The following is a 144,179-nucleotide window of genomic DNA, read 5'->3' as shown; positions in this document are numbered from 1 at the left end:
AGCTTAAGTATCAATGTGTCTAAGATTTTTTTTTCTTGTCGCGTCCAGAGATTTAATGGACGCTTACATCAATTGGAAGGATTTCGAAGCTGGGCTCTAGAGTTTGAAGAACTGAGGTAGTTAGTGTATTTCATCACTGAACTCTTGGCGCCATAAAAAAGATATTTTTCTTGGTAAACTCCTGCAGTAGCACTCGGAAAAAAAAATTCATTCAGAAAATATCAGCCACGGCCGTTAAACTCGAAGTATAACGGCCAAGATATTCAGAGAACTCGACTTGTTACGGTACTTTATCACTGCTCACGGCAATTGGTGTTTCTTGACAAGGATGTTTATTACTCCCCGTTAGTGCTGTGGTTTAATGGCCGATATGTGTTTGTCACTTTGACTTCTAAGTCCTTTTTTTGGTTGTTGTTGTTTTTTTAGTTTAGTAGATAGTCTCAGTTTATCACCCGTCACTCTGGTCAGGCAGGCTTCTTCGGTGCACTCAACGACAAACATTAGACATTTATTTTCTTAAACTTTTAGAAATATTGTATTAGAAATGTTTAGAACAAAATATTTCCAATCCGAACATAAGTAAAACTTATAGAATATTTACAGTAGGAACTTAAGTAAAATCTGTACAGTATTTACAACAGGAGTGTTACGTTTTACACTGAAATTCTACCTAAACCTTTAGGAAAACGTTATATCTTCAAGGGTGTGAAAAACGGTAGTTATCAATACATAAATTTGAAGTACTTTCGTAATAGCTCGAACTTGGTAATATACAGTACTGTAGAAAAGTATTCGTGTATGTGTGTGTTTTCTTATAGCAAAGCCACATCGGAATATCTGCTGAGCCCACAAAGGGGAATCGAACCCCTGATGTTAGCGGGGAGGGGGGCAGAAAAATATTAAAACAAAGTAAAAAAATTCAGGCTACTCTCAAAGAACAATTGAAAGTAACTTTATGTTTTACGTAAAGTGCTTGAGTTCAGCAAACAGTTTATATTTTGTGTCTTCATTTTACTTTAATAAATGCAGACAGTCTATCAGGCATTCTTGCAACAAACTTGGTGAAAGTGTCCTTTGGAATTTTACTTCAAATGTCTCTAATACATTCCCATAAATTTGCTTGGAAGTAGCTTTGGTTTTTCCAGTTTTTGATCTATCAAATCCCAGACCTACTCAATAGAGTTCAGATCGGGGCTCTGTGGGGGCCATTGCATCATTTGAATGACTCCAGCAACTTCCTTCTTACCTAAGTAATTTATTCTTACGTTGGATGAGTGTTTAGGGTTATTATCTTCTTAGCAATACAATCCTTTACCAATAATTCCCAAACCATTCGATATATCATGACAGATCAATACCTTATGGTACTTGCCCTGGCCCACTATTCAATCTGTTTTACAAATAACTCCGGTCGTCTCAGCACAAAAACACCTTAAACCAGCACACTTCCTCCCTCATGCTTAAATATGTAGGTGCTATGCATTTAGTTAAGTATCATTCCTCTTTCTTCTGCCGGACGTGCAATCTTCGCTTTGATTTTGTTTGTTTGTTTTTTGAATTTCGCGCAAAGCTACTCGAGGGCTATCTGCGCTAGCCGTCCCTAATTTAGCAGTGTAAGACTAGAGGAAAGGCAGCTAGTCATCACCACCCACTGCCAACTCTTGGGCTACTCTTTCACCGACGAATAGTGGGATTAACCATAACATTATAACGTCATCACTACCCACTGCCAACTCTTGGACTACTCTTTTACCAACGAATAGTGGGATTGACCGTCACATTATAACGTCTTCACGGCTGAAAGGGCGAGCATGTTTGGTGGGACGGGGATTCAAACTTGCGACCCTCAGATTACAAGTCGAACGCTTTAACCCACCTGGGCATCCCCAGGCCCCTTCACTTTGAACCAAATATTTGAAACTTGAATTTATCCATATATACCACCCTTTTCTAATAATCAACGATCCAGGTTTTGTGCTATTTTTTTAGTAAATTTGGAGGTCGAAGTAAAGTGCTTTTTTTCGCTTTTTTTTTAAACTGCCACGTGACCAAATATTCCATTTTTGTTGAGTTTTCTTAATAATGTAGATGTGGACAGTTTTCTGTCATTTGGTCGTTTATCTCACGCTTGACATCAGTGTCAGTCTTCCTTCTGTCCCGAAACACTTTTGCGCAGAACTCTATAATGTCATATAAAAATATTGTGTTTCTTTTCTTGATGATATCATGGTACATGTATAGATTAGTACTTACATTAGCAGCATACACAACGTGTATTATTGTAATGTATTTGTGGGTTAATTCTCATAAGAAGTAAAAGCATATACAGAATAAGTAATGTCTGATTATAATATGTGTATGAGTTAATTCTTTGAATAAACTCAACATCACGCGCAATAGGCATCTTGTCATTCGATGTGTCACGTAAACCAAACCTACAGAATTATAATATACCGTCGAAACAATTCTCTGATTGGGCTAAAACTCTTGAAAAAATAAACATGTAATGATTAGTAATGTTCAGTTTTCATGTTAGTCACAGAATAAGTACGATCACTTACAAATGTACATAAGGCAAGATCACGTGACTTTGCCTCTGTGTAATCCTATGCCAGTATTAATTCGTTATTATTACTTATCCATTCAGTATAAAAACAATTTATAATAATATAATAAATAATAATAATAAAATAAATAATATAAAATTATATATTCAAATATCTATGCACGCCCTCTACATTCCGACACTCAGTTACACAACCCCTTTCAAACATGTGGTCAGCTTCCGGTCTGTTACCTCTTTTTTTTCTTTGTGAACCTGACGATGACCGAAGAAGGTCGAAACATTGTTCGCTCCTCTACGTAAAAAAAAAATATTCTCAACCTAAACGAGCCGTTTCTATATATATAGTTTATAAAATGATTTTTCTTAAGTACGTTAAAGTGATTTTGAGATTACAGGTTTATGTTGTAATGCCAATGGTAGGAATAGATGAAAAGGGTCTCTTAAAATAGGCAAATAATAACATGATTTACGAGGAGGGACCTGTCGGTCACTGCATCATTTTTAACTAACATTCCTTTGACCGTAATCTACCAAATATCCTTTCATCGGAAAGTTGTTGTTCTAAACTGTCTTTCTATTCTCCCACCCGTTGTTTTCAAAGGTGTTGACCCCACCCTGTCCTTGTTGTACAAAGCTAATTTTCAACTTCTTAAAGTGTTACGTTTAAAAGGTATAAAAACTAAGCCTGCACAATACGACCGGCTTAAGGTAGTTTTAAAATGTTTCCAATCACGAACAGTATTAATGAAACTACAACGAATTACCACTTTAGTTTCAACGATGTTTCTCGAGCTAATGTGTGTAATGCAACTAACTGTATCACCAAAAATCAAATATTTAGTCGGGTTGTAGCAAACATATATCTTATCAAACATTAAAACAAAATAAAAATATTTAATAGTTTTATATTTAGTTGCTTATTTTTTAAGGGCAACTTCTACAACATACAAAATAAAACATACATTTATGATGTTAACTTAACCAGTTTTGTTACAAACTGATGTTTTTAAACAGCAAGATTATTTGTTTTTCAATTTCGTGAAAGTTACACAAGGGTTACACTAGAATTGTATTGCTGTTTTTTTTTAAATTACTACTAACTATTAGCCATACTTATAAAAGCAGAAACTCGATTTGGAACTACGTCGTCTCAGTGAAACTGGTTGACACTATTATTTTGGCTTTTGATTTGTTATCTAATTAAAAGGAAGAACAGACATTCCCAGAACTTGTGACTTAGTCATTACATAGATATTGTTATAAAAGGAAACCATCTTTAGTACTGTATATGTCTCACGACCTATTGAGGAAATATTTAAAATACCATTTCGATGAACAATCTGAACCATTCCTACAAAGGCAGTGTTACCACGTGTCTGATTACTTAAGTATAAGTCACTGAGATAAGGATATCGTTAATTAAAAAATACAAAAAATGAAATAAAAAGTGTTATTCAAATTATACATGCAAATAAAACCGAGAGGGAATATTACTAAAAACAAACAAAAAAAAGATCGTGTCTTCTTGTCTGATCGGTTTGGATGTTTTATGAAATGAATTGTATGTAGCCAATTCAAACATTAATTGAGTCACTAATATTTTTGCAATATTCAAATGAAGCGCATTTGATTTGGAATAAATTATATTTTACTATGTTTCACGTTTGCGGTAGTCTGTCTGTGTTTCACTTTCCATATCACTAGATTTAGCCCATAATAGAACTGCCCGTGTTAGTCTGTTTCGTGTTTTCGGTAGTCTGTTTATGTTTCCGTATCACTGGACTTAGGAGCTAATGATAGCTGCTCCTTTAGTCTGTTCTGAAGAGCAGATAATTTGTACTGTTCTTAAATTGTTATGTTTGTTATTTGTTTTAGTTATATATGTTTTTCTTGTGAGGATCATGTTTTCTATGTTTTTCTTGTGAGGATCATGTTTTCTATGTTTTTCTTGTGAGGATCATGTTTTCTTTTTCCAGTAGAAATTTCAAGTAGATATATTTTCTTCCATTCTACAAATCCAGTGTTTTTTTTGGGAATAACTGACACGTGATCTAAAGTAGTAACTGGATTTTACTAGTAATTAACTTGTTTTTGTTTTTTTTAATTTCGCGCAAAGCTACTCGAGGGCTATCTGCGCTAGCCGTCCCTAATTTTGCAGTGTAAGACTAGAGAGAAGGCAGCTAGTTATCACCACCCACCTCCAACTATCGGGTTACTCTTTTACCAACGAATAGTTGGATTGACTGTCAAATTAGAATGCCCCCACGGCTAAAAGGGCGAGCATGTTTGGTACGACAGGGATTCGAACCAGCGACTCTCAGATTACGAGTCAAACTCCTTAACCCACCTGGCCATGCCGGGCCTAATTAATTTGGTAGTAAAAGTTGCCTAAAGTAAGGATATATGAGGAGGGATTGTGGTATGTTATCTACACTCCTATAACAAGTTACTTAAGTGCATGTATACAATTTGAATATCTTTAATTACCTAATAAACTTTAAGATCTGTTAACACCATATATAAATCTTCCGTAAGTTCTTTTTTGGAATTCCATGGTATCACTTCTAATTTTTGCCGCTATTCTGCTTTGGCTGGTTTTATTTGTTTTTTCAGAGCAAGACTTTGGGTTTAGTTCTTTGTTCCTTTGTCAGGGAACATGTCTTATTTGTAGCATATTGTTTCGTCTATATAATTCAAACCAGTATGTATAGTCTAACAGATTATTCCATTCAACTACAGTTGTAAATTTCAGTTTAGGTTATTTACTTTAAATCAATTATAACCATTACAACTCAACTTTTTGTGCTAGTATCTAGTGTTTTTTAACTTTGCGGTTTGTTCGTGTTTTCTTATAGCAAAACCACATTGGGCTATCTGCTGTGTTCACCGAGGGGAATCGAACCCCTGATTACAGCCTTGTATATCCATACACTTTGTGTCTCACGTTGTTAAATATATAATAAATAAAATGGTGTGTTTTTTAATCTTACTTTAAACTATTCAATTCATTCTTGTAGTATCCGATGGCTCTGTGGTACGCTTACTGGCTCATAATGCTAGAATCAGCGGTTCGTTCCTCGCGACACATACAATGAAGAGAGTCTAATATGTAGTTTTTGCGCTAAAACGCAAGTAACCAATCCTCGTTGCAAATTAAATAGCCGATTGGTTTATTTTGAATTTTGCGCAAAGCTACACGAGGGCTATCTGCCCTAGCCGTTTCTAATTTAGCAGTGTAAAACTAGAGAGAAGGCAGCTAGTCATCACCACCCACCGCCAACTTTTGGGCTACTCTTGTACCAACGAATAGTGAAATTGGCTGTCACATTATAACGCCCCCACCGCTGAAAGGGCGAGCATGTTTTGAGCGACGGAGATTCGAACCCGCGACCCTCAGATTACGAGTGGAACGTCTTAACCCACTTGGCCATGCCGGGCCCTTAAATAGTCGAATCTCGATTATTTGTCGATAAGCGGTTGTCACTCGTTAGCTGTTTAATCTTAATCAAGATTGTCACAGCAGAAAAAAGAAAGAAAGAAGATATTTCTAAAATACACACAGAATATAGTTACTTCAACAAATATGTATGCTAGATATTATCTGAGCTCAGAACATAATGGGAAATATAAAATTATTTTAGGCTATTTACACAAAAGAGTTATTAAGAAAAATGATTAGACATATTTGATGGTTGTGTGAGCAATTATATAATAAAAAATCTTTGTCAGAGAAATTTTGACTCTAGAAAGTCACAATACATTCATATATACATGGATTTAAGACTAACCTAAATCTCCTAAACCGGTCGAATTTCGTGACGTATTATTGGGTTTACGGTCCAAAATATCGCTAATTGTGAGAGTATATTAACTTATAAAATAACGCACTCTAATATATAACAACGAATGTAAAATCAGTATATTAAATTATCTATATTTATTACCGATTTGATATTTAGTTTTAATGAAAATAGGTAGCTTGCTCTGTTCGGCAATTGATGTACATTATTAAAGATGTTTCAATAGTTAGAGTATTTCTAGTTTATAGAAATAACACTATGCTCTAAGATTTATCTAATTACACAAATGAAGAATAATTCCAGCGCAAACTCTTACGTCATACCACAGTGGTAAGTCTGCGCTAGAATCCGGGTTTCAGTACTAGTGGTTGTGGGAACAACACAGTTAGTCAATTCTTTAGCTTTCTGCTCGTCTGCAAACACATAAAAAGGCCGTTAACAATTACCAACAGAGTTTAGTGGTAGAGCTACAAAAAAAACTTGTCGTTCATCGAAATTATTTTGCACCATAACTGTTTTAAAATCCTATAAGATAGAATTTCAACATGCTGTTATTGTTTTCAAACCTCCCCTTCCCGGGATAAGTCTTCAGATTTACAACACTAAAAGCAGGGCCTCGATTCTCCTCGGTAGACACAGCAGATAACCCGATGTGGCTTTGCTATAAGAAAAACACAAGAAAAACACGCACAAAATTTGAAAAACATCGAGAAAAGTTGGATTTCAGTACAGTATTACATACATAAATTAGAAGGTTTGCTTCGTAAGTAGTATTTTATTTCTACACTCGCTGCATATCGGCTATAAATTGCATAGATTATTAAGTAGACTGGATAATTCATTCTCTGCTGTCAAAGTCATGGGTGTGAATCTTTGATTAGCAGACGTAACACGCAGCGAAAGAGTCCTCATACACCGGCTCTACGTTACTTAAGGCTTAGCGGGATGCTTTGAGTTAAGATGGAAAGATGCCAATTATTTTTAATGCACCTGCACACTTCTAATTCCCAGAATTCCGAACGTTGAGAAGAACAAATAGGAACGAGCGGCAGGCGTTCTTGGCGCCTCTTTCCTCGCAGCGTTCCCTAGGCGACAGGTCATTTGTTTTATTACCAATAGACAACTGACGTCTTAATTTACCGAGTGAGCTCAGCCTTCCCTTCTATTTCGGTGTACAAGATGCCCACTTCAGAGTGTTTTTATCTCCTGGAGCAACTTATATGACTATTTATAAATAAAAACTAGTTGCCATTATCATTAAAAGATAGTGTTTTAAAAGTACAGTATATAAGTCATAGACCCCAAGCTAAGAACTTTGTAAGAACGTCAAACTTGTATTCCGCTTGAAAGGGCGTAGTGTATATATATATATATATGAAACAAGATCAAGTCAAACTGTCTGTTGTTCTACTCTTCAATGCATAAGCAATCATTTAAATGTCGTCTATAAATAGAGGATTATTTGGTTAACAATTATAAAGGCATACTGATGGACATCAGTTTAACTGTTTGATTTTAATTTGATTTCATATACATGCCAATCAAATAAGATTTCATTATATGTTTCTCACTTCCATACAAAACATGCTTTAACAACTAGCAACAAGTTACTTGTTCAAGGTTGAGATTTAGGTACCCAGGGTTTAGTGTTATTAATACGTGTATGTATATATATCTATACATATAGTTCTTTGACATTCAGTCTGGATGAATGAAGCTTTTTTTTTTCATAAAATTTTAGCCACTCAGGAAAATATAAGAAGCAGCCCAGTGGTTTTATCACTTTACACAATAATTATTAAGAAAGGATTTGACTTACAAGAGTAAAAACTGTGACAAGACTTATGCAGATACGCATATTAAACCTGCAGAGCGATATAAAATAATTGCTTATTGAGCTGATGATAAGTTTATCGTGTTTACTGTTTGATTTCAGTTAATCTATTTTCGTAATGGCTGACAATGTTCCTCCCCCATTATGGCTTAGACTACAGATAGCCACTTGTGTAGTTTTGTGCTTAATAGCAAGCAAACAAAATTCCAAAAATATTTTTACTTTAAGAACTCTGTGTTAATACCAAACAATTATCGTAAACTAACGGCATGTGTACGTGTACGTGGTAATGAAAAATAGTCATGTGTTGCTAAGCCTATTACGTGAACCACGTGAGAAATCAAATGGGTGCAAAAGAAAAATGAAAAGAAGTCATTTGATGATAAACCCAATACGGCGAAAAGTAGCCATCTAGTGGCAGATAATGTAACGATGAAAAGAGAAAATAAGAGCTACATTCGCTACAAAGGTAACAATACGAAAAGTTCTTTCCCAAACATTGTGTTGTTTGTTTTAGCACTCAACGTTGAGCTATTTGCTGTGTCCACCGTGGAGAATCGAATCCCGGACTTTAGTATTGTAAGTTCGTAACTTACTGCCGTTCCACCAGAGGGGATCATATCATTAGAAAAACAAACGTTTTTGTCATTAATTGTACCGGCTCCACCAAGTCACAAGAGAAACATTTCACATTGAAACTCAATGTGGTCGTTGGTTTCAATAATTTTTGTATTCACTAAAAAAGTTACTAAAATAATAAAATGACGGATATAATGTGTGATGTTTTACGTAAGTTACCATTTTCAATTTATTGTTACTACACGTAAATTTTGCATCGAAATACAAGCTTTATTTCACGTCTTCAAAATATAGTCTTGCTCATATTTGTTATAAATTCATTAACATGTACCTAAATGGAAAAACATTCGATAATTGCACAGGTTTTTGTGTTTCATGAATAGTCTACTTCGAGAATTACCTGATAAGATAACTTACAAATTGACAATGGTGATACTTATAACTTTTATCTCTACCCTATACTAAAAGCTCTATGTGGACTCTGCAGATAGCCCGATGTGGCTCTTTGCTATAAGAACACACACACACACACACACACACACACACACACACACACACACACACACACACACACACACACACTATACAAAAAGACGTAAAGCCCAACAAATAACTTGTTTGTTTCGAATTTCACACAAACCTACACGAGGGCTACCCATACTAGCATTTCCTAATTTATCAGGGACTGGAGAGAAGGCAACTAGTCATCACCACCCCCGCCAATTATTAAGTTACTCTTTTACCAACGAATAGTGGGATTAACCGAACGCCATAACGTTCTTATTTTAAAAGGTTGAACTTGTCGAGCGTCCTAACCACCTGGCCGGCCAGGCGTCTACAACCATATGATTGTAAGCCGAATCCTTGGCGCCAGCGTAGAGCAAGCTTGAGGGTTTAGTAAATAACCGCTGCGAACATAAATGAACGGTTCAAACATGATTATTACAATTATCCATTTCGATTTCCTTGTGATTAATATAATCATCTGTAATGATAATTTTAGACAGTTCGAAACTCCGATAGAAGGAGGAATTACTTGGTATGTTAAATATTATCGTGTATAATACACGTTTTTGAGTGTTTGAAGCACAGAATAGGGCAGTGTTTCTCAAACTTTAGTCATTCGCGTATCACCTGTTGTATTATTCACATTTCACTCAATATTGTTTCTCAAAATCGACTCAATCTTTATTGTTTAAAAATACCACCTGTCTATGCTGGGCCCTAAAAATAATATAATTTAATTCGTGAAACTAATTTTGTTTAGTGCACGATTTAGTATCTCCAAAGACATTCCTCATAAATAATCTTCAAGCCTTAAAAGTTGAACTAATGTAAAACGTAATGTTTACCTTCATCACATGTTTTTTATATGAAAAGAGAACAGAATTTCATTTCTGTCTTAAACATTCAGACAGTTTTTTACAGAGGCAAATATTTTCGTCATTGTGTTTTTGACAGACAGTTGAACATTATAGCTCATTATATAATAAAGATTATAAAACGATTCAAATCTTTTACGCCCAAACCACTCAGAATAATTTTTATCGTATGAAATATTTATACAAAAGTTGTATCAGAGAAGTAACATTATAGCGGGCGGATATTGTCTTTGTTTTTCAAACATTAAATGTGTCATTTTCGAGTGATTTTTGTAACACATTCACTGTTTCATAATACATAAAAATTACTTTCAAATATGTTACTTTTTAATTCACGAAGAATTGTCTGTTAATTTTCCAGAATAACTTTGTACAGACAGGGGGTGGGTATAGTCTCGTTAATTATCGCGGGAGTGTAGGTGAGAAAAGACCATATACCTCCCCACCCCCACACACACACACATATTTGATTTTAAATAATAAATACTCTTTTGAATAAAATTCGATATTTCTTTAGAATATTTTTGTTTACTAGTCGTCAAATGACCACAATCATCCAGAGTAAACCCTAAAAGAAAATTAGTAAAGAAGTCCAATCAGTTGCTTCACAGTGAAATTTTTGAATGGTAGATGTCGCTGGTGTTGCATTTGCTGTGGACTGCACCTGCTCGAAGTTTATTACGTTGAGGCCTTCATGTAAGAAAAAAAGAATGGCTTTCTTTTTGATGGTTTGAACCGACCTTCCCTCCCCCTTTCACCACCATCATACCTAGAGCCTTGCAATAAAAGTATTCACCATTACTTTTTCAGTTTTTGCATAATTATTCCCTTTTCATGTGTGACGCCCTACTTCCACGGTTTTCTAATAGTCTCTGAGGGATATTTATTGTTAAGAGCAGTGACTACAAAGTAATTACACCGTCTTGGAAAATTTAGGCTTAGCGTTTTTTGTACAGGAAGGAATAATTATTAAAGTGAAACATATCAAGAAAGCTTTGTATGCAAACAATGGAAAACAAGCAACAAGAATGATTAGATTAGAATAATAAACTAGAAAGTGAGTCAAATGAGACATATGATTAAAATTTGAAATAAAATTATAAATTTAATCACATAGAGAGTTTGTTTGTTTGTTTTTGAATTTCGCACAAAGCTACTCGAGGTCTATCTGTGCTAGCCGTCCCTAATTTAGTAGTGTAAGACTAGAGGGAAGGTAGCTAGTCATCACCACCCACCGCCAACTCGTGGGCTACTCTTTTACCAACGAATAGTGGGATTGACCGTAACATTATAACGCCCCCACGGCTGAAAGGGCGAGCATGTTTGGCGCGACGGGGATGCGAACCCGCGACCCTCAGATTACGAGTCTCACGCCTTAGCACGCTTGGCCATGCCGGGCCCATACACATAGAGAGAAGTTTAGTTTATTTCGAATTTCGCGCAAAGCTACACGAGGGCTATCTGCGTTAGCCGTCCCGAATTATCAGTGTAAGACTAGAGGTAAGGTAGCTATTTTCTGGATTCCTAAGTATTTTATAATATTCATGTTTATATATATTCAGACTTGTCACTGATTTTGATCCGTTTCGGTCTCTTTTTTTTTTTTAACTTTAGTCTAATCCAGTTCTGTTTCATTGAAGAGAGCCTGATGTTTGGACTTTCGAATGCAGTTGAAGTGTTATAATTGGGTCCAGTCCTGTCTGGCTATTGAAATTTTGTTTGTCATTGCAATGAAATGTAAGTATAATGAAGCATACATTGTGTATTTGCAAGTTTTTTTAAAAAAAAACAACTTAAAATAAAGTTTGAATATTATATTTTGTAAACTTAGCGGTTTTGACCAGCCATACATTTGAAATCTATTCAAATTTTTCTTTCAGACTAAGTGCAATGTTGGCCAACCTTATCCTGCAGTCCTTTGATTATTGTAGTTATACGTTACCTCAGTGTTACACTGTACTTAAGAAAAACCTACTAACGCAGGCTTTAACAAGAAAACAATGAGGAACACTGTTGGCTAAACGTTTCTATTAATAGTAGGTGTATTTATGTATTTTATAAGGCATTTCTTCGTATTGTTACATTGTAAGATAGTTACCTTCATTTGTATAGATATCTTACGTCTTGAAATACTGAGGTTTTTTTAACCACAAAAACTAATCTCACAATACACAACCAAATTGTTTCGTAACCAGGAAAACTAACCTCTGATACACAACCAAATTGTTTCGTAACCAGAAAACTAACCTCTGATACACAACCAAATTGTTTCGTAACCATGAAAACTAACCTCTGATACACAACCAAATTGTTTCGTAACCAGGAAAACTAACCTCTGATACACAACCAAATTGTTTCGTAACCAGGAAAACTAACCTCTGATACACAACCAAATTGTTTCGTAACCAGGAAAAGTAAACTCATAATACACAACTGGATTGTTTCTTAACCAAAAAAATATAAATATTATAATGCACAACCACATTATCAAAGGAAGCGTCACTTATTTAAACCGTTATTTTTGGAAAGGTTTAAGTGTTTGGTAGTTGTTAAGCTGGAATCTACACAATTGGCTATTTGTGCTTTGCCCACTGTGTTTATCGAAAAACCTATTTTTAGCGTTATAAATAGTCATAGTTACTGCTGGTGTTGGAGAGACTGAGGTTTTTTTTATTGAGGAAGTGAAAATTCACACTTTTTCACAAATATTGTTGCGGTAAAATATTATTGAAGAAAAAAAATTTTGGGTTTCCAAAATAATACAGTAACGCTACCATATGATTCAGAATAATTTTCAGAGTTTCGAATGTTTAAAATGTCATGTAATCTTTTCAAAAAACTCTAATGACAGCAGAGAATAAAGCTTATATATGATTAACACTAGCCATATTTAACCGATTTGTTAAGTTGTGCTCGTTCCAACTGCATCCAATCGTTTTCACGTACGATGTTGAAATATGTACTCTTAATTCAAAACGATATCCCCAAGATGTGTTTATGTTGCAATGGTCTCGTAACTAGTGACGTAAATTTCACGTGGTTTGTCACATCGTCAAATGTAAGGTGTTCACTATCTGTCAAACCATCGTTAAACATTTTTATTGGATATTCCCAGAGATTTTGAAGTTTGTAGTGCATGTCCAAATACAGACTAGTTTTGTTATTTAGAGATTTTTCCACCTTTTGATTTTCAGATTTCGTATATAATTTAGAATCCAAGCTTCGTAAAAAAAATCCTATTTCGATATGCGTGTTTTAACAGCTATCTTCTCATACAAAAAAAAGATAAAATAAATGCTGACAGGCTATGATTCATGTTAACCCTTTTGTATAAGAAATGTCACGTAAGAGAATCCTTTCGTCAAAGTTGATTAACAAGTTAACGTTCTGTAGTATGACCTAACCTGTTTCTTAAGTTCATTATTCATGACTTAATAGCGTGCAAGTCATCTTTATCAAGCATCAGACCCTCTACCCCCGTTCCCCAACTCTCAAGTGATGGCTATATTTGTGACGCCAAAAGCACGTCCCAAACTCGAAGTTTCCTGGAGTTATAAGGTGTGGCAAGACGTTTCTTTATTTGTGACGCCAAAAGCACGTCCCGAACTCGAAGTTTCCTGGAGTTATAAGGTGTGGCAAGACGTTTCTTCTGGGGTAACAACTAATGACACCATCTACTCTCCTTTACAGGAGCTTTCAGTAGGAGTTTTAGTTGTTGGTTTTTTTTCAGCCATCGTTTGTTCTGATTACAATCTTTCCAAGAAATCAACCGAACTCATTCCTCACACGCGAAAGTAAGGAATTCGAAGGTAGATTGTAATCCATCTGTTAAGAGTGTCATTCACTTGCACTGACTGTGAAAAAGACGAATTAAGAAAAGTAGTCGTTAAGATATGAAACAACGACATGGCTGTCTAAAACAGGAAATTTAAATAGACGTTTCTGCGTTACTGATATAATTTTCACATCAAATGATAACGCATAGGAAAATACAGCGAACATTATACGTATATTCAGTCACTTTTCTCACCTTATGTATATATTTTTTTAATTTCGCGCAAAGCTACACGAAGACTATTTACGCTAGCTATCCCTAATTTAGCAGTATAAGACTAGAGGAAAGGCAGCCAGTTATCACCGCCAACTGTTGGGCTACTCTTTTACCAACAAATAGTGGGATTGATCGTCACATTATAACGCTCCCATGGCTGAAATGGTGAGCATATTTAATTCGAAGGGGATTCGAATCCGCGACCCTCAAATTACGAGCCGAACGCCTTAACCCACTTGACCATGCTGGGCCTCACATTATATGCTCTTATGTACGTGAATATTTATGAATATCTTTCTTTCTTAACATTATAGCATTTTTAATATTCCGTTTTATTATCACATACATAATGTATAATATCTGTGGTTATCATCATCAGTCACAATGAGCGAAGTAGTAGTCCAGATAACACGAAAAATTAGTGGATGAATACTTCCTTTAATTATTTAATGTGACATTCTCAACACCCAATAAAAAACATACCAACACGATCCCTTTCAGTGCATTAAAAATTGAGTGTTTCATAGAGAACGGAAATATATATATATATTACTTCTTGAAAATTATTCAGATTTATTTTAGGTCATGTTGCTATTTTAGGTGAGTGAAAGCTAACCTTCCGTTCCCAAGTCCGAACATCCATTCTTACAAAAACTGAAATCTAAGAAACATCAAGGATTTCTCCTCTTTATTGAAAACACGTTTACGATAAAAAGTCTACTGTCCAGCTATGTTTGCAGTTCACATTCTTGCTGGTTGGACCTGTTAACAATCATGCTTACAGATAGATCTAGGTGGATAGATTTGTTAACAGTTATGTTTACAGATAGATCCTGGTGGATAGATTTGTTACCATCTCTGTTTACAAACAGATCATGGTGGATAGATTTGTTACCATCTCTGTTTACAAACAGATCATGGTGGATAGATTTGTTACCATCTCTGTTTACAAACAGATCATGGTGGATGGCCTGGTCAGCGAAAAGTCAATAATGTTAATTTCAACAACGGATGCGTTTAACATAATTGATATTTTTGTTCTGAACCTTACGTTGTGCCTCGAGATTTACGTTTATAGCGTATTTATTAAATCATGGCGTATCTATGACCATAACCTAGAAGCTATGAATATGCTAAGGGAGCCGGCAAAAGTTTCGTAGGAAACTTCCATAATTACCAATGCAGGTATAAAATTAAGACTTGGCGCTCAAGGAACTTGTGATCTGACTGTGACTCAGGAACTGAACTTTACGATACTGTTCTGACTAAGACGTCATCAGTGACAGATTATAAACCACATCGCATCCTTTACTCGCCCCTTTTGGGAAATTCCAACGGAAGCGAGGCGTCCTAAAAGTGAAAAAGGAGAAGTCACAGTGGCTCCCAGTTTGACGTCCTGAGTATAAAGTGAAACGTTCTTCTCTGTTCCGTAATTCAAAAAGAAGTTCAGACAATTCGGTCCGCTATTCCCTGAAGTAGCTAACAGGGCAGGCTGTTAGTAGAAATTTTTTCTTGTCTTGGTCGATGTTGAATAAATAAATGCAACATGTAAAATCAATAGCAGAGGGCATGACCTTTAGCAACATTGATCACGAAGCTTCTCACGACCTCTGCTGCATCCTTGTCCAGGGTAAATCAAAGACCGCATGATGTCCTGCACATTCATACATGTTAGGTTCAGCTCTCCTGCTGGTCGTATACAAACATGTGATCTCCGTGTGGGTATTACCAAACCCTTAACGTTTTATTAAGAATAATATTTTCTAAGGTTTCGCGAAAGTACAAAATAAAATTAGTTGAAGCAAAAAAATAGAATATTTCTTTAGAAAGACAACTGTGTCAAAACAAGCTACTTCGAAATATAAGCATTACGACCCCTGACCTTTCGAAGTTTCACTGACAAAAGAAATCATTCAGAAACCTAATTTCGGGTCTTGTGACAATGTGTGTGTTTTTTTTTTGCAGTTTAATTTGTATGATGATATCAGTTGAAAGCGTTATCGTTGGCAAATAAACTAGCAACTTAATTACAACGTTTTCAACTACCAGTTTGACAATATATTTTCGTAATGATCAAACATAATTGCACAAATACAGAGTATCGATGGAAGTAGCTTGAGAGGACATCACTTAACATCAAAAACGCTTATTCTGTACCAGTTATCTTTCAGTTAACGATTACGTGAACCAAACATGAAGCTTGTTAAAGGGAGGATCTACAGATGTCATATTTCCAAGATGTTTTCTTGCACACATTTTAAAATATATTAAACATATTATTAAAACCATAATCAAAGTAGTCGAGGCGCTCGACTCGTAGGTCGCGGATTCGATTCCTGGTCACACCAAACATGACCGCCCTTTCATCCCTAGGGACGTTATAATGTTACGATCAATCCCTCTATTCGTTGGTAAAAGAGTAGCCCGAGAGTTGGTGGTGGGTATTTATGACTAGTTGCCTTTCCTCCAGTCTTACACTGCGAAAATAGTGACAGTCATCGCAGATATTCATTATGTAGCTTTGCGCGAAATTTAAAACAAACAAACAAACAAAACACAGACTACTGCAGCTGTAATAGATAACATTGTCAATGTTGTTTAGTTACACATCTGTTGTAATCTAAGCCGTACGCCATTATTATGTTGTTAGTAATATTGCTAACAATAAGAATTCCAAAGAAATGATTCGATAGAAGAAGGCAATCACAAGAAGTGTTCGTTTCTCTATTCTATATTGTAGATGGCGCTATGGTCATACTCATTCTTTAGTGAACTCAAACGAATAAATAGCGTAATTATGGTAAATGAATAACATAAGTATAATTTATAATTGTAAAATATTGCTAAGGTTACACTACAAAGAAATGCACTGAAGCTGATGTTATTTTAATCTTGCTCAGTTTTGATAATACTCTTTGACTTCAATGCCCTCACAAGTTGATACTGCTGTTTTTTAAACCAAACAGGACCTTACACCAGTAGGTGTAAATAGTCAGGTCAGTGATCTTTAGAGTTCACGTGAAGTCAACCCTAGTTTGGAACTTCAAGCCAGAGAAAAAACAAACCGCAGCCAACAGCATTTGCTGCTATAAGAACTTTATCAGGCGAAATAAATTTGACTGTCACCCTTATAACGCACTCTCAGCCGACAGTACTGAAAGTATTCAAAGGCACTGCTGCGAGGGCCTTGGGCTTTAGCATACATAACCCAGCAAATTAACTATTAGATCCACTTCTAGCGGCACAGCGATATGCCTACGAACATAGAACGCTAAAAACTGGTTTTTGATATCCGTGGTGGGCAGAACCCCTTGTGTAGCTTAGTGTTTTTAACTTCAAACGAACTTCTAGACCACGTCCGATCTGTATTCAGAAGGTAATTGTAATACATTAAGAGAATGTTTTGGCATAAATCGCTTTCAGGTCAGCAAGTAATATCGAAGCGATTAATGGAAAATAGACTTAAAGTGTGTGTTTTCTTATAGCAAAGCCACATCGGGCTATCTGCTGAGCCCACCGAGGGGAATCAAACCGCTGATTTTAGCATTGTAAATCCGGAGACATACCGCTGTACTAGCGGGGGCTAGGCTAATAGGCTTAAAGAAAGGGCTTTGAACTTTCTTGCTGTAATATATTGAAATACAAAATGAGACGTCAGAAATGTTTATTTCCTTCATTATATATGTAAGTATTGTTTGAACTTTCAAAACTCAGTCGCATTAAACACTCACCACGATATCATTATACTTTTAAATTAAAATTGTTAAACGTACTTTTAAAGTCAGTACTTGTTCTCAAGGAGCTAAAGGTTAAACAGTTTCCCTATATACGTAACATTACGTTACTACTCATACTGAAGGTTCGGATTCCTAGGACGTTGTAGGATTTAGTGTAGTTTTATATTTTAAAACATGTAACCTTGTTTGATAATTTAGTTGATGTTGGTACAGAACTGGTCTATTTAATTTCTGTTTTCCTGCCTTCATTAGGGATAACAATCTGCTAACAGCGGATTGAAGAAGGCAAACTGTAGCTTAGGTGTGATAGGTTGTTAACTGACCGAGAAACCACGTGGGTTTCTAATTTTAACCTTAAATTAAGTACAGTAGCGACGCTTGCAAACAAGAATTATATTTTATGACTGGCATACTCCTACCACTGTACTATCCTACTTACATATCTCTTTCAGTCATCATTTAAACTATTTTACATATGAACGTGTAATGAAATATCACACCAAGCTATTACTATGTTCTGAAACAACACTATTTGTCATACGTTTTAGACTGAATAACTTATTATTATTTGATACATTTAGAATATAATTCTAATGGTCACTAGATAAACGGTAGTGCCTACTGTGAATCAATATATTCATGGTTCGAGGTCCGTTTCCTAAAAAAAAAGCTAACTGCACTTTGTAAGCGAGGGTGCGTTATAAGAGTGACAACTAAATCCCATTATTAGTTAATATAACAATAGTTAAAAAATTTGCGACAGGAGGTTTCTACTAGCTATCTTCCTACTATAATCTATCAGTTAAAAACATGAGACGTATATGCGGAGATAACTCTTTCTATCGCTTTCCACCAAATTTCTCAAACAAATAATAATGTTCAAGACAAAGTTTAGTATTTCCTAACTTAAATGTTACTACAAGCTAGTCTAATTTTGAGGAGAAATAATAGTACTCAGTATTATTTATCTCTTTAATACAAACTTCGGAACTCTTGTGTCATACAGTTCACTTTATTCTAATCTTTTTTATGACACTTACTACAAGATTTCTACTGCAAACCTCATACATTGCACTGAAACGTTACTACTTTAATTAATTAAATTACTCTTTATTACAAACCTTATAATCGTTTTATTACAAACTTTACTATCTGTTATATAAAAAATGTCCCTATAGAGCAAACTCCAAAACTTTCTTGTATTTAGACTTTAGAATTTGTGTTGTATACACTTCAGAACTTTCTATAACGTATAAACTTCAGAACTTGCTAGTGTTTAAACTTTAGAATTTGTGTTGTATACACTTCAGAACCTTCTATAAAGTATAAACTTCAGAACTTGCTAGTGTTTAAACTTTAGAATTTGTGTTGTATACACTTCAGAACTTTCTATAACGTATAAACTTCAGAACTTGCTAGTGTTTAAACTTTAGAATTTGTGTTGTATACACTTCAGAACTTTCTATAACGTATAAACTTCAGAACTTGCTAGTGTTTAAACTTTAGAATTTGTGTTGTATACACTTCAGAACCTTCTATAAAGTATAAACTTCAGAACTTGCTAGTGTTTAAACTTTAGAATTTGTGTTGTATACACTTCAGAACCTTCTATAAAGTATAAACTTCAGAACTTGCTCGTGTTTAAACTTTAGAATTTGTGTTGTATACACTTCAGAACCTTCTATAAAGTATAAACTTCAGAACTTGCTAGTGTTTAAACTTTAGAATTTGTGTTGTATACACTTCAGAACCTTCTATAAAGTATAAACTTCAGAACTTGCTAGTGTTTAAACTTTAGAATTTGTGTTGTATACACTTCAGAACTTTCTATAACGTATAAACTTCAGAACTTGCTAGTGTTTAAACTTTAGAATTTGTGTTGTATACACTTCAGAACTTTCTATAACGTATAAACTTCAGAACTTGCTAGCGTTTAAACTTTAGAATTTGTGTTGTATACACTTCAGAACTTTCTATAACGTATAAACTTCAGAACTTGCTAGTGTTTAAACTTTAGAATTTGTGTTGTATACACTTCAGAACTTTCTATAACGTATAAACTTCAGAACTTGCTAGTGTTTAAACTTTAGAATTTGTGTTGTATACACTTCAGAACTTGCTAGTGTTTAAACTTTAGAATTTGTGTTGTATACACTTCAGAACTTTCTATAACGTATAAACTTCAGAACTTGCTAGTGTTTAAACTTTAGAATTTGTGTTGTATACACTTCAGAACTTTCTATAACGTATAAACTTCAGAACTTGCTAGTGTTTAAACTTTAGAATTTTTATTGTATAAATTATAGCAATGTCTAATTTATAAACTTTAAACCTTTCTAGTGTACAAAATGTAAAATATTGTAATGTATAAACGTTAGAACTTTCTAGTATATAGACATTAGAACATTTTAATGTTTAAAACTTATTACGTTGTAGCGTATGAACTTCACAATCTATCAGTATATAAGTTTTAGAACTTTCTTGTGTATAAGGTGCAGAAAGTTCAAATGTATAAGATTTTGAACATTCTTATGTAAAGATAATTTTTAAAAGTGCGATCTTTATCTCTATTTCTTGACACCTTATTACTCTCAACAATAAATATTAATGCACTCTAATTTAAACTTTGACACCAGGTAATAAAACTTTAGTGTTTTTTTAACATTTTAGTGGATAAGTAATTATCCCCTAGTACAAATACTGGGTCTTAAACATTAGTACACTCAAATAAAATAATTGGAGCTAAGGAGAATTATTAAGAGATTTGTTTGTACGTTCTGAATCAATAATAAAGCTAAACCGTGTGCTGTTATTACAAATGTGGTTGTTGCCATTAAATATGTTCTAATGTAAGTCCATGTGAACAGGATAAGTCAAGTATTGGTTGAAACATTTCAGTTAAACTTCAGTGTTTATTAACGTGGATTGCTGTATTAAGATTGGTATACTTAAAACATCGAGACGACACAGAAATTGGATGAATTTTACTATAACACAGTATACATATAAAAACTTTATTATACACCGTAATCTAAACAGAATAATAGTATAGAAGGCTAGATACATGTCCTAGACTGGATAAAGTTTAAATTATTCCTTTAGTCGATAGATTATATACAATATATGAGATATGTAAAGATGTAACAGATTCAGTGTTACGCGATAAAGTGGATAATATATTGTTTTTAAAGTACCCTAGTGGTGTGTGCTGTGTACGCTGTGCACACTGTTGATCACGGTTGCAGTCTTATTTCCCTTGTGCAATCTTATGATTTCTGATAAAACAATCCAGTCATATATAATAAGGAATAACTCAGACCCTTATCAAGTGACGTTAAAAGAAATTCTATGTAATGACTGTTCCACGACGGTCAATTTTTGTCGATATAAATTTATGTCACAACAAAATACTAAAACATCTACCAAAATATTGTTTATTAAAGATTAAAACAAAGGGTATTGACAAGTCGTACAAAATGCACAATTGTATGTTTTAAAAACACAAAACGCTAGAACCATCATTTTTTTTTTTAATTTCGCGCAAAGCTACTCGAGGGCTATCTGCGCTAGCTGTCCCTAATTTTACAGTGTAAGACTAGAGGGAAGGCAGCTAGTCATCACCACCCACCGCCAACTCTTAGGGCTATTCTTTTACCAACAAATAGTAGGATTGACCGTCATTTTATAACGGCTGAAAGGGTGAGCATGTTTGGTGCTACGGGGATTCGAACCCGCGACCATCCGATTACGAGTTGAACGCCTTAACCCACCTGGCCATGCCGGGCCTCTATCATTTGTACCTCTAAAATATAAATCACTGAAGTATCATACGTCAGACCAAAGTGGACCAGTGTTTTCGAAATCAAAAGTCAAATTATTATGTTTATATTAATTATATTTTTTCTGTTGAATTATTTATATATATATATGTGTCTAGTAAAAATACTCAAAATAGTTTTCTAACTTGAACGATACTTTAACAAATAAACAATAGTTGTCGAAGTTTTAATTCTACATCAAAATATATGGATAAAACAATTTTTGGAAACAAGGAGATTTATTAACAGTATTTATTATTTTTAAGCCACAGAGGATGTAATTAAACACATACAAAATCAACACTAAAACAGTATACATAGTTTCTAATGTTATTTCCCTATTGCAACCTCAGGAATTATTATAAAACAACCCATAAAACCCTAGAACTTTCCAGTGTCTAGACATCAGATGTACACAGAATGCATTTTATCAATTATAAACGTACAATGCGGAATTTAAATTAGCATTTGGAAAAGATCAATACGACTTAAAAGTTGAATAAACTTTTTTCTTATCGATATAAACTTACGTTACAAGTCTGTGCAGCATAAAGATGCCACCTTTTATACAGAATTGTCTTACTTTCTTATTGTTATTTCTGTAAACCAGATTGTTATACAATATTAGTTGGTTTAATTCATATTAGTTTCTCTTGCCAGATTTTTACACAAAATTATTTGTGTTACTTTTCATTCCACTTAAGATTTGTACAGCTGGTTTACTTTTGATCTTAAATTATTAATAATTATTAATAATTATCTATCATATTTAATACACGTGTTTTACTAGGGTGAAGTTTAATATTGCTGAAGTATTTTGATTGGTTGGTCATTACAGATTATCTGTATTTCTTCTTATTGGTTTCTGTGGCCAGATTTTTCGCAGAATTATTTGTGCTACCTCGTATTGTTTTTTTCTATCCATGTTTTTATACAGAATTATTTGTGTTACCTCTTATTAGTTTCTCTATCCAGATTTTTATAAATTATATATGTTAGTTTTCACTTTACTTAAGATCTGTATGATTTATTTACTTTTTATCTGGAGCCGTTAATAATTATCTGTTATATTTAACACACATGTCTTACTGGGATAAAGTTTAACATTGATGTAATATTTTCGTCCTATTTTTATTTAAGTACGATTTGAAAAAAAACTTTTGTAGATCCACATGTGTTACCTTCATTTACTTAAGCCTTCCAATAGCGTTAGGCTTATCCATTTTCCCTACTACGTTTAAAACATGAACACATTTCTAGAACGTAAAAGTTGTAATTTAAAAATCCAGCTTAGCTTTTCACCAAATAATTATAGTTGATATTTTAACTTTAATGTGTATCACATCGATGTTTGTGTATTACATCTCAGTGACTAAGAACGAGAGATGTTTCTTTTATCAGATTATACTTTATTTATTCTTAAATCAAAGTTGGTTCCCTGAACTACCTCAAACACGAATTATGTGTAATAAGGACTAAGCTTAAAAAAATAAATTCATTTAACCTGCAATTATTCTTTTATCTCTGAAAGATAGGATTTGTAGTATGCCTCTCTTTACCTCAACCTGAAGGCCAAGTCCTGTTTGTATAACTGTCCGTATTTAAACAGGTTTTTTAACTCTTGTTGAGAGTTTGGGTGAGAACTTTGCAAAATTATTTCACCCATAAAAAAAGCGGTTCGTGTTTCAACTAGAATCGTTTTACTCTTAATCTGAAACGACTTTACTCAACATTCATCAACGTGGCCCAGCAGGGCCAGGTGGTTAAGGCACTCGAGTAGTAATCTGAGGGTCGGTGGTTCGAATCCCCCCTTCACACCAACCAGGCGCGTTATAATGTTACTGTCAATTCCACTATTCGTTGGTAGCCCAAGAGTTGGCTGTGAATGGTGATGACTAGGTGCCTTTTCTCTAGTCTTACATTGCTAAATTAGGGACGAGTAGCGCAGATAGCCCTCGTGTAGCTTTGGCGCCAAATTAAACAAAAATAAATTATCAACTTATTTCTTTATCAGTATCTAATTAGCGAAACGATATACAAGAAAGTTATGAATATAGATATTCATCAAATAGACTTTGTAATTTTCACAAACTAGTTGTTGTACCCGATTCTTATCTCTGTATTTGTTTGTTAGTTATAAATGCTATTGTTATCAGAAGGTATTGAGATTAAATAATTACATTATTTAGTTCATTAAGTAGCTTGATGAATAAGAGAGTAAATATATTAGTTCAACTCTCGCATACCTCAAGTAGAGAGAGAATAAAACACGTGTTCACTCTCTACCATAAGAAGAGCCCTCTAGTGGCACAGTGGTATATCTGCGGATTTACAAAGCTAAAATCTGCGTTCCAATATCCATGGTTATGTAGCTTTGTGCTTAATTACAAACAACCATTCGAAGACACGCCGAACACCACCTATAAACTTCTATGTGATCAAATTATTTAAATCCTGTTACATTATACGGATTATGGAAAGCCTGCAGGAAAAGGTGTTTTGTGAACACTACACTCTTACGTAGTGACGTGGAGAGGCTCCAAGATAATTTTAATATAATTTCTTCCACAGTTTTATTTACTTTGTTAGTTCAACACTATTGTTTAAGTTACCTACTAACCACATAGTTTTAATGTTTTATAAGAATAAAATAATTAATTGATACTTTTTTTCCATTAAACTTTAGTCACCGAGTAATATTAGTACCATTATTACGTCAAAGATTTATAGTATAGCTGGTACAGAAAGTTGTAGTTTATTACTGTTTTTTACACATTCCTGTTTGTTTGTTTGTTTTGGAATTTCGCACAAAGCTACACGAGGGCTATCTGTGCTAGCCGTCCCTAATTTAGCAGTGTAAGACTAGAGGGAAGGCAACTAGTCATCACCACCCACCGCCAACTCTTGGGCTACTCTTTTACCAACGAATAGTGGGATTAACCGTCACATTATACACCCCCACGGCTGGGAGGGCGAGCATGTTTAGCGCGACGCGGGCGCGAACCCGCGACCCTCGGATTACGAGTCGCACGCCTAACGCGCTTGGTCATGCCAGGCCTACACATTCCTAAATCTGAAAGCCGAGGTAATAGTTTTACAGAATGTCAACATATATGCCACCGTAAACAATACTAAACGCTAAGAATGGAAATATGTTTGGGGGACACTCAAGACAGAATATTAGAGAACCGTCAGTCACCGGTGCGATAAGGCAGATTACAGCTAAAATTGTGAAAACCAAATATAGTAATCCATCTCGAGTTTACTCGAGCGGGTCTTACTAAAAGCTACAGAATATTGTCAAGCCTGAAAGTGCGTACACAAGGTCACGTGACATTCAAGGTCGTGAATGCGCGTTGAAAGAGTAGGGTTGAATGATGCCCGTCTTTGTGCCCTTGATGTCTTGTATTTCTTGTTGTTTTGCATGACTATGAGAAAGCCTAGAATAGATTCCTGTAGTTAAAAGTTTGAAAACAAAAAAAACAAACAGCAATAGTAGAATAGGAATATCAGAAGACAACAATATTGTTTTTTAACTCTTTGTTTTTATCGGTGCTCGTGAATTAAATTGTTTCAAGTGCATTACCAAACAATGGCCTAACTTTTTTTGATAAAAATCATCTCAGTTTCAGAAACTGTTAGAGAAAGTGTTTTGTGCTAATTATTAAATAATCAAGTATCGCGCTATCTTTAAATTATCTTTCTTTATATTTAGTTAATTATACTTTATAGGATCGCAATCACGTGCTTTGCGTCATTTCGGATAGATCGTAATACATCGAGTTAAGTTATTAGCTTTTGTTTTCTAATTCATTAGAACTCAGGGGCTGTCACTAGATTCAACGTAGTGAAACATGAGTTTGTGGTTAGATCTGTGGCCCGGCACGGAGTGGTGGTTAAGGCAGTCGACTCGTGATCGCGAGTTCGAATCCCCGTTACACCAAACCTGCTCGTCCTTTCAACCGTGGGTGATGATGACTAGCTGCCTTCCCTCTAGTCTTACACTGCTAAATTAGGGACTGCTAGCGCAGATAGTACTCGTGTAGCTTTGCGCGAAATTCAAAAACAAAACAAACCTTCAACCTGAAGAACATATATGCTAAAGTAGAGATTGTGAAATTGTCGTAAAACGACACAATTAATATAAAAAAGTGATAAAATTTCTAATAACTCCTATATATACATATCACTCCTCTCATGTACGGACTCTTCTCTAACTCCATAGACTCACTGATATTTACTTTCCTTCAAACTGACGTAAATGATACAATATATTCTTCAATCGTGCTAGAGATAAACAATCACACCCTTCACATTAATGGGTAAGTGTTAAAAATATAAATTTCTGTTACCGAGTTTTTATCTTACTTCTAAAAAATTGATCTGTGTCTTTTGTAGTTTAATTTTTTTTAAAGTGATACACGAGCCTGAAACGTTTGAAAACCGCTGCTTTAGTGAAAAATGACCAATAATAACATAATTGTCATATTAGTGTTTCTGAAAAAAACACTCAAAAACTATTAACGAAAATGACGAATGTGGCTATATCATGCTTCAAAAGTTAAACTGTCAATTTGATTTTGCATTATCATTAGCAATTACTGTTGTACTTTAAAACTACCCAAAAAAAGATACTGGCTTACCAGAAACATGGTGACTGGTCAGCTTTACTGAAATAAAGGAGAAATAATATCCTAAACATTTCAAACTTTTAACCACATTTATGTTTATAGTATTCTTCGATGAGTAGATTCCGTATGTTTCCTTGCCATAATAATATAAACCTTGAAGAGTAATTTAGTTTACAGAACGAATTGAAAAATGTTAAGTGATGAAAACTGAGACAATGAAACACACATAACATAAAACACAAATGTTTACTTAACGTTTAACTTGGTACATTAAAGATGAAACTTATTGCATATAAAATCAACTAAATATATAATGAAATTTATTACATATAAAATCAACTACATATATATAATGAAACTTATTACACATAAAATCAACTACATATATAATGAAACTTATTACATATAAAATCAACTACACATATAATGTAAATTATTACACATAAAATAAACTACATATATAATGAAACTTATTACACATAAAATCAACTACATATATAATGAAACTTATTACATATAAAATCAACTTCATATATAATTGATTTAAAAAAAGTAAGGAAAACAGAGATAACTAATTTTGTAATTAAAATTTAAAAGCTTAAGTTCTTAAAATGTACACATTGTTCTCGTTGGATTTTGAAGATTAGGAAGGACAGAATAAGAAAAATGACTTTACTGGTATGAGGACTAGAAATAAACTATTAAAAATACACTACAGAATAGTAAATACAAGATCTACAGCAGTGAAGGACTGGAGAAAAGTCTGTTAAAAATACACCACAGAATAGTAAATACAAGATCTACACCAGTGAAGGACTGGAGAAAAGTCTGTTAAAAATACACTACAAAATAGTAAATACAAGATCTACACCAGTGAAGGACTGGAGAAAAGTCTGTTAAAAATACACTACAGAATAGTAAATACAAGATCTACAGCAGTGAAGGACTGGAGAAAAGTCTGTTAAAAATACACTACAGAATAGTAAATACAAGATCTACAGCAGTGAAGGACTGGAGAAAAGTCTGTTAAAATACACTAGAGAATAGTAAATACAAGATCTACACCAGTGAAGGACTGGAGAAAAGTCTGTTAAAATACACTACAGAATAGTAAATACAAGATCTACAGCAGTGAAGGACTGGAGAAAAGTCTGTTAAAATACACTACAGAATAGTAAATACAAGATCTACAGCAGTGAAGGACTGGAGAAAAGTCTGTTAAAAATACACCACAGAATAGTAAATACAAGATCTACACCAGTGAAGGACTGGAGAAAAGTCTGTTAAAAATACACCACAGAATAGTAAATACAAGATCTACACCAGTGAAGGACTGGAGAAAAGTCTGTTAAAAATATACTACAGAATAGTAAATACAAGATCTACACCAGTGAAGGACTGGAGAAAAGTCTGTTAAAAATACACCACAGAATAGTAAATACAAGATCTACACCAGTGAAGGACTGGAGAAAAGTCTGTTAAAAATACACCACAGAATAGTAAATACAAGATCTACACCAGTGAAGGACTGGAGAAAAGTCTGTTAAAAATACACTACAGAAGAACAGACGTAAGATCCGCACTAGTGAAGGGTTAGAAAAGACTGTGAAAAGCAAACCACAAAGCTGACTACGAAATATAAATCAAAGGTATAGGAACTGAACAACTCTTCAAGAGATAAACATCTACAATTTAAAGACAAAAAACAGTAATTATGAATCTAGGGGTTTATTAAGATGTATATATATGTGAAATATGCGTTCTCCGTATTTACATTAGTGTTGTTTTATATTTCTACTGTATTTATATTAGTGTTGTTTTATATTACTACTGTATTTATATTGTTGTTTTTATATTATTATCACGAACTATAAATATGTGAATTAATCTATATAAACAGTTCGCTTAAAGGTGTATGAGATGAATGACCAATTATTTGCATTTCATGTCCATTACGTATCAGCACGTGACTGTCGTACATACCAATCAACTTCGAGATGATTATTGTTATTTTACAGCTGTGGTTCTGCTTTATGACAGCTAAAACTTTAAAATTCAAATTATTCTTTAACTGTTTTTGCAGCGTTATTTTCAACGTGTAACAAGGCGTCACTTAAAAAAAAAAAAGACATCTTAAATTAGAGGCAATTAATATTTTTATTATATAGAAATGTGTGTGTATGTGCAACATCAAAATGGATTAATCTTAAAAGCCGTTCTTTTCTCTATGAGACCTATAGAGATTCTTGGGAATTGACACTTTCGCGCGCTGTTACTCAGAGCAATAAGTTTATAAATATTAAATTCAAGGATGCTAAAAATAAAAAAAAACGTGCGTCATATGTTATCATGTTATTATACTATTAGAAAAATTAAAGTGAGAAATTTTCACTGAATACAGTTAATGAATCAGTTTCAGAGGCAAAATATTGAGAGTCACTCTTCATTGAACAGGAGAATGAATACTCGAAATGAAGGAAACAGTAACCAAAAATACTCTGAGACCAGTTATATACCGCCTTTGTATCTATACGTGCGCTGTGTCCGGAATGAATACTGGTCAGTCAATGGATTGTGATCTACTCACGGACCTCCAGTGGCCCCAGTCAGTGCAAAACAGGGTTCTTTTTTTGAAGGGCGTGTAGGTTAAGAAACTTCACGAGTGTTCTGTTTTATATCGAGATTCCTCGATGGTCAGTTTATGACCACTATATTTTCTCATGCAGTGTCGTCATCTTACAGGCTCAACCATCCTAAGAGCATGCGGTATGGTGATTAAGTACAAAGCCTAGTTCGATTACGCTAGTAAAAGGTTGTAGAATTAGATCTAACAACACTTCAATAAGTCGTGAAATATATATAGAGCCAGTTTCTCTGTCGCTCGTAGCATGAAGTTTGATGTGTAAGCTATAGGTTGAAACAGGTCTGTTCAACACAGATAATCACTTTAGTTGCTCTTTAATGTCAGTATTGAGTCTACGAGAAATAAACTGACTATTCCTGATACAGATAGCAGTCAATACGTAACATGGTTGACCTTCGATGGACTTTAATGCTTCGATACACGTATTAAAATATGATACTTCAAATTCAGTCATTATTTTCAGGCCACAGTAAAAGCTTTCTTTTATTATATATATCTATATACAAATAAACATACACACACAAACAGAGAGCGTTTGTTTATTTATCTTTAAGTATTTAAGCTCTCAAGTTATCGACAGCCCCCTCCCCAGTGGCACAGAGATAAGTCGGAAAGTTTATAATGCTAAAAGTTGGGTTTCGATACCCGTGATGGATACATATAATTTGCTTAATATCAAAACAACCAACCAACAAATCTACCGCTTAGTCACTGGTTTGTTTGTTTTGGAATTTCGCACAAAGCTACTCGAGGGCTATCTGTGCTAGCCGTCCCTAATTTAACAGTGTAAGACTAGAGGGAAGGCAGCTAGTCATCACCACCCACCGCCAACTCTTGGGCTACTCTTTTACCAACGAAAAGTGGGATTGACCGTCACATTATAACGCCCCCACGGCTGGGAGGGCGAGCATGTTTTGGCGCGACTCGGGCGCGAACCCGCGACCCTCAGATTGCGAAGTGCACGCCTTAACGCGCTAGGCCATGCCAGGCCTCTTAGTCACTGGGAGAAGGTTATATGAAGAGAGGGCAGATGCTAACCCTCCACTACTGATTATGTTCTGACGTGATTCTGATTGTGTTTCATCTAATAGTCCTTCTGGACCAATAAGATAATAAAAAACAAACTTTTTGAGACGAGCTAGTTGTGACCTTAATGGAGTATTGAGTTTCTTCAAATTAAACACACAAGAAATTTAGAATGTAAGAAAACCCGATATGAAATGAAACAGTTCTCTAAGAGGCGGAGTTTAAAAAAGCACATATTGAGTTCCGGTGGGAATTTCACTTCGCTTGAATACCAATGATAAGCGAGAAGATAATGTTTTAAGTTCATGTGTCTCTTGCGTAATCGAACAAACAAATGACTTGAAGTTGTAAACATAAACTAGTGTAACTATCTTATTTAATACTGATCATTTCTAACACATATAAGATATTATCTCTGTATAATTGTAGATATAATGTAATTGTGTATTAAGTACTAATAACTTCTAACACATATACTATATACATAAATATAGATACACTAACTACGTGTATTAACACAAAAATTACTCCGCATAACAACTAGTAAATTAATTAAATATTTATCCTACTTTTTAGTACACCAAAACTCTCAAATGTCTTTTCATAATGAAAGGTCGTAACATCCATCACACCATCAGATCAGCGAACAAGTCCGAATCACACTCAAGTACTTAAAAAGAAGTTAAAATAATTTATGTATTTTAGAATACACTGTCGAAACTAAAACATTACTCTCGAAACCAAGCTTCATCAAACCTATTAATTTTTCTTTTTCTCTCATTCTTATTAGGCCCGGATCAGAAATTCTGGTAAACTCGGGATTAAACATTCATATCCGAACAAATCTTTAAATTATATCAGATTGGGAAATAAAGTGGAGCCGGCTGTTAAAATGATCTATTAATTTATTTTCCTAAGCATTAAGTTGTCACTAAGCAATAGTCCAAGCTGAGAAAATACAACATACGAATTTATGTAGAACCAGTCCAGTGTGTCTATATCTGAAATGTATCTCAACACAAGTGCATTTGTGTGTGTGTGTTTTTTATAGTAAAGCCACAGCAGGCTATCTGCTGAGCCCACCAAGGGGAATAGAACCCTTGATTTTAGCGTTGTAAATCCGGAGACTTACCGCTGCACCAGCGGGGGGCTTTTAAAATTATTTCAAACAGTGTGTTTTTTCTTATGGCAAAGCCACATCGGGCTATCTGCTGAGCCCACTGAGGGGGACATTTGTGTAATATCACAAATTTATTGCACGTGTCTAAGAGATGAAGCATATATAATGTTTGCATATTTGAAAAAAATATCAATTTTGTTTGAATTTGCGCAAAACTACTCGAGGGCTATCTGCGCTAGCTGCTCCTAATTTAGCAGTCTAAGACTAGAGAGAAGGCAGGTAATCGTCACCACCCACCGCCAACTCTTGGGCTACTCTTTTACCAACGAATAGTGGAATTGATTGTTACATTATAACGACCCCACGGCTGGAAGGGCGAGCATGTTTGGTGCGATGGGGATTCGAACCCGCGACCCTCGGATTACGAGTCGAATGTCTTAATCCACCTGGCCATGCCGGGCCTCATAACTGCAGTAAGTGGAACATAGCTAAACGTTTAAATCAGTGTTTTACAGTCAACTGGCTGTTTTCCTTTTACAACGAACGCATGGATATTTTTCATTGTTGAGCAAGTATTGTTGGAAAATGGCAGTTTGAAGAATCCGCACAGATGGCCACTGAAGCGCGTAGTAAAATAACACTTACACTCGCTTCAGTTGACTAAATAAGCTTAATTAGGCCACATGAATTCACTTGCGTGAACTTGTAGCCAAGGTTCAGTGAAATTCATCTTCCGAAATTCATGCTTGACGAACTTTTGGTTGTAATCTCCAGTTTTTACTGAAGTGGAAATCTCATTTCTCGTGCCTAGCCAACCGTATATTAGTAATACAAGCAAGCTTTAAGACACACTTCCTACACTTGTTCAAGGTGTTAAAGTACACCACACGAGAACACTAACTACGTGTAATTATTTATTCTTTTGACATTGAACTGAAGATTATACCAGGGGAACAACAAAGAAAATGTGTCATGTGTTACAACAAATAAAGTTTCCTTACGTCAATGTGCTAGTATAACAATTCAGAGCAGACTAAAGGTTGTAATTATGGTTTTGATTGAACAGTAATAAAAACAAGAACTCTAACCATAAGTGACTCGAATAAATATGTTTTAATCTATTTCAACACTAACAGACAACCCCTTGTTTCCAACAAACATGTACAAGCCATCCTTTCCAATATTCATAAGTAAGCCATCCCAACTAACACTTAGAGGGAACCCACCTTTTTCAACATACATGTATAAGCCGTCCTTTCTAATACTCATAAGTAACCCATCCCTACCAACACTTATAGAAAACACACCCTTTTCAGCTTACATGTATAAGCCGTCCTTTCCAATACTCATAAGTAATTCATCCCTGCCAACACCTATAGAGGACCCACCCTTTTCAACCTACATGTATAAGCCGTTCTTTCCAATACTCATAAGTAACTAATCCCTGCCAACACCTATAGAGGACCCACCCTTTTCAACCTACATGTATAAGCCATCCTTTCCAATACTCAAAAGTAACCCACCCTTTTCAACATATATGTATAAGCTATCCTTTCCAATACTCATAAGTAACCCATCCTTACCAACACTTATGGACAATCCTCCCCTTTCCACATACATATATAAGTCCTTCTTACCAATACTCATGGGCAGTCCATCCATTTCAAATGTTCTCAAAATCAAAATCACAGTTTTAAAAATGATAATTGGCCTACAGCTTTATAAAAGGAATAATTGAATTTTGTTGGTATCCGATCAGAATCATTTTGGCGATTATAAGATTCACTATAATTCACATTCTCTGACGTTCATTAATTCGCGTCACTTACACAAAGATGTCAGCTGTGATAGCAACATCACATCTTGTTGCTATATTCCGTACATTACTCAGTAAATTTCCAGTAAAGATATACGGTCTTTATAAGAGTATACAAACACCTACATTGGTAGAGTACGCATATTCATTCGCACATTCAAAACACATAATCTGTAAATGATAAATGACTGATCGCTCTTAGGAATAACATGTTTACAATGAAACAATAAAACATATTCTCACATCTGATTTGTATCTGTAAATCGAAGTCTGGCAAATATTAAAACCAACTTTAAGACATTGCTGTCCTACATATTATGGTTTTAATCCTATTAATTTGTTATGCACATCATCTTAGAAGTAGACATTTTATTTTAACATCTCGCGGATATTGTTTGTTTGTTTTGGAATTTCGCACAAAGCTACTCGAGGGCTATCTGTGCTAGCCGTCCCTAATTTAGCAGTGTAAGACTAGAGGGAAGGCAGCTAGTCATCACCACCCACCGCCAACTCTTGGGCTACTCTTTTACCAACGAATAGTAGGAATGACCGTCACATTATAACGCCCTCACGGCTGAAAGGGCGAGCATGTTTGGCGCGACTGGGATGCGAACCCGCGATCCTCAGATTACGAGACGCACGACTTAACGCGCTTGGCCATGCCGGGCCTCTCGCGGATATTACCAACTGTATATCTTCTACTAAGTTCATTTTGTTTCAAGTCGCTTTCATTTGAAAACGAAAACTGTTTAAATCTTATGATCAAGATTCATAACGTTTTTTTGTAAGTTAAATTTAATTTCTATTTGAACAAACTATCAAAATAGAGCATATCAGTTTACGAAGTAAACTTACTTTAAAACAACCTATATCAATATTTACCAAAATATCCCAAACCATAAATTGTTGTCGAGTTCACCTTCATTACAAATTCTATATTTGAGCAATTACTGTTCTGTTATTTAAGTAACACATAAACACGACTTTGTGATTGTACCACTAACAGTCCAACAAAACATTCTGTATACATTGCTTTTCGTGACAATTTAAGAAATAAATCATATTAAATTATAAAACCACATCTATATCACAGTTACGATGGGAACTATTTCTTCCACCCGCAGTAGATAGTCTTATGGGACTGACCCCTAGAATGTTCACATGAAATTATTTACAGTTGTGATTTAACTATGTAAACATCTCTATATGATAACTATCCACCACATTATATACAACTAATGTGAAGTATAACATGTATAGCTGTATTATAACTATCCACCACACTATATACAACTAATGTGAAGTATAACATGTATAGCTGTATTATAACTATCCACCACATTATATACAACTAATGTGAAGTATAACATGTACAGCTGTATTATAACTATCCACCACATTATATACAACTAATGTGAAGTATAACATGTATAGCTGTATTATAACTATCCACCACATTATATACAACTAGTGTGAAGTATAACATGTATAGCTGTATTATAACTATCCACCACATTATATACAACTAATGTGAAGTATAACATGTATAGCTGTATTATAACTATCCACCACATTATATACAACTAAGGTGAAGTATAACATGTACAGCTGTATTATAACTATCCACCACATTATATACAACTAATGTGAAGTATAACATGTTCATCTGTATTATAACTATCCACCACATTATATACAACTAATGTGAAGTATAACATGTTCAGCTGTATTATAACTATCCACCACATTATATACAACTAATGTGAAATATAACATGTTCAGCTGTATTATAACTATCCACCGCATTATATACAACTAATGTGAAGTATAACATGTACAGCTGTATTATAACTATCCACCACATAGTATACAACTAATGTGAAATATAACATGTACAGCTGTATTATAACTATCCACCACATTATATACAACTAATGTGAAATATAACATGTATAGCTGTATTATAACTATCCACCACATTATATAGAACTAATGTGAAGTATAACATGTTCAGCTGTATTATAACTATCCACCACATAGTATACAACTAATGTGAAATATAACATGTACAGCTGTATTATAACTATCCACCACATTATATACAACTAATGTGAAATATAACATGTATAGCTGTATTATAACTATCCACCACATTATATACAACTAATGTGAAGTATAACATGTACAGCTGTATTATAACTATCCACCACATAGTATACAACTAATGTGAAATATAACATGTACAGCTGTATTATAACTATCCACCACATTATATACAACTAATGTGAAGTATAACATGTATAGCTGTATTATAACTATCCACCACATTATATACAACTAATGTGAAATATAACATGTATAGCTGTATTATAACTATCCATCACATTATATACAACTAAGGTGAAGTATAACATGTACAGCTGTATTATAACTATCCACCACATTATATACAACTAATGTGAAGTATAACATGTATAGCTGTATTATAACTATCCACCACATTATATACAACTAATGTGAAGTATAACATGTTCAGCTGTATTATAACTATCCACCACATTATATACAACTAATGTGAAGTATAACATGTTCAGCTGTATTATAACTATCCACCACATTATATACAACTAATGTGAAGTATAACATGTATAGCTGTATTATAACTATCCACCACATTATATACAACTAATGTGAAGTATAACATGTTCAGCTGTATTATAACTATCCACCACATTATATACAACTAATGTGAAGTATAACATGTATAGCTGTATTATAACTATCCACCACATTATATACAACTAATGTGAAGTATAACATGTTCATCTGTATTATAACTATCCACCACATTATATACAACTAATGTGAAGTATAACATGTTCAGCTGTATTATAACTATCCACCACATTATATACAACTAGGTGTATTTTGTGGTATGTTCTTTTAATCGTAAACAACGTTCGAATCATTTCACTACTTAGTTTTTACTCGTGTTTAATGTACGCAGTAAACAACGTTCATATGATCTGAGTATATAACTTTAATATATGTTTAATGTTAATTATTTTCCTATAACTATGAAGTAACGTTGCTTTTAATTTAAAGCAATCTGATAATGGCAGAAGTATCTTTATTACATTCTCACGTAAATTAAGAGTATTTTCAAGGCTTCTAAAGTTACGCCTTATTCTTACAGATTCTTCTTTACGGAATTTTTTATACACACTTACTATACCAGTGTTATGTTCTTATGTATTGACTGTTAATTCAGTCCTAAAATCGTGAGTCATTCATACGCGAACTGCCAAGGAAATTTGTAAAAATAAAACCTGCTCAACCAATTTCTCAAATAAAATTTTACTGAGTTTTAGGGTTTGATCCTCCATCTTCGTAAAACGCTCAAATTTCACAAAATATTGTTTTGGTATTAATGAAAATTCTTTCCGAAGAAAGGTCATTTCACTTTCACTCTGATTTGTATTGTAATATTAGTTTTAAACATGCTTAGGACTTCTGAGATCATGGCCAGGTGGATAGGGCACTCGACTCGTAATCAGAGGGTCGCGGCTTCAAATCCCCTTCGCTCCAAACATGTTCGCCCTTTAAGCCGTGGGGGCGTTATAATGTTACGTTCAATCACACTATTCGTTGGTAAAAGAGTAGCCCAAGAGTTGGCGGTGGATGGTGATGACGAGCTGCCTTCCCTCTAGTTTTACACTGCAAAAATTAGGGACGGCTAACTCAGATAGCCATCGTGTAGCTTGCTTTGCGCGAAATTAAAAACAAACCAGACTTCTGAGACATTCAATATACGTTTTTCGTTAAATTATTTTGACGTTTATTTTTTATGTCTGATCAATCATATCTAAGTCTATCAATCATTGAACGATCTAAAACAGTGAAAAGAACTTAAGTATTCATTCTTCTTTGTATTTTCCTTGTCCTCAGTTAGGTGAATTCTAAAGTTTCTGGACTATCATTTTTTGCGGTCGCTTTAACTTTAACAGGAATCTCATCATAACACAATCCGAACATTACAACTTACAACTGACACAAAGGTGAACATGTTTTCGGACATTCGCCAAGCATATATTGACTAGTTTAGCACTGAAAACAGGTCATCATAGAGGGATAACTAAAAGGTTAGCTGATGAACACAGAGTCATATTGTTCGAAAACTCTTGTGCTACGTTATTGTTAAGAGGCGGTATTAGTGCTTTTTATTGTTTGCCAGAAATGTTGATGACCGAAACAACAATTATTTATGTACAATCGACTCCCGAGTCTGATTTAAAAGTTTGTAACTACAAAAACTGTGAACTTCAAACAGTCTCTCAGACCGTAGCTTCTGACATTTCAGGTTTTCCTTTTTTTATCTTGAAAAAATTATTAACATTATATTACGTATTATAAATTATTTCTGTTTGGTTTGGTTTTGAATTTCGCGCAAAGCTACACGACGGCTATTTGCGCTCGCCGTCCCTAATTTAAGCAGTGTAAGACTAGAGGAAAGGCAACTAGTCATCACCACACACCGCCAACTTTTAAGCTACTCTTTTACCAACGAATAGTGGGATTGACCGTCACATTATAACCTCCCCCCCGTGGCTGAAAGGGAAAGAATATTTAGTGTGACGGGGAAATTATGATTTATTATGTTATGTATGCTAATGTATTGCGATTTCAAATTACCGGAAATTTAAATTTAGAAGTTAATTAATGTTTAATATGTATCAAACGTATGTTAATTAGCAACGTGAATATTAAACACAGTTTTCCTTTTTAGCATAAATATATTTCAATATAAAACATATAAACAGTACAGTTTTTAATAACGTTTATTAGTAATAGTTATTACAAGTGATCGTTTATATACAATTGTTTTACAATATTTTATCGATGATCTAGGTCCACGATGTAAAAATTAATTCTGAGTTGATATTGTTACGTCTCGCTTAATCTAATGCTGTCTTTTTCTTGGCTGGCCTCACACTGAATACAAGCTGACTCCTTCCAGCAAAGATATTTAATGTCCTGGTAGAAATAATAACTTTCGAAATAGTTCACTGAAGTTGAACGGTTTGCAATGTTTGAAATCAAAAACATTCCTGGTCAATTCTTGATGATAAGAAACCCACTTGAAATAAAAATGTATCTCAAAACGGCTGGTATGGGTCTTAACACTTTTATAAATAAAGCAATAAAGAACAACGTTTCGATCTTCCTAGGTCATCTTCAGGTCGAAGCGTTGTTCTCTGCTTTATTAGTAAAAGTGTTAATATCCAAACCAGCTGTTCTGAGATACGTTCCTGGTCAAATTCTGTAGTTTTCCTATTAATAGACACAAATCAGAATTATAGCTTCCTAGGCCTATGGCACACTGATTGTAGCTCTATAATAAAATTATTTTTGTCTCTAGGTTACCCGCTTTTAATAGGAATCACGTGATTTTTTCGTCGCTTCAACAATATTCTAGCGCCTTTTCGTAAACAAATATTGTTGATTCTAACTTTCAAGAACGTTCTACAAATTTGGAAAACAGGCGGGACTTGCGCAATATACAGTTAAAAATGTACGCCACAGGCAAAAAAAAACTATACAGAAACAAGTGTAAGTGTTAAAATAAATGTATAACGACAACTCTGTTACAATTAAAATCTACCATTGTTTAATTCCCACTTTGAACCAGATATGAAAAACATAATCAGTTATTTCTAGTGCTTTAGATTTATTATGAACTAATGATGCCTAATAGTGTTTTGTTTTCTATTTACAAGTAGAAATTAATAGCATACAATATATATATATATATATATATAAGTATTCGAGTGGAGAGAGATTGCCACTCAAAAATCAGACATAATATTTTTTGCCATAGGATGTGTGTCACTGATTGGGATTGTCTCGAATCAAATATTAACGTACAGAACTAGTTTCTATTCATGTCAGGAGAGATTAATGCAGATTCGGTGAAAGGCCATTTGTATCGTGAACGTTTACAAAGTCGTAAGAATGTATGTCCTATAGGAATGGCTTGTTATGTTAAAGCAGACGAGCGAGAAACACGCAGTAAAACAGCAACCCGTAAGAAGAAAACTGCTGTGTAATTGTGAAAGGATTTGAAAGGCTTTTGTGATGTTGACTTAGCATCATATTTCATCCATACAAATTGCCTAAAATGCGCTGTATTCTTACAAGTGAGACCTGTATTACATTGTCTTGGATGTTTATCTGAGATAAGAAATATGTGCATGTTGCATCTTGGTGTATATTTAACAAATGAAAACACCCATACTCAAAAGCAAAAGCAAATATTGTTTTAAGCCGTAGGAAGTAGCAAGAAACAGGATTTTGAATGAAAGTAAATTAAGTTGTTAAATGTTAAAAAGAACTCTTACTGTGCACGTAATTACACTCCAGCCAACCATATACCGACAATTCTACAGTGTTTTATATTGTTTATTAAGGATTCCATGTTATTTACTGCAAACTACCAGTATTTGCTTAAATAACTTCTTTCGCACTTTAAACGTTTGTATGAAGGTAAAACTTTGTTTATAAATTTTTTTTTTTCCGTTTCGACGTCACAATATCTGCTTCATGTAATTTGGTTTAACATGCAAACGTGTCAACGCTTTTCATGTTTACCTTACTTTATTGTTAAACGTCCCATGTACGTGGATTTTCTTCTTATACTTAGCTTACTGTATGGCTAAACGTCCCTTATATGTTATGTTCTTTCTCATGTTTAGCTTACTGTTTGGCAAAACGTTCTTTATATGTGAAGTTCTTTCTCGTGTTTAGCTTACTGTATGGCTAAACGTCCCTTATATGTTATGTTATTTTTCATGTTTAGCTTACTGTATGGCTAAACATCCCTTATATGTGAAGTTCTTTCTCATGTTTAGCTTACTGTTTGGCTAAACGTTCTTTATATGTGAAGTTCTTTCTCATGTTTAGCTTACTGTTTGGCAAAACGTTCTTTATATGTGAAGTTCTTTCTCGTGTTTAGCTTACTGTATTGTCAAACGTCCAGTATATGTGAAGTTATTTCTCATGTTTAGCTTACTGTATTGTTAAACGTTCTCTATATGTGATGTTCTTTCTCATGTTTAGCTTACTGTTTGGCAAAACGTTCTTTATATGTTAAGTTCTTTCTCATGTTTAGCTTACTGTTTGTCAAACGTTCTTTATATGTGAAGTTATTTCTCATGTTTAGCTTACTGTATTGTTAAACGTTCTCTATATGTGAAGTTCTTTCTCATGTTTAGCTCACTGTATTGTGACACGTCCAGTATATGTGAAGTTCTTTCTCATGTTTAGTTTACTGTATTGTCAAACGTCCAGTATATGCAAAGTTATTTCTCATGTTTAGCTTACTGTATTGTGACACGTTCAGAATATGTGAAGTTATTTCTCATGTTTAGCTTACTGTATTGTGACACGTCCAGTATATGTGAAGTTATTTCTCATGTTTAGTTTACTGTATTGTTAAACGTCCCTATATGTGAAGATCCTTCTCATGTTTAGCTTATTGTATTGTTAAACGTCCCGTGTAAGTGAATTTTCTTCTTGTGTTTATCTCACTGTGTTGATAAACGTACTGTGTATGCGAACTTCCGAGTCACTGTATTTTCGGAGCACAGCATGAAGCCCGAACCGTCATCCGAAAATCCGAAACAGAAAAGCAGAGCCCATAAGTCGTAATATTATTCATTACACTGTCAAGACCACTTCTCAGGAATGACTGAAACTACTCAGCTAACAAACTAGTTTTGTGATATAATTTAAAACGCAACGTTTGGTATCCATTAAATTTATCAGCATGAAAGAGACGGTGTTTGAAAGAGCTAACTGACATAACATTTATAATTTGGTTCTAAATGCTTTTAAAAATAAAACATCTTTCTATCGAAATTGGAAAAATTTGTTTACCATTAGTTAATTTCACACATGTTTTAATAATACATACATAGCTCTTAAAAATTTCTTAAATGACAGGAACGTATTTCATTTGAAAGAACAACAAGAAAAGTTTTGTATATAGTCATAAATAGGGCGTAAGACATTACACAGTGACTTGCCCTTAGTTTGACATGAGTTTACAATGCTTCTTATAAACTATTATTCTGATGAATATATTACGTATATTCTAAGTTCATAGAGGGGGTCCAAAAGTGTTATAACTAAGATCATCTATATTCTTCGATAAGCCTAAAGCAATTCTATGTAATTACAATTCCACACGTTTTCTTTGACAAACAACTAATTCTTCTAATGGTTCTTTGAAGTGTAATAGAGTGAACATTATTTGTTCTTCAATACTTTTGTTACGTTTCTTATATTTTGCAAGACCCTTTATTCATGTAATATTTGGTGAGAAAAATGATTTTTTTTTCAACAAAGGAAAATGCAATAGAAAATGATGCATTTTGCCGTAAAGCGTAAATAATGAAAAAAAAATTAATTGGTATGTTCGTTCGTTTATATTAAAACAAAGCCACATTGAACCACCTATAATATTCACCATGTGGAATCGAACCCTGGGCTTTAGTGTTGAAAGTCAGCAGATTTTCCGCTGCCCCACCGGATTTTGGAACATCGTAAATGCTGGGTCAGTGGAAATTGACTGTGAGTTTCTATCGTTTTCGTTACTTATACGAGAAGCAAAGTTATTTAGCTGCACTTCGAAGTTGCTAGTAAAGAAGTAGACTACGCCACTTCATCATCCGTCGACCATCAACCTTTCCAAGAATTTCACTCTGTAGTGAGTGATCTTTTCCTTTTTTTCTCTCTCTCTCTAAATTTCAAATCCAACATCTGTAGTTCAACTATCTTTCATGCACTGATGTATGTTTGATGAAGCACAACTTTAATAACTTCATTTGTGAAACTTCGGGAAGACAGAGTTTCAATGTATATATTTTCTTGTATGCTTCTATTAAGTATATGGAATGGTTTGTTTTGTTTTGAATTTCGTTTATAGTATTATTTTAGGATCAAACTAAGCTCTTTAATATGCATGTGTAATACTACTTTAACATGCATGTGTAACACTACTTTAACATGCTTGTGTAATACTACTTTAACATGCATGTGTAACACTACTTTAACATGCATGTGTAATACTACTTTAACATGCATGTGTAACACTACTTTAACACGCATGTGTAATACTACTTTAACACGCATGTGTAACACTACTTTAACATGCATGTGTAACACTTTCTTTTTAATGTATTGAGTAACAAATTAGGTTAAACATTTTGACATTTGATATTTTTAATTGTAAAAATAAATTCATGTAACTTTTAATCGTATACGTTCACACTAATGTAACCAATATTCAAATAATTCTCTAACTGTCGGGCTCCTACAGTTTGAAAAGACATTGTATAAACTAACCAAACTGGTAGTGGAAATCTGTTTATCGTACAATTATAATTTTAAAATGTACAACTAAAACCATGCATAAACAGATGAATCACCACGAATTTTATGGTGTAGTTTGTTGATTACGCTCTCAAATTTACAGATGATTCAGTATTAATTGTATGTCATGCTGCAAAGGTGAACATAAATGGACTCCTAAGTTTTAAATTTCTTCAGTATTCTAACTATGTTGGGTTTTTTTTTAACGCAAAGCCACTACAGTTTGTCTTTAATACTTTTCTTCCAATATTTAAAATAAATCTGTGTTGTGTGTTTCCTTATAACAAAGCCACATCGGGCTATCTGCTGTATCTACCGAGGGTAATCGAACCCCTGATTTTAGCGTTGTAGATCCGAAGACTTACCGCTGCCCCAGCGGGGGACAGTTAAAATGAGATACTAAAATCCCTGGAAAGCACCTAGCTATAACCAGTACATGTAAATACTGCATTTTATATTCAGTTCTTTCCTATAGGACTCACTAAGTCTACTATCACAAGAAGAAGACATCTCTATTGACCGCTATGGTTACGGCCATATTGTAGAGGTTTCGATTTTTCGGGGACACGTGGAAAAATAACCTTATTTATTTAAGAAGAAAATGTTTTGGAAATATATAACAAAATCACTTTATCCTTCATAATTTGTAAGCTTGTTAATATTACTTACAACACTTATTAAGCACAATGGGCTATCTGTGTCCTGCCCAATACTGGTATCAAAACCCGGTTTTTAGAGGAGCGAGTCTGCAAACATGTCGCTGTGCCACTTGGGAGCAAATAAAAAAGGACAAACATTTATGCAGTTTTATCAAAGTCACCAAAAATACGGGTATTGAAGTCTTGGAATAAAAACGCATATCTTTAGCTTACAGTAAAACAGCAAATACGGGCATTTTCACTTTACTGTGAGCCATGGGAAGTATGGAAAACTTCAGTTTAGAGTAGGATACTTAAAAATACAGGCTTGGTATAACACACACAAGAGAGATGTTATCAACCAATTTTTCTTTTATGTGTTTGGTTATGCCATAAGTTATATTTTTTTCACAAGCCGTAAAGACTGATAAAATCTACAAGGAAATTCTATTACTCTTAGCAGTGTAATCGTGTATGATTCATCTTAATGTAAATAATGAGAAACGAGATAAAACTGAGGCAATTTGTATAATTATTTCATAAAAGAGTAACTTAACCCAGACATGCAGTGTGAGAATACAAGAAATAAATGAGTAACATTAAAGTTATTACGTGTATGGGCAGTAAAACAATGTTTTTAACAACTTTCAATAATATATATAATAGACGAAAAACTAAGGTGTTTGTTAACTTTTAATAACAATGTATATGAGATGTGAAACTCAGGTGTTTGTTAACTTTCAATAATAATGTATATGAGATGTGAAACTCAGGTGTTTGTTAACTTTCAATAATAATGTATATGAGATGTAAAACTCAGGTGTTTGTTAACTTTCAATAATAATGTATATGAGATGTAAAACTCAGGTGTTTGTTAACTTTCAATAATAATGTATATGAGATGTAAAACTCAGGTGTTTGTTAATTTTCAATAATAATGTATATGAGATGTGAAACTCAGGTGTTTGTTAACTTTCAATAATAATGTATATGAGATGTAAAACTCAGGTGTTTGTTAATTTTCAATAATAATGTATATGAGATGTAAAACTCAGGTGTTTGTTAATTTTCAATAATAATGTATATGAGATGTAAAACTCAGGTGTTTGTTAACTTTCAATAATAATGTATACGAGATGTAAAACTCAGGTGTTTGTTGACTTTCAATAATAATTTATAAGAGATGTAAAACTAATGTGTTTGTTAACTTTCAATAATAATGTATATGATGTAAAATGTAAAATTTAACTTACAATAATAATGTATTTGTTAACTTTCAATAATAATGTATACGAGATGTAAAACTCAGGTGTTTGTTAACTTTCAATAATAATTTATAAGAGATATAAAACTCAGGTGTTTGTTGACTTTCAATAATAATGTATATGAGATGTAAAATGAATAAATATTTAACTTACAATAATAATGTATATGAGATGTAAAACTCAGGTATTTGTTAACTTTCAATAATAATGTATATGAGATGTAAAACTCAGGTATTTGTTAACTTTCAATAATAATGTATACGAGATGTAAAACTCAGGTGTTTGTTAACTTTCAATAATAATTTATAAGAGATATAAAACTCATGTGTTTGTTGACTTTCAATAATAATGTATATGAGATGTAAAATGAATAAATATTTAACTTACAATAATAATGTATATGAGATGTAAAACTCAGGTATTTGTTAACTTTCAATAATAATGTATATGAGATGTAAAACTCAGGTATTTGTTAACTTTCAATAACAATGTATACGAGATGTAAAACTCAGGTGTTTGTTAACTTTCAATAATAATTTATAAGAGATATAAAACTCAGGTGTTTGTTGACTTTCAATAATAATGTGTATGAGATGTAAAATGAATGAATTTTTAACTTACAATAATAATGTATATGAGATGTAAAACTAATGTATTTATTAATTTTCAATAATAATGTATGTGAGACGTAAAATTCAGGTGCTTGTTAACTTTCATTAATAATGTATATGAGGTGTAAACCTAAGGCATGGTCTGTCACCAGCACCTTGTGACTATAGTTTTTCTTACTGGCAGACTTTCACCTTTTATGGACTCTAATGACGTAACAAGGTCATGTAAGCAATATTTAATTAATGATACTGCTATATTTCAAGCATCCATCATTAAGCCACTTTGAAAGTCAGAGTGATACTTGCTCCAATCCATTATCTTGCAGGTCATCAGATGACCTATATATTTTACTGGAACCAAAAAAATATCACACAATAAGGCTATTTTGGCTACACAAATAGAATAAGTGTGATCTACAAATGTGGAAAGGGCTAATACAGAACCAAGTTAGTGTAAATACAAAATGTGTTGTATTATTTGTCTTTAGGTTACAATTTAGAGCATTAAATACATTTAAATGGCTAGAATATTTCTGTGTATGATACTAAGTGCCAAGATTCATGATACTAGTGATTTGTAACTTAGGCACCAACTATGCTGTGGAAACGTGTGATATTTGTTGTTTAAAATGTTTGATCTTAGGACCAGAGAAAAGAAGTTATTCTAGTGGCTTTGTCTTAAGAAATAACTTGACGATTTCCGTGCATCTAGTACATTCTGTTCTTGGCATTGACTGTAGTGGTCTAACCAATTCTGCTCCAACATTTAATAAATTTACAACATACGTCACTCCATATGGTTTGTTTTTACACCTTTTCCATTTTGTTTTTCGTGTAATAATGGTAGCGTTTGTTTCTGTTTACGACGTCGTCTCCTCGATTTACTTACAAGATGGACTACAAACTATGGCCACAAAATTTTCCGTATCATTTTTGTCATTCTAGGCTGTTCATCTAAGTAATTTTTGATTACACATTAACATTAAAATACTCACATGTTAGTGTGATGCACAGGACTTAATAAACTCAAAGGTTAAAATAAGGTACAGGGAAAGGATATACCTCCAGTTCACTTATTTGCTTGTATGTTTGTTTGGTTTTGAATTTCGCGCAAAGCTACACAATGGCTATTTGCGCTTGCCATCCCTAATTTAGCAGTGTAAGACTAGAGGGAAGGCAGCTAGTCAATCACCACCCACCGCCAGCTCTTGGACTACTCTTTTACCAACGAATAATATGTGTGAGTCACCATCACATTGTAACACCCCCACGGCTGGAAGGGCGAGCATGTTTGGTGTGACGGGGTATTGAATCCGCGACCATCAGATTGCGAGTCGAGCGCCCTCACCACATGGCCATGCCGGACACATATAATGCGAGATAATAGTGTTTCTAAAAACACATTTTAAACTATGTTACGGTAAGAATGAATAGAATAGCTTTTCAAAACTTATATTTGAATTAAACAAAAAATAATCCTAACTTTAAATGTATATTGAAGAGCTTGAATGAACCGTTCACTTAAATAATAAATGGTTCGGTGACATTTGGGCAACAGCATGATTGGCGACTGTACGTTATCCCAAAAAACAGGGCGTCGTCGACTGGACAAGTTGTCGAAATACAACTAGTCAAAAAATCAATTTGTCGACAGCAGATTGTCGACAATTGTGTCACGAGATGGAACTGTTATTATGTTTACATTTACTTAGGGGAATGCATATATATTTACATGAACGTGAATCCAGTTTACAACGTATATGAGTAGTTATATGCATTTTGAATAGAAGTATTGGATTTATACTATGAAAAGGAACCGAATAATAAAATAATATAAAAAATATTGAAAATTAATGTATAATGGATGCCTTATAGCAAAACCTAAACATAACGCAATAATGATTTATACAGTAAGAAAGCTACAGTCTTCCCAGAGAATTGATCCGATTATTTTACTTCAATATCCATAAGCACTCGTCTAGCCTACTATCGGCAATAACACCGGTATATTCGAAATATCGGTATGTCACCGCGTTGTCTCTTGACTATTAGTATTGTCACCGAGTTGTTTCTTGACTATTAATATTGTCACCGAGTTGTCTGTCGACGAACTGAGTAAACGCTATCGAGTTGTTCTGTCGCCTACTGGCTATTGTCCAGTTGACTCTGAACCCTAATAGTGTGCATTTCTTCTTACAAAACTACGAAGATAACAATTAAGAAACTTACAGAAATCACATGTTCTCAACGAAATTCCAAACAAACCAAATCAAAAACTTAGGTTAACTTCCTAAACAAGAAAGAATTAAACTCTTAATTGGAAAACAGTTTTGAGTTTCAGAAAAACAAGAACAATCGTGCTGTTAATGACTGAAAAATAAGTGAAACATAAACAGGAGAAACAATGACAAGGGATATTGATATTTGGTGTCATGAAAACTGGTGCTAAGGGCTATCTGTGCTCTGCCCATCACGGGTTATCGAAGCCCGATTTCAAGAGTTGTAAGTCCACACATCCTGCTGTGTCACTGGGGGACGTCAAGAAAATGGATGCCGAGTTCAGAGAATGTCCAGTTGAAATATAGAAAATGAAAAATGCAGGTAGTCCCTGTGGTAGAGCCCTGGGTTTCGAAACCAGCGAACCTTGTTCAAACCTGAATTATACCCCATAGTCTAGACCAGCGGTTCCCAACCTTTTTTATGCTCCGCACCCCTAGAAAATTTTAATATGTTCTTGCACCCCTCACAGTAATTATTTATTTAAGAATAAAGGTGAAGGTGGCCCAAAACAAATTTTTATAATTAGTTTTTAATGATATATAAACAAAAACGAAACATTTGGAAAAGAAAAAAATATTACAACAAACTAAAAGTTGCATAAACCTTACATGGCCTACAAACAAATAAATTTTCATCCATGCATGAAATTAAATTTCTTTGAATTTGAAATGTTCAAATGTTCATAAGTCAATTTAAATTTAATGACTCTTTTGTTCCTGTTTATTTCTTACGAGTTTTTCAAAACGTGGCACAATTTTTGAATATATAGGACAGTACCCTTAATATAAACAAAAAAAACAAAACTAAAATGTTGTCTTGCATCCCCAAGGGCTGCGAGCACCCCTGGTTGGGAACCACTGGTCTAGACTGTTGGTGTTATTTGAGAATGATAATCAATTCCTTGACGGGGGTGTGGGTGGAAGGGTGCTACTGACTGCCTGCCTTTCTTCTGGTCAATAATTAAAACTGGCACGTTGTCGTGGTAGTTTTGGAACACATTCATATTACAAAGATACGTCTCGTGACTTAAATGAAGATGGATTTGTATATCGGTCACAGCTTTTTTCGTAATATTTGTTTTTATACCGACCTAGGAAACAAAGATATTTTAACATCATTTACAATTAAAATGAATACAACGTAAAAATAAATACTCAATAAATTGTTATTAAAATCAGGGACTTGCCCTGGGAAAGACTACATTTGTTTCGGTGGCCTATGACGCCATCACTTGAAGATGCTAAGAAATTATTTATGCTTAACCAGTCTGACTTTCACACTTCTTCCAACCGAAGGATTTTTCCTGTCTTCATATTTTTGTAATGTTTCAGTTCCTTTCGTTTATTTTCATTACAATAGACCCAGTAAGGACTGAAAAACACATCCCATCCCATAAAGGTCCACGTAAATGAATCAACATCATTGTGCACCCAGATCTTCCAAACATATATTTCACAGTTCTCTTCACAAACTAAATCCCACCTGTTAACTATGTACTTCAATCATTATTTACAAAACCTTTAATCTCTTTTTTTTTTTTAAAGTAGGGTCGAGCGTGACCTAGTATACAGGTACCTGGGTTCGAGACCTGATGCCGCTGTATGCTCCATAGTTTCACATGTAGGCGAAGCCGGTACAACTGTATCAGTTAGAATTTCTAATTCCGTATTTGATTCCATCTTATGGTTGAAGAAGCCATCAACAAGTCCGGCATTATATAGACTGTGCAGCAGCGGTAAATGATTGTTTGTTTTAAGCTCAAAGCTACAGAATGGGCTATCTCTGCTCTACTCATTACGTTCTAAGTTCACAGCTGTGCCGCTGGATAGTTGCAGTGTTAATAAAACAAGTTAATTCTTAGTAAACCGTTAAGGTAGTTTTAGCTACTTGTGGATAAAAAGCCCGTGAAATTATTGTATACTTTTTTTCACTATAACGTTGCTACGTATTCAACTTGTTAAAAGATTGTTCAATAGATAAATTATCAACTGTACTGTAAATTTTATGGACACGCAGGATGAAGATATCTTTAAAAGCCATAAAACGTGCAATGTTTTATTTTACACACAGTTTTTCTTTTACATCCGAAGCCATAAGCTAACCCGTGGTCGAGTTGATGTTTTCCAGCTGTACGTAGATGGGGTCACGATCTGAGAAGATTTCCAATGAACAAGTTAATTGTTCACATAAATCTTACTTAAAGTAGTTTTTTTAAAGAAACAAGTATGTTAAGCTTATTGGAATTATGCGACGTCACAAGTTTCTTACGTCATGAACCTATACCCCTGACGTAATAATGAAGTGACCTTTTCTGGTTAATCAAATAAAGAAGCAAAATGTTGTTTTGACTCTCACCTAGTTTTATAAAAGTTACACCATCCATGCATTACTTGTTAATGGAGTTTCTCAGCTTCGCTTCTTTCTGCTGTACAATTCACAAAGGACATTTCAAGCTGTTGGTGTCATCACAAACACAGTGGAAAGTAAAGCAAGATTTATTGGCAAAATTATAATCTCGTCAGACCAATCAAGAGTTACGACAGAAAAGCAGCTTTTAAACTGTATTGAGGGTAACTAGATCTTATATCTTGTAATGTTTTAAAACAGTCATTCAAAGCAAGAAGTTAGACTTATCAAGCAGAACGTTTTTTTTAATCGCATGTTTGTTTCTTTTCAATTTTTGTATAAATGACAATTCAGCATCTAGTCAGTTAACATGTGTGGAAAATGTTTCTTACCATTTGCTTTCCCCAAATATTCGTGAAAAACCACACAACGGCTATCTATGTTAACCGTACTTAATTTTAAACCTATAAATTAAAAGTAATTCTGCTAGTTGATACCGCTCACCGCCAACTCTCGAACCTGAATGATCCCCCACAGTCTAGGTTGTGGGCGCGATTTGAGAATTATAATCAATCCCTTGACGTGAATGTGGATAGAAAGATGCCTGGGATTTGACTATTACTTTTATAACGCACTCATCACCTCCAAGTTAGAAATGTGGCTTCTTTGTGGAATTGAGATACGAACCATGAACACTCAGACTCTCTAACTACCAGAAAACCCCTGGTCTACCACTAAGTATATACTTTTAGTGCTATTAATCTTGAATTATCTGAAAGGTATGTTATGCTGCATAACATATAGGTGTTAGTATTAATGGATGTGTTGTCTCTTCAAGCCACTTACAGTAAAAATTTATCAAATGCTGTTTCCTAACTTTCAAAATAACTAACATAGGGCTTCACTTCAATCATAAGAGAAACAGAGATGGAAATGTTAAATAATTACTTGATATATATATAACTTTTTGGAAATATCACAGTTTCCATAAACTTGACTTATATTTTCATTAAGACTGAATGGGTTAGGTGTATATATACTGTTATCTAAATAGCGCAGGTTATATAAACTGGTCATAAAAACTTTAATATCTCATAAATACGTTAACCTAAACGTATAATTTGATGTGTTACACTGTTCAAGAATACTACAGTTTTTAAAACGAAAACTTTGTATTTAGTGCATCAAAAAAATACTTGATATCGAAACATTAAACTCAGTCTAACCACTTAACGTATTTAACTATCGTATAATCAGTCTAACCATTTAACGTATTTAACTATCGTATAATCAGTCTGACCACTTAACGTATTTAACTATCGTATAATCAGTCTAACCACTTGACGTATTTAACTATCGTATAATCAGTCTAACCACTTAACGTAGTTAACTATCGTATAATCAGTCTGACCACTTAACGTAGTCAACTGTCCTAAACTCAGTTTGACAATTTAACGTAGTTAACTGACCTAAGCTCAGTCTGACCATTTAACGTAGTTAACTGTTCTAAACTAAGCCTGTCCATTTAACATATTTAACTATCCTAAACTCAGTCTAACTACTTCAGGTATTTAACTTTGACACATTAAAATAAAATAAATTTTCGACTTTTCATAACTAAATATAATCGATTACACACATGGAAAAGTTCTGAATATTTGTTGAAAAAAGTCTGGCGGCTTTGTTTATTTCTTTTATCAGAAGGGTAACACTCACACCAATTTTATGTTTCTCATGGCTTTCACACCAGGTCACTAATAATAACCTGTTATTTACTGTGCATAAAGTTTCAAAGACGTGTTGTGAGACTACACAACCACGAATATCAAATTAACAAATTTAAATTAAGCTTAGCGTTAATTTAACTTCTTACATTCAAAATAGTTTTACAGCACGTGCTGTTTAAACATTGGCTACTTGTTTATGTGCAATAAAATATTTTTGACGCTAATTTTATAAAACGACAGAACTTCAGTTTTTACGTTTCACTTATCACAAACAAACTGACCACACTTTTGCACAGAGAGTAGAAACATTTTATTTGAAATTTCTATATAAATTAAGTTATAGACAAGGATAGTTTTGTCATAGTTCCTTATAAAGGAAATGTAATTATATGTCATTATAACAACATTACTTTTGTTTTGTGACATCGAAAGTGTTTCAACTACATACACTATACAAATACACCTTATGACAAGAATAGTTCCAAACAAAAACATTACATTCGAATTATTTTGTAAAACATTATTCTACTGTAGTTACTAAAACACTCAGAGTTCATCGTATCGTATAATCAACAAACCAAACTTATTACCACTGTTGTTTTATCATAAGGCGGTGTTGTTCGCGCGTAAATGTTACCAACAAACGTGCAAAAGGTATAAAATTTACGGTTCAATCTAATCACAGTTCTTTCATAAATAAAAATTTGGTGCAAGTATATAGGGTGCCAAGTTAGTCGAAACGTTAATACAATGGAAAATAAATTCGTCCAATAGACTACATATTGTGTTCTTAATTTTGTGGTGAAGACAAATTTACTGGAGGTCTGAATAATAATAAACGAATAAATACCTTCTATTTATCAAAGTTTTAAAGTTAACCAACAGACCAACTTAATTTACGAACTGTTGCAAGTAAACTTATTATTTTTAATGACCTCTGAAAAGAATGTATAATAATATAGCTACAATCTATCTGTTACACCCAGTTCCGACAAGGTCTTTCCACCCGATAAAAGAACTCTTCAAGCTGTTTGGGATACGCGAGACATTGTATTGATTGAGACACTATTCGTAGCAGAAAATTGCTTGACAACATGTAATGACCTTTTGACCTTTCAGAAGAATGTATAATAATACAGCTACAATCTGTCTGTTACACCCGGTTCCGACGAGGTCTTTCCACCCAATAAAAGAACTCTTCAAGCTGATTGGGATACGCGAGACATTGTATTGATTGAGACAATATTCGTAGCAGAAAACAGCTTTACAAAATGTTACTGTAAAAAACATTTTTAGTTCTACTTAGAGGCAGTATTTGGAAACGAGGTAGAAATGTCATTTCATTTTTCAGAAATATGCTTAGCATAATGTCAGTCATCTACAAAAACAAAAATTTTGAATTACATTTTCTCGATAGATCCGTTTAACGAATAAAGAACTGTATAAGTAAACTAGTAAAATGTTAACGAATATCCTTTTGAGAAATACGTGGTTCTCGGATTCAGGTTATGAGAAAGAAGCTTTTCTCGTCTTTTTAAAGGCAAAAATTTGTGTTGTGGACCATATTAAGTCTGCGTTCTTAGTGTTGAAGGAACGTATCAACGATACAATATGATACAGGCGTGATCAACTTTATACGACGACGAACTTACTTAACGTTCCCTTAATTAAATCTTCAAAGTCTGCGTCATAACTGAAAGAAACAGAAAGAAAAATGGTTTATTAATAATACGTCCACTTATCTTCCATAGAAAGAAAATACTGCCCACTGTTTGTACTCTATATCAAATCACTTTGATATTTCGTTACATTTGTAAAATTATTTACAAATTTATTTCGAATAGAACTACCCGAAATATATTCTTAAAAATGAATCTATCGTACTATTATTATAATGTATAGTATTTGTGACGTCATATCCGCTTGGTTATTTATATTCCTGTCCTCAGTTCCTTTATAGCAGTGACCATTAATATATTAGGTTTGTTTGACTTTGAATTTTGCGCAAAGCTACACGAGGGCTATCTGCGCTAGCCTTCTCTAATTTAGCAGTGTAAGACTACAGGGAAGGCAGCTAGTCATCACCACCCACCGCCAATTCTTGGACTACTCTTTTACCAACGATCGTCACATTATAACGCCCCCACGGCTGAAAATATTTGGTGTGATGAGGATGCGAACCTGCGACCTTCAGAGAGTCGAGATCCTTAACCTCCGAGCCATGCCAGGCCAACGTATTAGGTAGTTTTGTATGAAGTTGAAACTAGATTACGAAGAATTTCTTGTAAATATTTCTTATATAACAGTTGTTTATCAGAACTAAAGTTGGAAGTTAAATATAGCGAGTTATGTAAACAGTCCACTCTGACAGGAATAGGATAAAGGTTGTCTTTCTGTCTGCAAGCGTTTCTAGAAATGTGTTTGTAAACAAACGTTTGGTTTGTCTGTAGAATTAATATGGCGTTGAAACAAGTTGCAGTTAATAATTTAAAACTGAACGTAAGATGATACGTAATTAATCAAATCAGGAAAGGAAGCCACAGGTAATTACATGGTAATTAACAGATAATTAGTTATGAGTAGTGTGTCAAACATCTGGAAGTAATCTGCCACAAGTCTGTTGGATGATGGTAAATTGGATGTGGGGTTATTAAGTAATCAGTCGAGATGTCAATTGAATTGAAAGCCCTTTTATTAGGCCCAGCATGGCCAGGTGGTTAAGGTACTCGACTCGTAATCTGAAGGTCGCGGGTTCGAATTCCTATCACACTAAACATACACGCCCTTTCAGCAGTGGGGGCGTTGTGTGTGACGGCCAATCCCACTATTCGTTGGTAAAAGAGTAGCCCAAGAGTTGGTGGTGGGTGGTAATGACTAGCTGCCTTCCCTCTAGTCTTACACTGCTAAATTTGGGACGGTTAGCGCAGATAGCCCTCGTGTAAGTTTGCTCGAAATTCAAAAGAAACCTTTTTATCAAAATGATTTAAATCCTTTCGAGTTCGTTGATTCTAAATCTTAGCTAAAAGTTTGTCTGTGCGTTTAAGTATATTTAAGGGAATTCATTTTCCACATATTGTTCAGTTACGTGCAGCCAGTTACAATACACAAACAGCATACTAAGTCACTCAAGGCAAACAAATTACAAGAAAACAACACAGCGTAAGTTAGTCATTAGTTTTTCTTTATAACAATAATTGTATATGTTTTATTACATAGTTTTGTATCTTGAAAGATTGGAAACATATTACAAAGCTGAAAATCAAAATCTGAGATGCATGGTTTATTTCCTGAATTTCGCTCAAGGCTGCCCAAGAGCTATCTGCAGTGTCCGTCTCTAAATTTATAGAAATAAAACCTAGTCAACATCACCTATCGTCATCTCTTGTGCTACTATAATCGAATTGTGAGATTGACCATCATTTAATAACGCTCGACAGCTAAAAGACCGAACATGTTCGGTGATGGGATTGGAACCTGCGACCCATATATTAGGATTTCAACGTCCTAACCGCCAGCCCGTGAAAATTTAACAGAATAATATTAAAACAGATATTGGAAACCGTTTTCACTAACAAAATATGTTGATACTCTAATAAGTCGTGGTAAAAAAAAACCATTATCAGTTTTTTTTTACTTTTACCTTCAACACTTTTGTTTGTTACGATATACAAATTACTCTGACACAAACAAACATTAACACACTTTAAAACCGTTTATCGCGATGTAAAGAACTTTAAAATATATAACAGATGTTTTTTTTATTTATGAAAACGGTCTTTGATGTTTTAACGTATATCTGAAAACTTCAGCTGTCTCTAAGTACAGTGAACTATAACACCTTTACACTAAGAACACTGGTGCGAGTTCATTCCTAATACGTTTTATGAATAATTAAGTTAAAGTTGAAATAGACACATTATAGTCGGTGATGGGTAGCATTTCTCGATGGTTAAATGAACAATAGGTTCGAATTAACATAACAATTGCTTTAGATTGCAAAACTCGCAGTCTCCAAGAGTTAAATATTTGAATATTTGTTTGCAAAAAAATTATATTGTTGAAAAACAATAACCGCCTGATTAATCCAGCTCCTTTGGGAAAATTTGGGCATAAGAAATCCGTTATTTCAATAGTTCACGTATTTCACTTGCAGGCTTCAATTCATAAAAAGGAACTTTAATTAACAAGAGGAATGAAAAATTGTCTTCTGTTTAAACATACGTCTACGAATACTTTACTAGGCATAAAATGTTGTTCGCTAGGCCTAAAATGTTGCTCGACACAGAAATGAAGGCTATTATTTTATTACTAGTTACAGCGTTTACAAAAAGTAATATTAGTTTATGGAAGGCTCCCCAGTGCCTCAACGGTATGTCTGCGGACTTACACGCTAAAATCCGGGTTTCGATACCCGTGGTGGGCAGAGCACAGATAGCCCATTGTGTAGCTTCGTGCTTAATTCAAAAACAACAACAACAGTTTATGGAACAGATACAACGTTTCGACCACTAGTGCGATCGTTTTATAGTACACAAGCTCTGACGATAAAGAAACGTCCTACCTGTTCAAAAATATTCTTTATTAATAAATACTAATAACGCTTGTAGTCGGTAGGTAAACTCAAAACGAAACTAAAATGAAAAATGTTGGGATACTTTCAAGTCTTCAGTTGGTATCAACTGCTAGGCCTAAACTTCTAAGTATTTGAATAATATAGAACAACTTCTATGCCAAATAATTACTGCTTTAAGATCTACGTATAATGTACGCTATTTCTCCTCTTCAACAAATTTTACACTATTTATATAATACTCTGCTAAAGAACTTTACCTCATAAAGTTGATGTTGAAAATTCAACCTTACATCACAACATAATTCAGCGAGTTTGATGTTAAAAATTGAGCCCTACATCACAACATACTTAGTGAGTTTGATGTTAAAAATTCCCCCGCTAGTACAGCGGTATGTCTACGGATTTACAACGTTAACATCAGGGGTTCGATTCCCCTCGGTGGGATCAGCAGATAGCCCGATGTGGCTTTGCTATAAGAAAAACACAGAAATACACTGATGTTAAAAACTGAACCCTACATCACAATGCACTTCAGTGAGTTTGATGTTAAAAGTTCAACCCTATATCCCAACGTACTTCCGTCAGCTGGCTATTTTTTCAATAACTTTAACTTCTGTCACCTACAATATTTGTAGATGTTTCTTTTCGAAGTTGAAAGCAGTCTTTCCAAAACAGGCTTCTATACATCACTTCTTTTTTTTTGAGAACATCAAATCGGAAATTAAAGTCCATGTTACTGACCGAAATATATGAATGTATTTTACTACTGTAAAATAACGATGGAGTTGAACTGGAACCATAAAGTTTATATAACGGTTCGCAGTTTTCTCGCTGCCTTCCTAAAAGCAGTTATTATGTTCTTGCGACAAAGGAGTTTGAGTGTTGCTGTTTTTAACTTATCTTCTTAATTTAGCGCAAAACTCAGAAACTGGTATATATTAAAATTCGTAGGCCTATCAGTTGTGACTACAGTAGTTGTTTTGTTTGTTTTTGAATTTCGCGCAAAGCTACACGAGAGCTATCTGCGCTAGCCGTCCCCAATCTTGTAGCGTAAGACTAGAGGAAAGGCAGCCAGTCATCACCATCCACCGCCAAACTCTTGGGCTACTCTTTTCCCAACGAATAGTTGGATTGACCGTTACATTATAACGCCTCCACGCCTGAAAGGGCGTGCATGTTTGGTGTGATGGGGATTCGAACCCGCGACGCTCGGATTAATGGTCGAGTGCCTTACCTACCTTTACATGTTGGACATGGGCTAAATTGTTAATTTATGTTTACAGAAGGTTTATGTTTGACAAGAGGTAACAAGAAAAATTAACGTATTCACAAAGGTAAGTTGGGTATAAGTGGATAGAGTTTATCTTCATCAGGATACTTATGTTAAGCCCCCCCAGTGGCTCAGCGGTATGTCTGCGGACTTACAACACTAAAAACCGGGGTTTCAATAGCCGTGATGGGCAGAGCACAGATAGCCCATTGTGTAACTTTGTGCTTAATTCAAAACAACAACAATACTTATGTTAATTGTGAGAACACACCGATTCTGCCACGCCAACATACTATTTAATCCACTAGTAAAACCCTCTGTATATTAGCTGTTAAGCAGTATATTCAACATACTATTTAATCCACTAGTAAAACCCTCTGTATATTAGCTGTTAAGCAGTAGCACAAACTATACTTGTCTCTCTGGCGGGAACAGCTGCGAGTTAATCTCTCCACACGGTTTTTTTTTCTTTCCCAACGAAGCTTTCAACAGTAAATCTAACAACCATGCCAACACCTTGTTATCAGAGTTTGAAGCTAGCGACCCCAAACGGAGAAATAACTATAATAACTATCCTTCATTTCAGAGTTTATGATTTCCAGCTGTTCGTTTTTATAGAATTTCATATTCACAAGTGACGCACATTACACACGCATTACTCATTCCTACCTCAGCTATAATATAAACTAAAATATACATTTAACGCTGTGTCTCTTTAGTATGTGTATCCATACTTTAGAACCCCAGTTGCCATTTAGGTCGTTAGTAACGTTGGTATCTGCGCCCCCCCTCTCCAACTATTTGTATTTATTGGCTTGTGTCGTAAACGTCAGCGATGATATAAGGGAATTAGTTAATAGGGCATGAGTGACGCAAAATTACTTTACTTGCAAACTTGTTGAAACTTCAACATACCATTGGATGACTTATAGATCTTAGTTGAACATGGCTTATGGTAAACATACCATTATTATGAATCCGAGGATTTAGGGCTCGTGTCCCGACTCCATAAAAATGTGCTCAGCACCTTGAAGCTTTGAGAGTCAAATCGAAGTATGCAAGAGCAGCCCATGAAATTGGGGTGGGTGCTGTTAATCGCAGCTGCCTAACTCCCATTTCAAATTAAGGTAAGGCTAAGCGAAGATAGCCGTTATGTAATCTGGTGAAAAAATTATAAAATTTTATATAGCTTTCACTATAACAAGAAAAATGAAAAATATATGAAAGGTCAGAAGAATTAAGTTCTCAAATATTTTCCGCCCGGCATGGCCAAGCGTGTAAGGCGTGCGACTCGTAATCCGAGGGCCGCGGGTTCGCATCCCGGTCGCGCCAAACATGCTCGCCCTTTCAGCCGTGGGGGCGTTATAATGTTACGGTCAATCCCACTATTCGGTAGTAAAAGAGTAGCCCAAGAGTTAGCGGTGGGTGGTGATGACTAGCTACCTTCCCTCTAGTCTTACACTGCTAAATTAGGGACGGCTAGCGCAGATAGCCCTCGAGTAGCTTTGTGCGAAATTCCAAAAAACAACAACAAAAAAAAACATTCTCAAATATTTTATTGCAAGTTTGTGCCACGAAAACGTTCTGGATTTGTTGGGTTTTTTCAGTCCTGTATTTGTGTGGACTGCTTTTCATTTTTCAATGACAAGCGTGTGCTACTTTGGTTACAACATAATTATGTCTTTCTCTATCATGAAAAAGCTTTCATTTACGTGGCAAATATTTCCTTATTCACCTATGTTGGAAAGAGGTTACTTAATTTAGATGGATTTTTTTTTAAAGCTACAATGCGGCATTGAGATATCTACACTGTTCTAAACAACTATTAATATTTGAATTCGTACAAGTTCTACATTTGAGAATAACGAAACTATTAAATCAAGGGCGGGGTAACTTTTTAGGGAGAAATTACTGCTGCACCCCTCGCCTATATTCTTGTATGAATGCCGGGTTTGTTTTAAATATATCATACAAATATGAAGCCAATTAGGCTAAACTATTATCATACTGAGCTCACATATATACTCGTATGTACTAAAGTTTGTTTCTTTTGAATTTCGCGCAAAGCTACACGAGGGCTATCTGCGCTAGTTGTTCTTAATTTAACAGTGAAAGACTAGATGGAAGGCGCCTAGCTATCACCACCTACCGCCAACTCTTGAGATACTCTTTTACCAACGATTGACCGTCACATTATAATGCCTCCACGGATGAAAGGTCGAGCATGTTTGGTGTGACGGGGATTCGAACCTGCGATCATCAGATTACGAGGTGATCGCTCGAACCATCTGGCCATACCGGGTCGTATGTACTGGTGTTTAGAGTTTGTTCGTCTGTTCGAAGTTAAGCAGAAAACTACACAATGAGCTAGCTATCTCTGCTCTGCCCACCACCGGTATGGAAAGCCCGCAGACTTGCTGCTGTCCCACTGGGGTGCTATGTTTAGAGGGAGCATGTGTTTCATTAACTAATACAAGGATATCGATATTGGTATTTAAGCCTAAAACTTACCCAAACATGTGACAACACGAGAAGTGCAATTTTACAGGAAAATAAGATTTCTTTTGTAGGTATAACTTAAACCATCTTAATCATTCTTTTAGTTCTTGATTAACAGAGTATCCATTAATTAATAAAGTATGTGATAATTAGAGTGTTTGGATAACAATAACACTTAGTTGTGGTATCGGGAAATTAGGTTTATTTTATAATGAGGGCAGAAAAGGGCAAAACATTACTTGAGTTGTAATAACGGCAGCTTGAACACATCACGATTTGTCCTTCAGACTTATATTTAAGGATGCAGTTACATAATATAACACACTGTACAAGGTATTCCCACCATCTGAGGAAGCTTAATGGTAAACCTAAGTATTAAAGATAGATTACTATTAATTTTCAAATGGTAATAAACATCGAGTCATTACCAAGCTACGGATAGATTAACTCGTAATATGAGAGTCGCGAGTTCGAATCCCAATCGTATCAAACATGCTCGCTCTTTCAGCCGTGGGGCGTTATAATGTGACGGTCAATCCCATTATTCGTTGGTAAAAAAGTAGCCCAAGAGTTGGCGGTGGGTAGTGATGACTAGCCGCCTTCCCTCTGGTCTTACACTACAAAATTAGGGACGGCTAGCGTAGATAGCCCTCGTGTAGCTTTGCGTGAAATTCAAACTAAACGGATGGATTAAACCTTGCGTGTTACGCCTCTCTCGTCTTAAATAAAACGTGTTACTACCTCACATTATTTTTCTGGTAATTTTTTTTTATTTAACTGTTAACGTTATTTATATATTATTAACGATTATTAAGTAACGAAATGAAACTATTCCAGTATTCTTAAAGCTTTTCAATATAACTGTTTCTACACTACACAAAATATATAGTAAGTAATAAAAACATCAAAGATAAGAAATAAAATGAACGAGGGAGAAAGCTTTCTTTTTCTTTTTTCCTTCTGACAAGCGAAAAGAAATACTCTCCAATGTATAAGCGCAACGCTACACAGAACCACTGCTTGGTACGACTGAATACTGCATTAGTCACGTCTGGTGTTTGTGAAGGCCCGAAATCGGGACCAGCAGGTTTACGCGGTGCCGGTCCCCACAAATAGCGCCACTTATTAGCGAAATGCTTTTATAACGTATATTTCTCAGTCTCAACACAAAAGTTTATTATTAGTAAACTATACCTATTTAAGGAAATAGAGGGCTCTTTGATACACATAATCAGAACTATTGAGTTTACTTGTTCCAGGCAACATGCCAGTGAGAAAAACCAAAACAAAACTTAGTTCAATCAAGTGAAGAATAAATAAAACATACTTTTATGAATTTAAACTTGAATTACATCCAAGAAAATAAAATCAGACGTTATTCAAACGTCATTAGCGGTTCAAACATTTTATACAGAGGAATCGAAGGCATTACTTTAAAACCAAAGTTATATTTTTTATGAGAGTTTTCCAAGAAATAACTAAAATTAGTTTGTGTTTGTAAATGACACACCCAGAACTTGTGTTAGTATGCTTGATTTGGAACCCTGACTTGAATTTAGTTTCAGGAAGTTAACCTAATAAAAAAAAAACCGAAACTTTAGAATCAGAACATCTATTTATAAAACTGGTTAAATTTATGAAACAACGATTACTTTTAATACATTATAAACCGATAAAAAATCAAAACATGCTTCAGTTTATTACACGGTGATTTCGTTTTAATAGATCATAAACAGAGAAAAAAATTAAAATGTTGGCTTTAAACACATTCTTGAATTTATCATGTTAAAATCAAAGCGAGTAGGAGCTAATAAATCAAAACAACTCATAAATATGTGTTTAATATTACTATGTGGTTGTGTAACATTATACACTATTTATTGGAAGTAATTGATTAAATATGTGGTTTGATTCCATAGTCTAAAATTTACCTGCTTAAGTGCGGGTTTTGATTCCGTAGTTTAAATCTAGCTGCTTAAGTGTGGGTTTTGATTCCGTAGTTTAAATTTACCTGCTAAAGTGCGGGTTTTGATTCTGTATTTCAAATTTGCCTGCTTAAGTGTGGGTTTTGATTCCGTAGTTTACATTTACCTGCTTAAGTGTGGGTTTTGATTCCGTAGTTTCCTGTTTAACTACGGGTTTTGATTCCGTAGTTTAAATTTACCTGCTTAAGCGTGGGTTTTGATTCCGTAGTTTAAATTTACCTGCTTAAGTGCGGGTTTTGATTCCGTAGTTTAAATTTACCTGTTTAACTACGGGTTTTGATTCCGTAGTTTAAATTTACCTGCTTAAGTGTGGATTTTAATTCCGTAGTTTAAATTTACCTGTTTGACTACGGGTTTTGATTCCGTAGTTCAAATTTACTTTATATTGTTCGAATTTGAGAAGACAGAGAGGGAAGTTAACGTCCTTTATGGGTTTACTTACAGTAAAAGGTAACTTTACTGTTTTGAATCTGTTTGAAATTCGGTCCTAAATATGCGTCACAGTAAACTATTACCAAACATTTAACTGGATAAGTTCAACCTGCAAGTGCCCAGTTAATTATAGTCGAGTCACTCAATAAAATTCCGATATACTGCAACTAAACATAATGCATATCTTTTCAACACTTATTAGTGAGATTTTTTAAAATAAGGTTAGATTCTTTCCAAACAAACAATAAGGTAAAAATAGAAAATGAATTTTACCAACGTTTATTTTCAATAAAAGTAACTCTAATCTTTTGTTCTCCATTTCCAGACCATTATCTCTTCCTTCTTTACGTAAATAATGCTTATCTTCGTGTAATGTTAATACAAATAAAATAACAACAGTTAAAAACGTATAATCGACCTAGGAAAGTATGTTTGTTTTTTAATTTCTCGCAAACTTACACTAGGTTGTTTGTTTGTTTTTTGAATTTCGCACAAAGCTGCTCGAGGGCTATCTGTGCTAGCTGTCCCTAATTTAGCAGTGTAAGACTAGAGGGAAGGCAGCTAGTCATCACCACATACTGCCAATTTTGGGTTACTCTTTTACCAACGAAAAGTGGGATTTATCGTCACATTATAACGCCCCCACGGCTGGGGGGGCGAGCATGTTTGGCGCGACTCGGGCGCGAACCCGCGACCCTCAGATTACGAAGCGCACGCCTTAACGCGCTAGGCCATGCCAGGCCACCTAGGAAAGTAAGACAAAAAAAAGTGTCGTTAATTGATATCCTAAAACCTGGTTTCGAACCGACTTAAATAAAATTCACAATAATTACAATTCACTACTCAATGTAGTTCACTAAATAACAGTCGACGTTCAACAACTGATGGTAAATATGACACTTAAGTAGCTAAAACGTCTATCGTATACCAACTCACCTGATGAGCCATGGTATTGCGCGAAAGGCCTCATCGGCACTGGATATGGCAGAAGTCGTGTTGGTGGCATGTCATAATTTATTCCTCTTTGTTTTTATTCATAAGTTCTAAGAATTATCTGACTATGGTGGATTTCTACCACTTTACCCCAAAATGTTTAAATTCTGGGGTAAAGGTTAAAGATAGACTTTTTTTTTATCCTCATAAGCTGATTGCAACCCCCTTTCTGTAAATTTCTCAAGTTATTGTTTGTTTCTTTTAGAATTGAGCACAAAGTTACACAAGGGACTATCTGTGCTCTGCCCACCACAGGTACCGAAACCCGGTTCTTAGCGGTGGGAGTCCGCAGACATGCCGCTGTGTCACGGGAGGGATTTCTCATGTTATATTACAGTACACAGCATAATCACCTAGTCCAAGTCGCTCGGGAAACTGTCATGTCCAGCTAAGAATTAAACTGTGAAAACTGGAGAACGAATTTAAAGCTTGAAAGGTTTTAGAAACTCGTTTTACGTTGACAGCAGATTTCCAAAACGCAGCCGTCGTACGTTTAACGAGCAGATATTGTAACTGTGTATGTAGAGGAAAGTCACTTAAATAAATAAGTAAATAAAACTGCGTATTGTAACAGTCAGAAGAGATCGTTGAGAGTTGCTTAACCTGTAAAAACAACCGTCTTTTCTGAAATCCCATCCGCCCACTTAACAAACGTGAGAGCCCATTGAGCAGTAAAACAAACATCTAATAGATTGTAAGTGCTCGTCTTCGAATGCTGTGTCCTGTGAAGCATATGAACATCTGCCTGTAAAAATTTAGTGAGGGAAATACGGACCGTTAATAAAGCGGTAAGAAATACTTGGTTAATGTGTACGACCGTCGGATCTGTTTTCTATTACTTTTTTTTTTTAATTTCGCGCAAAGCTACTCGAGGGCTATCTCCGCTAGCCGTCCCTAATTTAGCAATGTAAGACTAAAGGGAAGGCAGATAGTCATCACCACCCACCACCAACTCTTGGGCTACTCTTTTACCAACGAATAGTGGGATTGACAGCGACATTATGACGCCCCTACGGCTGAAAGGGCGCGCATGTTTTGGTGGGACGGGGATTCGAACCCGCGACCTTCGGATTACGAGTCGAACGCCTTAACCCACCTAGCCATGCCTTACCATATTGTGGTAAGTGTGGTATTGTAAGTGGTGGCAGAATTATCAATTCTGCATTACAGTGCTAATTTTAACTAATATATTAGTTAAAATAAAATCCCTACACTTCTTTCACCAGAACAAAAGTTTAAATTTCATTGATTATAAATTCAAAATTAATTGCCCCCGCTAGTACAGCGGTATGTCTACGGATTTACAACGCTAAGATCAGCGGTTCAATTCCCCTCGGTGGGCTCAGCAGATAGCCTATGTGGCTTTGCTATAAGAAAAACACACTCAAAATTAATTATATCCTTAAGGGCAATCTCGAAATTTGGCAGGGAGGAAAATGTGGCATATACAATATTACTAATATTTACCTCTTTATTTTAATATAATATTGTTTTAAATTTATCTTTTTTTGGCAACGTTCTTTGTCCTAAACCTGCAATACTTTGACTTGATTTGAGACTTTCAATTATTAAAAAAAACAGTGTATTTTCAACTTTGCTAGTAATACATACAGTTTGAGTATTATGTAGTGATAGAAATATCAACTGTACTATATTAAATACAAACACGTTCTTTTCTAACCCTTAATTTCTGCATGTAGTTCTTTCAACATAGGTATTTGGACATTGCATTACAGTATCTAATTTTATTCTGTAGTTTGTTTACTGTCTGGAGTACAAAAAGTTGGAAAAAAATAGTCTTTGTCGTTATTTTTCAAAATACCGTTTGAAAAATTTAGATTATAATCATTTGCGGAAGTATATTAACATCAAAATGTTTTTATTACAAGTTCTTAGTCTGTCTAGCACTAAACAAGAACGACTAGCGCAAGTAGCCCATGTGTAGCTTTGTGCTAAATCCAAAATCAAACACGATCAACTGAACACAACTTTATATGTCAGTGCTAATTTTATTAATTATTTGTAAAAGATAAAAGTGTTTGTATCAACCTGTGAAACGATTTCTACCTTTGAGTAGGAGACTCACTGTTCTGTTTGTTCAAACTGTAAATCATTTACTTGTGGAAACATGTCTCCCGAGATTAACAAAAAAATAATTATATCCAAAAGTAGAGACTTTTATCCAATGATTAGCCCTTACAATTGCAATTATTTAAGCTATACGATAAAACTACACATTTTTTTTTAGTTCTTAAAGTTGTTTTAAAGTTTCCAGCTCGGAAATAAGATTTCGGAAATAAGACATAACACTGGTATACTTTACACGACAATACCTAATATTAGCATTGAAAGGAACTTCGTTTCATTTGTCAAGACTGTAGAAATTAGCTAATGCTTTAACTCTTTATTATTTTAAAATACAATACTAGTGTAAAACACCTACACGTTAAGTTCCACAAATAATTTTCACTTATTATCATTTGTTGAAAATACAATACCAGGGTAGAACACCTACACGTTATGTTCTACAAATAATTTTCACTTATTATTATTATTTAAAAATACAGTACCACTGTAGAACACTTACACATTTAGTTCCACAAATAATTATTATTTATTATTCTTACTCAAAAATATATTTCTATTGTTAAAGTCTATCAATAATGGTCACTTATTATTATTACTTAAAAGGACATAACCAGTGATTAATTTCCAACACTATACGTTCCATAAAATTACCATCAATTAATATTCTTAAAAATGCATTACCAGTGTACAATACTTACACTTTATGTTCTAAAAACGATCATATATCACCCTATTGGGAAAAGATGTAGATTCGTCACTTCTATGAATTAGATATTATTTTGATTACGTGACTAACTGCGACCTTTGTCATATGTATACCATTCTAATAGCGAATCATATTCAGAGCTAAACACGGTCAACCGACGAGTGTGATGACAGTTGCAGGCTAATGCAATTCAAACTGTATGCGTTTCTTATTAAGGTTTTATTTTGCTAGACATAAAGTATACCCTCACACCAAACATGCTCGTCCTTTCAGCCGTGGGGGCGTTATAATGTGATGGTCAATATCACTTTTCGTTGGTAAAAGAGTAGTTCAAGAGTTGGCAGTGGGTGGCGATGACTAGCTGCCTTCTCTTTAGTCTTACACTGCTAAATTAGGGACGAATAGCGCAGATAGCCCTCAAATAGCTTTGCCCGAAATTCAAAACAAACCAAACCAAACCAAACATGAAGTATGCCATGTATCTCCCGTTTACCCCTGATCTGCGTATTTTATTACTGATTTTGTACATCTTTGTTCCCATATTTGTGTTTTTAAATTATTTTGTGTTTTAGAAATCATTTATAACCAACCGTAAACTGTTTATGTTATATTCTGAAATGATAAAAAAAATAAAAAAAAAATCAAGGTTGATTCGCCGCCAAAGAAAGAATCAGTTGTTCGGTAAGCCTAATGTGACACAGAACACATTTAAAATTATACATCAAAGTGCGTAAAGTACTATCAGTAAACTAAACCTAATGAAATACACGACATTATAGAACAAGCAGTAACGGTCATTAGTCGCGTACGTGTCTCGGAGTAATTTCTGAAACTACGCTCAAAGCCAAGCTAGTACACCTCTCTGCGTGAAATTAAGATATTCTCGAATGAATACCTGCTGTCAGCAGTTTGATGGATAGCAAAGGGGGACAACTACGTAGTAAACCTCGAGGCTTAGGGTTAACAAATCTCTTCACGACCTTACCACTGGTCGTTTAGTTGGTCCCTCTACCTGCTGTTAGCAGCGACGTGAGGAACTTAGAAAAGACATCTGTGTACAGTCTCCGTTTCTGACAAGCTAGAATAACTTTTGCTGCAGTGGGTTTGACGAAAATGTTGGTTGTGAAGAAAACTATGTGAGTTATATTCATTTAACCATCAGAAAAAAACGTGTTTGGGAACATTGAAGCTGCGTACGATACACTCATATATTTTAAATAGATAAAGAAGTGTGCGTAGGTCTTATGAGAATAAAAAAAACAAAACAATTTGCGTTCAAATTGTTCGTTCTTTTTATATGAAAAGTCATTTTTATAACTGTCTAGGAATCGTTTAGCAACTCGAAACATTTACGGACTAGATTGATGCATTTTCTAATCGAATAAACATTTATTAATAATTTCTGAATAAATAATTCTTAATACTGTAATGCAAATTTCACAAACATGGAATGTGAATATATATTAAATTATTAATAATTAAATACACCTGTTTTATTGTATGTGGATCATGCACTTTCGAGATGCAAAGCAAATCCGACTGTTTGTTTTCTAGTATATTTAAATGTGAATCTACCTGTAATTGTCCTGAATTACAGTTGGCATTCGTTTTTTAGCTTACCATTTGCACTTTACTTGTTTATGTATAATTAATACTCTATCATCTCCAGTTTAGCTCTTCCATCTTGAGGCGAATCCAAGTGTTGACTGTCAGAGTCGAAATAAACAGCCACGATACCCAGGTGAGTAAGTGTGTACGCTCCAACTGAATAGCTGATGACCTATGGGGGTCAACGTGATTCTCTCCCAGTACAAAATCCTCTCTTCCATAACACAGACGCTCCATGTTGACCTTTATTCGCCTACAAGGGAACTCTTCAGACCCATCACAGAAACAAGATCTTAGTTTCTCGGCCTTTGCTTGCCGATTTAAGATAGCTAGACTGTTGTTACAGCGGTGAGTGCACCTATAACCGCGAAACATCGCGTGACACCAGTGACGATAATATTCGAGAGCTGTTGAGCACAGAAGGTCGGCCACACAGATCCAGTGAGCCACGGAACAGGAAACAACAGTGTCTTCGGCTGTAGCTTGGGTGACCTCGGAACGACAAACTTCTACGCGTTCTTTACTTAATATACAAAAATCTGACCCGTTACAGTCACACTTCATCAATTCTTTTCCTTCTGGGGTACTCGCCAAAGAAATCAGTGCACGTTTACAGAGAGTGGTACATCTGAAAACCCGTCCGGCCAGCACACTAGCGCAGTCAAACATATAGTTTTGTAGGGCTGTTCCACAGCCTTTCCGATAAGCGCACTTCATCCGAGCTATCTCACAGTTCTGGGCCGCCGAAGAGCTAGTTGCGGTAGATAGCATACAAAATATCAGCACGATCGCTGCCGCTGAGTTCATGGCGCGTGTTCTCGCTCTGTCCACTTCACCATTGGTGCCTTGATGGCACACTGCTAGAGTTCGTCGCACAAAGTGGTCCTATCATCACAAACACTACGCAAAACGATTTTAACATGTCAGTTTGAGTTTACGCTGCCTGTCTATTTAAATTCTCGTGTTACCATAACTACCAAACATGGATGAGCGAACATCTCTACTTGCCTTGTACTCGAAGCCCTTCACGATTTTACAGGTTGACTCCACCTCTTTTACATTCAGCCAATCCTAAAGTAGTAGCAAGTTTCACATCCGGGCGTTGCTTTTGAAGTCTTATGGCACGTGGTTTTACTTTTGCTTGGCTCTTTTTACGAAGGTCATTAATTTCAGCTGTCAGGGGAAAGTTGTTTATAAAGAAATCCGATGGCAGAAATCATAGTGAAATGAGTTGTCATCGACGTTGAGGTTTTGGGGCGGATACGCTGACAACGTTCTCGCGCCATGCGCATAGTAGCCAATGGTTTTCATGAAGGGTGAAACGAATTGTATGTAAAATCATAGTTACGATCTGTGACCTCACTGACTTCCGTGGACTTTTCATGAATTTCGGAATCTAACCTGTTGTCATAACTCACTTGAATGTATTTATTAACTCCTAACATGAAATAAATAACGGCCCCGGCATGGCCAAGCGTGTTAAAGCGTTCGACTCCTAATCCGAGGGTCGCGGGTTCGAATGCTTGCCCTTTCAGCCGTGAGGGCATTATAATGTGACGGTCAATCCCACTATTCGTTGGTAAAAGAGTAGCCCAAGAGTTGGCGGTGGGTGGTGATGACTAGCTGCCTTCCCTCTAGTCTTACACTGCTAAATTAGGGACGGTTAGCGCAGACAGCTCTTGTGTAGCTTTGCGCGAAATTTAAACTGAACCAAACCAATCTTTCTGAACCTTAGGAAGGTCGAAACGTTGTTCTCTCCTTAGCAATAGAAGTGTCAATACCCATACCAGCCGTTCTGAGATACATCTTTATTTCAAGATGGGTTTCTCGTCATCAAGACTTTATTTTTTGATGCAAAGAAATATATACTACAGATATCATAGAAGCGATAGAAAATTATGTTACTGGGCAAAAGTTCCATTGGATATTAAATAGATTTAATCATTACATTTCCTGCGTCATGACGTGGTACAATCCAAATCATTTACATTTCATATTAATTTGCTATTTAAAATCCTAGAAGAAGTTAAGTGTGTGTTACTTCAAGTCTGTTTAATCTGTGAAAGCTTTTTACAAATCTTAACTGGCTTCAAACGCTTAGTTTCCACAACACACACGTTCTTCTACTTAGTTTTAGCTTAGTTTCGACGACACCCACGTTCTACTTAGTTTTAGCTTAGTTTCCACAACACATACTTTCTTCTACTTAGTTTTTCGGTACAATTTACGTTCAATACAAGACTCTCGAGAGAGGACAGGGTCTTTTAGCGTATTATGCGATGAGAAATAATGTGAACTAGCTGACTAGCAAATAGAGCTTGTTTGCATAGAAGTTATTCTGTTTCAAAGAAGCCAAGTCTTTATTAAAGTAATGCAATGTATTAACAATGTAAGTTCAATAGGCAGGCCATTTAATGGTAAAAAGCCGATTACTGCATTGCGGTCATACTGCTTTAGTGGGAGATCGTATGGTCTTGTGGGAATTGTAGGAAAGTCATCTTCCGAAATGCAAAGGGGAAGTGTTGTAGAATCCTGAACCCGAAAGACTTTGTAAATAAACATATCATTCAACGGGATGCAATCCATAGATTTGGTACATAAAACAGATTCTCAGAGGCAAATTTAGTGGAAATCGGTTGAATATTTACAAAAAAAATCAACATTTGTTTCTGTGTGTTTGGCCATCCTTGGTTTTCGAAACTTTGGAAGTAGGAAAGAGATAAAATAAGTTGAGAATGAATTGATTTTTAAAGACAGATTTGGCACCAGATTTTAGGATATCCAGTACAAATATTCGATGAAATGAGCAGATGTTTTGGAAAGCAAAAGCAATGAAATGCAAGACATCTTTTGCAGAAGGAGTGAACTAGTAAATCAATTAGTCGTAAGAGGAAGTTAATTCCTTGTTCCAATCAGGACAATTTAGCTTCTCCTCAGTGTAATACACGTATAATACATGGAAGAGAGAGAGGTTTCTGATTTATAATGTGGTAACTCTCATTATTTTTGTATGACATCATAATGTTCAAAATCAGTAGAATTCATAAGGGGCTGATACAATTTTCTTAAGAGCAAGGACAGTATTTCAAGATTTATGAAAATAGTGTTAACAGAATTCTGTAAACAAAATCGACATTTGCCATTTAAAAAGGCCAAAATAGCAGCGTTTGGGGCCAGTTTCTACGAATAATGTTTAAAACGTAAAACACTGGAAAGCGAGACAATACATGGAAACTGGTACTGCTTCCTAGCACGTTAAATGGCGAACAGCAACTATAACAAAAACTAACGTAATACAGGCAGAAACAACAACTTTCCGATACATAGAAAACATAGCATTGACAGCGAAAATTCAGTAGTATTTTAAAGGGAAAAATCCTGCACTAGTAGAAAACGTGCAATCAGTTATAAATTCCCTAAACTTAACAAAATTTCTCTGGAGTCTCCCTCTCAGTGGTAAGGTGTACTCTTGTAGTGTTCAGTCCTTGATATCCCCAGTGGGTTCAGTGGTAAGATTGTACTTTAGTGGTGTTCAGTCCTTGATATCCTTAGTGAGTTCAGTGGTAAGATTGGGCTCTTGTAGTGTTCAGTCCTTGATATCCCCAGTGGGTTCAGTGGTAAGGTGTACTTTAGTGGTGTTCAGTCCTTAGTGGGTTCAGTGGTAAGATTGGGCTCTTGTAGTGTTCAGTCCTTGATATCCCCAGTGAGTTCAGTGGTAAGATTGGACTCTTGTAGTGTTCAGTCCTTGATATCCTTAATGGGTAAGATTGAACTCTTGTAGTGTTCAGTCCTTGATATCCTTAATGGGTAAAATTGAACTCTTGTAGTGTTCAGTCCTCATCTCTAGTGGTTCAGTGGTAAGACTTCCTTGCTTTGCCCGGCATGGCCAGGTGTGTTAAGACGTTCGACTCGTAATCCGAGGGTCACGGGTTCGAATCCCGGTCACACCAAACATGCTTGCCCTTTCAGCCGTAGGGGTGTCATAATGTAACGGTCAATCCCACTATTCGTTGGTAAAAGAGTAGACCAAGAGTTGGCGGTGGGTAGTGATGACTAGCTGCCCTCCTTCTAGTCTTACACTGCTAAATTAGGGACGGCTAGCGCAGATAGCCCTTGAGAAGCTTTGCGCGAAATTCAATGCTTGTTGTGTTCAGTCCTTGATACACCAGTGGTATGGTTTTTTTATTTAACACTTGTGGTGTTCAAACCATAATACGCCATTCTAGTAGTTTAGCGGTAATACCTGTACATTTGTAATATTCAGTTCTTGATACTCCCAGTGGTTTAGTAGTAAAGCTGTAGTCTTGTAATATTCAGTTCTTGATACTCCCAGTGGTTTAGTAGTAAAGCTGTAGTCTTGTAATATTCAGTTCTTGATACTCCCAGTGGTTTAGTAGTAAAGCCCAGTGGTTTAGTAGTAAAGCTGTAGTCTTGTAGTGTTCAGTTCTTGATACTCCCAGTGGTTTAGTAGTAAAGCTGTAGTCTTGTAATATTCAGTTCTTGATACTCCCAGTGGTTTAGTAGTAAAGCTGTAGTCTTGTAGTGTTCAGTTCTTGATACTCCCAGTGGTTTAGTAGTAAAGCTGTAGTCTTGTAATATTCAGTTCTTGATACTCCCAGTGGTTTAGTAGTAAAGCTGTAGTCTTGTAATATTCAGTTCTTGATACTCCCAGTGGTTTAGTAGTAAAGCTGTAGTCTTGTAATATTCAGTTCTTGATACTCCCAGTGGTTTAGTAGTAAAGCTGTAGTCTTGTAATATTCAGTTCTTGATACTCCCAGTGGTTTAGTAGTAAAGCTGTAGTCTTGTAATATTCAGTTCTTGATATCCCCAGTGGTTAAGTAGTAAAGCTGTGGTCTTGTGGTTTAGTAGTAAAGCTGTGGTCTTGTAGTGTTCAGTTCTTGATACTCCCAGTGGCTTAGTAGTAAAGCTGTAGTCTTGTAATATTCAGTTCTTGATACTCCCAGTGGCTTAGTAGTAAAGCTGTAATCTTGTAATATTCAGTTCTTGATACTCCCAGTGGTTTAGTAGTAAAGCTGTAGTCTTGTAATATTCAGTTCTTGATACCCCCAGTGGTTTAGTAGTAAAGCTGTAGTCTTGTAGTATTTAGTTCTTGATATCCCCAGTTGTTTAGTGGTAAGGTTTTACTATTGTGTTGTTCAGTACCTGATATCTTCCTAGTGATTCAACGGTAAGACTTCTACGCTTGTTATATTCAGTTCTCGATACCCTCAGTGGTTCAGTGGTTTATCTACAGGTTTGTGATATCTGTCTTGGGCGGAACATAAACAACCGACTGTGCAGCTTTGCACTTAAAAATAACCAAACCAGTCTTTGAAAAGTATTTTTCATCCGTCATTTTATTTCCTTTTTCGATAAAATTCCGTGCACTATGAGTCTGTAGAAATCATCAAGTCAATTTAAGGTTACCTACTTTTAAAAATGGATTTACCTAAGTGACGACAGAATCGTTTTATTTATATTAATATGTCCACTGATAGGACAGCGGTATATTTACGTTTGTTTGTTTTTAAATTTCGTGTGAAGTTACTCGAGGGCTATCTGCGCTAGCCGTCCATAATTTAGCAGTGTAAGACTAGAGGGAAGATAGTTAATTATCACCACCTGCCGCCAACTCGTGGGCTACTCTTTTATCAACGACTATTGGGATTGATCGTGCCATTATAACTCCTTCACGGCTGAAAGGGCGAGCATGTTTAGTGTTTACGTACTTACAACGTTAGAAACCGAGGAAGGCCCGGCTATGGAAACAGTAGACAGTCTATGTGGCTTTGCTCTAAGATTAATAACTAAACAAACAAAATATTATTTAAAAAATATATATATTTTTTTTCTGGTAGTTTAACAGTTAAGCATTGACAGGCACTATAGCTTATGAGATGTTATGTAACATTTCATATAAAAAAGTAAAGGTAGTGTTTTTGTCTTACGGGTCTACTTGTTTCATACTAACTAAACCTTTGCTAAACCTTGCACACAATGAATTCAAGTTATAAATCGTTGTCCTAGAACTGCATTCTGTTCTGATGTCAAGTAAGTTAAGACTTACAAAAGGATGAGCAAATATTTCAGGTTTAGACCACGGTAAAGAACGAATAACTAATCTCAGACATTCTATTTTAGAAATGTTTTAAAATAACTTTGATTACGTCGAAAGTCTGCTTAAGATGGATAGTAGAATCTGTAGACAAGTATGACAGTACAAAGTGGTGTTAATAAACATTATAGCCGTCGTCAACTTTACACGACTCGATGAGCCAAAGTTTTATGTTAATTCATACATAGGCTTAGTGGCGACATCTAGTTATCTGTTTAGAATATTCTTTCAAATATCTGTTCCAAAATACACACATTAGCGAAACTTGTCAGTGTCACGTTAGAATAGAAATGCTGTTCTAACACTAACGCATACATATTGTACAACATATATTTAAAATAAAGTAAAAACTTCATTCTTTGATTAACTCTCATGAAACGTCGAAATCACGGTGGTTATAGCACTCATAACGAGCAATTACAGATATCTGAAATATCCATACGAACTGAAAGTCAGTTACCCAATAGTTATAACAGAAAGACCAAACGTTATGAAACAGCACCTTAAGTACCAGTTAAAGCTGTCAAAATAATGAAACTTTCTTTACTGCACCATTCTGTTATATTAACAACAATAAATGCTGCTGTTTCTCAGGTCGTTAAATGCGAAGATCTTGAAACTCAGTACGAAAATTTTGGTTTTTAGTTTACACTGATATTTTAAACAATCTATAAAATATCTGAGAATAAATGTTAAAAGGTGTGAAAAACACAAACAGAAGGAAATATATAGAAAATATTTATAGGCATAAAAAGTCTTACTTTTAATAAGATATGAACATAAATAAATCAGTTCTTTGCTTTAGAGTTGAATACTTTGGTTTCCATAACGAAAAGTCGAGCATCTCTATCACTTGTTACTTATTATTAATATTTATTTCGGACGACTCTCCAATTTATTATGTTACGTACGTCACATATTACTATTTCAAATAATCCGTAATTTGAATTTGAGCTAAGTAGCTAATTAACTGTTATTATGTATTAAATTTATATTATTTGCCAACAAGACTGAGAGACGCAATTTTGCCCGCCATGGCCAAGTGTGTTGAGGCGTTCGACTCGTAATCCGAGGGTCGCGGGTTCGAATCCCAGTCGCACCAAACATTCTCAACTTTTCAGCCGTAGGGGCGTTATAATGTGACGGTCAATCCCACTGTTCGGTGGTAAAAGAGTAGCCCAAGAGTTGGCGGTGGGTGGTGATGACTAGCTGCCTTCCCTCTAGTCTTACACTGCTAAATTAGAGACAGCTAGCGCAGATAGCCTTCGAGTAGCTTTGCACGAAATTCAAAAAACAAACAAACATACACACAATTTCCTTTTTTAATGCAAATATATTTTAATATATAAACATAAACAATATAATTTATAGTAACAATTATTAATAATAGTTATTACAAATTATGGTTTATATACAACAATTTTTACAAACTTACAAACAATACTGAGCCTTATTTCAGGTCTAGGACTGAATGTTTCAATGATGATTCAGGTCCACGACGAACAAGTTAATACTGAGTTGATACTGTCACACACCTCACTGAAGCTTGCTAAGCTGATTAACCTCAGACGACTGACTTTCACCAATTATGATATTTAATGTCTCGTAATTGACTGAAGTTAAACGGTTGGTAATGTTCGAAATCTATAAACTTTCCCAGTAAAATGCTGTAATGTTTTGATCAATAAATGTTAATTAAAATTATACCTTTCTAGGCCTATAGCACATTGAGTGTAGCTTTCCAAATAATAATAATCTTCCTTGTCTCTCGGCGCGTCGATTTTTATATACCAATCACACGAGTTTCTAGAATTTTCAACAATGATCTATTGCGTTTTTGTAAACAGACATTGTTGATTCTCATCTTTAAGAATCCTCTATAAGTATTGATAACAGGCAGGACATGTTCAATACACAGTTAAAAATCCATATCACGTGCATAAATGAAAAATATACGGAAACAAACGTAGGCACTAATATAAATATACAATAGTAAATCTGTTACGCACACTATACTATGTAACCTTACTTACTTATTGAGACTAGCCCACAGTAAACACCATATTAACATGGACAAGTGATGACGACACTGAGGCCAGAAGAAAATATTATCATGCCTCGAAGGACGAAATTTATATCCTAAAAAATCATTGTATGTTTAGGTGAAAGATCTTTAGCCAAATAATATCCATAGGGCAATACTGCATATTTTATGATTCTAGTTAAATATTGAATAATTGAAATACCAAGTGAAACAAACAGGGGAAACTTAACTTAGTACTGAGTATTTTTATTCTTTAAAATACCGCCATTTGTGATGTAATTTATAATAAAAAAACATATCTTTCTTCTATCTCAGACAAAAGTAATGTTTAAGTTTGCCCATTTTCTGGCCAGATAGAGAAGTGGGGCTTTCTTTGTGGTACGATGATATAAACTGTAATATGAAACATGGGCGTTCAAATTGGTTAACAAATCAATACAATGACAAGCTGAAAACTGCATTTCTGATTATACTAATTCTCTTCAGTCCGGATAGGTAGATGGTATCTTTCGATACAAAAGAATAGCGTGTTGTGTAGATAACAAAGTGTCTACCGTACCTAAATAAACTTAGAGTTTAATAACGTTCTCTAACAGGTTACTAGATATACATAGTGTTTTGAATCTTGTTTTACAAGGAGGCTATTAATTTGTTAACACTTTGTGTCTAAGCTTGCAAACATTGTCACTAGATGGCAACATTGATATATCTACTGGACAACTATACAAGTTTGTTTTTTAACGCAATAAAATGCTACGTAATGGTTTATTTGTGTTCTGCGCAATGTCAGAAAAATAACCTTAGATTTTAATGTTGCAAGTCAGCGAATCTAGTGCTGACCTAAAATTATTTTTATTTTGTTTATTGTTAAGTACAAAATCCGGCAATCATAACATGAAGTCTTATATATATAATTAGTGCATAGTGCAACATTCTGGTCTTTTGGGACCCGGCATGGCCAAGCGCGTTAAGGCGTGCGACTCGTAATCTGATGGTCGCAGGTTTGCATCCCGTCGCGGCAAACATGCTCGCCCTTTCAGCTGTGGGGGCGATATAATGTGACGGTCAATCCCACTATTCGTTGGTAAAAGAGTAGCCCAAGAGTTGGCGGTGGGTGGTGATGACTAACTGCCTTCTCTCTGGTCTTACACTGCTAAATTAGGGACGGCTAGCACAGATAGCCCTCGAGTAGCTTTGTGCGAAATTCAAAAACAAACAAACAAACAAATCGGGTCTTTTGAATGTGACAATAAAAATCAGAGCTCAAATATTAAATGAAATCAGTCTGATGATAATATTACTTGCCTGAGCAAAAACCTTTACATTTAGTTTCTAGTGAGCTCTAATTAAAAACTAAAAGCATTTGCACTTTTCCTGCGAGACCGTCTTACAGTAGTCCATTAAATTAAATAAAAATGTGTTAAAGGTCTAAAGTGGAAAATCCTCAAGGCCAAAGAAAGGTAAGTAAACACTGCTAAAAGTATTTTATGCTCTAGTTATTACCTCAATGTTAAAACGGTCGAGAATTTAACATTTGCAAACAAGGACTACACGCTTAAATATGTTTAAATTTTAGGTTTATTTATTGTCACATGTTTGCATTTAGCGAAGTTATGATCCTACAATAATATAGAATCCATCTTTAATGGTGTGATAACGCCTAAAACTGAAATGTTACACGTAAAAAGTAATGTGATAGTCGCAAAGTATCATTGTTCTGTTATAGCTTGGATATATTATTGCTTTATTTTTTAACATTAAGCACAAAACAATACAGTGGGCTTTCTGTATTGTATTAATCACGAGTATCGAAAACCGGTTTCAAGTATTGTAATTTGACAGACACATCGCTGGGAATGGATAAATTATTAAAATATTTGTAAACGTAACGTATGGTAATTTTATCTGTGACGTAACGTATATGACAAATATAAGCATATTTAACTGGATTTTACTGCCAGATTAATTATAAGAAAATAAGGATAGAGTAATATGATTCAGTACCTTTGAAATACTTTTATAAAAATATGGAGTCTGGATTGTTAGCGTGTTATTTCTAGGTAAAAAGAAAGATGAAAGAACTTGTAGGAAAATTTTGCATTTCCTGCTTTTCTTACCACACATCTCGAAGTTTGATGAGAATTTTATTGACTGATGTATAATGTGTTGAAAATTCATAATTTACTTAGCCGAAATACTAAATTGTAACTGAAAGTTATTCTATAATACAAATCGGAGAAAATTACATTGACCAAACCTGAAGTATTTTCTCTACCATATCGTGTTTCTACTCATTTAACATTGTTACTAATGGTTCGTGTTTCTACTCATTTAACATTGTTACTAATGGTTCGTGTTTCTAGTCATTTAACATTGTTACTAATGGTTCGTGTTTCTACTCATTTAACATTGTTACTAATGGTTCGTGTTTCTACTCATTTAACATTGTTACTAATGGTTCGTGTTTCTACTCATTTAACATTGTTACTAATGGTTCGTGTTTCTACTCATTTAACATTGTTACTAATGGCTCGTGTTTCTAGTCATTTAACATTGTTACTAATGGTTCGTGTTTCTACTCATTTAACATTGTTACTAATGGTTCGTGTTTCTAGTCATTTAACATTGTTACTAATGGTTCGTGTTTCTACTCATTTAACATTGTTACTAATGGTTCGCGTTTCTACTCATTTAACATTGTTACTAATGGTTCGTGTTTCTACTCATTTAACATTGTTACTAATGGTTCGTGTTTCTACTCATTTAACATTGTTACTAATGGTTCGTGTTTCTACTCATTTAACATTGTTACTAATGGTTCGTGTTTCTACTCATTTAACATTGTTATTAATGGTTCGGGTTTCTACTCATTTAACATTGTTATTAATGGTTCGGGTTTCTACTCATTTAACATTGTTATTAATGGTTCGTGTTTCTACTCATTTAACATTGTTACTAATGGTTCGTGTTTCTACTCATTTAACATTGTTACTAATGGTTCGTGTTTCTACTCATTTAACATTGTTACTAATGGTTCGTGTTTCTACTCATTTAACATTGTTACTAATGGTTCGTGTTTCTACTCATTTAACATTGTTACTAATGGTTCGTGTTTCTACTCATTTAACATTGTTACTAATGGTTCGTGTTTCTACTCATTTAACATTGTTACTAATGGTTTGAAACAATTTCCATAATATGATCCAGACAGTTTACAGAACATTTATGTAAACAGCATAAGCCCTTACCTACAAGAATACGTCTTTAAGATGCACAAACATATTACGTATGGTTTTGCGTTGTTTATATAATGATTTACTTGTCACTTTACGTGGTGTTTCACTTGTTGTGCTGGACCTTTAATGAAAAAATATAAGAAAAAATGACATTCCCTGGATATCTATGGCTTGGGACTGGGTTAATGAAAGGTATAAGGACAATGACGTTCCCTGGATATCTATAACTTAGGACTGGGTTAATGAAAGGTATAAGGACAATGATGTTCCCTGGATATCTATAACTTGGGACTGGGTTAATGAAAGGTATAAGGACAATGACATTCCCTGGATATCTATAACTTGGGACTGGGTTAATGAAAGGTATAAGGACAATGATGTTCCCTGGATATCTATAACTTGGGACTGGGTTAATGAAAGGTATAAGGACAATGACATTCGCTGGATATCTATGGCTTGGGACTGGGTTAATGAAAGGTATAAAAACAATGACATTCCCTGGATATCTATAACTTGGGACTGGGTTAATGAAAGGTATAAGGACAATGATGTTCCCTGGATATCTATAACTTGGGACTGGGTTAATGAAAGGTATAAGGACAATGACATTCCCTGGATATCTATAACTTGGGACTGGGTTAATGAAAGGTATAAGGACAATGATGTTCCCTGGATATCTATAACTTGGAACTGGGTTAATGAAAGGTATAAGGACAATGACATTCGCTGGATATCTATAACTTAGGACTGGGTTAATGAAAGGTATAAGGACAATGATGTTCCCTGGATATCTATAACTTGGGACTGGGTTAATGAAAGGTATAAGGACAATGACGTTCCCTGGATATCTATGGCTTGGGACTTGGTTAATGAAAGGTATAAGGACAATGACATTCGCTGGATATCTATAACTTAGGACTGGGTTAATGAAAGGTATAAGGACAATGACATTCGCTGGATATCTATAACTTGGGACTGGGTTAATGAAAGGTATAAGGACAATGATGTTCCCTGGATATCTATAACTTGGGACTGGGTTAATGAAAGGTATAAGGACAATGACATTCGCTGGATATCTATAACTTGGGACTGGGTTAATGAAAGGTATAAGGACAATGATGTTCCCTGGATATCTATAACTTGGGACTGGGTTAATGAAAGGTATAAGGACAATGACATTCCCTGGATATCTATAACTTGGGACTGGGTTAATGAAAGGTATAAGGACAATGACGTTCCCTGGATATCTATAACTTGGGACTGGGTTAATGAAAGGTATAAGGACAATGACATTCGCTGGATATCTATAACTTGGGACTGGGTTAATGAAAGGTATAAGGACAATGACATTCGCTGGATATCTATAACTTGGGACTGGGTTAATGAAAGGTATAAGGACAATGACGTTCCCTGGATATCTATAACTTGGGACTGGGTTAATGAAAGGTATAAGGACAATGACGTTCCCTGGATATCTATAACTTGGGACTGGGTTAATGAAAGGTATAAGGACAATGACATTCGCTGGATATCTATAACTTGGGACTGGGTTAATGAAAGGTATAAGGACAATGACATTCGCTGGATATCTATAACTTGGGACTGGGTTAATGAAAGGTATAAGGACAATGACATTCGCTGGATATCTATAACTTAGGACTGGGTTAATGAAAGGTATAAGGACAATGATGTTCCCTGGATATCTATAACTTGGGACTGGGTTAATGAAAGGTATAAGGACAATGACGTTCCCTGGATATCTATGGCTTGGGACTTGGTTAATGAAAGGTATAAGGACAATGACATTCGCTGGATATCTATAACTTGGGACTGGGTTAATGAAAGGTATAAGGACAATGATGTTCCCTGGATATCTATAACTTGGGACTGGGTTAATGAAAGGTATAAGGACAATGATGTTCCCTGGATATCTATAACTTGGGACTGGGTTAATGAAAGGTATAAGGACAATGATGTTCCCTGGATATCTATAACTTGGGACTGGGTTAATGAAAGGTATAAGGACAATGACATTCGCTGGATATCTATGGCTTGGGACTGGGTTAATGAAAGGTATAAGGACAATGACATTCCCTGGATATCTATAACTTGGGACTGGGTTAATGAAAGGTATAAGGACAATGACATTCGCTGGATATCTATAACTTAGGACTGGGTTAATGAAAGGTATAAGGACAATGATGTTCCCTGGATATCTATGGCTTGGGACTGGGTTAATGAAAGGTATAAGGACAATGACATTCCCTGGATATCTATGGCTTGGGACTGGGTTAATGAAAGGTATAAGGACAATGACGTTCCCTGGATATCTATAACTTGGGACTGGGTTAATGAAAGGTATAAGGACAATGACATTCGCTGGATATCTATAACTTAGGACTGGGTTAATGAAAGGTATAAGGACAATGATGTTCCCTGGATATCTATAACTTGGGACTGGGTTAATGAAAGGTATAAGGACAATGACGTTCCCTGGATATCTATAACTTGGGACTGGGTTAATGAAAGGTATAAGGACAATGACATTCGCTGGATATCTATAACTTAGGACTGGGTTAATGAAAGGTATAAGGACAATGATGTTCCCTGGATATCTATAACTTGGGACTGGGTTAATGAAAGGTATAAGGACAATGACGTTCCCTGGATATCTATGGCTTGGGACTGGGTTAATGAAAGGTATAAGGACAATGACGTTCCCTGGATATCTATGGCTTGGGACTGGGTTAATGAAAGGTATAAGGACAATGATGTTCCCTGGATATCTATGGCTTGGGACTGGGTTAATGAAAGGTATAAGGACAATGACGTTCCCTGGATATCTATAACTTGGGACTGGGTTAATGAAAGGTATAAGGACAATGACATTCGCTGGATATCTATAACTTAGGACTGGGTTAATGAAAGGTATAAGGACAATGATGTTCCCTGGATATCTATAACTTGGGACTGGGTTAATGAAAGGTATAAGGACAATGACGTTCCCTGGATATCTATAGCTAGGAATGTTTTTAATGAAAGGTATACGGACAATAATTATAGTCCTATTAGCCTTACATCAGTTGTGGAAAATGTTTTGGATAGTTTAGTTAAAGATAGTTTGTAAAGTCATTTATCTAAGTTTGGAATTTTATGAGTTAGTCATCACGGTTTCACTAACGAAAAATCTTGCCTTACAAATTTTTTGACATTCTTTGAACAGGTTGCTGCTTATGTAGATGAGAGTAAAGGTGTAGATTTGGTGTATCTAGAGTTTTCAGAAAGCATTTCTTTAAGTGCCACATTAAAGGTTTCTAAAGAAACCTATTTTTATAGGTGCGGAAGGTGTGTGTGTGTTTTTTTATAGCAAAGCCACGTCGGGATATCTTCTGATCCCACTGAGGGGAATCGAACTCCTGATGTTAGCGTTGGAAATCCGTAGACTTACCGCTGTACTAGCGGGGGGCGTGTTAACTAACTGTATAGAAGAGTGGCTTTATGGAAGAAAGCAGAGATTGTTATGAATGATGTTCAGTCAAACTTGATTAATGTTGCAAGTGGTGTACCTCAGGACTCAGTCTTAGGGCCATTGGTCTTTACGATTTACATTAATGACACAGATGATGGAATGGTCAATAAATTACTGAAATTTGCTGACAACATTGAGGTCTTGGGTGTGGCTGTCTGTAAAGAGAATGTTGCTGCTTTACAAAGGGATTAAGATAATTTAGTGAGTTGGTCAAAAATGGCAGATGGAATATTTAATTACGATAAATAACAGATGTTGCATGTGGGTTTTCATAAATTGAATTATAAGTACAATTTGGATGGGAATAACAGTTTCATGAAAGAAAAGGACCTTGATGTGGAAGTTTATCAGTCACCCAAGCAGTGTGCTGTTGATAGTAGCGTGGCAAATAGGGTTTTAAGTTTTATCTAAAGAACTATTGAAAACAAGTTTAAATTGATTATAATTTCATTGTGTAGGTCACTAGTTAGGCCACGTTTGGAATATTGTGTTCAGTTTTGGAATCTCTACCTTAGGAAATACATTGAATTGTTGCAAAGGGGTCAGTGAAGGGTTAACAGAATGGTATTTGGGATGGAGAGGTTGTCATATGAGGAGAGATTAAGATACTTATAATTGTTTTATCTTGATAAAAAGACGACTTGGAGAAATTCTGATTAATTGATTTAAGATTTTAATAGGAATTGGAAATGTTGATATATTCACATTTTTCATACTTAACAGCGAGAATTACAGAACTAGAGGACACTAAGGTAAATGTAGGTAATATAGATGCCATCTTGAGCTAAGATACGTTAATTTTTCTAATAGGTTGGTTGGCCTATGGAATGTTTTGTCTTCGAATGTTGTGGAAGCAGTAAATTTGAGTGAGTTTAAAAGAAAGCTTGATGTGTATATGAATGATCAGGACTGGTTTTAATTTATTTATTTAATACGCTAGTTTTAGTTTGGCTCAGAGGATTGGACAGCCAGATGGACCAACAAGTCTTTTACTGTCCCCAAACATTATGTTGTGTCACAACGACGTTTTCTGGATTTCTGTAGTTAGGGGAACTGATCCCTGGATCTCTGTAGTTAGGGGAACTGATCCCTGGATCTCTGTAGTTAGGGGAACTGATCCCTGGATCTCTGTAGTTAGAGGGACTAATCCCTGGATCTCTGTAGCTAGGGGGACTGCACGTTTTAAAAGTCGGTATCTTGATTGCGGCTCTGTTCCCGCGCCGGTTCGCGTTTCTTACGTCCGCAATCATCGCGTGAAGTACCACCAAAGATATCACATTGACGTTAAGAGTTCGTACTGGCCAGCAGCGTCGAAAGAAACGCAAAACGCGTTCATTCGTATTAGTAGCCATGACAACTCACATCACTGGTTTCCCTGAAGTCAATATCGCACTACTAGGAGCACTTGGAGTGGGCAAATCAGGTTGGCATAAGAGACGTTTTATTAATATAATAACAATTATATAACATTCATTATAAATATCGATATATATAGCATAATTTATAGTGCTGATGAGATAATTATTTTTCTAAGTGCTATATAGGTCTGGTGGCTGGGATATTCGACTCGCAGTTTGAGAGTCTCACGTTTGAATCTCGACCCCGCGTACATATTCGATCTTTCAGCTTTGGGCCGTTATAATGTGACTTTCACTCCCATTATTCGATTAGAGCTGCCCAAAAGTTAGCGACGGGAGGAATGTGAGAAAGTTAGCGACGGGAGGTGTTGCATTAGCTGATTTCCTTCTAGTATGTTACTTAACATGAGTAACGGCTGAGTAATCTCTGTAGTTAGAGGAACTGATCCCTGGATCTCTGTAGTTAGAAGAACTGATCCCTGGATCTCTGTAGTTAGAAGAACTGATCCCTGGATCTCTGTAGGTAGGAGAACTGATCCCTGGATATCTGTAGTTAGAGGAACTGATCCCTAGATCTCTGTAGTTAGGGAAACTGATTCCTGGATCTCTGTAGTTAGGGGGACTGATCCCTGGATCTCTGTAGTTAGGGGAACCGGTCCCTGGATCTCTGTAGTTAGAGGAACTGAGTTAATTTCTTTTTCTTTTCACGTTTTTTAGTAAAAGGTATAAAGACGATGACGTCCCTGAATCTCTATAGTTACTGAGAACTGGGTTAATTTTTTGTATTAATTTTATGTTTTTTTTGTGAACTGAATGGTGCAATCGCTGTTTTTTCAATTGTGTTTCGCATGTTGTTTTTCTCTATTCCAAAATTCTTGGTCTTAGCATAACTTTTGAGTCATGTTCATGTAATTCTCTAATATGCATACAGCTGATTTCTTAAAGCCAGAGTGTTGTGAGTCAAAGATAAAGTATATTTACACGTTCTGAGTTTTCTGTGGATGGTAACAAGTAAACTTCAGATTACTTTGTTGTTCTTTGCCATAGCGAGCGTAATGACAGTTGTTTAAATGGTTCAAAACTAACGTATACTTGTATGTTTCCATAAAATCACGGAACTGTGAGCTGGCGTATTACCAAACAACAACAACAACAACAACAAAAACTTGACAGCGTATGGTTCGTTTGTTTTCAAATTTCGTGCAAAGCTACATGAGGACTAGTTGTGCTAGCCCTCCCTAATTTAGCAATGTAAGACTAGAGGGAAGGCAGCTAGTCATCACCACCCACCGTCAACTCTTGGGCTACTCTTTTACTAAAGAATAGTGGGATTGACCGTAACTTTATAACGTACTCACGGCTGAAATGCCGAGCATGTTTTGTCTGACGGGGATTCGAACCCGCAACCCTCAAACTGCGAGTCCAGCTTCCTAACTATTTAGCCATGCCGGGCCTGATAGCGTAGGGAAGCGAGCTTCTTGCTTGTTTTTCAAAGATATCCATAACTAACGCCGCCATCATAGTTGACATAGGAGAACCCACGGCAGTGCCCCATATTTGTCGGAAATAACTATTCCTCTACTGGAATAGGGTACTATTTAAAAACATGCTTATGAGTTGTCAGATTTTGCAAAGGGGGAAAGTGTGAGGGCGAGAGGGAGGCAGCTAACACAGAACTGATGTAAACAAGGATCCAAGTGGCACCATTTCTAAGAATTGTGCAAACTCTTGTCCGTTAGATGAGTAGGGACGCTTCCGGTTTACGTTCTTGTCTCTCCTGTAGATGACAAGCGAGAGTTTTCGGTTAATGTTTAAATGTTTTAACAAATTGTACGTGGGTGAGTTATTAGAACATACAAAAGGATGTAGGTGGACGCGTTCTTCAGTTCAGTTGAACAGACACTTTTCGTGGAAATCGGATTAATTATGAAACACGTAATATTTTTAACTTTTAACCTTGAGATTTGATTGGCAGTCCTGAGGGTACTTTGTCCATCAGTTGTTCCAACCGTTTCGGTTTAATTCTTGAAATATGTTTTAAGCTTAACTGTTACATTACTATAACAACTATAAATAATAAAATTCTTAGCAGAAGAGTTAAAAGCTAGACCAAAGAATGCATCAACTAGAGATAATAATTAATATTAATTAAACAACAGAGTATGCCAACAGTACTAGATCTAGAATTATAAATTTGGTTCATTTAAAACTAAATAGTTTCATCGACAGAACGTTTCAGTCAGTAAATTTATATATATTTTTTTTAAATTTCGCACAAAGCTACTCGAGGACTATCTGTGCTAGCCGTCCGTAATTGAGCAGTGTAAGACTAAAGAGAAGGCAGCTAGTCATCACCACTCACCGCCAACTCTTGGGCTACTCTTTTATCAACGAATAGTGGGATTGACTGTAACATTATAAAGCCCCCACGGCTGAAAGGGCGAGCATGTTTGGTTAGACGGGGATTTGAACCCGCGACCCTCGGATTACGAGTCGAACGCCTTAACCCGCATGGCCATGCCGGGCCTATTTATGATCTTGCAATTATAGAATCCAGGATATACTTTTCCGTTGTGAACAGATACCCCATTGTATAACTTAGCGCTATAATAAACGTCAACCTCTGATTATATCATTTCTTCTTCCAATTCGTGCCAACATCAACTGCTTCCAGATATAGCTTGGCTATGTGGATATCTTGGTGGTCATTTTTAATGAAAAGTACCATTAACTGCCTTTGCCGTATTAATTTATTATAATAATTGAAAATTTTTTCACCAGATAAAAGTTTAAAAGTTTTTGTTTGGTTTTGATACGGGTATTATTTATTTACAAATCCGATAGAAGGATGCATACTTTCTACAAACTAACATTTCGTAATTTCTAGTTTTGTTCACACTGGCAAAAGCCCAGCATGGCCTGGTGGTTAGGGCGCTCGACTAGTAATCCAAGGTTCGCGGGTTCGAATCTTCGTCACACCAAACATGCTCGCCCTTTCACCAGTTATGGCGTTATAATGTGACAGTTAATCTCACTATTCGTTAGTAAAAGAGTTGGCGGTGGGTAGTGATGACTAGCTGCCTTCCCTCTAGTCTTACACTACTAAATTAGTGACGACTAGCGCAGATAGCCTTCGTGTAGCTATGTGCGAAATTCAAACCATAATATTACGGATATTATTGACGAAAAAGTAAGAAAAATAATACCAATGAGTCAGTAAGGCTAACAAACAAACTGTTTTATTACTTGGATTATTTATTTGTGGTGTTGGATTACATCACATCAAAATCCCCATATTATTTGCACGAACAGAAGGCGAAACGAAGTGCACTTTCATATTTTAAACTTCACTGAGTTTCGACTCGTTAGCTCACAGGCGCTAAATGTTTTACCAATGATATATATTCTGAAGCCCTGCCCACTTCCACAATGACTTTGTGAAGCACGTGTCACTCGCGAATCTAAATGTTTTTAGTAATATAACGTTACTGATAAACTGAATGTAATTTCCTCTTCATGTAAAATAGCTGATTTATAACAGATACAAGGAAAATGATAATAAACGAAGATCAGCTAAAGACGAAAATAATCCATAGTTACGTTATATTACTAACAACATTTAGTTTCATGAGCCTGATGGAGAGGGGGTGGATGACACGTGCTTCACGAAGACATAGACCTGAAAGTCATTGTGAAAATAGCTGATTTAATTTATTATCATTTTCCTTGTATTTGTTATAAATCGGTGCCGGAAGTTTCTGTTAAGTAGGTAATTAGGATAGGCTGGTTCTAAAAAAACGTATGGGCTTAGAAAAATAAAGCTTCCACAGCAGTACTCGCGGTTGGCAAGCACACATTATATATATATACAGTTTACGTCACGGTGCTGGGTTCTGTCAAGAGTTATTTGGGAGTGGAAACATGTCTTTCCAGATCTTTATCACTCTGCAATCTCATTACATTTTAAGCTCAGACAAGGTTCTAAAATATATCCTAAGTATTTCGTCGCTAGCCTCTGTAAATATACATCAGTTCTAGTAGTACCTCAGTTGTTTGGTTTACTCTGAATAGATCATCTGTGGGAAATCGTTTTTCTCCACCTCAGTTTCTCCAGTTAGTTCAAGAACGTACAATATTTCTTCAGTCAACTACGTTTCACTCAAATCCGCAATTGACTGGATCGTCTATTAAATTTGAGCTTTAAATAAATAATCACACAGTAAACATGAAAATTTTGTTTTTTCTAATTTCATAAAGCTACCACGCTATAAGGGTTTAAATAAAACTTCGGCCACGCATTAGTTGTTAAATTTTTCACATCGTTAACAGTGTAAAACAATGTGTCCTAAAACCGTATTTTTTTTTTTACAAACTCAAACTTAATTCTAAAAATTTAAATTTACAGAAAAGTGTCATGTTTTATTTTTAACTTACTGTTAAAAAGGTCCCTCGCTGGTACAGCGGCAAGTCTTTGGATTTATAACACTAAAATAAGTGGTTCGATTCCTGCCAGTGGACTCGGCAGAGAGCCACATGTGGCTTTGCTGTAAGAAAACACACACACACTGTCAATAGGTGGGCTTGACTTTTCAAGGTTTTATGTTGTAATCCAACTAATAAGGCTTATTTGATTTTTCTTAAAACTCCATTTTTTTAACGCTAAAAATGGTTATTAAAATATAGTTTGAAATAGGTAAGATGAAAGAAACGATAGATCTATACTTTACAAAAATACAAATTCCTTCTAACATAGTATATCAGTGTTACGTGAATTTTTGAGAACTCGCGATGTAAAATGAAAATACGTTTGTTTTTCTTATATAAAGCCACATCTGACTATCTGCTATGTAAACCAAGGGGAATCGAAACACTGATTTTAGCGTTGTAAATTCAAAATCTTAACGCTGCCCTAATGAGGGAAAAAGAAAATACAGTATACTGCTATACAAAACTACTAGGTCTTAATTTGTAGCAAAAAACTTTGAGATTTTCTTTAAGGACAAACATAATTACAAGTAATATTATTTGGTGAGATAATGAGGTAGTCACATAATCTGAGGTGCTATAAAGTACCTTAGCAGCCTTTCTAATCCCACCCTGTAGCTAACGAGTACGTATGAAAGCTTTTAAGGTTAAAAAAATCACATAGAATACTGTTTGTCCATTGTAAAAAAGCGTAGCTTTACGTTTAACAACAGATAAAGCACTTCTGTAGATTAACGTTTTATTTGTGACGGTAGAACACTCTCTTGGCGAGAGTTACCAAGTTTCGATCTCACGACAAGTAAAATTTGCTGGTTTACTACAGAAAGGTTGAAGACCAACTACCCGGGCCCCAAGCATGGCCAGGTGGTTAAGGCCCTCGATTCGTAATCTGAAGGTCGAAGGTTCGAATCTCCGTCACACCATATATGCTCGCGCTTTCAGTCGTGAAGGCTATAATGTGACCGTCTATCCCACTCACTATTCGTTAGTGAAAGAGTAGTTCAAGAGTTGACGGTGGGTGGCGATGACTAACTGCCTTCTGTTTAGTCTTGCGCTGCTAAATTAGAGACGGCTAGAGCAGAAGGCTCTCGTGTAGCTTTGCGCGAAATTCAAACCAAACAAACGAACTAGCTGTCATTCACAATTTAAAGTTAGGCCTGAGTAAAGATACTGTTTCGAAAGGGAAGGGTTATGGAAACAAGGCACTTTGAGTTGTTAGAAAGTAAGTCCTTGATAGCAGTTGGTAGGAATATAAGCCTTTAGATCAAGTGGTTCGGCAATAACGTGACCTGAAAGAAAAATGTATTCAAACGCACAATAAGTGATATAATTCTAAATAATATATTTCATTAAAAATTAAGCCTATTCTTCCCAGAACGTTACATTTCAGGTTTCGTTACACAGTTTACGAATCATGAATTACATTAAACAATTAATCCCTTATTCGAATTTTATACGAATTATTTTGTCATGAAGAAATTAATTAGAATACCCTGCCAGATTTAATTGATTAATATACACACATTCAGTTTTGTTACTTCTTGGCATACTTGTTAAAAGTGTATTTATCCTGTGACTGAAGCCTTGATACATAAAGATAATACTTACTGTATAACGTAATATATAATACTCTGCAAACTTTCTCAAGTGCATCTATGACTTGTAATTTTGAAACTATTGTGTATCCGACCCATTCCTACTATAATTACTATCGTACCTGTGAGTGTGTGTGTATGTGTTTTTCTTGTAGCAAAGCCACATCGAGCTTCCTGCCGAGTCCTATTGTAACTGATGCGAGATTCAGTTAATTAACTAAATTTTTTTTCTAAGAGTAAAATTGTGCCAATAAACAACTAATGGTATGCTTATAAAAGGTACCATCATTACGTTTTATACGTGATATAATAATATAGTTTTAGTGACATTTTTCTTTCTCAGAAGTATTTTGGAATTTGATACGAGTTGTTTTCTCATGAAGAAATTAATTAATATATATATCCTTCGATTTTGAAATAATTGATAAACATATCCCTCTAGCTTTAATTAATTGATATACAAATTTCTCCAGCATTAATTAATTTGTATACTGTACATATACCTCCAGCTTTAATTAATTAATATACATATTTCTCCAGCATTAATTAATTGATGCACATATCCCTCCAGCTTTAATTAATTGATGTACATATCCCTCCAGCATTAATTAATTGATGTATATATCCCTCCAGCTTTAATTAATTAATATACATATTTCTCCAGCTTTAATTAATTGATGCACATATCCCTCCAGCTTTAATTACTTGATGCACGTATCCCTCCAGGGATAAATATAATTAAATTTCCTGGAATTTAATGAGTACTGAAAACTAACAGAAAGATGATTTTTTTAGTCTCATTACTTTTTGACACACTTGTCAAAAGCTTTGTTACATATACTACACTGAAGTTTTGATACATAAAGAATAACGTGTAGGTAGGCCTAGCATGGCCACGTGGTTAAGGCACTCGACTCGTAATGTGAGGGTCGTGGGTTCGAATCTCCGTCACACCAAACATGCTTGTCATTTCAGCCGTTGGGGGCATGATATACGTGATGACCAATCCCACTATTCGTTGGTAAAATAGTGGCTCAAGAGTGTGCTTGTTTAGAGTGTTTTAGAAACTTGGGCCAGGTGGTTAAGTCGTTCGACTTGTAATCCGAGGGTTGCGGGTTCGATTTCTCGTCACACCACACATGGCTGCTCTTTTAGACGTGGGGGCGTTATAATGTTACCATTAATCCCAGTATCAGTTGGTAAAGGAGAAGTCCAAGAGTTGGCAGTTAGGGGGCGATGACTAGCTGCCTTTCCTCTAGTCTTACACTGCTAAATTAGGGACGGATAACGCAGATAGCCCTCGTGTAGCTTTACGCGAGATTAAAAAAACGAACTAAATAAATAAAACATCTTTACGATTATAGCAAGCTTAATTTATTCGCCAAGTCTAAAAACAACTAACATTCCACGTTACTCGCTTCCGAAACAATGGTGGAACACATATAAGTGTAAGACAAATGTCATTGAAAGAATACATCTTTCCGTATAATTCATCTTACGCTGCTGAGTTTATTATGTCCGTAACAGTTTTCGCGAAGAAGAAAATTTGTCAATGGTTATGGTTTATCGAGTGAAGCCAGTAAGAAGAGTTTCTCCGTGCTAGAAATAGAAAATTTTGGTGGTAAGTTTTTTCTTGATGTATAAAAAAAGGAACTGTAACATAGGAAGACAAGCACGTTTTAAAAGTCGGTATCTTGATGGCGGCTCTGTTCCCGCGCCGGTTCGCGTTTCTTACGTCCGCAGCCATCGCGTGACGAACCACCAAAGATATCACATTGACGTTAAGAGTTCGTACTGGCCAGCAGCGTCGAAAGAAACGCAAAACGCGTTCATTCGTATTAGTAGCCATGACAACTCACATCACTGGTTTCCCTGAAGTCAATATCGCACTACTAGGAGCACTTGGAGTGGGCAAATCAGGTTGGCATAAGATACGTTTTATTAGTATAATAACAATTATATAACATTCATTATAAATATCGATATATATAGCATAATTTATAGTGTTGATGAGATAATTATTTTTCTAAGTGCTATATAGGTATGGTGGCTGGGATATTCGACTCGCAGTTTGAGGGTCTCACGTTTGAATCTCGACCCCGCGTACATATTCGCTCTTTCAGCTTTGGGCCGTTATAATGTGACTTTCACTCCCATTATTCGATTAGAGCTGCTCAAAAGTTAGCGACGGGAGGAATGTGAGAAAGTTAGCGGCGGGAGGTGTTGCATTAGCTGATTTCCTTCTAGTATGTTACTTAACATAAGTAACGGCTGACGCAGATAGTTCCCGGATACTTTGCGCTAAATTCAGCAAGTTAGTGTGATATTTCGAAGTAACAACCGAGTGATTTAAACACTGTGTAATTCAGTCAGATGTTTATCGAGATAATTAGTTAAAAGACGATAAAAATATCTCTTAGAGTAAAGACATTACTTTACGACATGACAAAAAAAGGTCTATCAGATATCCTATAAAGTGTTCTATTGAAGCAATTTGCTCAATGTGAGATACAAATGTATACAGTGGATTAAAAAGCAGGAAGTAGTTGTTAGCTCAAAATTCATGTTTTACTTTTGAAGTTGTAAAGTTATATACTCGTGGCACAGCGGTATTTCTGCGGACTAAAAAACGCTAAAAACCAGGTTTAGGTACCCGTGATAGGCAGGACACAAATGACCCATTGTGTAGCTTTGTGCGAAACGTTGTTCGCTCCTCTACATAGAATTTTCTCCTCCCATACCAGCTGTTTTTACATATATATTGTGCTTAATTCCAAACAAATACTCATGGAAGATTTCGAATGGCTATTTGAATTTTATACCTTGAAATTAAGAACTAAATGGGTAGTAATTTGTGTGTAAGGGACCTCAGAACATGACGTACAAATATGGTGATATTTCTTTAACGTCGAACATGTAATAATCGGTTATAGGACATGAGTTAGAAAAACCCGTCATGACTGCTCGATTCCCGACTTAGAGGGTATGTGCATTTTTTAAAGAATGCTCTTAAAGAAAATATTGAAACACGTACGAGATTTCAATCTGTTTCTTTCCCTTTGGGAACGTTTATATTTAACTTCGGCGACACTTCAAAGCACGCACTTTATTTATTTGCACTTTTGTTCACAGTCACAGTTGCTAAATCAACTAACGTCAAAGACGTATTTTAAACATAGGTGGTGTTTGTTTGTTTCGAATTTCGCGCAAAGCTACTCGAGGGCTATTTGCGCTAGCCGTCTTTAATTTAGCAGTGTAAGACTAGAGGGAATGCAGCTAGTTATCACCACCCACCGCCAACTCTTGGGCTACTCTTTTACCAACGAATAGTGGGATTGACCGTCACTTTATAACGCCCCCACGGCTGAAAGGGCGAGCATGTTTGGTGCGACTAGGACTCGAATCCGCGACCCTCAGATTACGAGTCGAACGCCTTATCACGCTTGGCCATGCCGGGCCCGAGTAGGTGGTGTTTCTTGCAGCTTAACGCCTTACTGACATCTTACTGATTTAATGTGTCCTATTGGTATTGTAGAGATCCTGAGTACCATGTTACTGACTTCACGTTACATACTGGTGTTACAAAGTACCTTATTATGACATTAAGGATTACACGTAACTTACCAGCATCATGTAGTGCCTCATTACCACATTATGGACTTCCTTTGGTTTACTGTCATTGTGCAACGTTTAATTATCTTTATGCGGTGTTAATTATTGATACGGTTTATTGGCGTTGTAAAGTACCTGATTATTGCTTTATGGACTTAATGTGGAGCGGTATTTCAGATTCACTGATTTACCTTAGAGCAAATGGGCAGGATCTGCAAAAACAGGATATCCATTGAATACTTTATCATGATGCATAGGCCTGATTTTCACTGATTTTTAACTGTGTCTCAATCAGAAAGACGAAATACAAATTTGTGCAAATTAGAGCTAAGTTTAAAAGTGAAGTGTCTCTCAGTAGTCCTGTCCTACATTCAAACTTCAAGTTAGAAATGAAGACAAAGGTAAAAGTAAATTGCATTGATAAACAGAAATAAAAGCTTAAAGAACTTAGCTAAAGGTAAAATCTATTTGACGTCATAATTCGCAGTGCTAATTCTATATTAAACCTCCCTTAAACGAAAAACTGTCTGTAACGGAGAATCTGGTAATATATACAACACTCACTCCCTCGGACCATACAATCCACGTAACTGAGGGCCACTCTCAAGTCAACATCACCCTGCTTACCACGAGCACTGTTACTAAATTTAGCACATTTTCTGTGACAGTAACTCTTTATAATGGAGGACACACGTGACGTTTTTTACGGCTCTCAGAGGGGAAATTAGTGGCTCTCTTGATCAATATTCTATATTGGAACCAACACAAAGTACATTTGTTCTCACCCCAGTGTAAACACTTTTTCTAACGGTACAAACAAGCGAAACAAAGATCAACTTTAGAAAAATACAATTTAATAATGATAACCTAACCCTTTAAGATGAGGAGGAATAGCTAACAATAGTGCATATAACACAATATAAACAGTTTAACAAAGATGAGTAAACTAAACACATTGATAAACATATTACTTCGTCCAAATGAGCCCTTGAACAGAATTAAACATACAATACAAAAATAAAACACTTGATCAGAACTAAATATACCATACTAGAAAAACCTTTAAGAAATTAAACCTACAATACAAAACTAGATTACTTGAACACAATTAAACATTCGATACTAAAAAAACAAACAAATTAAACCTACAATACAAAACTAGATTACTTGAACACAATTAAACATACGATACTAAAAAAACAAACAAATTAAACATACAATACAAAAATAAAACACTTGACCAGAACTAAATATACCATACTAGAGAAACCTTTAAGAAATTAAACCTACAATACAAAACTAGATTACTTGAACACAATTAAACATACGATACTAAAAAAACAAACAAATTAAACATACAATACAAAGCTAAAACCCTTTAACAGAATTAAACATACAATGAAAAATAAATGAATTGAACAGAATTAAAATATCAAATAAACTCTTCCCAAAAGGTATCCAGAATAAAAAATACACAAAGTATGCAAAACCGAATCCCTAAACAAACAAAATAAACCACACTATTTTATATGAACAAGGCATGTAAAATTACTACGTATAAAATAAATCCCTAGTAAACAAAAATGAATGCTTCAAAAAAGTAATTTCATGTCAAATGAAAAAAAGAACGAAAACTTTCCTTTTTAAAACTGACTTTAAAGTACAAGACAGAAAACTATTCAGTTCTTAATCGAACTTATAATATTTTGTGAGACCCTTTTGCAAAATAAAAAAACAAACACACTTCAATATCACAATACATAGCGAAAAACGTAATGTTACATGAAATGAACAAAAACATTTTCAAAACTTATTTTGAAATATAAGTTACAAAACTTCTTTAATTTGTAACACTGATAAACACTGGATACAAAGTGGTATTTATGCCAGATGAAGCACAAATGTGGCTGAAATAGAGCGTTTTATAGACGTTTATATTTATATATATTTATGCGTTTTACTTGTTTTCACTTAACGATAAGACGACTGACGAGTAAGTACAAGCTTGTTCAGTATGTAGCCTACTGTGACGTCAAGGACGTTATTACTTTTGTTTGTACTAGCTTGTTCAGTATGTAGCCTACTGTGACGTCAAGGACGTTTTTACTTTTGTTTGTACTAGCTTGTTCAGTATGCAGCCTACTGTGACGTCAAGGACGTTATTACTTTTGTTTGTACTAGCTTGTCCAGTATGCAGCCTACTGTGACGTCAAGGACATTATTTCTTTTGTTGTTGTTCAGGCAATGAGTTTTGTTGCAACTAGAAGAATAATGGCTCACAATTAGCTGGCTAATAACAAATATATCTGGAAAGGGTTTTAATTCTATTTCAAGTATTAAAAAACAGGACTGAAAACGCAGAACCAAACGAATTCTGACTGGTCAGAAAACTTGGTCAAAAGTGTGGGCTAAAGTTCTACTGTTACAGAGAATCTCTGCCACAAACATTATTGCCTTGGTGAAGTAACATTTCCACAGGCTTACACGTACCTCTTGCCTATAGAACGTGTACCACAACTACCTATGGACAACTCAGTCCACACAGAAGTTCTTAATTTTCATACTTGACTTACGACTATTTGTGACCTCCAGTTTTTTACCGTCATGGCAACAGCTTAAGCCTATCAAAGAACCCATCCAATTTTTTTTACTACTATCTGACCATCATACAAAATAAATCCCGGTCCAGTGGGATAGACTGAAAAAATCGAGTATCTACAGTGGTAATCAAAAGACATTGACCATCACACAGTCAATAACCTAAAGTTTCTGCCCATTATACCCATATCTCGTCATCCATTCGACCATTTTCAGATACAAGCACTCTACAGAGAAAGACAACTACAAAACAACACCATGTGTTATTTCTTGTCTTTGTTTATAAATATGTATATGTATACATATATAGATATACACAGTTTGCATTTTATGGATTATAAATACAGCTTTTATCGAAATAATGTTAAAAACTATTCATAAAACTAAGTTTTTTGGAATATTTCAATCGACATCAGTGATTATATTTAATCATAGCTAAATAAAACGATGGACACGCGAAGTTCTCCTGATATGGTATTAGTTTCTCCTGATATGGTATTAGTTTCTCCTGATATGGTATTAGTTTCTTCTGATATGGTATTAGTTTCTTCTGATATGGTATTAGTTTCTTCTGATATGGTATTAGTTTCTTCTGATATGGTATTAGTTTCTCCTGATATGGTATTAGTTTCTTCTGATATGGTATTAGTTTCTCCTGATATGGTATTAGTTTCTTCTGATATGGTATTAGTTTCTTCTGATATGGTATTAGTTTCTCCTGATATGGTATTAGTTTCTTCTGATATGGTATTAGTTTCTCCTGATATGGTATTAGTTTCTTCTGATATGGTATTAGTTTCTTCTGATATGGTATTAGTTTCTTCTGATATGGTATTAGTTTCTCCTGATATGGTATTAGTTTCTTCTGATATGGTATTAGTTTCTTCTGATATGGTATTAGTTTCTCCTGATATGGTATTAGTTTCTTCTGATATGGTATTAGTTTCTCCTGATATGGTATTAGTTTCTTCTGATATGGTATTAGTTTCTCCTGATATGGTATTAGTTTCTCCTGATATGGTATTAGTTTCTTCTGATATGGTATTAGTTTCTCCTGATACGGTATTAGTTTCTTCTGATATGGTATTAGTTTCTTCTGATATGGTATTAGTTTCTTCTGATATGGTATTAGTTTCTCCTGATATGGTATTAGTTTCTTCTGATATGGTATTAGTTTCTCCTGATATGGTATTAGTTTCTTCTGATATGGTATTAGTTTCTCCTGATATGGTATTAGTTTCTTCTGATATGGTATTAGTTTCTCCTGATATGGTATTAGTTTCTTCTGATATGGTATTAGTTTCTCCTGATATGGTATTAGTTTCTTCTGATATGGTATTAGTTTCTTCTGATATGGTATTAGTTTCTTCTGATATGGTATTAGTTTCTCCTGATATGGTATTAGTTTCTTCTGATATGGTATTAGTTTCTCCTGATATGGTATTAGTTTCTTCTGATATGGTATTAGTTTCTTCTGATATGGTATTAGTTTCTCCTGATATGGTATTAGTTTCTCCTGATATGGTATTAGTTTCTTCTGATATGGTATTAGTTTCTCCTGATATGGTATTAGTTTCTTCTGATATGGTATTAGTTTCTCCTGATATGGTATTAGTTTCTTCTAATATGGTATTAGTTTCTTCTGATATGGTATTAGTTTCTCCTGATATGGTATTAGTTTCTTCTGATATGGTATTAGTTTCTTCTGATATGGTATTAGTTTCTCCTGATATGGTATTAGTTTCTCCTGATATGGTATTAGTTTCTTCTGATATGGTATTAGTTTCTCCTGATATGGTATTAGTTTCTCCTGATATGGTATTAGTTTCTTCTGATATGGTATTAGTTTCTCCTGATATGGTATTAGTTTCTCCTGATATGGTATTAGTTTCTCCTGATATGGTATTAGCTACCATTTGTGAATTTTGTTTACATCTAATTTCACTTACTTGCTTAAATTTTAATTCATTTGAAATATTCATAGGTAAATAAAGAAACAAAAACCCGACAAAACTGTGTTTTCTTGAAAGTATAATGGGAGTCTAGCTGTCACCCTTACCTCTTCCATAAAAATACACTGCTTGATTAACATTTCAATGTCAAAATTGAAGCATACCTTCATTAGCATTAATGAAAAGAACAGGCTCATTGTTCTGTAAAATAATACTTGACACTCTAGTTTAGTAGTAGTCGCAATTAACTTCTCAATCAAGGTTTCAACATCCAGATCAAATCCTTTGTTTTCATTCAAACGTTGTGTATAAATTGTGTTCTGAGTAATTGATTCAATCGTGTCATGCAACACGCAAGAATGGCTTTAAGTAAATCCTCATTTATGTGTGCATCACCACACACACGCGCAGGTAGATAGTTAATTATACTATGTCTCAAAATTTACCCACTTTCGTTACTGTAACTTGATCAATTAACCAAACAGGCTGTATAAGTATCACAGCCAAACTAACGAAACTTCACAGCAAAATTCTTGTAGCCATGATTTATATTACTGTTATTACGAATTGTACATCAATACACACTAAAACTAACCTTGTCTAAGTACAACAGTTAGAGGTCTTGCAAGGCATTACTACACTGGGCCCATTCTGTAATTCTATTCGACACTACCCCGTATCCCAGCTGGTGTCTTCTTTAAACATCAGAATAGAAAACCATGACTGATATACACTGAAATGCCGAAACTTTCCGAACCTACGAGCCCCAGCACTAAATCTTTTAAGAAGCAAGCGATGCCTCTGACAACAGTTCACGGAAAAATACAGTCACTGTCCTACACTTCTAACAACAGTGGTCTACCACGACATCACTATACGTAAGTTGATCCACTTGCTTTAACTGCCGGTCACCAAATTTGTAGTTTGAGGTGAGAAATCTCACAACTCCCTCGCTACACATGACGGAGTTGTACTTATTTATTTGTACTGTGAGGGTCTTCCAAATACCTTATGATCTGTTCAAAAGAACTTTCATTTTTTAACCTGATAAATGAACCATCAATTTGTTTCTAGAAGTCAGTTGATAGTTCAGCAATCAAGAATAACAATGATCTTTTGCCTGCGTTTCTGAGTTCCTAGTAAACATAAGTAGATGTGAACATTGTCGGTGATCTATGTATTACATTGATTAGCACCAGTTGTACTAATCTATGTGATAATCAAACGGATAACGTCTACATATGATAGCTCACAAAATAACTCAAACACCAAGGTCTAAAAGTCCACTCAATCAAATGATAATCATACGTACAGTCCATTTTGTCAGACAATACCACCTAATAGCATGGAAACCAAATGATAATCATAAGTACAATCCATTTTATCAGACAACACTACCTAATAGTATGGAAACCAAATGATAATCATAAGTACAGTCCATTTTGTCAGACAATACTACCTAATAGCATGGAAACCAAATGATAATCATAAGTACAGTCCATCTTGTCAGACAATACTACCTAATAGCATGGAAACCAAATGATAATCATAAGTACAGTGCATTTTGTCAGACAATACTACCTAATAGCATGGAAACCAAATGATAATCATAAGTACAGTCCATCTTGTCAGACAACACTACCTAATAGCATGGAAACCAAATGATAATCATAAGTATAGTCCATTTTGTCAGACAATACTACCTAATAGCATGGAAACCAAATGATAATCATAAGTACAATCCATCTTGTCAGACAACACTACCTAATAGCATGGAAACCAAATGATAATCATAAGTACAGTCCATCTTGTCAGACAACACTACCTAATAGCATGGAAACCAAATGATAATCATAAGTACAGTCCATCTTGTCAGACAACACTATTTAATAGCATGGAAACCAAATGATAATCATAAGTACAGTCCATCTTGTCAGACAACACTATTTAATAGCATGGAAACCAAATGATAATCATAAGTACAGTGCATTTTGTCAGACAATACTACCTAATAGCATGGAAACCAAATGATAATCATAAGTACAGTGCATTTTGTTAGACAATGCCACCTAATAACATGGAAACCAAATGATAATCATAACTACAGTCCATCTTGTCAGACAATACTACCTAATAGCATGGAAACCAAATGATAATCATAAGTACAGTCCATCTTGTCAGACAATACTACCTAATAGCATGGAAACCAAATGATAATCATAAGTACAGTGCATTTTGTTAGACAATACTACCTAATAGCATGGAAGCCAAATGATAATCATAAGTACAGTCCATCTTGTCAGACAATACTACCTAATAGCATGGAAACCAAATGATAATCATAAGTACAGTCCATCTTGTCAGACAACACTACCTAATAGCATGGAAACCAAATGATAATCATAAGTACAGTGCATTTTGTTAGACAATACTACCTAATAGCATGGAAGCCAAATGATAATCATAAGTACAGTCCATCTTGTCAGACAACACTACCTAATAGCATGGAAGCCAAATGATAATCATAAGTACAGTCCATCTTGTCAGACAACACTACCTAATAGCATGGAAACCAAATGATAATCATAAGTATAGTCCATTTTGTCAGACAACACTACCTAATAGCATGGAAACCAAATGATAATCATAAGTACAGTCCATCTTGTCAGACAATACTACCTAATAGCATGGAAACCAAATGATAATCATAAGTACAGTCCATCTTGTCAGACAATACTACCTAATAGCATGGAAACCATATGATAATCATACGTACAGTCCATTTTGTCAGACAACACTACCTAATAGCATGGAAACCAAATGATAATCATAAGTATAGTCCATTTTGTCAGACAATACTACCTAATAGCATGGAAACCAAATGATAATCATAAGTATAGTCCATTTTGTCAGACAACACTACCTAATAGCATGGAAACCAAATGATAATCATAAGTACAGTTCATCTTGTCAGACAATACTACCTAATAGCATGGAAACCAAATGATAATCATAAGTACAGTCCATCTTGTCAGACAATACTACCTAATAGCATGGAAACCAAATGATAATCATAAGTACAGTCCATCTTGTCAGACAACACTACCTAATAGCATGGAAACCAAATGATAATCATAAGTACAGTCCATCTTGTCAGACAACACTACCTAATAGCATGGAAACCAAATGATAATCATAAGTATAGTCCATCTTGTCAGACAATACTACCTAATAGCATGGAAACCAAATGATAATCATAAGTACAGTCCATCTTGTCAGACAATACTACCTAATAGCATGGAAACCAAATGATAATCATAAGTACAGTGCATTTTGTTAGACAATACTACCTAATAGCATGGAAACCAAATGATAATCATAAGTACAGTCCATCTTGTCAGACAACACTACCTAATAGCATGGAAACCAAATGATAATCATAAGTACAGTCCATCTTGTCAGACAACACTACCTAATAGCATGGAAACCAAATGATAATCATAAGTATAGTCCATTTTGTCAGACAACACTACCTAATAGCATGGAAACCAAATGATAATCATAAGTACAGTCCATCTTGTCAGACAATACTACCTAATAGCATGGAAACCAAATGATAATCATAAGCACAGTGCATTTTGTCAGACAATACTACCTAATAGCATGGAAACCAAATGATAATCATAAGTACAGTCCATTTTGTCAGACAATGCCACCTAATAACATGGAAACCAAATGATAATCATAAGTACAGTGCATTTTGTCAGACAATGCCACCTAATAACATGGAAACCAAATGATAATCATAAGTACAGTGCATTTTGTCAGACAATACTACCTAATAGCATGGAAACCAAATGATAATCATAAGTACAGTGCATTTTGTCAGACAATACTACCTAATAACATGGAAACCAAATGATAATCATAAGTACAGTGCATTTTGTCAGACAATACTACCTAATAGCATGGAAACCAAATGATAATCATAAGTACAGTCCATTTTGTCAGACAATGCTACCTAATAACATGGAAACCAAATGATAATCATAAGTACAGTGCATTTTGTCAGACAATGCCACCTAATAACATGGAAACCAAATGATAATCATAAGTACAGTCCATTTTGTCAGACAATGCCACCTAATAACATGGAAACCAAATGATAATCATAAGTACAGTGCATTTTGTCAGACAATGCCACCTAATAACATGGAAACCAAATGATAATCATAAGTACTTTCCATTTTGTCAGACAATACCACCTAATAACATGGAAACCAAATGATAATCATAAGTACTTTCCATTTTGTCAGACAATACCACCTAATAACATGGAAACCAAATGATAATCATAAGTACTTTCCATTTTGTCAGACAATACCACCTAATAACATGGAAACCAAATGATAATACTTTCTTTCCATCGTTGGTTTCATCATCAGGTGACCATCCTTGCTTGAAGTAATTGAATAGTCCAAACTTCTTGTTAACCACCGAATAGATTGAAAGGGTAACAATGCCTTATTTCGTTATTGGTTTTTCAACTAACTGATTTTCCTTGATTCTAGTAACCATGTGGTAGCCACATATTGTAATCCACAATTTGTCGAATAAAACTACCCAACAACTCACTTACAAATTGTGATTGTATGCTTAGTGGTTAGCTACACCAGTATCATTTCACTTAGCTTTTGTTTAGTTTGTTTCTTTTTCCTTCATAAGTTGTGACTGATAACTGTTGGCTTAGCTTGTTTCTCTTTTCTTGTTAAGTGGTAACTGGTAACTATTGGCTTAGCTCGTTTCTCTTTCCTTGTTAAGTGGTAACTGATAATTATTGGTTTAGCTTGTTTCTCTTTTCTTGTTAAGTGGTAACTGATAATTATTGGTTTAGCTTGTTTCTCTTTCCTTGTTAAGTGGTGACTGGTAACTATTGGCTTAGCTTGTTTCTCATTCCTTGTTAAGTGGTAACTGATAATTATTGGATTAACTTGTTTCTCTTTCCTTGTTAAGTGGTGACTGGTAACTATTGGCTTAGCTTGTTTCTCTTTCCTTGTTAAGTGATGACTGGTAACTATTGGTTTAGCTTGTTTCTCTTTCCTTGTTAAGTGGTGACTGGTAACTATTGGCTTAGCTTGTTTCTCTTTCTTTGTTAAGTGGTGACTGATAACTACTGGCTTAGCTTGTTTATCTTTGTCTAATGGCTACAACTTAACGTGTTTATATCTTCCATCTGATCTAGCCGTCCTTAACTTAGAAAGGATATTTTAGAGAGAAAGTAGCTATTCAACAACACCTTTTGCCAACTCTTGTGCAACTCTAATCGCATATTGAGACAGACTGCCAGTTTATAACACCATCACAACTGAAAGGGCAATCATGTTCAGTTATGGGATTTGAACCTACGATTCAGAGATTGCCAGTCGAGCACTATAACTACCACATTATTCTGTGAATAATTTTAATTTGTGCCGCATAATCGACGTGTTTTTTTCTGCATAAATATTAGTTTTATGGTGCATAATATCAAATAATTGACCGTATCATTTTGATTTATTTTTCCCATATATAAAGATCGAGGTCCTATTGTTTATGTGTTTAGCCTTTTGATAACTACAAAACACGAACTATTTTTCTGATTATCACAAACGGAAATGATTTGACACGATTAAGCGTTAACTATTATCTGAGTTTGGTAAAACTTTTATTATTTTGTTTGTTTGTTTGTTTTGGAATTCGCACAAAGCTACTCGAGGGCTATCTGTGCTAGCCGTCCCTAATTTAGCAGTGTAAGACTAGAGGGAAGGTAGCTAGTCATCACCACCCACCGCCAACTCTTGGGCTACTCTTTTACCACTGAATAGTGGGATTGACCGTCACATTATCACGCCCTCACGGCTGAAAGGGCGAGCATGTTTGGCGCGACGGGGATGCGAACCCGCGACCCTCAGATTACGAGTCGCACGCCTTAACACGCTTGGCCATGCCGGGCCGAACTTTTATTATATTTAAACTACTATAATAACACACTTATGTTTGTTTGTTTTGAATTTCGCGCAAATCTACACGAGGGCTATCTGCGCTAGCCATCTCTAATTTAGCAGTGTAAGGCTAAAGGGAAGGCAGCTAGTCATCATCACCCACCGCCAACTCTTGGGCTACTCTTTTACCAACGAATAGTGGGATTGACCATCACATTATAACGCCCCCACGGCTGAAAGCACGAGCATGTTTGGTGAGACGGGGATTCGAACCCGCGAACTTCAGATTACTAGTCGAGTGCCTTATCCACCTAGCCATGTCGGGCCTTAATATAAGTAAACATTAGTTACCACGTGTAAGGGACGTGTAGGGTTCAAATTCCCGTCTCACTGTTAACTTAGGGGCGGCTAGCGCAGATAGCTCTCGTGTAGCTTTGCGCGAAATTCCTAAACAAACAAAAACAACCAAATGTGAGATTTCAACACTGTTTAAAAGAAACCATCTGTATATCAATTCCAGTTTATGCTTTTAACTGCGAGTACACATTATTTTTCTATTTATTGAGTGATAGCAGATTCATCGCAATGAACGTTCTTTCATTTTTCTTATATTTTTACACAGTTTCGATTAACCTTTTCACTCCTAAATGGCTTATCCGATAATGTTTTTTATTGTAATAAATTACCCTTGCTAGAAATAACAAAGTAAAAACAATCATGGTATTTCAAATATTCTTATTTTAATACTAACTTCAGCACCGAGGCCTATTTCAATTAAAATATTTACAAATTACAGGAATTAATATGTTGGATAATAATTTGATTATAGAATGGTTGCAATTACTGTTAACTGTTTCATTGATCGTATAAAGAAACATGGAATATACAGTTTTGCTTCACCTATCCCTGTTGACAACTGAATTAGCCAGAGTGAGAATACTTATTATTTTTAAGAATCCCCATATACTTGCACCAAGGATATGCATGTCATAAGGGTTCTACTTGAATGAACATACTGGTACAATTTAGGGTATAAAATAACTGTTATGGTACCCTTCATACAGTGTCTTAAGCATACAGTCTCCCCAGTGACACAGCAGATTTACAACGCTAGAATTCAGGTTTCGATGACCGTGATGGGCAGAGTACAGATATCTCATTGTATAGCTTTGTGCTTAATTGAAAACAAAGTTAAGAAATAAATAGAAATAAAATAACAAGGAACTGGTATATGGAACTGGTATATGGAACTGGTATATGGAACTGGTATATGGAACTGGTATATGCCAGAAGAAATAAACTTAATAGCAATCCACAAATAAAACTTGATAGAAATAGTGTTTAAAACTATATATTAAGTTTTGTTGTCATTTCACGGCCCAAAAAGCGTAGAAAATTGTCATAAAAGCTTTACGTGATGCTGGTTGGACTATTCTACAAATTGCTGCAATCTTGAAATGCTCCCCAAACACTATCAAGTACACACTAAATCATGAGACTGGGACAAGTAAACTTAAAAATAGAATAGGAAGAGGCAGAGCACCTAAACTCAATGTTACTGATGTTAAGTATCTTTGTTTATGTAGCTTCGCGACAGAAGGAGGTCTGCCTCTGATGTCAAACATGAGATAAACAGCTATCTACCAAATGACAGAATAGCGTCCAGATCTACAGTTTCAATAAAACTTAACAAGAATAGAATATTTGGTCGTTTAGCAGTTGAAAATCTTTAATTCGATTTCCAAATATTTTCAAGAGACTGAAATTTGCTAAAAAGTACAAAACTGGTCTGTTAATTATTGGAAAAAAGGTGTTATGAACGAATGAATCCAAGTTTGAAATACTTGGTTCAAAGCGTTTGTTGTACGTTATGTGGAAGTAAGGTGAGAGATACTGACCTAACTGCATAGCACCACTCATGAAGCATTGGGGAGGCAGTTTGATGGTTTGGAGGTGTTTTTTTTATGCTGAGGCAACAGGAGATACTTGTAAAATAGATGGAATAATGGACCACCGCAAGTACCATCAGATACTGATCCGTCATGGTATACTGAGTGGTTTGCTTATTATGAGTAAAGGATTCGACTATCAAGAAAGTAATGACCCCAAACACTCATCCAACCTGTCCAGAAGTTACTTGACTAAGAAAGAAGCTACTGGAGTCATTCAAACGGTGCAATGGTCCCCCAAAAGCCTCAATCCCAGCCCAATTGAGCAGATCTCGGATTTGATAGATCAAAAACTTAACAAATCAAATTTACTTCGAAAGAAATTTTATGGGAGTTTATTAGAGACATTTGGAGTAAATTTCCAAGGGACGCTTTGATTAAATATGTTGCAACAATGTCTGAAAAATTGTCTACGGTTATTAAAATAAAAGGAAGACACATAAGATATTAACTATTTGCTGAACTCAAGCACTTCCACTGAATTTATGTTGTACTAAATACGACACAACGGCTTGCATGCATTCATTCATTAAAAAATGTAAATAATTGTGATAAAACAAAATAATGTGATACATATATATATGAAAATTTAGACATAACATAATGTTTAGGGACAACAAGGGACCTATTGGTCCATCTCGGTTGCCCCATTCTTTAAGCCAAACTAAAATTATTTAAAAAAAATTGAAACCAGCCCTTATCATTCATATATTATCAAGTTTTCTTTTAAACTCACTCAAATTTTCTGCTTCCACAACATCCAAAAGCAACTCATTTCATAGACCAACCATTGTATTTAAAAAATAAAATTATCTCACCTGAATGCAGCTTCTATCTTGCTTAAATCTATATTTGTGTTCCATAGTTCTATAATTCTGTTATGTATGGAAAATGTTGATGCATCAACATTATAAATTATTTTTAAAATATTAAACACGTCAATCAGATTCCCTCTAACTCTTCTTTTTTCAAGAGAAAACAATTTAAGGATTTCAATCTCACCTCATATGACGACCCCTCCATCCTAGGAACCATTCTGGTAACCCTCCTTTGAAACATTTCCAACAGTTCAATGTATTTCCTAAGGTAAGAAATCCAAGACTGAACACAATACTCTGAACGTGGCCTAATTAGTGACGTATGCAATGAAACTATAGTCTCTTTAGATTTATATCTAATATTTCTGTAGACACAACCTTATTCGCTTTACCACTAGCAACAGCACACTGCTCAGATGGCTTAAAAGACTGATGAATGATAACATCAGGATCACTTTCCTTCATGACACTGATAAGGGTATTCTCATTCAAATTATATTTATAATTCAAAGATACTCCATGATAACCTACGCGCAGAAACTTGCCTTTCTCATAACCAAAACCCATCTGCCATTTATTTGCTCAGCTCACTAAATTATCTAAATCCTTTTGTAACACAGCAGAATTCTCTTCACAGTCAGCAACATCCAAGGTTTTAATATCATCAGCAAATTTTAGTAACATATTGACCATTCCATCATCTGTGTCATTAATGTAAATCGTAAAGAGCAATGGCCCTAAGACTGAGTCCTGAGGTACACCACTTGCAACATTAATCCAGTTTGACTGAACTCAATTCATAACAATCTCTTCTTTCTTCCATAAAGCCACTCTTCTATACAGTTAGTTGACTTATCCCCCACACCCATAGAGATAAGTCTTTTATGTGGCACTTCGTCAGTGCTTTCTAAAAATCCAGATATCACCTTCATCTACATATACAGTAACATTTTCAAAGCACGTTAAAAGATTTGTAAAGCAAAATTTTCTCTTAGTGAAACCTTGTTGATTATCCAATAAAATTGTAAACTTTGTTAAATAGTTTTGCAAATTATCTTTTATTATAATTTCCGAAACGTTTTCCAGAACTACTGTAAGACTAATGGGCCTACAATTACTAGCACAACTTTTATTACCTCTCCTGAAGAGAGGAGAGACATCAGCTATTTTGATGTCTATTGGTACTCGTCCAGTAATCAAAGGCTTACAAAAAATTGTAGCAAGTTTCCCACATATACAATTCTTGACTTCATTTAAAACCTTTGGGGAAATGTTATATGGCCCAGGAGCCTTATCATTTTTCAAACTTCCCAATTTTATTTTAAGAAGCTCAGAATTTATGCAGTTGTCTTTTTCAACTTTGTTTTCATCTATTAATTGGTCAAGATGATGAATACTGCTTAGATCCTCATTAATAACAACTGAAGAAAAAGTAGAATTTAATAACCTAACCCTTTTATAATCATCAGTCTTCCTTTATTGCCCTTCAAGGGTCCTATTTCCATTCTCACATTTGTTTAACTCCAATGTACTTTAAAAAAAATCCTTATTGTTAATTCTTATGTTTTACCCATTTGTTTTCACGCACCTTTAGAATGTCCTTGTTTTCTGTTTGACCCCATTTACCTTGATATTCTGTAAACTTCTATATATTCTATAATGCCAGTTAATTTTAATGTTTTAAATGTATTATGCTTTTTTTTTAAATTTTATCTCCTATGCTTATTGAGAGTCAACCTAATTATTTTTTACTTCCAGTTACCATTTTCTTGCTATAAGGAATTCTTTTAATTTTGAATACTGAAAACAAAATTAAGAATATTCCACATTTACTCAGTGTTTCTCTGCTGCCCAATTCACAACAGATAATTATTGTTGCTTTTTTGAAATTTGAAATCAAAGTATCATTGTTAATGATTATCATATGCAGCAAAACACCAAACAACAATGATTACTTGTACCCAGATGTTGCCCAGTTTGTACCCTCTTTGGCTATTCTAGCTGAGTAGTGACATTTATCACATTAGAATGACCGTACGACTGAAAGGACAAATATCTTCTATGATTGAATTCGAAGCCAGATTGCAAGACAAGTGCCCCAACCGACAATTGTTTGTTTTGGAATTTCGCACAAAGCTACTCGAGGGCTATCTGTGCTAGCCGTCCCTAATTTAGCAGTGTAAGACAAGAGGGAAGGCAGCTAGTCATCACCACCTACCGCCAACTCTTGGGCTACTCTTTTACCAACGAATATTATAACGCCCCCACGGCTGAAAGGGCGAGTATGTTTGGCGCGACGCGGGCGCGAACCCGCGACCCTCGGACTACGAGTCGCACGCCTTACGTGCTTGGCCATGCCGGGCCTCCCAACCGACAAGCCATGTTAGGCTAGAAACGTAAAGCTTGAAAATTCGGACGTAATGATACCTTATTACCTTTTCTTATGGGCTGTGCCAGTATCATGGAAATGCTCATCCAAGGATGGCTGTAGCAGACAACGAAATTGACCGTATCTATACATTACTCAACAGTCTACTAAAGTAACCTATGAGACATCGCAAAGGTAAAACAAAAATAATAATATTGCAACTTTAGTGCATAAAATGCAAATAATAAGATTTGAAGCTATACGTTCACTTAATGTTGAAAAGACGGAGACAGCCACCATTACATATATGTTTAATGGTAGATTACCAGGAAATGAAACAGGACTAGTGCTTTAATTAACAGTAGTTGTGCGGATAATCACTAGTCATATGCAGTGAACAGTAATGTAGTTGACATATCCTGGAAGGTTATAGTTCGTCAATGATTTCTTCTCTGATCAAATGTATTTTCACGTAGTGCTGATTGACACAGCCTAGAAAAGTGTGGTTGTGCTACAGGTGAGTATTTTATCAGTCCTGAGACATTACCTGTATCACAAAGGAATAGGATAGTGGCGAAACTTCTATAAATAAATTGGTTATGAAGAGACGCGATTTTGTCATGTATGTCTGTTGGACAGTGCCGTCCGCAGGTGTTGAAGGATTAGTCATGCACCATTAGACAAGAAGCCGTAGTTGACTGACCTTTACGAAACCTAAACTGAAAAGATAGTTCACGGGTATATATATATGTTACCCACTTATAAATATATTTAGAACACGAAAACCCCAGGATTATAAAAATATTAAAATTCGGAGATTCAGATAAACCTTGAAACTTATTTTCTTTTGAGATTATGAATCTTCATTACGAATGCGAAGTAATTTAGTGTTAACCTTGTATTTAATGGTAACGAAGCGTTAGTGTGAATTACATTTTAATGGTAAATTATTATCGGCATTCTTCTATGTGTGAACCTGATTTAGGTAATCTAGTGTTACAAAATGTGCTTCTTTGTTCTTGAAATAATGCCAATGTGTCATTTGAAAATCAGGAAAACTTTCAGTTGGTTTAGTTTGGTGTTTGTTGACTTCTCTCAGGATATCTTTAAATAAATTTTCTGTGTCAGTGATTTTGTGTTCTTTCTGTTCTTTATTTTAAATGCACCCTTGAACGTCTTATCTCCAGGTGGTATGTTAGCGATTCTTAATGTGTCTTTGAACAACTTACCATTGTGTTGTATATGACTAACTGTGTATTATTTCAATTGTTTACTTGTCTGTAACCATTCACCACTGTGTTGTGTATAAATAGCTTTGTATTATTTCAGTTGTTTACATGTTCATAAACAGTTCACCACCGTGTTGTGTATAAGTAACTGTGTATTATTTTAGTTGTTTACATGTTCATGACCAGTTCACCACTGTGTTGTGTATAAGTGACTGTGTATTATTTTAGTTGTTTACATGTTCATGACCAGTTCACCACTGTGTTGTGTATAAGTGAATGTGTATTATTTTAGTTGTTTACATGTTCATGACCAGTTCACCACTGTGTTGTGTATTATTTTAGTTGTTTACATGTTCATGACCAGTTCACCACTGTGTTGTGTATTATTTTAGTTGTTTACATGTTCATGACCAGTTCACCACTTTGTTGTGTATAAGTGACTGTGTATTATTTTAGTTGTTTACATGTTCATGACCAGTTCACCACTGTGTTGTGTATAAGTAACTGTGTATTATTTTAGTTGTTTACATGTTCATGACCAGTTCACCACTGTGTTGTGTATAAGTGACTGTGTATTATTTTAGTTGTTTACGTGTTCATGACTAGTTCACCACTGTGTTGTGTATAAGTGACTGTGTATTATTTTAGTTGTTTACGTGTTCATAACCAGTTCACCACTGTGTTGTGTATAAGTGACTGTGTATTATTTTAGTTGTTTACGTGTTCATGACCAGTTCACCACTGTGTTGAGTATAAGTGACTGTGTATTATTTTAGTTGTTTACGTGTTCATGACCAGTTCACCACTGTGTTGTGTATAAGTCACTGTGTATTATTTTAGTTGTTTACGTGTTCATAACCAGTTCACCACTGTGTTGTGTATAAGTCACTGTGTATTATTTTAGTTGTTTACATGTTCATGACTAGTTCACCACTGTGTTGTGTATAAGTGACTGTGTATTATTTTAGTTGTTTACGTGTTCATGACCAGTTCACCACTGTGTTGTGTATAAGTCACTGTGTATTATTTTAGTTGTTTACGTGTTCATAACCAGTTCACCACTGTGTTGTGTATAAGTCACTGTGTATTATTTTAGTTCTTTACGTGTTCATGACCAGTTCACCACTGTGTTGTGTATAAGTGACTGTGTATTATTTTAGTTGTTTACGTGTTCATAACCAGTTCACCACTGTGTTGAGTATAAGTGACTGTGTATTATTTTAGTTGTTTACGTGTTCATGACTAGTTCCCCACTGTGTTGTGTATAAGTGACTGTGTATTATTTTAGTTGTTTACGTGGTCATGACCAGTTCACCACTGTGTTGTGTATAAGTGACTGTGTATTATTTTAGTTGTTTACATGTTCATAACCAGTTCACCACTGTGTTGAGTATAAGTGACTGTGTATTATTTTAGTTGTTTACGTGTTCATGACTAGTTCCCCACTGTCTTGTGTATAACTGACTGTGTATTATTTTAGTTGTTTACGTGTTCATGACCAGTTCACCACTGTGTTGTGTATAAGTAGTGACTGTGTATTATTTCAGTTGTTTACATGTTCATGACCAGTTCACCACTGTGTTGTGTATAAGTGACTGTGTATTATTTTAGTTGTTTACATGTTTTTGACCAACTTCTTTGTATAATTTTGCTTCTCACATTATATCAAGATAACTAATGTGTCGTGTCATAGTGTTAATTGTCTTATTACTTAACTACATAACCCTATATTTTGGGTTTCATTTACTATTGCCAACATAATTAATAAAGATTTGTTTCCTGTCTCTTGGTAATAGCTTTAATGACAGTGACAATTTGTAATTGGTGATAAACTTGTGATCAGGGACTCATTTCGCATGCAAGTTAAGGTTTTATTTTTAAAGTATATCTTATTCATGTTCTGGTATATACATATTATTTGAGATCTTCTATATGGACTTCAGTTGAATAGTATTTAATACGTTAGCTTTAACTGCTGCGCATCAAATTAAAGTTTCAAAGAAACCTGACTTAGGATTTTGCTGTAAAATAGTGTAAAAATGAAAACAAACAGGACACATAAAACAGGTTGACTCCTGTTTTACCATGATTGTTTCGAGCGAATTTTTGTATTGCGATTTCCACTTTTTCCTTCAGTTTTATGAAGTGTAAACCTTTATTTCTTTTGTGTCTCCTTCAGATAAGTCACCGTTTTAACATGGATCTTTATTATCATGTCATACGCAAATCAAAATCAGAGCCCAGGCGTTTAAATATTTAGCACATATAGTGAAATTTAGATACCATGAAAATCGTGAAATCATAAACCGATAACTTTAAGATAGATGGCGTTATATCAAGATGTGATTGCTCGTTTGTTTGTTTTTTTTAATTTTGCGCAAAGCTACTAAAGGGCTATCTGCGCTAGCCGTCCCTAATTTAGCAGTGTAAGACAAGAGGGAAGGCAACTTGTCATCACCACTCACCGCCAACCTTTGGGCTACTCTTTTACCAATGAATAGTGGGATTGGCCATCACATTATAACTCACCAACGGCTGAAAGGACGAACATGTTTGGTGCGACAGGGGATTTGAACCCGCGACCCTCTGATTACGAGTCGCCTGCCTTAACCCACGTGGCCATGCCTGGCCAAATGTGATTGCTTAAGCCTACAACAGTTGTGGGAAAGTGATTGTTCTGCAAAGAAACATAAGGTCCTACTACCGCTTATCACCAGTTGTAGGGCCTTACTTTTGCTTCATTTTACTTTCATGTATTATTTCTTTCTAAAACTGTCTGCAAACAGCGAAGAGTGATATTCATATGAAACGTTGTGCCCTTCTAACTTATTAACATGTTTCATACTTATTATTGCTTATTCATCTTTCTTTAACATGGTAGACCAGCGAACAGAGGTTAAAACTGGAAGACAGGATATTCCCATAGAAATGTGTGTCACAGCAGACACCTCTAAAGCTCAGGGCATATCTTACATCGCACATTATAGGCTGCACTTTACTGATCCTTTTAATTTATGCAGCGGTGTTGTGGTAGTTGTTAAAGTCTGTTTTTAATAATTCATCTATGAGCATTTCATTATTCCTATTTCAGATTCAGAAATTAAGCATTTGTTGTATGTCCGTGATACTGTATGTGCTATAAGTGACTGATGCAATGTGAAATGTTTGTTCTCACTCATGTTCTTTAGATACAATTTGAGTATTCATAACTTTACTGTCATTTTATCCACTAATTGGTATCTCATTTTAAGTAAATTTCGCTTGTGTTTTGATATTTTGATTATGTTACGTGTAATGTTTGGCTGGTTACTGCTGGTGTAAAACAGATTAATTTTGAGGTGTTACTATTATGTTTTATTCTTTTTATAATTTGTTTATCGGTAGTTTATTTTCTATTATTAGAAATATGGTTTGGACTTGGTTGGTTTGGTGTGATAAATGTTTTGTGTCATGCTTTCAACTAATGTCATTCTTACTTGTATTGTAACTTTCAACTAATGTCATTCTTACTTGTATTGTAACTTTCAACTAATGTCATTCTTACTTGTATTGTAACTTTCAACTAATGTCATTCTTACTTGTATTGTAACTTTCAACTAATGTCATTCTTACTTGTATTGTAACTTTCAACTAATGTCATTCTTACATGTATTGTAACTTTCAACTAATGGTGTAGTATTCTATATGTATATTGCGGTGCTGACTTATGACTTCCATATTATAATTTGGTAAAGATGGTTTATTCACCGTGTTGTCATACTGTATTATTTCGAGTATTGTAATATACAATAACGTAAATTACCTTACATGATGTGATTGCTCGATATTCTAATCTCTGCTTTGTATTGGATTTAAATCAAAATAAACCTGAAGTTTCTGCTAGATTTATGATGCTGTTTTAAAGTTCTTTAGAAAGTTTATTTTGATTTAAATTGCTTTTGCTTTCTTTTATTTTGACTTGTGCTTGGTGTGTATACTGTAGGTATAGTTGTAAAGTGGTTGCCAGATCTAATGAGCTGATTGGTCAAGCTATGGACCTGTAACTTGTGGGACTAATATTTTATTATCTTTCTGATCATTTCGTCTTCTTCTTACCGTCAGAGACTTTTATTAGCCAATCAATCTGTATCTCACCTTAAAGTCAATCAATCAATATTTGTTTCTCCAAGTCCTGAGTTCAGCTATTAAATATTTGATTTAGTTCATTATTTAGCTACTATTGCGACAGTACTGTATGTTTTAATTCTATGTTTCTTATCTGATAAATATTTGTGTTTTTACTGTTTTACCTCTGATTTATCATCTTAAAAACTTCACATGAACTATCCGTTTTGTTCTTACCAACTAACTTCCCAACCTTTCTGTTATCTGCAGGCTTTAACAAAGTGTTAACTAATAAATCTTAATCAATAATACGACAGTGTTAAGTGACATTACAAAGTCACGAATAAGTTATTGTTACTTGTTTCTAATCTTAACAATAAGAATAATGAAAACTTAATGAAGGTTCAAACTGACCCAACAAACAATTTTGGAAAGTAAATGGCTTGATATATTAAACATATACCATGAATATTAATTATATATTTTTGATTATCTTTAGAAGATAAGACGAACTATTTTCTTGATTCTAACAGACTTTTTGAAGGTATTCTTCTAGGACGTGGATTAATTATGGATTATATTTTACAAATATTTCCTTATTACAGCCTTGACTGTGAAATACATCACAAAACGATTCATCAGTGAATATGACCCTGATTTAGGTAAGTTATTTAGTAGAAAAAGTGCATGAGTTATAGTTTTATTCCATTGTGTTCAAATTCGTAACCACATTGTGATCAGGCACATACAATGTGTTATCTCCTACATTCTTCTATAATTCATCTATTGTTCATCTACTAACAAATCAAGTCAACGTATTACATATTATTTAATTCTCTCAACAAGGTTTTCCCAAGGAACTGGTTGCTAAACATGTGATTGTATCAATACAATATCATACATAAGAACGCCATTTTCTCGCGGAAGAACACACTCTACATAAAATAGCAAGCTAAGGTCACATTGCCCATTTTTTTTGCATCACTGGATTTGTTTACAGTCTGACGCTTCACTTGTCCCACAGTCCCCTGCCGGTACAACGGTAAGTGTTTGGATTTACACTGCTGAAATCAGATATTCGATTCCATGAGCTGGACACAGCTGATAGCCCCATGTGGCTTTGCTATAAGAAACACACACTTGTCCAAGAAATAATGCCAAAACTAATAATTTTTCTTTCAAGGCTAATGCGAGGAGTAATTTTGACGATAAACATAACGTGTAAAATTAACCAACTGTATTCATTCCGAGCTGAAAATAACGACATAAAACAGGTGAGAGCAACAGAGCTTCTTGTTACCAACTTATTAAGTGATGTTCGTTAAAAATTAATTTTCATGAAATTTTCACAGAATCTTCAAGAGTGAAACGCATTTCTCTCGTTTTCGAGTTTTTTCTCACGTAAAAAAAACTGGCCAAGCGGGTTAAGGCACTCGACTCGTAATGTGCGGGTCGCGGGTTCGAATCCCTGTCACACCAAACATGCTCGCCCTTTCAGCCGTGGGGGCGTTATAATGTGACGGTCAATCCCACTATTCGTTAGTAAAAGAGTAGCCGAAGAGTTGGCGGTGGGTGGTGATGACTACCTGCCTTCATTCAAGTCTTACACTGCTAAATCTGGGACGGCTAGTGCAGATAGCCCTCGTGTAGCTTTGCTCGAAATTTAAAAGACAAACGTAAAAAACAAATAAACAGAAATTGACAGTTAGTGAATCAACACGTCAGTCCAAGAAAAGCTTTGATTAAAAAAACAATAATTAAACAGGGGCAATTGAAGTAGATTCGCTCTAAGAGGAAAATTATTACTGAAGTTTCCATGGAGGGACAACAGTAAGCTTACGAACTTACAACGATATAATCCATCGTTCATTTATGCACAACAGACAGCCAAATGAAATTTTGTTCTAAAACAAACAATAACCGAAAAAGTTCTATAATTTTTCACTTGATATAGAACTAAAAATATATTGTTAACTTATTTACGGTTACTTCTAAATAGCTAAAATGCTTTAATATGAAAATAAGTAATTTCCAACTAATTAATTTACTGATTAGTTTAATACAAGATAATTTCTTTATCTTGTTTATTCTTCAGATAATTGTTTGTGTATGTGTGTATGGGGGTAATTAAGTATACGCGGTTGTTATAAGGTTTTAAATTACACTTTATATGACTAATTTTTATGACTTTATGGTAAAAACGATGGGTAAAAAAATGTCCGATATATTTAAACTATTTTATTATAGGTGGCGTATATAAGCCATTTTTTCGTTTTATTTCATCCCCCGCTAGAACAGCGGTAAGTATTCGAATTTATAACGCTAAAATCAGGAGTTCAATTCCCCTCGGTGGACACAGCATGTAGCTTAAAGTGACTTTGCTATAAGAAAATACACAATTACACACACTCGTTTGACTTCGAGGAGCAAATTAGAGAATTTATACCGAATTGTAAACACATTTAAAAGAACTCTTACAACAGAACATCAGTAAAAAGTTCACTTGTATCATAAACTAATGTTTCTGAATTAAACGCTAGCTTTTAATAATTTTCTACCTAAAGATATTAGCGTTTATTTTATGAGTGCTTAGATTTGTTGGTTCGTTTGTTTTCACGTAAAGCGCTGGGAGAGCTATCTGCGTTAATCGTCTCTAATTTAGCAGTGTAAGACTAGAGGGAAGACAGCTAGTCATCGCCACTCTTGGGCTAGGCTATTCTTTACCAACGACGAATAATGGGACTAACTGTAACGTTATAACGCCCTCACGGCTGAAAGGGCGAGCATGTTTGGTGTGACGGGGATTCGAACCCGCGCCCCTCGGATTACGAGTCGAGCGTCCCTATCACCTGGCCATGCCAGGCCGTATGAATGCTTATAATAGCTTGAATTTCTAGGTCACTAGGTGATTAAGTTGATTTCTGGGTCACAGGATGATTAGGTTCATTTCTGAGTTGCTGGGTGATTAGGTTGATTTCTGGGTCACAAGGTTGTTATGTTCATTCCTGGGTCACAGGAGGTTCATTTCTGGGTCATAGGAGGTTCATTTCTGGGTCACTGGGTGGTTAGGTTGATTTCTGAGTCACAGAATGATTAGGTTCATTTCTGGGCCACAAGATGATTAGTTTCATTCCTGGGTCACTGGGCGATTAGGTGCATTTCTGGGTCACAAGGTGATTAGGTTGATTTCTTGGTCACAGGGTAATTAGGTTCATTTCTGAACCACTGAGTGATTAGGTTCCTTTCTGGGTCACAGGATGTCTAGGTTCATTTCTGGGTCACAGGGTGTCTAGGCTCATTTCTGAGTCACAAGGTGATTAGGTTCATTTTTGGGTCACAAGGTAGTTAGATTCATGTCTTTGTTTCAAATAACTTAAATAATATGTGATATTTTAGCGTTTTTTTACTTAAAGACAAAACTACACGATAGGTTATCTGTTTTATGCCTACAACAAGTATCAAAACCTGAATTTTAGCGCTATAAGTTCCTGGACTTGCTGCTAAGTCACTTGGAGGCAATATTTTGTTATTCCTAAACTTAAAATGTAATAATAAATAAAATATAAACAAAATGATCTTTATTAACAAATGAAAACGAATTATATCAAAATAACGTAAACCATTTGCTTTTATATGAAAAAATAAAGTTGTTCTGAGGTAGATTTATGAACAACCACTAAAATATGTAACGTACTTTACAATAGGTTCAAATCACACAAATTATAAGTAACAGAATTATTGCATTCGGATAATTTACTTTTTAGTCGAGTGTCGTTCTTGGATTATTTTCTTAAATTGAAAAAAAACAAAACGAAAGAGATGATCCGGTTAAATGTTAAATGAAGACTTGACCTTTTTATGTTCGTTGTAGAAGACACGTATTGCAAGATCGAAGTTCTTGACCACCAAGAGGTCATTGTTCGATTGATGGACACTTGCGATAAGGTATGGTTTAGAAAAAGTCGATAACGTGATTCTATCGAAAATATGTGTGTGCATGTGTGTTTACATCTATATATATGAAATACTTACTTAAGTATATTTTATTTATTACGAACAGGAGCACTCTAATCACTGAGCCTAGAAACTTAGGACATATCACAGATTCCATGTGCTAACAAAACCCCTAATATTTAAGTTTATATCAAATAATCCGTTCGGAAGAAATGTTCTTTATTTCATTTTATGAACATTGCTCCAGTAATTAAAAGAAACTTTTAACACAACTTATGGCTTCTTATTTGAAATGGAAGTTTACGTATTTTTGGGCCTGGCATGGCCAGGTGGGTTAAAGCATTCGACTCGTAATATGAGGGTCGCGGGTTCGAATCCCAGTCGCACCAAACATACTCACACTTCCAGCCGTGGGGGCGTTATAATGTAACGATCAATTCCACTATTCGTTGGTAAAAGGATAGCCCAAGAGTTGGCGGTGGGTGGTGACGACTAGCTGCCTTCCCTCTAGTCTTAGACTGCTAAATTAGGAGCAGCTAGCGCAGATAGCTCTCGTGTAGCTTTGCGCGAAATTCAAAAAACAAAAAAACTCGTATTTTTTTCTAGAATCGCGTCCTTTCTTTTCTGGTTATTTATTTTCTATTCCAGAAAGAGGGATACAAATGTATGTCTGCTTTTCTTGTTACAAGTATATTGACGTCACGAAAGGTTTAAGTGTGATAGTAAAGTGGGAATCGCTATTGTTCTTTTATTTCTTAAATACACTTAAACCTGATTACGTAATGATAATACAATTCTAGCGATGAATGTTTTTTTTTTAATGCGGCATAGCTCGCGTTACGAAGACATGAAGTGTTAGTGAAAAGTTAATATGATAAACCATTACTATATGGCCCCTCATAAACGTATGGGTTATTATATTTTTCAGAAATGCGAAAAAAAAAGTACGAATAAACTATTATATACATTTCAAATTTATTAGTTGAATATCCTATATTAAAACTTCAATAATTTCGATTATGATAATTATGGGTGTGCACTATAATATATACATATACCCTGCGATACTTTCAATAGTGCAACATTTTTAGTACATAATAGTCTGTACCCTGTGATACTTTCAATAGTGCAACATTTTTAATACATAATAGTCTGTACACTGTGATACTTTCAATTGTGCAACATTTTTAGTACATAATAGTCTGTACTCTGTGATACGTTCAATAAGTGCAATATTTTTAGTACATAATAGTCTGTACCCTGTGTTACTTTCAATAAGTGCAACATTTTAGTACATAATAGTCTGTACCCTGTGATACTTTCAATAAGTGCAACATTTTTAGTACATAATAGTCTGTATCTTGTGATACTTTCAATAGTGCAACATTTTTAGTACATAATAGTCTGTATCTTGTGATACTTCCAATAGTGCAATATTTTTAGTACATAATAGTCTGTACTCTGTGATACTTTCAATAGTGCAACATTTTTAGTACATAATAGTCTGTACTCTGTGATACGTTCAATAAGTGCAATATTTTTAGTACATAATAGTCTGTACCCTGTGTTACTTTCAATAAGTGCAACATTTTAGTACATAATAGTCTGTACCCTGTGATACTTTCAATAAGTGCAACATTTTTAGTACATAATAGTCTGTATTCTGTGATACTTTGAATAAGTGCAACATTTTAGTACATAATAGTCTGTACCCTGTGACACTTTCAACAAGTGCAACATTTTAGTACATAACAGTCTGTACCCTGTGACACTTTCAATAAGTGCAACATTTTTAGTACATAATAGTCTGTACCCTGTGACACTTTCAACAAGTGCAACATTTTTAGTACATAATAGTCTGTACCCTGTGACACTTTCAATAAGTGCAACATTTTTAGTACATAATAGTCTGTACCCTGTGACACTTTCAACAAGTGCAACATTTTTAGTACATAATAGTCTGTACCCTGTGACACTTTCAATAAGTGCAACAGCTTTTATTTTGGTTTCGGGTTGTTTTTATAATAACAAACTAATATTTAATCAGAGGTTTGGATTTACTGTGTTTATTGTAGTTCTTCCTTCTGTTTTTGTTTTATATCAGTATTAATATTCTATATATATATACACTAGTCGTATCTGTATCTACTAACATCAGAAATATAACAAAGATAATATAAAAATGTTAAGTTTAGCATAGCGTTTGTGGCTAAAGTGCTGGTAGCAGTTTACAAAAAACCCATCTATTAATAATTCATGTGTTTCCCATAGTAATTCAGTACTCTCGATAACAGTGATTCAGTTTGAAATCTGCAGCATCAAACTTTACTATTGGCAGCAGTAAGCTGGTTGGGAAAATAGAATACGTTTAACATCCTAACTACGTTTCTATAAGTATTTATTATGATGTATACAAAAGTATGTATATTTCCACACTGTGGTTCTCGTATACGGATTAATTGTTGACTGACTTTTATATACAGTATCTTATGAATGTTTTCCTTTCTAATTACCACCAATGTTAGAAAGTCTCTGTGTTTTCATTGGCTTCTTGCATCTTCACAGCCAGAAAGTTGACAACGTGGAATTATTGGCCGAACACTCACATAAAAATGCAAGGTAATCATCAGATAATATATCTTCCCTGATTGGCGAATCTAGGGAAATTTATATTTTCTTAGCGCCTATCGTCTGTAAATTTTCCCTCACCTGAATCTCAGTACTATGTAGAGATAACATAGCTCTGTTCAAATTATGGTTCGTGTATAATTAAAAATTTCAAAGGGTTGGATTTAATTTGCAATCCGTTTGAGTTTTATACGTGTTGTAGAACAGACTATTTTTTTTCTAAGTGCATCCTTGTAAACAGTTGATCAGTTTACAACTGACTAACAGATAGGAAGTCACAATGAGATGTAAGTTTCACAGAGTTCTGACGAATTAGCTTTTACTTTCATTGATATTTTTTTCTTACGTTCTCAACTCTCTTTTGTTTATTGGGTTAACTCACTTTCAGAAATCTTCAGCCCAACAATATCACAGAAAGATAACAGAGTAGCATTAGTGAATAATAAACATTGTGCAAAAGTTTGTTCTCTGTTTGTTCGTCGAATTACTGTCTACTTCGAGGCTATTCTGTAACTGGTACAGCTTTAGCACACAATTCTTTCGTAATGTAAATGACAGCTCAGAATAACATTGTTTTTTTCTTCCATAGCAAGCGACCCGCATCTACATCTACAATTCCTCACAAACATGAGTACGACTGCTATCTCACGTTGAATAAAACAGTGAAATATGAAACATTAAATACATAAAATAACTACTAAATGTCAATACTCTAGTAGTATAAGGCAGGTGGCAGCACTGTCTCTGTAGAATGGCTCGGACAGTTCATCGAAATGACATTTAAAAATTTTCTCAATAGGTCATCATAACTTTACAGTACTATACAATGTTTCCTTTTATAACAATATTTATGTAATGACTCAGTCACAAGTTCTATGAATGTCTGTAAACATCACAGTAAAATGTTCTTCTTTCTGTTGCTTCTGTTTTTAATTACATGATAACTGAGGTGACATATTTTCATACGGAGTATCCGCTGTTATAAACATTGTTAAAACTAGAAGTATTTTTAAGTCATAATTATAGTGTAAACAATGTTATTAGTAACCCTAAAGTTAGCTTTCTTACAGAAATTTTATGTTCTCTAAGAAACTTAAGTACAGGGGGAAACAGGAATCCAGTCAATAATAGATAAACACTGACTAATACATTTGGAATCTCATTGTATTTAGAACTTGGTTCTAAGTACAACGTTTCTATGTCTATTAGAGAATTGCATAAAGACACAACTAAAATTTTTCAGAAAAGAAAAGAAATGTAGAAATGACCAACATCAAACTCTAAACACATTGTAAACAAGACAGTAGGAACCAACATCAAACTCTAAACACATTGTAAACAAGACAGTAGGAACCAACATCAAACTCTAAACACATTGTAAACAAGACAGTAGGAACCAACATCAAACTCTAAACACATTGTAAACAAGACAGTAGGAACCAACATTAAACTCTAAACACATTGTAATCAAGACAGTAGGAACCAACATCAAACTCTAAACACATTGTAAACAAGACAGTAGGGACCAACATCAAACTCTAAACACATTGTAAACAAGACAGTAGGGACCAACATCAAACTTTAAACACATTGTAAACAAGACAGTAGGAACCAACATCAAACTCTAAACACATTGTAAACAAGACAGTAGGGACCAACATCAAACTCTAAACACATTGTAAACAAGACAGTAGGGACCAACATCAAACTCTAAACACATTGTAAACAAGACAGTAGGGACCAACATTAAACTCTAAACACATTGTAAACAAGACAGTAGGGACCGACATTAAACTCTAAACACATTGTAAACAAGACAGTAGGGACCAACATCAAACTCTAAACACATTGTAAACAAGACAGTAGGGACCAACATCAAACTCTAAACACATTGTAAACAAGACAGTAGGGACCAACATCAAACTCTAAACACATTGTAAACAAGACAGTAGGGACCAACATCAAACTTTAAACACATTGTAAACAAGACAGTAGGAACCAACATCAAACTCTAAACACATTGCAAACAAGATACTAGAGATGATATTTATATCATCCCTATGTAACAGCACAGGCAAAATTTAACATGTGACAACATATATAGCTATTTAACCAAAATTGAGTTTAACTTGTCTAATTTTTGCTTGTTAACGTTCTACTATATCACGTGTCTGTGATTTTACGTAGAGACGATCTTTTAGACATCCTTACAATCTTGTTTACATGATTTATCAATGTTTGATATTAGCCATCCTTACATTTCCTTCCTTTTTTGAAAAGCGTTTTTTTTTTTTACTTGTAACTTTGAACAACGGATTATAATAACATGTTAATAATAGTAAAAGTAAGAAATTAGGATTCGAAATAGAAAAAATATCTTACAACTTTAACCATCCATTTGTGTTAAAGTAACTCTCAAGCGTTGCACGTTCTATCAAGGAAGGTTTGAGTATTAATTACCTCGCTATGTTTTCCCGCCTCTTTTCCTAGAGTAAGTTTGTGTTGAGTTTTTTAAATAAAATCGATCTACATGAACAAACACTTATGCATCAAAAATATCTTGTCGCTATCTTACTTCCAAAGTACATTCTGCTACAAACAGCTTTTAAAGGAAAATACTAAACACCATTTTCTTTAAATTAGGAAAGGAGAGAACCGGGAAGATATTTGAAATGGGCCGACTCCTTCTTTGTCGTTTATAGCATTACGAGTCGCCCAACGTTTGAATATGCCCAAAGATACCTTGATTTGATCATTCAGAACCAAAGAAATGGAGGAAACCCAGAGTGTTCCTTAGTGTTAATCGGAAACAAAGTAGATCTGGAACGCTACAGGTAAAAGCATATAAATATATGAATATAAATATTTTTATAAACGCATTACAGTTCCCTGTGTTTGCACGAATATACACAAATCAATTAATTACAAAAACTATATACATATAATGTCTGGTCACTTTATTAAGAGCTATGTACACTTTTAGACTTGAGTCTAACAAGTACCACAGTAGCTAAAACAATTTCATGGGTAAACAGCTTCAGCCGCCAACAACAAACCATAACAATAACCGATAGACATTCAATGGAAGGCGATTCTTATCATTCTCCAAGCGTACTTTACAAAGAATGTTACAACTGCTCTCAGTTAACAACGAGAAGAAAAGCGCCTTGAGCTGTCTAAAGAGCCTCAAACATTGGACTAATAAGAACTTCTGGAAGATGATGCACTTCAGTGAATCACGCTTTTCCATTTCTTTTGTTCAGATGGAAAAAGACAGAAACAGCTACAAGAATGATTCACTACTCTTGTGTGGTTCTAATTATCCAGACCTCTGGTGTTAGAATAGTGTATTATCCAGACCTCTGGTGTTAGAATAGTGTGTTATCCAGACCTCTGGTGTTAGAATAGTGTATTATCCAGACCTCTGGTGTTAGAATAGTGTATTATCCAGACCTCTGGTGTTAGAATAGTGTATTATCCAGACCTCTGGTGTTAGAATAGTGTGTTATCCAGACCTCTGGTGTTAGAATAGTGTATTACCCAGACCTCTGGTGTTAGAATAGTGTATTATCCAGACCTCTGGTGTTAGAATAGTGTATTATCCAGACCTCTGGTATTAGAACAGTGTATTATTCAGACTTCTGGTGTTAGAATAGTGTTTTATCCAGACCTCTGGTGTTAAAATAGTGTTTTTGGACATGTATTTCTGAATATCTCGGACCCCTTGGTCCGTTTTGGCAGAATGAATGATAAATATAACAGCTTACTTCAGCATAATTTATGATCGAGTACATCCAGCTGTACCTCCAATGTACACTTTTGGGAATGGATACTTACAAGAAGACAATGCTTCCATCTCCAGTTCCTAAATTCTGCGTGTAGTGTTTGAAAACGTTAAGAAGACTTTAGGTTTCTTCTGTGACCACCATAATTCTTGGATCTTAATCTAGCTGAGCATATCTTTAACAATTGGTCTTCTCCACTTTGTCCTTGAGAAATAAAAGTCCATCTTTCGAAAGCGCTCTGGCGTAAGAGTTTTATCATCTTATATTGGACCTTCTTAAGCCTACATGTCTTTCTGACATCATTCCAAATAAATATGAAGGACACATTCGCTATTGCGCTCCTCTGCATGCCTAACTCCATTAATTTTGTAGAATATTAATGAATGAAAGGGAAACACCCTCCAGAACAACTTCCAGCACCTCGCAGATTACCATGAATGATTTCGATAATTAGGGCAGGAAATGGTATAGCTCCTAATAAAGTACCTAAAATAATTACGAGAAACATAACTTTGCTGATGTCCTCATAGATACCTCCTTATGAGATAAAATATAAGAAGTTTCTTCACATATTAATGTTTCTATGACTGACCCTTTTTTATATGTAATCCTACCAGTCAATATATGTACTCGCTTTTCAAACGTCATCGCTATTTATGTTATAAAATTAATCGATTAATTAAGACACGATGAATTTTACTTCACCGTTAACTGATGTCAATTAAAATCAAGTAGGACCTTTAGAAAAACGTTTACTTTTTAATTGTACCCTTACTTGGTCTTCTGATTTGTGTTTTATTTATGAACTGTACCCTTACTTGGTCTTCTGATTTGTGTTTTATTTATGAACTGTACCTTTACTTGGTCTTCTGGTTTACGTTTTATTTATAAACTGTACCCTTACTTGGTCTTCTGGTTTACGTTTTTTTTATGAACTGTACCCTAACTTGGTCTTCTGGTTTACGTTTTATTTATGAACTATACCCTTACTTGGTCTTCTGGTTTACGTTTTATATATTTGAACAGTGACTTACTGTCTTATTAAAATAACTCAAGTATAATATTTAAAGGGTCACGTATCTTAATTTTAAGATGTTGCTTTTCAGCAATGGATTTTTCTATTTTCTAAAGTAAGTTTTGTAAAAACAACTTCAATGTTCAAATATTAATTGTGTTACACCTTTTTGCTCTTTACATCAATACACAAGTTATCATTGAAAGTATCTCACAGAAGACAGCAGTTCAAGTGAAACAGTTAGTGTTTTTTTGTTAGTTTTTTGCTAAACCTAAGTAAGGCCCCCAGTGGCTCAACGGTATGTCTGCGGACTTACAACGCTAAATTCCGAATTTCGATACCCGTGGTGGGCAGAGCACAGATAGCCCATTGTGTAGCTTTTTGTTTAATTCAAAACAACAAAAACGACCTAAGCAAGATGTATCATTTGTTATTACTTTCAGCGACGGTATTTATTATGTTAAATGGTATTTTTAAAACTCTACTATTTCTTATTATTATACATTTCATTATGCAGATTGTTTTACAATTTTAGCTTAATATTCATATTTAGAACTACCCTGAATCTCCTAGTTACCCGAAACTCAGTTGGTGTTATTGATATTATTGTGGAAAAAATACCCAACAGCGAGAGCAGTGTTGGTGAAACAATGTATTCTACTCTTGATAAGTGGAAGCGTAATAAACGTATAATTAGTTATAATGACCACGAGACTGATTTTCAATTTCGCTTCGAGTACATAACTTTCTCTAAGTTGAAGTCAATGCTAATTACCTAAGCCTCGCCTCCCCTTTCTCACAAGAAAAGACAGAGGTTACTTTCTAAAAAACCTTTCTTATAACCTCTAATAAAATATCTATTAAATGAAATATAGAACGACCTTTTTATTATCTTACAATAATATATATACCTAGCGTCTATTTTAGTGCCTATATAAGTAAACAAACTCCTACTTCATCTGTTGAATGGCACCACAAACAAAAATCCATATAAATTTGCACTTACTAGGTATTCAAAATTCAAGTAATTAGAAAGGTAACTGTAGTTCTATGTGCAACAACCAATTCTTTATAATTATGTATTATAAACATTTCTTATTCTGACTTAATTTTCGTTCCGTTTTTAGTGCTTCTCCTTCCTGGTCAAACAACTATACTTTAAAAGATTCGCTGGTATGTAACATTGGTTTCATCAATGACGACTCTCAAGAATATTATTAAATAACTTTTTCAGAAAACTGTAAGGTGGAACTTCAAGATAAAAGTTCTTTTCACTGGTAACTTGTAGCTTCTTTTTTGTTAGGCACGTTTCCCTTCGAGGTTCCATAACTTCCAGTACTATATCTTTGTAATTTTTAACATTCTGCTTTTATATCCGAAGAAATGAGATAGAAAGAACTGTCGCTTTACAGGAAGTTTTTATTGACAACACTTCATTTGCTTATTTGTGCCTATTTTATCAATAATTTATTTCATTCATAAAGAAATATGTTTTTGAAAGAAATTTATGTACAGAAGAGTGGATAATCATTGTTAAAAAATTACCACGTTTAAATTATTTTATGCTTTAAAGGCTACTGCAATACGTTATTTGTATTTTTTAGACAAGTAAGCAAACTAGAGGGTGCCACCTGCGCAGAAAAGTATGATGCTGTATTCTTTGAAAGTACCGCAGCAGAAGACTATGACGAAGTTGAAGAAATTTTCCATAAGGCATTAAGAGTCGTTCTTCAAGATCAAAGTCGATTTGTATCATTAAAACATCTTTATATAGCAGAAGACAAAATGGCTTCCAATTTGAATCGTAATTCCTTACCACGTAATCTGAGATCTCATATAACAGCGCCATCTAACTCCAAGCTTCCTTCGGTGTCGAAAGATCGTAAGCCTGACGAAAAAAGTTTTCTACTTATGGACAGAAATCCAAAGTTTAAGCTGTTTAATAAAGGATTTAGAATATTTCAATCTTAAAAGTTAAACAAGACTCTGAAAGTAATGAAAAGTTACAAAATGAATAGGTCTTAACCACACTCTTTGGAGTTAAAGTTCACTATATAAACACTTCGCTTGCTCATAAATCTTATTAGTAGTGAGTACAACCTGAAGGAAAGGGCACAAAAGGTGAGAAAGGGACGAATTTGGGATTTTACAATGTGTATTTCTGTTGTAAGTGTATTAGACAAACTTTATATTGATAACAGTAAATTATTTCTTTCTTCATATGAGAAATTATTATTAATTTTACACTTATAATATACACGTATTTATACACATTTCATGAGCTATATAGATTACTATATGTACTTGTATGTAAAAATTTGTAAAAAAAGAAGTTGTATTTCTTTCATCAAGTTATCCAATTTGTACAAAGGTTTAAGACGTTAGAAAAGATGAGAAATACAAGAGCTCAAGTATGCTTTTCCCCTTCTTCTGTAAAAACAGAAGATTAAGGCCAAGACAGGTTCCATATCAGAATAATTCACATTTTTCTGATTTGAATTAACACTGAAAGTAATTTTCAGATAAATTAATAAGAAAATGAAATTAACTGCTGCAGATGATCAGTGTCGGATTTATAGGAAGTGCAATCCACGCAGTTGTACGAGACGTATCTCTTTTGAATTACTAGAGGAAGGAACCTCCGGCATCACAGTTTTGTATGGAGACCTCAAAAGATTCACATCTGGCCTTGCAAGTATGCAGTGTTATATATACACACCCACACATACAATTTTTTCTGTATAATGAAAAATATTTGTATCTCTTCAAGTAAAAACTCGTTAATGCGTTTTTCTTTATTTCCCAGGACAACTTCTCACAAAATAATCAACAAAACAGAAAATTAAAAAAACTTACAAAAAGAGGCATTAATTCCATTAAAAACCTAAAACAAGACAAAAACATTAAAATTCTAAAAGCAGATAAAGGAAACGCTATAGTAATAATGAACACGAATGAATACATCCACAAAATGAAGAACATTCTGTCAGACACAAACAAATTTAAACCAATACACACAAATCCAATAAAGACACAAAACGCAACTAAACAAAATACTACTAAAGATGAAAAAGGCAACACAATTTCACAAACACTTTATTCCTACCTATGCAAGACCGACTCACACACACCACAAATATACGGCATCCCCAAACCTCATAAACCAGATTGTCCACTACGACCAATAATGTCCACACGTGAATCGTTTAATTACAATCTTGGTAAATACATAGCATGGGCATTCTCCAAATATGTAACATCAGCCAGCTCATTCATCAAAGACTCTTTAAATTTCAAATCTAATCTCAATCAACTTAATCATAAAGCCTTAATGGCCAGTTTCGATGTTATATCCATCTTTACAGAAGTTCCAACCACTGAAGCCTGCAAGATAGCCTTTAAATTCTATATCCGAAACCCTAACCCATCAATAGACATTCCCAGCAACCCTTATAGAATTTGCCACGATAAAGACAAACTTTATGTTCAACAATCACAACTATATACAAACAAATGGCCAAAGCATAGACAACCCAGTATCACCAGTTCTAGCCAATATTTTTATGACACAAGTTGAAACAAGCAATTAACACAGCATTACATCCACCACTATACTGGTACAGATATGTCGACGACACGGTTGCGGAATTCACATCTACAGAACACACAATTTTTTCAATAACATTAACTGTATACATCCCAACATAAACTTCACATGTGAACAAGAAGAAAGCAATCAAATATCATTTCTTAACTTCAAAATTACAAGAACCGGTACACAATTTAAAACAGGAATCCACCGAATAATCCATACCGGACTATACATTCCTTGGGACTCAGCACATGAAACAAAACCAAAAAATCAACATACTAAGAAACCAAATAAACACAGCCACAAAACTATGCTCACCAGATAAAATTAACGACGAATTAGACAAAATAAAACAATACTTCATCAACATCAGTAAGTTTCCTCCACAAACCATAGAAAACATTATACGCACACACCAAGACAGAAAGCAAAATCAACTAACAAAAGTAAATATATCTCACGAATCAAAAAATCGCGAAACCATATACTGCTGCATACCATATATTCCCGACATCAGCAGAAAAATAACCAACATTTGGCAAAAACTAGTAACAAAATCTGAAATTTCAGTTAATACCAAATTTATTCAAAAACCAAGCACAAAACTAAGGTCTATACTGTGTAAAAACTACACTGACAAACACCACACCAACATTATTTATAAAATACAATGTGATAATTCTCACGACTTCTACATTGGAGAAACAAGAAGAAAACGTTTTCGAACACTGCAAGTCAAATAAACACAACATAACCATAGAAAACACTCAAATACTAAATAAAGAAACAAACGCAAAATTAAAGAAGCATTACTTATACAACAACTTAAACCCAAAATAAACCAATACAAAGGAACACCTTTATACCTATATTAATTGTTTGTTTTTGTTTTTGAATTTCGCATAAAGCTACTCGAGGGCTATCTGTGCTAGCCGTCCCTAATTTAGCAGTGTAAGACTAGAGGGAAAGCAGCTAGTCATCACCACCCACCATTAACTCTTGGGCCACTCTTTTACCACCGAATAGTGGGATTGACCGTCACATTATAACGCCCCTACGGCTGAAAGGGCGAGCATTGTTGGCGCGACCAGGATGCGAACCAGCGACCCTCAGATTACGAGTCGCACGCCTTAAAACGCTTGGCCATGCCGGGCCACCTATATTAATAAATATATCCAACATCTAAGCACGCCCTCTACATTCCTACACTCAATTACACAACTGCTTTCAAACATGTGGTCAGCTATTGGTCAGTTACCTCTTTTTTTCTTTGCGAACCTGACGATAACTGAAGGTCGAAACGTTGTTCGCACCTCTACTTAGTGCTTTCTCCCCTCATACCAGCCAGCCGTTTTTACATATATAAACAAATTATAATGTTCAAACTGTGCCCTGGACCTTTGAATTATTTTATGTATTGTACCTACATAAAGTGTACGTGTTATAATACTTACGTTATACAAGCATAAAGGGAAAAAAACTGTGAGCAGTCACAATTACTGTGAATATTTTGAATATTTCCTTTTAAAATTAGACTATACATAATATAAAATATTAATTATAAATAATATTTTGATGCTTATTTTATTGCATAAACTAACAATCAATAATAAAGTTGTCTGGTTAAATTTTGAAAGTAGCTCTAAAACTGCAAAATGTGAGGTGTGCAAAAGAGCCATATTACCATATCCATACTGAGAGGAATAAGACCACAGCATTGTTGTAACCAAGTAATTACAGCATTTACACCCGACACATCTGGCTGAACCTCTGATGAATCAAAATTCTTCTGACCTTATATTTTCAATGCTGACTTTTGCTATTTGGTTATCTTGTTCTTCAACTGGCCAGTAATGTTCATTTGTTTGTCACTGTTTAAACCTCCAATTTCTCTAACTGCCATGGAGAATCAGGTTGCTCAAAACTACCTGTTTGGCAAATCTCTGGACCTCATGATTGTACTAAAAGACTCCCAAAGCCAACATGAAAATAGACCTAGTGGAGCCCATAGATGAGAATGCTTTGCTTGCTGACACAATGGATATAATAAATTTGGCTAATTATGTTGTTGAGGACTGGGAAGCTCCATTAAGTGCTCATCAACCTTTGACACCAAAGCTATTAACACTTGTATCAGAAATGGCAGCATTACTCTACACATCATCCATGCCAATTGAGACAACTTTTACGTGGCCCAACTGGAAGGATCAACACCAATGCAAATTCTTGTGAAACAGGAGTTGGCAAAGCTATTTGTCAAACATTGGATCCGGCTCTTGAAATATAGCATCTTACACTTAAACCACAAAAATTGATCTAAAGTTAACATACTCAAAAGTCAACTATGCACCAGGAGGGTCTCGTCAAGTTGGAGCCTAAGATTTATCCAGGGCAAAGACTTTATTATCAGTCTTGACCTCTCCAGCTGTTGAGACCTAGACAATCATCAGGAGTCAATCACTATCGGTGACAAGGGTGTACACACTGAATGAGAAGATATCCATATAAGCAACATCAAATGAAGTGAAACAGAGTTACACTTGGTCAAGCCACCACGTCATTCCATTGATAGCTATATAGTTGAGGTCAGAACTACAAACGGCCGTCATGAAATGACCCCATAGCAAATCCTGATCTTAAAGTGACACCACCAATAGTAGGAAAACCAGATCTGACGGCATGCAACACTACCATCCCAGCTGGAATAACTATATCAGGCAACCAAGACAGACATGGTCGCACTCCATGAAATTACCAGGCAAATCAACCTAACATTTAATGGTTGACAGTTGCTTTAAAGGATCTGCTCTAGGGATTGAAAGAAGTTGGGCTTCATAGTTATCATTTGGTAAGAAGAAATATTTTATTTTTTGTACCTCTATATGTTTAAGTATTATTTTTATTTTTTGTATGTACATATTACAAATACTACATGAATCTATGCATTTCTTTCCACATGTAATCGTTTTATTTCTGGTTCATTTTCGTATTTAAAATATTTTCTTTTTCATATTATTATATTTTTGTTTTTATCACTTTGACGTAAGTTAACCTTTAAAGAATGTTTTGCTTTGTTTTTTAATATGTTTTGATTTCGGTTAAATGCTCAATTTTGCTTTATGAAACTATGTACATCATCTCTGTTCTTACGTAAACTATAAAGTTGCTTTTCATTGCTACGTATTTATTTATATGCAACTGTAAACGTGAATTTTTCTTAAGCACTGTGTAATTGACATTGCCATGCAAATGTTTGTAATAGGTGGAAGAGAAGTTTACATTGATTTATTAACCAATACACAAGCACTTTTGATTGGCATAAATTTTAATATCAGGGATGGCTGAGATGGCCTGGCATGGCCAAGTGCGTAAGGCGGGTGACTCGTAATCCAATGGTCGCGGGTTCGCGCCCGCGTCGCGCTAAACATGCTCGCCCTCCCAGCCGTGAGGGCGTATAATGTGACGGTCAATCCCACTATTCGTTGGTAAAAGAGTAGCCCAAGAGGTGGCGGTGGGTGGTGATGACTAGCTGCCTTCCCTCTAGTCTTACACTACTAAATTAGGGACGGCTAGCACAGATAGCCCTCGAGTAGCTTTGTGCAAAATTTCAAAACAAACAAACAAGGCCTCTAAAGAAAAGTTGAAGGTGTGACATCAAACCATATGAAACGGTTGCTACTCTCTTATGCTAACACGGAACTTCACAAAAATAATTTATCCAGGTATAAACAGTTTTCACACACCAGAACAGTCAAGGAAAGCATCAAGTTCCTTTTTCCTCTACCTACCTATTGTTTCTATATCATTCCTCTGAAGTACCACGTGTAAACTCAATGTTAGCGATTTTTTCTACTGAAAGGAGAGGCAATGTCTAAAGGCTACAACCCCCTCTATGGGAACAAAGTTGAAAGCACTACGTGAAAATAAAATACGTAATTTATTAAATGGCTAGAAAAGGAAAATTCAAATGAATTGGAATAAATATATAGCAGATATTGCCTGGATGAAAAATACGTTGGAATAACTTCAGTTAAATCTTTACTAAGTACAAAGTGTGCAGTGACGTATAGAGTTAATAGATATGGTAGTATTAAAAGGTGCCTAAATCAAGGTGAGTTTATATTTAAAATTCTTCTTTAGATTTGGTTTTGTTTTGAATTTCGCGCAGACAATTAAGGAGTTCCCAGACAGAATTGAGTAAAACAATCTAGCAGTATAAGACTAGAGGAAAGGCAGCTAGTCATCACCACCCACCGTCAATACTTTCACCAACAAATAGTGGGTTTAACCATTCCAGGCTTTTTTGAAATGATGTATCAGAGTACAATACAAAGAAAGTAAATGTTACAGTAACGAAAAAAAGAGGCAAAATATGAAATCAAGTTATAGATACTCTTCAAGAAAAGAAACGCAAAAGGCAAAATTTGAGACATATTGTTAATAAGTTTATTCTGGGTAGTTCTGTATGACATGTGTGAAACTTTGCACATTCACTGCTGAACATCCAAAGTCTGCAAAGGCGAAGTCCACGCTCACTAGTTGAAGTTTAACGTCACTAACGAGTATGCCCCCCGTGAGCATCAATAACTGCTTGGCATCTCCTGCCCATGGAAGCGATGAGATAACGAATCACATCCTGTGGAATGGCTGTCCACTCAGCCTGCAAAGCTGCTGCAAGCTGAGGTAGAGTCTGCGGTTGAGGTTGTCGCCGTCGCAGACGTCGGTCCAACTCGTCCCAAAGATGTTCGATGGGGTTTAAATCTGGTGATCTGGAGGGCCAGGGAAGAACGTTGATGTTGTGATGTCTCAAGAAGACAGTGGTGAGTCGCGCTGTGTGAGGACGGGCGTTGTCATGTTGAAAAACGCCGTTGACGTTCACCATGATGGGTTGCACATGGGGCCTAAAAATCTCGTAGACGGTTGCGTACGGTCTGATCGGAAATCCTGCACAGCCCTGGTATGGTTGAGGCAGTAGACGTCGCAGTGGTGGTCCTATCCCAAAAGTGACGTAACCAGATGTAGCGATCTTGTGCGGGCGTGGTCACACGAGGTCTGCCAGATCGTGGACGGTCACGAGTTGATCCATGCTGTTGGTGACGATTCCATAGCCTTGTGATGGTACATGGGTGGACATTTACAGCTCTGGTAACATCTGATCGAGATTCGCCTGCTTCCAAACGACCAATGGCGTTGTTGCGTTGTGCTTCAGTCAGTCTTGGCGTAACTGTATTGCGTGTCGGTGGCTTAACACTGAGCTATGGAAACCGAGAACCCGTCACTTTTATAGGGATTTTGCACGTTGCACTTGCAGATCTCTCAAACAAATTTATTGGACACGAATGCATTTAGGCGAAAAATCCGATGTTTTCCTCCGTTTTCAAAGTGCACAACTTTTATTGTCATTTTGGTCTGACAATCAGTGCCTTAACACGTGTAACATCACATACTCTGAGCTTGTAACGTTATTACATATATATTTTTTTAAAATAACAAAAATATCCCTTTTGCGTTTCTTTTTTTGAAGAGTATGTAAAAGATAGTTAAGACATGGACACATCACAAGATACATGTTAACTTTTAATGTAATGTTGATGGCAAGAGACAGATGCATACAGAAAAAAAGAGTTGATCAATAATGTTAGAGAATGGACTCAACTTGCACACAGTTCGAACGTTGCTGGAATGCAGGAAAAAAAATAAATTACCATTAGCATCTATCAGAAGAATATACTTACTATATGACTTACAGATGGCATGATGAAAATAAGTCAACCAGTGGAGTATGATACGAATTTTACTCATTTGTACACACATCTTACGTATGGATGTGTGACAGGTACACTGGTACAATGATGATTATGTGCTTGAAAACAGGGTTGTTTTTACTTTTAAGAATCTCAGGTGTTTCACATAAAATTTACATGTGCAAACCTTTCACGTTTACACTAAAACGAAAACGAATTTAGTAAAAAAATTAAAGAGCTCCAAAGAGAATTGAATAAACAACTAAAGAGTTCCCAGACAGAATTGAATAAACAACTAAAGAGTTCCGAGACAGAATTAAGTAAAACAACTAAAGAGTTCCGAGACAGAATTGAGTAAAACAACTAAAGAGTTCCGAGACAGAATTGAGTAAAACAACTAAAGAGTTCCCAAAAAGAATTAAGTAAAACAATTAAAAAGTTCTCAGATAGAAGTGAGAAACAGAGTTCCCAGACAGAACAGAGTAAAACAAGTAGAGTTCCGAGACAGAACGGAGAAAGAGAATTAAAGAGTTCCGAGACAGAACGGAAAAAAGAATTAAAGAGTTCCGAGACAGAACTGAGAAAAAGAATTAAAGAGGTCCCAGACAGAACTGAGAAAAAGAATTAAAGAGTTCCGAGACAGAACTGAGAAAAAGAATTAAAGAGTTCCGAGACAGAACTGAGAAAAAGAATTAAAGAGTTCCGAGACAGAACTGAGAAAAAATTAAAGAGTTCCGAGACAGAACTGAGAAAAAGAATTAAAGAGTTCCGAGACAGAACTGAGAAAAAGAATTAAAGAGTTCCGAGACAGAACTGAGAAAAAGAATTAAAGAGTTCCGAGACAGAACTGAGAAAAAGAATTAAACAGTTCCGAGACAGAATTGAGAGAAAGAATTAAAGAGTTCCGAGACAGAATTGAGAAAAAGAATCAAAGAGTTCATAGAAAGAACTGAGAAAAAGAATTAAAAGAGTTCCCAGACAGAATTGAGTAAAACAAAGAGTTCCCAGACAGAATTGAGTAAAAGAATGAGTTCCCAGACTGAAAAGAGAAAAACAAAGAGTTCCCAGACAGAATTGAGTAAAACAATGAGTTCCCAGACAGAATTGAGTAAAACAATGAGTTCCCAAACAGATTTGAGTAAAACAATTAGAGTTCCCAAAAAGAACTGAGTAAAAAAAAATTAAATAGTTCCCAGACAGAACTGAGTAAAAAAAATTAAATAGTTCCCAGACAGAAGTGAGTGAAACAATTAAAGAGTTCCCAGACAGATTTGAGAAAAGCAATTAGAGTACCAGACAGATTTGAGTAAAACAAAGAGTTCCCAGACAGAATTGAGTAAAACAAAGAGTTCCCAGACAGAATTGAGTAAAACAAAGAGTTCCCAGACAGAATTGAGTAAAACAAAGAGTTCCCAGACAGAATTGAGTAAAAGAATGAGTTCCCAGACTGAAAAGAGAAAAACAATTAGAGTTCCCAGACAGAATTGAGTAAAGCAAGGAGTTCCCAAACAGAATTGAGTAAAACAACGAGTTCCCAAACAGAATTGAGTAAAACAATGAGTTCCCAAACAGAATTGAGTAAAACAATGAGTTCCCAAACAGAATTGAGTAAAACAACGAGTTCCCAGACAGAATTGAGTAAAAGAATGAGTTCCCAGACAGAATTGAGTAAAACAACGAGTTCCCAGACAGAATTGAGTAAAAGAATGAGTTCCCAGACAGAATTGAGTAAAACAATAGGTTCCCAAACAGATTTGAGTAAAAAAAAAATTAAATAGTTCCCAGACAGAACTGAGTAAAAGAATGAAATAGTTCCCAGACAGAAGTGAGTGAAACAATTAGACTTCTCAGAGAGAAGTGAGAGAAACAATTAAAGAGTTCCCAGACAGAATTGAGTAAAGCAATTAGAGTTCCAGACAGATTTGAGTAAAACAATGAGTTCCCAGACAGGTTTGAGTAAAACAATGAGTTCCCAGACAGAACTGAGTAAAACAATGAGTTCCCAGACAGAACTGAGTAAAACAATGAGTTCCCAGACAGAACTGAGTAAAGCAATTAGAGTTCCCAGACAGAATTGAGTAAAGCAATTAGAGTTCCCAGACAGAATTGAGTAAAACAAAGAGTTCCCAGACAGAATTGAGTAAAACAAACAGTTCCCAGACAGAATTGAGTAAAAGAATGAGTTCCCAGACTGAAAAGAGAAAAACAATTAAAGAGTTCCCAGACAGAATTGAGTAAAACAATTAAAGAGTTCCCAGAAAGAATTGAGTAAAGCAATTAGAGTTCCAGACAGAAATGAGTAAAGCAATTAGAGTTCCAGACAGAATTGAGTAAAGCAATTAGTGTTCCAGACAGATTTGAGTAAAACAATTAAAGTTCCCAGACGGAATTGAGTAAAACAATTAGACTTCCCAGACAGATTTGAGTAAAACAATTAGAGTTCCATGACAGAATTGAGTAAAACAATTAAAGAGTTCCCAGACAGAATTGAGTAAAACAATTAGAGTTCCATGACAGAATTGAGTAAAACAATTAGAGTTCCATGACAGATTTGAGTAAAACAATTAAAGAGTTCCATGACAGAATTGAGTAAAACAATTAGAGTTCCCAGACAGAACTGAGTAAAACAATTAAGAGTTCCCAGACAGAATTGAGTAAAACAATTAAAGAGTTCCATGACAGAATTGAGTAAAACAATTAAAGAGTTCCATGACAGAATTGAGTAAAACAATTAAAGAGTTCCATGACAGAATTGAGTAAAACAATTAAAGAGTTCCATGACAGAATTGAGTAAAACAATTAAAGAGTTCCATGACAGAATTGAGTAAAACAATTAAAGAGTTCCATGACAGAATTGAGTAAAACAATTAAAGAGTTCCATGACAGAATTGAGTTAAACAATTAAAGAGTTCCGAGACAGAATTGAGTAAAGCAATTAGAGTTCCCAGACAGAATTGAGTAAAGCAATTAGAGTTCCCAGACAGAATTGAGTAAAACAAAGAGTTCCCAGACAGAATTGAGTAAAACAAACAGTTCCCAGACAGAATTGAGTAAAAGAATGAGTTCCCAGACTGAAAAGAGAAAAACAATTAAAGAGTTCCCAGACAGAATTGAGTAAAACAATTAAAGAGTTCCCAGACAGAATTGAGTAAAGCAATTAGAGTTCCAGACAGAATTGAGTAAAGCAATTAGAGTTCCAGACAGAATTGAGTAAAGCAATTAGTGTTCCAGACAGATTTGAGTAAAACAATTAAAGTTCCCAGACGGAATTGAGTAAAACAATTAGACTTCCCAGACAGATTTGAGTAAAACAATTAGAGTTCCATGACAGAATTGAGTAAAACAATTAAAGAGTTCCCAGACAGAATTGAGTAAAACAATTAGAGTTCCATGACAGAATTGAGTAAAACAATTAGAGTTCCATGACAGATTTGAGTAAAACAATTAAAGAGTTCCATGACAGAATTGAGTAAAACAATTAGAGTTCCCAGACAGAACTGAGTAAAACATTTAAAGAGTTCCCAGACAGAATTGAGTAAAACAATTAAAGAGTTCCCAGACAGAATTGAGTAAAACAATTAGAGTTCCATGACAGAATTGAGTAAAACAATTAGAGTTCCATGACAGAATTGAGTAAAACAATTAGAGTTCCATGACAGATTTGAGTAAAACAATTAAAGAGTTCCATGACAGAATTGAGTAAAACAATTAAAGAGTTCCATGACAGAATTGAGTAAAACAATTAAAGAGTTCCATGACAGAATTGAGTAAAACAATTAAAGAGTTCCATGACAGAATTGAGTAAAACAATTAAAGAGTTCCATGACAGAATTGAGTAAAACAATTAAAGAGTTCCATGACAGAATTGAGTTAAACAATTAAAGAGTTCCAAGACAGAATTGAGTAAAGCAATTAGAGTTCCCAGACAGAATTGAGTAAAGCAATTAGAGTTCCCAGACAGAATTGAGTAAAACAAAGAGTTCCCAGACAGAATTGAGTAAAACAAAGAGTTCCCAGACAGAATTGAGTAAAAGAATGAGTTCCCAGACAGAATTGAGTAAAACAAAGAGTACCATACAGAATTGAGTAAAAGAATGAGTTCCCAGACTGAAAAGAGAAAAACAATTAGAGTTCCCAGACAGAATTGAGTAAAGCAATGAGTTCCCAAACAGAATTGAGTAAAACAATGAGTTCCCAAACAGAATTGAGTAAAACAACGAGTTCCCAGACAGAATTGAGTAAAACAAAGAGTTCCCAGACAGAATTGAGTAAAAGAATGAGTTCCCAGACAGAATTGAGTAAAACAATAGGTTCCCAAACAGATTTGAGTAAAACAATAGGTTCCCAAACAGATTTGAGTAAAACAATAGGTTCCCAAACAGATTTGAGTAAAACAATTAGAGTTCCCAAAAAGAACTGAGTAAAAAAAAATTAAATAGTTCCCAGACAGAACTGAGTAAAAGAATTAAATAGTTCCCAGACAGAATTCAGTAAAAGAATGAAATAGTTCCGAGAGAAGTGAGTGAAACAATTAGACTTCTCAGAGAGAAGTGAGTGAAACAATTAGACTTCTCAGAGAGAAGTGAGTGAAACAATTAAAGAGTTCCCAGACAGAATTGAGTAAAGCAATTAGAGTTCCAGACAGATTTGAGTAAAACAATGAGTTCCCAGACAGATTTGAGTAAAACAATGAGTTCCCAGACAGAACTGAGTAAAACAATGAGTTCCCAGACAGAACTGAGTAAAACAATGAGTTCCCAGACAGAACTGAGTAAAGCAATTAGAGTTCCCAGACAGAACTGAGTAAAGCAATTAGAGTTCCCAGACAGAATTGAGTAAAGCAATTAGAGTTCCCAGACAGAATTGAGTAAAACAAAGAGTTCCCAGACTAAATTGAGTAAAAGAATGAGTTCCCAGACTGAAAAGAGAAAACAATTAAAGAGTTCCCAGACAGAATTGAGTAAAACAATGAGTTCCCAGACAGAATTGAGTAAAACAATGAGTTCCCAGACAGAATTGAGTAAAACAATGAGTTCCCAGACAGAATTGAGTAAAACAATGAGTTCCCAAACAGATTTGAGTAAAACAATTAGAGTTCCCAAAAAGAACTGAGTAAAAAAAATTAAATAGTTCCCAGACAGAAGTGAGTGAAACAATTAAAGAGTTCCCAGACAGATTTGAGAAAAGCAATTAGAGTTACAGACAGATTTGAGTAAAACAAAGAGTTCCCAGACAGAATTGAGTAAAACAAAGAGTTCCCAGACAGAATTGAGTAAAACAAAGAGTTCCCACACAGAATTGAGTAAAAGAATGAGTTCCCAGACTGAAAAGAGAAAAACAATTAGAGTTCCCAGACAGAATTGAGTAAAGCAATGAGTTCCCAAACAGAATTGAGTAAAACAACGAGTTCCCAAACAGAATTGAGTAAAACAACGAGTTCCCAAACAGAATTGAGTAAAACAAGGAGTTCCCAAACAGAATTGAGTAAAACAACGAGTTCCCAGACAGAATTCAGTAAAAGAATGAGTTCCCAGACAGAATTGAGTAAAACAACGAGTTCCCAGACAGAATTGAGTAAAAGAATGAGTTCCCAGACAGAATTGAGTAAAACAATAGGTTCCCAAACAGATTTGAGTGGAACAATAGGTTCCCAAACAGATTTGAGTAAAAAAAAAATTAAATAGTTCCCAGACAGAACTGAGTAAAAGAATGAAATAGTTCCCAGACAGAAGTGAGTGAAACAATTAGACTTCTCAGAGAGAAGTGAGAGAAACAATTAAAGAGTTCCCAGACAGATTTGAGTAAAACAATGAGTTCCAGACAGAACTGAGTAAAACAATGAGTTCCCAGACAGAACTGAGTAAAGCAATTAGAGTTCCCAGACAGAATTGAGTAAAGCAATTAGAGTTCCCAGACAGAATTGAGTAAAACAAAGAGTTCCCAGACTGAATTGAGTAAAACAAACAGTTCCCAGACAGAATTGAGTAAAAGAATGAGTTCCCAGACTGAAAAGAGAAAAACAATTAAAGAGTTCCCAGACAGAATTGAGTAAAACAATTAAAGAGTTCCCAGACAGAATTGAGTAAAACAATTAAAGAGTTCCCAGACGGAATTGAGTAAAACAATTAAAGTTCCCAGACGGAATTGAGTAAAACAATTAAAGAGTTCCCAGACAGATTTGAGTAAAACAATTAGAGTTCCCAGACGGAATTGAGTAAAACAATTAAAGAGTTCCCAGACGGAATTGAGTAAAACAATTAAAAAGTTCCCAGACAGATTTGAGTAAAACAATTAAAGAGTTCCCAGACGGAATTGAGTAAAACAATTAAAAAGTTCCCAGACAGATTTGAGTAAAACAATTAAAGAGTTCCATGACAGAATTGAGTAAAACAATTAAAGAGTTCCATGACAGAATTGAGTAAAACAATTAAAGAGTTCCATGACAGAATTGAGTAAAACGATTAGAGTTCCCAGACAGATTTGAGTAAAACAATTAGAGTTCCATGACAGAATTGAGTTAAACAATTAAAGAGTTCCGAGACAGAATTGAGTAAAACAATGAGTTCCCAGACAGAACTGAGTAAAGCAATTAGAGTTCCCAGACAGAACTGAGTAAAGCAATTAGAGTTCCCAGACAGAATTGAGTAAAGCAATTAGAGTTCCCAGACAGAATTGAGTAAAACAAAGAGTTCACAGACAGAATTGAGTAAAACAAAGAGTTCCCAGACAGAATTGAGTAAAAGAATGAGTTCCCAGACAGAATTGAGTAAAAGAATGAGTTCCCAGACTGAAAAGAGAAAAACAATTAAAGAGTTCCCAGACAGAATTGAGTAAAACAATTAAAGAGTTCCCAGACAGAATTGAGTAAAGCAATTAGTGTTCCAGACAGATTTGAGTAAAACAATAAGTTCCCAAACAGAACTGAGTAAAACAATTAAAGAGTTCCCAGACATAATTGAGTAAAACAATTAAAGAGTTCCCAGACAGAATTGAGTAAAACAATTAAAGAGTTCCCAGACGGAATTGAGTAAAACAATTAAAGTTCCCAGACGGAATTGAGTAAAACAATTAAAGTTCCCAGACGGAATTGAGTAAAACAATTAGAGTTCCCAGACAGATTTGAGTAAAACATTTAAAGAGTTCCCAGACAGAATTGAGTAAAACAATTAGAGTTCCATGACAGAATTGAGTAAAACAATTAGAGTTCCCAGACAGAACTGAGTAAAACAATTAAGAGTTCCCAGACAGAATTGAGTAAAACAATTAAAGAGTTCCATGACAGAATTGAGTAAAACAATTAAAGAGTTCCATGACAGAATTGAGTAAAACAATTAAAGAGTTCCATGACAGAATTGAGTAAAACAATTAAAGAGTTCCATGACAGAATTGAGTAAAACAATTAAAGAGTTCCATGACAGAATTGAGTAAAACAATTAAAGAGTTCCATGACAGAATTGAGTAAAACAATTAAAGAGTTCCATGACAGAATTGAGTTAAACAATTAAAGAGTTCCGAGACAGAATTGAGTAAAGCAATTAGAGTTCCCAGACAGAATTGAGTAAAACAAACAGTTCCCAGACAGAATTGAGTAAAAGAATGAGTTCCCAGACTGAAAAGAGAAAAACAATTAAAGAGTTCCCAGACAGAATTGAGTAAAACAATTAAAGAGTTCCCAGACAGAATTGAGTAAAGCAATTAGAGTTCCAGACAGAATTGAGTAAAGCAATTAGAGTTCCAGACAGAATTGAGTAAAGCAATTAGTGTTCCAGACAGATTTGAGTAAAACAATTAAAGTTCCCAGACGGAATTGAGTAAAACAATTAGACTTCCCAGACAGATTTGAGTAAAACAATTAGAGTTCCATGACAGAATTGAGTAAAACAATTAAAGAGTTCCCAGACAGAATTGAGTAAAACAATTAGAGTTCCATGACAGATTTGAGTAAAACAATTAAAGAGTTCCCAGACAGAACTGAGTAAAACATTTAAAGAGTTCCCAGACAGAATTGAGTAAAACAATTAGAGTTCCATGACAGAATTGAGTAAAACAATTAGAGTTCCATGACAGATTTGAGTAAAACAATTAAAGAGTTCCATGACAGAATTGAGTAAAACAATTAAAGAGTTCCATGACAGAATTGAGTAAAACAATTAAAGAGTTCCATGACAGAATTGAGTAAAACAATTAAAGAGTTCCATGACAGAATTGAGTAAAACAATTAAAGAGTTCCATGACAGAATTGAGTAAAGCAATTAGAGTTCCAGACAGAATTGAGTAAAGCAATTAGAGTTCCAGACAGAATTGAGTAAAGCAATTAGTGTTCCAGACAGATTTGAGTAAAACAATTAAAGTTCCCAGACGGAATTGAGTAAAACAATTAGACTTCCCAGACAGATTTGAGTAAAACAATTAGAGTTCCATGACAGAATTGAGTAAAACAATTAAAGAGTTCCCAGACAGAATTGAGTAAAACAATTAGAGTTCCATGACAGATTTGAGTAAAACAATTAAAGAGTTCCCAGACAGAACTGAGTAAAACATTTAAAGAGTTCCCAGACAGAATTGAGTAAAACAATTAAAGAGTTCCCAGACAGAATTGAGTAAAACAATTAGAGTTCCATGACAGAATTGAGTAAAACAATTAGAGTTCCATGACAGATTTGAGTAAAACAATTAAAGAGTTCCATGACAGAATTGAGTAAAACAATTAAAGAGTTCCATGACAGAATTGAGTAAAACAATTAAAGAGTTCCATGACAGAATTGAGTAAAACAATTAAAGAGTTCCATGACAGAATTGAGTAAAACAATTAAAGAGTTCCATGACAGAATTGAGTAAAACAATTAAAGAGTTCCATGACAGAATTGAGTAAAACAATTAAAGAGTTCCATGACAGAATTGAGTAAAACAATTAGAGTTCCAAGACAGAATTGAGTAAAGCAATTAGAGTTCCCAGACAGAATTGAGTAAAGCAATTAGAGTTCCCAGACAGAATTGAGTAAAACAAAGAGTTCCCAGACAGAATTGAGTA

General features: G+C 34.9%; 3 protein-coding genes across 4 annotated transcripts; 1 reads left to right on the top strand and 2 right to left on the bottom strand.

Annotated features, from left to right (window-relative positions):
* Nucleotides 1-51,580: 51,580 nt before the first annotated feature.
* LOC143239647 (growth arrest-specific protein 1-like) lies at nucleotides 51,581-68,601 on the bottom strand. The gene is made up of 2 exons (XM_076480971.1): nucleotides 67,470-68,601; nucleotides 51,581-52,996 (listed from the first exon to the last, which is right to left on the bottom strand). The coding sequence occupies exon 1, from the start codon at nucleotides 68,262-68,264 to the stop codon at nucleotides 67,509-67,511; it is 756 nt and encodes a 251-aa protein (XP_076337086.1). The 5' UTR covers nucleotides 68,265-68,601; the 3' UTR covers nucleotides 51,581-52,996; nucleotides 67,470-67,508.
* A 14,747-nt stretch (nucleotides 68,602-83,348) lies between these two features.
* Nucleotides 83,349-85,501, bottom strand: LOC143235330 (uncharacterized). The gene is made up of 2 exons (XM_076473389.1): nucleotides 85,098-85,501; nucleotides 83,349-84,406 (listed from the first exon to the last, which is right to left on the bottom strand). Exon 2 carries the CDS (start codon nucleotides 83,731-83,733, stop codon nucleotides 83,371-83,373), a length of 363 nt encoding a protein of 120 aa, XP_076329504.1. The 5' UTR covers nucleotides 83,734-84,406; nucleotides 85,098-85,501; the 3' UTR covers nucleotides 83,349-83,370.
* A 6,003-nt stretch (nucleotides 85,502-91,504) lies between these two features.
* LOC143235332 (ras-like protein family member 12) lies at nucleotides 91,505-128,041 on the top strand. Of its 2 annotated transcripts, XM_076473401.1 has the most exons (6): nucleotides 91,505-91,739; nucleotides 115,036-115,092; nucleotides 118,302-118,375; nucleotides 123,656-123,846; nucleotides 126,940-126,985; nucleotides 127,417-127,606. In XM_076473401.1, the coding sequence occupies exons 1-6, from the start codon at nucleotides 91,667-91,669 to the stop codon at nucleotides 127,459-127,461; spliced, it is 486 nt and encodes a 161-aa protein (XP_076329516.1). In that variant the 5' UTR covers nucleotides 91,505-91,666; the 3' UTR covers nucleotides 127,462-127,606. The 2 variants fall into 2 exon arrangements, with proteins under 2 accessions (XP_076329516.1, XP_076329515.1); XM_076473400.1 differs by lacking the exon at nucleotides 126,940-126,985 and having other exon boundaries at nucleotides 91,506-91,739; nucleotides 127,417-128,041.
* Nucleotides 128,042-144,179: the final 16,138 nt, after the last annotated feature.

This window comes from Tachypleus tridentatus, chromosome 2, assembly GCF_004210375.1.
Source record: "Tachypleus tridentatus isolate NWPU-2018 chromosome 2, ASM421037v1, whole genome shotgun sequence".
Lineage (NCBI taxonomy): Eukaryota > Metazoa > Arthropoda > Merostomata > Xiphosura > Limulidae > Tachypleus > Tachypleus tridentatus.
This window is presented reverse-complemented; position numbering and strand designations above follow the sequence as displayed.

What these genes read in the sequence shown, in the direction of transcription:
- LOC143239647 (XM_076480971.1), bottom strand. Translation starts at nt 68,264, where the DNA reads ATGAACTCAGCGGCAGCGATCGTGCTGATATTTTGTATGCTATCTACC.
- LOC143235332 (XM_076473400.1), top strand. Translation starts at nt 91,667, where the DNA reads ATGACAACTCACATCACTGGTTTCCCTGAAGTCAATATCGCACTACTA. An exon ending in ACTTGGAGTGGGCAAATCAG is followed by an intron (nt 91,740 to 115,035) that starts GTTGGCATAAGA and finishes TCCTTATTACAG; the next exon opens with CCTTGACTGTGAAATACATC. An exon ending in GTAGATCTGGAACGCTACAG is followed by an intron (nt 123,847 to 127,416) that starts GTAAAAGCATAT and finishes TGTATTTTTTAG; the next exon opens with ACAAGTAAGCAAACTAGAGG.
- LOC143235330 (XM_076473389.1), bottom strand. Translation starts at nt 83,733, where the DNA reads ATGGCTACTAATACGAATGAACGCGTTTTGCGTTTCTTTCGACGCTGC.